This window comes from Scyliorhinus canicula, chromosome 7 (assembly GCF_902713615.1).
Source record: "Scyliorhinus canicula chromosome 7, sScyCan1.1, whole genome shotgun sequence".
In the NCBI taxonomy this organism is placed as follows: Eukaryota; Metazoa; Chordata; class Chondrichthyes; order Carcharhiniformes; family Scyliorhinidae; genus Scyliorhinus; species Scyliorhinus canicula.
In genome coordinates this window covers 126,479,132-126,623,310 of record NC_052152.1, presented here as the reverse complement: position 1 = coordinate 126,623,310, position 144,179 = coordinate 126,479,132, and the positions used below count along the sequence as shown (strand labels likewise).

At 48.6% G+C, this 144,179-nt stretch overlaps 2 protein-coding genes and 1 non-coding gene across 4 annotated transcripts in view; 2 read left to right on the top strand and 1 right to left on the bottom strand.

Annotated features, from left to right (window-relative positions):
- Window positions 1–7,009, top strand: part of pcif1 (phosphorylated CTD interacting factor 1) — a 218,851-nt gene extending 211,842 nt beyond the window's left edge. Inside the window, 2 exon segments of the mRNA XM_038802885.1 lie at window positions 290–465; window positions 1,121–7,009. Coding sequence (XP_038658813.1) covers window positions 290–465; window positions 1,121–1,346 — 402 coding nt within the window. The 3' untranslated portion in view covers window positions 1,347–7,009.
- A 28,022-nt stretch (window positions 7,010–35,031) lies between these two features.
- On the bottom strand, window positions 35,032–35,104 carry trnat-ugu. The gene has a single exon. It is a non-coding gene; the product is annotated as a tRNA-Thr (tRNA).
- A 466-nt stretch (window positions 35,105–35,570) lies between these two features.
- LOC119969354 (deoxynucleotidyltransferase terminal-interacting protein 1) lies at window positions 35,571–129,554 on the top strand. 2 transcript variants are annotated; one of them, XM_038802883.1, is made up of 13 exons: window positions 35,571–35,751; window positions 61,382–61,452; window positions 69,866–69,962; window positions 71,372–71,470; window positions 72,458–72,526; window positions 77,187–77,243; window positions 79,394–79,455; window positions 92,573–92,618; window positions 93,344–93,402; window positions 94,755–94,815; window positions 102,163–102,234; window positions 106,006–106,061; window positions 128,912–129,554. In XM_038802883.1, exons 1-13 carry the CDS (start codon window positions 35,686–35,688, stop codon window positions 129,018–129,020), a joined length of 924 nt encoding a protein of 307 aa, XP_038658811.1. In that variant the 5' UTR covers window positions 35,571–35,685; the 3' UTR covers window positions 129,021–129,554. The 2 variants fall into 2 exon arrangements, with proteins under 2 accessions (XP_038658811.1, XP_038658810.1); XM_038802882.1 differs by having other exon boundaries at window positions 35,595–35,784.
- Window positions 129,555–144,179: the final 14,625 nt, after the last annotated feature.

The window sequence follows — 144,179 nt, the reverse complement described above, 5'->3', positions numbered from 1 at the left end:
TGGGTCTGGTGTACAGTGCGTTGGAGATGGGTGGGTTCGCGAGGTGGGTGGGTTCGAAGTTCGAGAGGTGCATGGGTCCAAGAGACTGGTGGGTTTGAGAGGTGGGTGGGTGGGTTTGAAGTTTAAGAGGTGGGTGGATTTGAGAAGCAGGCAAGTTTGAGAGGTGGGTAGATCTGGTGTGAAGACGGATTTGAGGTGTGGAAGTCATTAAGAAAAGGCACTGAATGGTCCTGAAGTTGAGTGGCCTCTAAACCTGATAACCTATTCCTGTGAATTTGTCTTCAAACAGGAGCTGTTGGGAAGATCAACTGAGCCACTCTCATTCATAGTGTTCGTCCCTGAATGGAGGAACCCTCCAACTCCAGCTCTGGTCCGAATGGAGGAAAGCAAGTTTAAACGACACCAAATCCTAGTACCAGCCTATGAGCATGAGTACAGGAGTGGGTCACAGCACATCTGCAAAAAGTAAGCATTAACGGCAGCACCTGGTCATGGCTGACAGACTAATGAGTTGTGTGATGTATGTTTATCTTGTTTACAAGCTGCATCTAGCTGTAATGGACTGAGGGTGGGGATTATGCACAGAGTAGGTAATGAGGGAGGGAGAGTCCTGGAGTGAGGGAGAAAGAGTCATGGAGTGGGGGAGAGTGTGACGGAGTGGGGTGGATAGAGTGTGACGGAGTGGGGGAAGAGTGTGACGGAGTGGGGTGGGGAGAGTGTGACGGAGAGGGGGGAGAGTGTGACGGAGGAGGGAGAGTGTGACGGAGGGGGGGGAGAGTGATGGAATGGGGGGAAGAGTGTGACGGAGGGGGGAAAGAGTGTGACGGAGTGGGGTGGGGGGAGAGTGTGACGGAGTGGGGTGGGGAGAGTGTCACGGACTGGGGTTGGGAGAGGGGGTCACGGACTGGGGTTGGGAGAGGGGGTCACGGACTGGGGTGGGAGGGGGGGTCACGGACTGGGGTTGGGAGGGGGGGTCACGGACTGGGGTTGGGAGGGGGGGTCACGGACTGGGGTTGGGAGAGGGAGTCACGGACTGGGGTTGGGAGAGGGGGTCACAGTGAGGAGTGTGCCCATCATGATTTGAACTGAAAGATCAACACTATGCTTTGTTGATTTGCAGGGAGGATATCTATTATAAAGCTGTGCACTCTACAGCTCTCATCTTCCTGCAGAATGATACTGGGTTTGCAAAATGGAAACCCGTGCCAGAGCGGCTCCAGCAGCTAATGGCAGCCTATAAATTGACAGGAAAGTCATCCTCATCGTCGTCCTCCTCCTCATCGGCAGCTGGTGAGAAAGACCAGGAACAGAGTGGGGACCAAAGCAGCAACACAGAGCATCATTGAACTGGGATTGAGGACGCGAGCTAGACAAAGGCAGCGCAGAGCTGTTAATACTGTGTGGTTTTAAACAGGTGGACTCGATACAAGCTGCATAACCATTGTCGTCACCAGCAAGAAATGTACATAATGTACAGTGTCTTTCAAAACAGACCCAGAGTTCTGCGTTCTTAATGTTTCTGTTTGTTGTTTTTATTTTTACTGAGGTGTTTAGGGGAGCGAAGCAGAATATGTCTGTGTAATATATTCCATGGAAATATTTCCGAACACAATACCGTGTCAGTTTTATCAGCTTTCTTATTTTTTTTGAGATTATGCAATTCCGCCTAATATTTTTTTAAACTTTGCGAATAGTGGCTGCAGACATTTTCCATTTTAACACAGGAATTTTTTTTCAATGCAGAGAATTAAGTGTAAGTGTACAAACTGATGGATAGGAATTGATTGGTGTTTCTGTAAGAAGTGTTGCTTTTGTTGACCTGTGTAGACTGTATTTCCGAATTGTTCAATGGCAGCTCAACTCACTGAACGTTTGAATGTACAGCACCCAGTGCAGCTCTCAATTTAACCCTTCAATGGCACTGGGGAATTAGATGATCTCCTGAAGGGAAATAATGAAGGCTACAAGAAAAGGACAGGGAGATGTGATTATGACAGAGAGCTCTATAGGGACGGCATGGGCTGAACTCTCTTCCACCAGATTTGAGCAATTTCTCATTAAGCATCCAGATTCCTGTCTATATGGTTCGTTTCATTGATTGTTTAAATAATAAGGTCTCCCGACTGTGCAACAACCTGTGAATGCAGAGGATTTAATTCAGTTAAATGGGAACCCTCTGCCAGTGATGTACTTTCAATGATCATTATAGAGTAACTAAAATTCAGGCCTGCCAGCCTCAAAGGGTTAAATATAGGGTTGCTCCTCTTGGAAGGTGTGGCTCAATACAATATCCTGTTAAAAAGCAGCCGAGACTGTAAGGTGTTGTTTACCCAGACATTGCTTCAACTACAGGCCCAAGCACCAGCATAGCCAGATAATCAGTGATTTTGGTTCTTGCGTTTTGTCATATTGCTGAGGAGAGCTGATGCGAAAATGGCAGGGCAGCACTGGTTATTCATAATACTTAACCCAGATTAAACCACTTGTCAGGTTCAGCTGCACTGAGGATTGAGTAATAGTTCAGTGCTGTACTACAGAGTGAACACCCATCTCTTGGATACTATCACACATGGAAATCTGGCCGCTCTGTGTGCAAGGCTGTAACCCAAGCAATATCTTGACAGTCTTACTGTAACAGTACACATCACCACCTTGAGATTGTTTCTGATTAATAGAGTGCATGGACCCTTACAGGTTGGCTAAACAGCTTCCGATTACAAAACTTTAAAACAGCAACTGTGCAAAGTGAAGGGCTGAATGTGTTTGTAGTTATTGTTTGTTAATGTGTCTGATGAAAGAGAGGGTCGGAATGCCTGAAGAGAATTCAGTTCTTTAAAATAGGGAGTATATAAACAGAAAATGCTGTAAATACTCAGCAGGTCTGATAGCATCTGTCGAGAAAAACAGTTAACATTTCAGGCCTGAACCCTTCATCAGAACTGGAAAATGTTATGTTGGATGAAGGCTTTATAACTCTGTTTCTCTGTACGTGAATGTTGCCAGACCTGCTGAGTATTTCCTGCTTTATTTTCAGATTTCCAACATTCGTGGTATTTTGCTTTGAGTATATAACATAGTTTATTTCCCAATCAGAAGGCACAGAGCATCCTATCGCAATGTAGATAGATAGAACAGTACAGCACAGAACAGGCCCTTCGGCCCTCGATGTTGTGCCGAGCAATGATCACCCTACTCAAACCCACGTATCCACCCTATACCCGTAACCCAACAACCCCCCCCTTAACGTTACTTTTTTTTTGCATCCAATCTGTCAGCTTCAACTTGTTTGGTGTGCCTCTATCCTAACTTTGTCATTGCTTGGCGAGAGATTATCCCGGCACCCTGTAGTCCAGATACTGTCTTGTCACCCTGTTGTTCCACCACCCTGTGACCCACTCACAGTCCTGGAACTGCATAAAGATACCTTTTAGCCCATGTTCATTTTATTAAAATTATATAAGATAGCAGCCATATGTAATGAGGAATGCAGTAAAGGGTTTTGATAATAAACATCTTCACTCTGGGCTCTGACGTATGGGACACCCTTAAAATCACTTGTGGCACAATCCTCATGACTTGTATCCTACACTTACACTCAATCTAATCACATTGCTGATCTTTATTCATCACAACTATCCACTATATCTCTCGCTGCCCTGTTTGGAGTGCTTCTGGCTTCCTGTTGCCAGATCGCCCCACATTGCTGTTCAATGTTAAGATTAATATTCCTACCGGTGGATGTTAACAATATGGTCTATTTTACCTTCCCCTACCGGAGGGTTTGAACGTGGTTGGGCGGTGAGCAGCATGTAAAATCAAATGGGTGGCCTTCTCGACTTGTCTGAAATTTTACAAGGGAGTGGGAGAGGTTTCAGGTAGCTTGCCACCCTTCGGCTTATTAAGGCCCTTAAGAGGCTACTTAAGGACCTCATCCCACCCCTGTTGATATTTTACCTCTCACAAAGGGAAGCCTACACCAAGTGGGAAGCCCGTCAGCTTTAGGTGCATTGGCTGGGCTCAGGAGTCTCCTTTGTGGGTCCCCTGAACCCAACGGAAGCCCCCCTCGCTCCCCCAAAGTTCATTCCTCCCCTTTAACCCTCCATCAGGGCTCGCTAACTGAGCCTCCCGCCCTCCCCTGACTATAGACCTCTGTCAATCCAGGATCCTCAACATTGGGGAATTCCTGATGTTCTATCAGTGATTCCTGATTGCGCAACTGGGGCTATTCAATTGAGCAACAACTCTCTAAAGTTGGAACTCTCTCGTAAGATAGCAGTGGAAGTCTTACCTTAAATAAATTTAATGCTGCTTGCAGTGTTAAGTGCCTGTAGGGGAGCCACAGGTTTTTAGCCAGGGGGGAGATCCATGGCAGCCTGATAACACATATTTATCTGTACACACATTCTATACTCCATAAAACCCTTTCTTTCCACTTTGCCTGCTTTCCGTCTTGTTTTACAGATCTCTTTGGGTCTTTTGTCCCTTATGTTTGTTCATTTTTTCCATTGATTGCACCTTTCTTTCATGTCAGTGGCTTTTAATGCAAACAGTGCATTGAATACTATTCAACAGGCTTCTGGAACTCGCCATCTGCTGATGTGCACACTCTGCCACAACTACCATCCCTCTGATCACGCACTCTTGGGGCAGAATTACCAGCTGTTCATGCCGACAGGATATTCCGGTCCCACGGGCGGCGCACGGGTTTCCCAGCGATGGGTGCAGTCAATGAGAAATCCCGTTAACAATGGCAGGACCAGAAAGTGCCACTGCCAGGCCACCTCCACCGCCGAAAAAAACGCAGTGGATTGCTTGGTAAATCCTGCCCTTGGTGTTTACATGTCTCGTGGCTTAATCAAATCATCTTCACCCTCTGTGTGCACTCTAATGGAGCCATTAAATCTTGTTTGTTTCTTCATATCTCTCACAGATAACAACTCTTACCTTGGATTATCCACATGTTTATCTTGTAAGCCTTACCATCTCCACTGACCCCAAAAGTCTTCATCAATAAAATTCTCCTAGGCTGCCAAATTATCCTCCAATACCGATAAAATCCAAATCCTCACAACAATGGAGTTCTGCCTCAAACATTTTTACATGTTCAGTCCAAATAGTAGTCCTAGTTCTATACTCCCCAACCAGGAGAAAAGCCCTTCCAGCAATTACCGTAACAATGTCTTTAAGAATTTTATGTTTCAATGAGATCACGTCTTCTTCTAAACCCCGGAGTATCAGGTCCTTGGCTACTCGGCTTTTCCTCACAAGATAATCCTCTGATCCCAGGAATCAGTCCAGTAAACCTACATTCCCTCTCTGGAAAGTTGGCATATTCTTCCACAGGTGAGGAGACCATTAGTTGAGGTGTGGTCTCACAAAGGCCTTTTATCATTTCAGCAAATCTTTTACACCTGAACACTCCAATCCCTTTGTGATGAAGGTTAATATACCGTTTGCCTTCCTAATTATTTGCTGCACCTGAATATTAACTTTGTGATGCATGTGCAATGAGATGCAGGTCTCTCTAAACAACATTTCCCAATATTTCATAATTTAAGTTAAATTCAAAGTTTATCAGTCACCCTGTCTGACTTCTGTGTCATCACTTGACGATTTATTCCTGCTGTCTTCTCGGGTCATTATAGCTCTCGCTGTGGTCTCAGTTCACTGATGCGCCTTTTATCCTCACTGCTAACCTTCTGTAACACATGTACAAGGACACACAGCTCCCTCTGAATGAAAGTCTTCCTTAATTTTGCCTTTCAAAAAATATTCGGTTGCTATTTTTCTTTCCAAGGTGGATAACTTCACACTTCCCAACATTATATTCCATTGACCTTGTTCTTAACCACTCACCAAACTCTATGGGTTGGATTATCCGTCAGCGGGATCCTCAGATTTCGCTGGCAGCGCACTCACGCCCGCGGAATTCCCGACGGAGTGGGGGGTGCCCACAATGGGACGGAGGATCCCGCTGCCGGCGGGGGGGCACGCCACAACACAAAACAGGTGCGGCAGGACACAGAATCCCACCAATATCTCTTTGCAGCAGCCTCGCAACTTACTCCCACTCCATTGCCTTGTCTGTGCACTTGGACTCTCTATTATCTCCTGTCCCTCACTGGCTTGCCTCAGGATATGAGGGTGTGTGGAAAGTTGCAGATTATTTCTAGGAATGTTGATGAACGCTATCGTCCACTTGCCAATACCTTCACTTTGTGCAGAGGTTGTTGTGTTTTGTCTTTTAATTGTTTCTGGTTTGATTTGAAGTTAGAAAAGGGATACAGCCAACCAGAACACTTCTGAAGAACTAATGACCGTAACCTTGCACTGATGGCACATGTCTCAATCTAGTTGTGTATCTGAAAATCGCACTTATTATTAAGCATGCATTGAAATGGGGATTGTGCTGACCTGAGCCGTTGAAGTGATGTGTTATCCAGTTCTGGAGTTGGCAGTGATTGGGATCCCTCAGTCCTGAAGTGAGGCATCCGATGTGAACAATGAACACAACACTAACTCAGTACTCCAGCATCCTATTTTCAGTATCTGTGCTCAGACACTGTGGGATTCTGACTGGAAGATGATGAAAGGCTCAGCTCTCCCACTGCCTCTCCTCACCATGTTTTATCTGTAGTGTTTATTTTTGTATTTATTTTGTTACTCTTTTTAAATTGTATTTTAAGAAATACAGATTTAAGTATATGTGCTGCCTAATTGGTAAAAGATTGATGGTGCTCTGTGGTCAGGTTTGGGATCATATTGAGATAATGTCACACAGTGGGATCCTGGCACTGAACCTGGCACCTGTTTTCTATTAACACTAGTGAATGTCATGTGAACCCACATCTAATTGATCTACTTTGTAAAGTCATGTCCAATGATCCAGTTGACCTCTTTTTCTAAGTAACACGTACAGATCAGATCCCCGTGTTGGTTTCAAACTCTTTACTTACGCAAGGAAACTTTCAACACCAGAATTAAAATATACTGATTAGAATTGTCCGGATTTCTGTGAGCAAAGTGTGAATGAAGATAATTAAGTCTGATAATACCCCCCCCACTGGAATCAAACATTATCAATGTGTGAGAAATACCAATGCTCTATAATTGCAACCTGACAGCAGGCTGCTCCAGTCACCCTATGGCTGAGTTCAGTTTCCGGAGTCACTCTGTGGCCGGGTTCAGCTCCCGGAGTCCCTCTGTGCCTTTGTTCAGCTCCCAGAGCCACCCTGTGCCCAAGTTCAGCTCCTGGAGCCACCCTGTGCCCAGGTTTAGCTCTGTTCGCTTTGAGCTATTCATGCTGGTCCAGCCATTAAAGTAACAATATCTTGACACTCATTGCCTGTTTACCTTTTACCGACGTTGCTATCCATGACCTTGGGCAGACAATGAGATGGCCAGCCGGACATTGGGCTTGTGCTTTCAACCTGATTCACTACGGGTCCTGACAATATCCCGGCAATAGTACTGACGACTTGTGCTCCCGAACTTGCCGCACCCCTAGCCAAGCTATTCCAGTACAGCTACAACACTGGCATCTACCCGACAATGTGGAAAATAGCCCAGGTATGTCCTATACATAAAAGGACAAATCCAACCCAGCTAATTACCGCCCTATCAGTCTACTCTCCATTAACAGCAAAGTGCTATCAAGTGGCACTTACTCAGCAATAACCTGCTCAAGGACACAGCTTGGGTTCCACCAGGGGCACAGCTCCTGACCTCATTACAGTCTCAGTTAGGGCAGTGCAGTAGCTAGCGCTGCTGCCTCACGGTGCGGAGGTCCCAGTTTCGAACCCGGCCCTGGGTCACTGTCAGTGCGGAGTTTGCTCATTCTCTCCGTGTTTGCGTGGGTTTCGCCCCCACAACCCAAAGATGTGCAGGCTAAGTGGATTGGCCAAGCTAAATTGCCCCTTAATTGGAAAAAAATTAATTTATATTTTTTTTAAATGATAGCCTTGGTTCAAACATGAAAAAAGAGCTGAACTCCAGAGGTGAGAGTGACTGCCCTTGACATTAAGACAACATTTGACCAAGTATGGCATCAAAGAGCCCGAACTAAACTGGAGTCAATGGGAATCGGGGAAAACTCTCTGCTGGTTGAAGTCATACCTGGTACAAAGGAAGGTGGTTGTGGTTGGAGGTCAATAATCTCAGCTCCAGGACATCACTGCAGGAGTTCCTCAGGGTAGAGTCCTAGGCCCAACCATCTTCAGCTGCTTCATCAATGACCTGCCTTCCATCATAAGGGAAGAAGTGGGGATGTTTGCGGATGACTGGGCAATGTTCACCATTCGTGACTCCTCAGATAATGAAGCAGTCTATGTCCAAATGCAGCAAGACCTGGACATTATCCAGGCTTGGACTGACAAGTGGCAGGTTACATTCGCACCACACAAGTGCCAGGCAATGACCATCTCTTACAAGAGAGGATCTAACCTTTGCCTCTTGAAATTCAATGGCATTACCATCACTGAATCCCCTATAATCAACATTGTGGGGGTTACCATTGATCAGAAACTGAACTGGACTAGCCACATTAATACTGCGGCTACCAGGGCAAGTCAAAGGCTCGGAATCCTATGGCGAGTAACTCACCTCCTTGCCCCCCAAAGCCTGTCCACCATCTCCAAGGCACAAGTCAGGAGTGTACTGGAATACTCTCCACTTGCCTGGATGAGTGCAGCTCCAACAACACTCAAGAAGCTCAACACCATCCAGGACAAAGCAGCCCGCTTGATTATTCTTCCTTCCACAAACATTCAAACCCTCCACCACCAACGAACGGTGGCAGCCTTGTGTACCATCTATAAGATGGACTGCAGTAACTCACCAAGTTTTGTTAGCACCTTCCAAACCCACGATCACTACCATCTAGAAGGATAAGAGCAGTAGATACCTGGGAACCCCACCACCTAGACATCCCCCTCCAAGTCACTCACCACCCCGACTTAGATATATATCGCCGTTCCTTCGCTGGGACAAAATCCTGGAACTAACAGCATAGTGGGTGTACCTACACCCGAAGGACTGCAGCGATTCAAGAAAGCAACTCATCATAACCTGAAGGGCAACTAGGGTTGGGCAATAAATGCTGGTGTAACCAGCGATGCCCACATAGTTTTAAAAAACTATGGGTAACTCTTCTCTAATTGCACAGAGTCCCCATCTGAATTATTTTCACAGTGAGATTTACACAGACAACCTTTGAGGAGGAGGATTCATTGCAACAATGACATAACTGGGAAAATTCTGAGCATGACTACCAGCACTGTAATCAGCATGAGGCAGACATGATGGCATTGATAGAACCGCAACCAGGAAAATCCATTGTACCCATAACCAAGAGGTAAATGTTATGAGCTCCCCAGAGGACAGTACAAGCTCATTCACAGTGAGAGTGTAAGCCTCAATTCCATAATCTCAATGGAAAGCCCTCACCTTAGAACCACCACAGGACTCCTTTGGTAATGGGGACTAAAACATCAATCAGTTTTCGGGCGGCACGGTAGCACAGTGGTAGCACTGTTGCTTCACAGTTCCAGGGTCCCAGATTCGATTCCCAGCTTGGGCCACTGACTGCGCAGTCTGCACGTTCTCCCCGTGGCTGCGTGGGTTGCCTCCGGGTGCTCCGGTTTCCTCCCACAGTCCAAAGATGTGCAGGTTAAGTGGATTGGTCATGCTAAATTGCCCTTTGTGTCCAAAAAAAGGTTAGGTGAGGTTACTGGGCTATGGGAATAGGGTGGAGGTGTGGGCTTGGTTGGGGTGCTCTTTCCAAGGTCTGGTGCAGACTCGAAGGGCCAAATGGCCTCCTTCTGCACTGTAAATTCTATGATTTAGTTGCACAAATAGTCAACATAGGACCTTGCGCAATGCTCTGTGGAACTCACTGCAGCACTAAGCTAACACATGAAATCAATAGTTACATGTAAACAGGAGAAGGCCTCTTAGCTCATTCACTTAGATTGCGGCTCCTCTATATTTTAACTCCATTTAGTCACTGTGGTTACGCTTGCCTAACACAAATCTTATCACAGAACATTACAGCTTAGTACAGGCCCTTCGGCCCTCGATATTGCGCCGTCCTGTGAAGTCCCTCTACACTATTCCCTTATCGTCCATATGCCTATCCAATGACCATTTGAATGCGTTTAGTGTTGGCGAGTCCACTCCTGTTCCAGGCAGGGCATTCCACGCCCTTACTACTCTCTGAGTAAAGAACCTACCTCTGACCTATATCTATCTCCTCTCAATTTAAAGCTATGTCCCCTCGTGCTGGACATCACCATCCGAGGAAAAAGGCTCTCAATGTCCACCCTATCTAATCCTCTGATCATCTTGTATGCCTCAATTAAATCACCTCTTAACCTTCTTCTCTCTAACGAAAACAGCCTCAAGTCCTTCAGCCTTTCCTCACAAGATCTTCCCTCCATACCAGGCAACAGCCTTGTAAATCTCCTCTGTACCCTTTCCAATGATTCCACATCCTTCCTATAATGTGGCGACCAGAACTGCACGCAATACTCCAAATGCGGCCGCACCAGAGTTTTATACAACTGCAACATGACCTCATGGCTCCGAAACTCAATTCCTCTACCAATAAAAGCTAATACACCGTACGCCTTCTTAACAACCCTCTCAACCTGGGTGGCAACTTTCAGGGATCTATGGACATGGACACCAAGATCTCTCTGCTCGTCCACACTACCAAGAATCTTACCATTAGCCCAGTACTCTGTCTTCCTGTTATTTCTTCCAAAATGAATCACCTCACACTTTTCTGCATTAAACTCTATTTGCCACCTGTCAGCCCAGCTCTGCAGCTTATCTATGTCCCTCTAACTTGTAACATCCTTCTGCACTGTCCACAACTCCACCGACTTTAGTGTCATCTGCAAATTTACTCACCCATCCTTCTACGCCCTCCAGGTCATTTAGCGGCCCCAAAACAGATCCTTGTGGTACACCACTAGTAACTGGACACCAGTCAGAACATTTCCCATCAACCACCACCCTCTGTCTTCTTCCAGCTAGCTAATTTCTGATCCAAACTGCTAAATCGCCCTGAATCCCGTGCCTCTGTATTTTCTGCCATAGCCTACCGTGTGGAACCTTATCAAACGCTTTACTGAAATCCATACACACCACATCAAATGCTTTACCCTCATCCACCTGTTTGGTCACCTTCTCGAAGAACTCAACGAGGTTTGTGAGGCACGACCTACCCTTCACAAAACCATGTTGACTATCTCTAATCAAAGTAATCCTTTCCAGATGATTACACATCCTATCTCTTATAAACCTTTCCAAGGCTTTTCCCACAACAGAAGTAAGGCTCACTGGTCTATAGTTACCGGGGTTATCTCTACTCGCTTCTTGAACAAGGGGACAACATTTGCTATCCTCCAGTCTTCTGGCGCTATTCCTGTAGACAAAGATGACTTAAAGATCAAAGCCAAAGGCTCAGCAATCTCCTCCCTAGATTCCCAGAGAATCCTAGGATAAATCCCATCTGGCCCAGGGGACTTATCTATTTTCACACTTTCCAGAATCGCTAACACCTCCTCCTTATGAACCTCAAGCCCTTCCAGTCTAGTAGCTTGTATCTCAGTATTCTCCTCGACAACTTTGTCTTTTTCCTGTGTGAATACAGACGGAAAATACTCATTTAGCACCTCTCCTATCTCCTCGGACTCCACGCACAACTTCCCACTACTGTCCTTGACTGGCCCTACTCTTACCTTAGTCATTCTTTTATTCCTGACATATCTATAGAAAGCTTTAGGGTTATCCTTGATCCTACCTGCCAAAGACTTCTCATGTCCACGCCTCGCTCTTCTTAGCTCTCTCTTTAGACCCTTCCTAGCTAACTTGTAACTCTCAAGTGCCCTAACTGAACCATCACGTCTCATCTTTACATAAGCTTCCTTCCTCTTGACAAGTGTTTCAACTGCTTTAGTAACCGATGGTTCCCTCGCTCGACCACTTTCTCCCTGCCTAACAGGTACATACTTATCAAGGACACGCAGTAGCTGTTCCTTGAACATGCTCCACATTTCCATTGTGTCCATCCCCTGCAGTTTTCCTCTCCAGCCGATGCATCCTACGTCTTGCCTCATCGCATCATAATTGTCTTTCCCCCAGATATAACTCTTGTCCTGCGGTATATACCTATCCCTTTCCATCGCTAAAGTAAACGTAATCGAATTGTGGTCACTATGACCAAAGTGCTCACCTACCTCCAAATCTAACACCTGTCCTGGTTCATTACCCAGTACCAAATCCAATACGGCCTCGCCTCTCGTTGGCCTATCTACATACTGCGTCAGGAAACCCTCCTGCACACATTGGACAAAAACGGACCCATCTAAAGTACTCAAACTATAGTGTTTCCAGTCAATATTTGGAAAGTTAAAGTCCCCCATAACAACTACCCTGTTACTTTCGCTCCTATCCAGAATCATCTTTGCAATCCTTGCCTCTACATCTCTGGAACTTTTCAGAGGCCTATAGAAAAGCCCTGACAGGGTGACCTCTCCTTTCCTGTTTCTTAACTCAGCCCATACTACCTCAGTATTCGAGTCCTCATCAAATGTCCTCTCAGCCACCGTAATACTGTCCTTGACTAACAATGCCACCCCTCCCCCTCTCTTACCACCTTCCCTGAGCTTACTGAAATATCTAAACCCCGGCACCTGCAACAACCATTCCTCGCCCTGCTCTATCCACATATCCGAAATGGCCACAACATCGAAGTCCCAGGTACTAACCCATGCCGCACACTCACCCACCTTATTCCGGATGCTCCTGGCATTGAAATAGACGCACTTTAGACCACCTTCCTTCCTGCCGGTACACTCCTGCAACTTTGAAATCTTACTCATGACCTCACTACTCTCAGCTTCTTGTGTACTGGAGCTACAATTCAGGTTCCCAATCCCCTGCTGAATTAGTTTAAACCCTCCCGAAGAGCATTAGCAAACCCCCCCCCCCCCCCAAGGATATTAGTACCCCTCTGGTCCAGGTGTAGACCATCCTGTTTGTAGAGGTCCCACCTACCCCAGAATGAGCCCCAATTGTCCAGGAATCTGAAACCCTCCCTCCTGCACCATCCATGCAGCCATGTGTTCAACTGCTCTCTCTCCCTATTCCTCGACTCGCTAGCACGTGGCACGGGTAAAAACCCAGAGATAGTAACTCTGTTTGTCCTGGATCTAAGTTTCCACCCTAGCTCCCTGAATTCCTAACTTACATCCCTATCCCTTTTCCTACCTATGTCGTTGGTACCTATGTGGACCATGACTTGGGGCTGCTCCCCCTCCCACTTAAGGATCCCAAAACCATGGTCCGAGACATCGCGTACCCTGGCACCTGGGAGGCAACACACCAAGTCTCTCTCATTCCCACAGAATCTCCTATCTATCCCCCTAACTATGGTGTCTCCAATGACTAATGTTCTACTCCTCTCCCCCCTTCCCTTCTGAGCAACAGGGACAGACTCTGTGCTAGAGACCTGTACCCCATGACTGACCCCTGGTAAGTCATCCCCACCTACAGTATCCAAAGCGGCATACCTGTTACTAAGGAGAACGACACAGGGGATCCCTGTTACTGACTGCTTCCCCCCACCATCACCCATCTATCTTTATTCTTTGGCGTAACTACCTCCCTGAAGCTTCTTTCTATGACCACCTCTGCCTCCCGAATGATCCGAAGTTCATCCAGCTCCAGCTCCAGTTCCCTAACACGGTTTTTGAGGAGCTGGAGTTGGGTGCACTTCCCACAGATGAAATCAGCAGGGACACTGACAGCGTCCCTCACCTCAAACATTCTTCAGGAGGAGCATTGTACTGCCTTCCCAGCCATCCCCTCTTGATAAAAAACAAGAAAAACAAAGGAAGAGCTTACCTGATATTCCCTCAACCCCTTAGGTTAGAGGAGGTGGAAGGGTGGGGGACACTGCAAGTGTAGTGTCTCGGGTTTAGCAACCGCCCGACTTGTATACAGGTATTCACCTTCCCGACAGGCCCCTGCTCCTGCCGAAAATCCGGAGGCCGCTCCCGCTGAAAGGCAAGCAAATTTAAAGGCACTCACTTACCTTCCCGACAGGCCCCTGCTCCCACCGAAAATCCGGAGGCCACTCCCGCTTCCCAACGACAGCTGTTGGTTTTTTTTTGGTTAGAGGAGGGGGTAGGGGGGAAACACTGAACAAGTGTTTCGGGTTTAACTGTCACTTGACAACAGCCCCTTCACAAACCACCTTCAAATTACACTGACCGCACTGCACGTATGCAAATTTCCCCAGAACAGCCAATCAGTAGCTCCGCTCTACTGCCCTCTGCTGGATTCCCAGCCTCAATAGCTTTTTGGGGGAGATTTTTCCAGATCTCCCCTACCATGGATGTGAAAGACGTCTTTCCGAAACGGCCTGGCTTCAATTTTGTCAGTCTCCCATCAGAGGAAATAGTGACTGCATACCCTATGATTAGCTTACTGTCTAACCCTCAAGTCATTAGACCGTAGAAGGAGGCCGATTGGTCCATTGACTCTATGCTGGCTCACTGCAAAACAATCAAGTCTCCTCCAGAGGTCCCTAGTGTCACAGATGTCTGTCTTCAGACAATTCAATTCACCCCACGTGATATCAAGAAACGACTGAAGGTACTGCAAAGGTTGTTGGTCCTGGCAATATTCTGACAATAGTACTGAAGGTTTGTGTTCCAGAAATTGCTGCACCCCTGGACAAGCTGTTCCAGAACAGCTTCAACACTGGTATCTCCCCAGCAATGTGGAAAATTGCCCAGGTGTGTTATGTATATAAAAAACAGGACAATCGAACCGGGCCAATTAGCTCCACATCAGTTTATTTCCGATCATCAGTAAAGTGATGGAAGGGGGGTCATCAAGTGGCACTTATTCAGCAATAACCTACTCACAAATGCTCAGTTCGGGTTCCGCCAGGGTCACTCAGCTTCTGACCTCATTAAAGCCTTGGTTCAAACATGGACAAAAGAGCTGAATGCCAGAGGTGAGAGTGACTGCCCTTGACATTGAGGCAGCATTCCACCAGGTTTGGCATCAAGGAGCACGAGCTTAAACTGTGGTCAATGGGAATCAGGGGGAAAGCTATCCGTTGGTTGGAGTCATACCTGGCACAAAGGAAGATTGTTGTGGTGGTTAACAAAACAACAAAGAAAATTACAGCACAGGAACAGGCCCATTGGCCCTCCCAGCCTGTGCCGATCCAGATCCTTTATCTAAACCTGTCGCCTATTTTCCAAGGATCTACTTCCCTCTGTTCTCCGCCCGTTCATATATCTGTCTAGATGCATCTTAAATGATGCTGTCGTGCCAGCCTCCACCACCTCCGCTTGCAAAGCATTCCAGGCACCCACCACCCTCTGCGTAAAAAACTTCCCATGCACATCTCCCTTAAACTTTCCCCCTCTCACCTTGAAATCGTGACCCCTTGTAATTGACATCCCCACTCTTGGAAAAAGCTTGTTGCTATCCACCCTATCCATACCTCTCATAATTTTGTTGACCTCAATCAGGTCCCCCCTCAACCTCCGTTTTTCCAACAAAAATAATCCTAATCTACTCAACCCTTCTTCATAACCAGCACTCTCCATATCAGGCAACATCCTGGTGAACCTTCTCTGCACCCCCTCCAAAGCATCCACATCCTTCTGGTAATGTGGCGACCAGAACTGCACGCTGTATTCCAAATGTGGCCCAACCAAAGTCTTATACAACTGTAACATGACCTGCCGACTCTTGTACTCAATACCCCGTCCGATTAAGGCAACATAAGAACATAAGAACTAGGAGCAGGAGTAGGCCATCTGGCCCCTCGAGCCTGCTCCGCCATTCAATTAGATCATGGCTGATCTTTTGTGGACTCAGCTCCACTTTCCGGCCTGAACACCATAACCCTTAATCCCTTTATTCTTCAAAAAACTATCTATCTTTACCTTAAAAACATGTAATGAAGGAGCCTCAACTGCTTCACTGGGCAAGGAATTCCATAGATTCACAACCCTTTGGGTGAAGAAGTTCCTCCTAAACTCAGTCCTAAATCTACTTCCCCTTATTTTGAGGCTATGCTGTAAGCCTTTTTGATCACTATCGACCTGCGTTGCCACCTTCAGGGTACAATGGACCTGAACTCCCAGATCTCTCTGTACATCAATTTTCCCCAGGACTCTCCAATCCATCTATATTTTGCTGTATTCTATGACAGTCCTCCTCGCTATCTACAACTCCACCAATCTTAGTATCATCTGCAAACTTGCTAATCAGACCACCTATAAACTTCGTCCAGATCATTTTTTTTTTTATATAATTTTTATTGGAATTTTTTACAGAAAATATAAAACATAACGACAAACAATGAAATGCAACAAAATAATCCATAATAACTGTGACACCCCCAGACCGTATCGGCGCATGTATCACATCCCCCCACCCCCCCAACCCTAATGAACAACAAAAGAACTTAAAAACTATTAAAATTAAATAAACAAACATAGTCATTGTCGGCCCCCCCCCCCCTTTTCCCTCCCTTTTCCCTCCCCTTTTCCCTCCCCGGGTTGCTGCTGCTGCTGTCCCCGTACCCTATCGTTGAGCCAGAAAGTCGAGAAAAGGCTGCCACCGCCTAAAGAACCCTTGTACCGACCCTCTCAGGGCGAATTTGACCTTCTCTAGCTTAATGAAACCCGCCATGTCATTGATCCAGGTCTCCACGCTTGGGGGCCTCGCATCCTTCCATTGTAGCAAGATCCTTCGCCGGGCTACTAGGGACGCAAAGGCCAGCACACCGGCCTCTTTCGCCTCCTGCACTCCCGGCTCCACCCCAACCCCAAAAATCGCGAGTCCCCATCCTGGCTTGACCCTGGATCCCACCACCCTCGACACCGTCCTCGCCACCCCCTTCCAGAACTCCTCCAGTGCCGGGCATGCCCAGAACATATGGGCATGGTTCGCTGGACTCCCCGAGCACCTGACACACCTGTCCTCACCCCCAAAGAACCTACTCATCCTCGTCCCAGTCATGTGGGCCCGGTGCAGCACATTGAATTGGATGAGGCTAAGCCGCGCACACAAGGAGGAAGAATTAACCCTCTCCAGGGCATCAGCCCATGTCCCGTCTTCGATCTGTTCCCCCAGTTCCCCCTCCCACTTTGTTTTCAGCTCCTCTACTGACGCCTCCTCCGCCTCCTGCATAACCTTGTAGATATCAGATATCTTCCCCTCTCCGACCCAGACCCCCGAAAGCACCCTGTCGCTCACCCCCCTCGCGGGAAGCGAAGGGAATCCCTCCACCTGCCGCCTAGAAAATGCCTTTACCTGCAGATACCTGAACATGTTCCCCGGGGGGAGCCCAAATTTCTCCTCCAACTCCCCCAGGCTCGCAAACCTCCCATCAATAAACAGGTCCCTCAGCTGTCTGATGCCCGCTCTGTGCCAACCCTGAAATCCCCCATCAATGTTCCCCGGGACGAACCTATGGTTCCCCCTTAACGGAGCCTCCATCGAGCCCCCCACTTCTCCCCTATGTCGCCTCCACTGCCCCCAAATCTTGAGGGTAGCCGCCACCACCGTCCAGATCATTTATGTATATCACAAACAATAGTGGTCCGAGCACGGATCCCTGTGGAACACCACTAGTCACCTTTCTCCATTTTGGGACACTCCCTTCCACCACTACTCTCTGTCTCTTGTTGCCCAGCCAGTTCTTTATCCATCTAGCTAGTACACCCTGAACCCCATGCGACTTCACTTTTTCCATCAAACTGCCATGGGAAACTTTATCAAATGCTTTACTGAAGTCCATGTATATGACATCTACAGCCCTTCCCTCATCAATTAGCTTTGCCACTTCCTCAAAGAATTCTATTAGGTTTGTAAGATATGACCTTCTCTGCACAAAACCATGCTGCCTATCACTGATAAGTCTATTTTCTTCCAAATGTGAATAGATCCTATCCCTCAGTATCTTCTCCAACAGTTTGCCTACCACTGACGTCAAGCTCACAGGTCTATAATTCCCTGGATTATCCCTGCTACCCTTCTTAAACAAAGGGACAACATTAGCAATTCTCCAGTCCTCCGGGACCTCACCCGTGCTCAAGGATGCTGCAAAGATATCAGTTAAGGCCCCAGCTATTTCTTCCCTCGCTTCCCTCAGTAACCTGGGATAGATCCCATCCGGACCTGGGGACTTATCCACCTTAATGACTTTTAGAATACCCAAAACTCCCCCTTTCCTTGTGCCGACTTGACCTAGAGTATTTAAACATCCATCCCTAGCCTCAACATGTCTCTCTCCTTGGTAAATACCGATGCACTCCTTGGTGAATACCGATGGTTGGAGATCAATCATCTCAGTTCCAGATATTCTCTGCAGGAGTTCCTCAGGGTAGTGTCCTGGGCCCAACCAACTTCAGCTGCTTCATCAATGACCTCCCTTCCATCATAAGGTCAGAAGTGGGGATGTTCACTGATGACTGGGCAATGTTCACCATTCGCAATTCCTCAGATCCTGAAGTAGTCCATGTCTAAATTCAGCAAGACTTGGACAATATCCAGGCTTGGGCTGACATGTGGCAAGTAGAATTCACTTCACACAAATGCCAGGCAATGACCATTACCAACAAGAGAGAATCAAAACATTGCCTCTTGTTATTCAATAGTATTACTGTCACTGAATCCATTATCAATATCCTGGAGGTTACCAGAAACTGAACTGGATAAGCCATGGAAATACATATCATGTTTAGTCTGGGAATCCTGCACCAAGTAATTCACCTCCTGACTCCTCAACCCAAGGCACAAGAAAGGAGTGTATTTGAATACTCTGCAGTTGCCTGAATGGGTGCAGCTCCAACAACATGGTGGCACAGTGGTTAGCACTGCTGTCTCACAGTGCCAGGGACCCAGGTTCAATTCCAGCCTTGGGTGACAGTGGAATTTGCTCATTCTCCCTTTGTGGGGTCTCCTCCGGGTGCTCCGGTTTCCTCCCAAAGTCCAAAGATGTGCAGGTTAGGTGGATTGGTCATGATAAATTGCCCCTTGGTGTCCAGGTATGTGCAGGTTAGGTTAAGGGGGTTATTGGGATAGGGCAGGGAAGTGGACTTGGGTGGAGTCCTCTTTCACAGGGTCGGTGCCACCCGGTTTGTAAGTTGAACACAATCATTGTTATTTATCACAGAAGCAATATTGAAATATGTAGTAATTATAACGGAATAACGGTCAGCTAATCTACTACCCCTTTTTTCCATCCCACCCTATACCCAAACACACATACAGAGGCTAGGAGGAGGGGGGATGTGAAAATGATATTGGGATTAATATGAAATGAAGGATAAGTGTCCTGGCTTCCGATATTGAAGTCATTAATTGAAGGCCTGTTTAATTCTTACTTGTTTCCAACTCTACTAGAATGACCATCAGCCTTACTGAGATAAGATCAGAGTTCCAACACAAGATTTTCAAAGGGTTTTAAATATTTAAACCCCGTCTGCAGCTGGTGGCTTGACTTTGGTTTCCTTGCAGTTCAGTTTGGCTGTGCAGAGAGAAAGACTTTTACCTCAGACGTTTAGAAAGAATCCATTAGATGAGAGTGAAATCAGAGCTGTTCCCCACCCTCCACCGGCTTCTGGAATCAAAACAAAAGTTAAAAGAAACACAGTCACACAGAGGTACAGAGGAAGGAACATTCCAGAAAAATCCCAAAAGATCGACAGGGGCCATGAACAGGACCCGGCACTTTGAAACAGTCCATTAGCCATCAGCCAAATCCATCAAAGGTGTGAGATTGGGGCTGACGTGGCCACGCGCCAGGCCGAGTTCAACAAGGCAAAGGCCGTCCTCGCTGTACAAGAGCGGCGTATGATTTGGTATGCTGTACCCAGCCAAACTCTCAGTCGCATACCAAGGCAAAGAACACATTTTTACAGTCCCTGCGGAAGGGGATGTGTTTGTTGCAGAGTGCAGGCTCGAAAAGTGGCAACAGGGGAAACAATGAGGAGCCAACGGAAAGATACTGTAACACTGCAATGGGCTAACATGGGGTGGGGGGAGAAAAGGACCCTATCTCCACCCACAACCTGTACAAAACACATCAAACTATCACCAAAGAGACCACTTTAATTGGGAGAACGTGGCCTCATTCTGAAAAACGAGGGTAGCGAAAGAGAAAAGAATGAGTGGCGTCCAGACAAGTACAGGTGTGGTATTGTGTGAAGCAAATAATGGCATGATGGGAAAACTAGTCAAGTCTTCTTGGTACAATTGAATTTAAACTGGTTTCATATAACCTAAGGCACAGATACAAAATACACAGATACAGCCGAGGTCAACATGACCTGAGAACTGGGTGACTCTGAAATTCTAGATAAGGCTTGTTCGTCATGAACCTAGAAGCAGTCTCAATACATACCAAGCTGAAAAACTGTCACTTCCTGTACGTAAACAAATTTGTCCCTTTCTTAAAACAAAGACAAGATAATGATATGAAACTCCAGTCCCCTAAAGGTCAGCAAGGTGACGCCATTGTAACGATTATTACTTATGTTTTACTTTCGATCAAATTCCTGACCAAGTTGTATTCATGTTATCTTGATCCTATAATGTATAAAAATCGCCTTATTCTTCTGTAATATCGCAGACTTGGGACGGACGCAGAAGTTTGTATTTGACTGCCTTCCGACTTCAAGTCTCAGCCATACTGCTAGCAGTCAGTTCTAATTCGTAAATAAAGCTTAGTTTTGCTTACCTAATGAATCATGTTTGCATCTTTCTATCACAGTCCGGAAGCGGGGAAAATATTGAATACGACACAGGGTAAGACAGGGGACAGAGCGGGCAAGAATTTCAGAGAGCGCGGCGAGGAAAGGAAAGGCAGTAATTCACGGGAGGGGAGCCACCACACTAATGGGATAGCTAGCACCGGTACTCATGCGAATGACAGGGTCCGCGGCGCGCCCCCAGCAAGGGGGACAGCGCCCAGCAGGGGGTGGGGGGGGCAAACAATGGGGGGGGGGGTAAGCGGGGAGAGAAGCAAGGGAAAACAGGATGGGGAGTGAAGGGGGGCATGGGGAGATAGTGTCATGTGAGAGTCCCTTTAAGAAAAGTGTGTTTTATCAAATAGCTGCAGTGATGTCAGTGTGTGGGTGGAGCTGGAATGTGATTCTACTTTTTACTTTTGTTTTGAGCTGGAAGCTCTTTTTGGCTCCGTCTTTTAGTTTCACTTTCAGTTGGAGAGCTGCATGAGGGGCTGGATTAGCTCACTGGGCTAAATCTCTGGCTTTTAAAGCAGACCAAGCTGGCCAGCAGCACGGTTCGATTCCCTTACCAGCCTCCCTGGACAGGCGCCGGAATGTGGCGACTAGGGGCTTTTCACAGTAACTTCATTGAAGCCTACTCGTGACAATAAGCGATTTTCATTTTTCATTTTTTCATTTCATTCAAACCAAGCAGATGTATACCAGTCACTCTCTCTGTATGTTAAGCAAGGTGTTGGGGGTTTCAGTGTTGGTAGTTGGTAAGATGTTTACTGTGGGTTTATAAAATGTTAACTGGATTCATAGAATAAACATTGTTTTTGTTTAAAACTATTTTAGATCTCTGTTGCATCACACCTGTAAAGTGGGCCCTTGTGCTCCCCATTAGCAAAATCGATCAAAAGTTGTAGGTCAGGTGAGCTCCATGATATACTTTGGTGTTCTCTAAACTCTGGCCCATAACAATAGAAACAGGCAAGGATAGATTGTCAATGACAGACTGGCTACAACAGGCCACACGTGGTGGCTAGGAACAAAAACACCTAGAACGGTCCCTGGGTGAAGGGAGACCTGGGTGCAGGGGCATATCCACATGGCAGACGCTCAGTTGGCGGGCATGTTGGATGTCCTCTGGACAAATGGAAACCCCGGAGCGCAGGGGCACGTCCTCATGGGGATAACAGTGACTGTGGCCATTTTGGGTGGCACCCTAACAAAGGGAAACCCCGGAATGCAGGGGCACGTCACCAAGCGAATATGGTTAACCCCACAGGAGCGGGGGCACAAAACAAACCCCATCGGGATAGTCACCTGGAATGTCAGGGGACTTAACGACCCAGTGAAAAGATCCAGAGTCTTCACCCACCTCAGGAATATGAAAGCTGACATAGTCTTCCACCAAGAGATGCACCTGAGGAAAAGTAACGACTGCGGGCAAGGAAGGGCTGGGCGGGACAGACCCACCATTCCTGCTATGGGATGAGGGCCGGGGGGGGGGGAATGATTCTAATTAATAAGGGGACAATGTTCATGGTGTCAAGGACGGTTACGGATCCAGGAGTACAGTACGTCATGGTCAGCGGTACCCTGGACGGGGCACCGGTATTCCTCATTAACATGTATGCTCCCAACTGGGCTGACATGGAATTTATAAAGAAGACTATGGTGGAAATCCCCGACATATACGCACCGACTGAGCATGGGGGGGGGGGGGGGGGGGGGGACATTAACTACGTACAGGATCCATGGACGGACAGGTCGAACCCCAAAATGGGAAGGACCTCTAGCAGCAACTAGTTGACTCCATACCAGAAGTGGACTGGCTAAACTCCGAGGCCCTGACCGTAGAGCTCCTGGCGCAGAGGAAAAAGCTACAGATGGACTTTGACCTGCTCTCCACGAGGAGAGCATTGCACCAACTCCGCCAGGCATGGGCACCGTATATGAGCACGGAGACAAAGCCAGCAGTCTGTTGGCGCACTACCTGAGAAAGCAGGCAGCCACAAGTGAGATTGCAGAAATTAAGGATTGCAGAGGCACAGTAGAAACGGACCCAGACAAGGTCAACAAAGCCTTCAAGGCCTTCTACCAGGGTCTGTATACTTTAGAGCCCCCAGCAGGGGACCCGGGGATGAAGCAGTTCCTTGATGGACTGGACATATCAGTTTGGGGGGAGGATAGGAAACGGGGGCTGGAAGCATCGCTAGAACTGGGAGAGATCATAGAGAGCATTAGCTCCATGCAGGTGGGGACCGAATGGTTTCCCAGCGGACTTTTGCGAAGAATTTGCGACGGCACTGGCCTCACACCTGTGGGAGATGTTCACAGTCTCACTGGCGAGGGACACACAAGCCTCAATCTCCCTAATACCTAAAAAAGACAAAGACCCAGCAGAGTGCGGTTCAAACAGACTCATCTCTCTACTAAACGTAACCACAAAAATATTGGCCAAGATCCTAGCCAAAAGACTGGAGGACAGCGTTCCGGAGGTGGTCACAGAAAACCAAACGGGCTTTGTCAAAGGTAGACAGCTAACATCGAACAACAGGTGCCTGCTGAACGTGACCATGACCCCAACCGGGGAGAGAACACATCGTCTCCACTGGACGGAGAAAAGGCCTCATAGAGGTACTGGAGCAGTTCGGGCACAGAACAGGATTCACCACCTGGGTGAACTTCCTGTATAATGACCCCATGGTGCACATATGGAAAAGTACCACCAGCTCTAAGTACTTCCAGCTGCAAAGGGGCACGAGGCAGGGATTCCCATTATCCCCGCTGCTGTTCGCCTGAGCGAAAGAGCCATGAGCGAATGCACTCAGAACAACAAAGAACTGGAAGGGGATCCGAAGGGGAGGCAGAGAGCATAGAGTCTTGCTCGATGCAGATGACCTGCTCCTCGACATCTCAGACCCACAGAGAACATGGATGGAATCATTGCGCTCTTGAAAGAGTTTGGAGCTTTCTCGGGCTACAAACTTTAAAAAATATATATATTTTTAGTCTCCACCTTTTTCACATTTTCTCCCAAATTTACACCCACTGACAATAAACAATAATCAGTAACGAATATAATGTCAATGCCCATATCAGCAACAATAATCCCATCCTCCCACCAACCCCCGAACAACTGTCCGCATGTTAACGTAAATAAATAACAAAAAGGAATTAGGAGTCACCCATAGTCACTATTAACGCATACAGTTCCCCTCCCCCCAGCCCTCCCAACCCCCCCCCCCCCCCAACCCCCCCCCCCCCCCCCCCCCCCACTCATGTTCGATGTTATTGAATTCTTGAAAGTGCATAATGAATAACACCCATGAATTGTTGAACGTAAGGATGGGAAAACAAGGTTCAGTTGGGTCGCTTGAGGGTTACAAGGTAGCAAGGAATGAGCTAGAAAAGGGCTTAGGAGAGCTAGGAGGGGGCATGAGAAGTCATTGGTGAATCGGATCAAGGAAAATCTCAAGGCTTTTTACTCTTATGTGAGAAATAAAAGAATGACCAGGGTGAGGTTAGGGCCGGTCAAGGACAGTACTGGAAACTTGTGCATGGAGTCAGAAGAGATAGGAGAGGCGTTGAATGAATACTTTTCTTCAGTGTTCACCAAGGAGAGGGGCCATGTTTTTGAGGATGAGAGTGTGATACAGGCGGGTAGGCTGGAGGAGGTAGATGTTCTGAGGGAGGATGTATTAGCAATTTTGAAAAACCTTAGGGTCGACAAGTCCCCTGGGCCAGATGGGATATATCCTAGGATTCTTTGGGAGGCAAGGGATGAGATTGCAGAGCCTTTGGCTTTGATCTTTGGGTCCTCACTGTCCATGGGAATAGTGCCAGAGGATTGGAGAGTGGCGAATGTTGTTCCTCTGTTCAAGAAAGGGAATAGGAATGATCCTGGTAATTATAGGCCAGTTAGTCTCACTTCAGTGGTCGGTAAGTTAATGGAAAAGGTCCTGAAGGATAGGATTTATGACCATTTGGAAAGATGCAGCTTAATCCAGGATAGTCAACACGGATTCGTGAAGGGTAGGTCTTGCCCCACAAATTTGATTGAATTATTTGAGGAGGTAACTAAGTGTGTAGATGAAGGTAGAGTGGTTGATGTTGTATACGTGGATATTAGTAAGGCGTTTGATAAGGTTCCCCATGGTCGGCTCATGAAGAAAGTAAGGAGGTGTGGGATAGAGGGAAATTTGGCCAATTAGATAAGTAACTGGCTATCATATAGAAGACAGAGGGTGGTGGTGGATGGAAAATGTTCAGACTGGAGACCAGTTACCAGCGGTGTACCACAGGGATCAATGCTGGGTCCTCTGCTATTTGTGATTTTTATCAATGACTTTGAGGAGGGGGCTGAAAGGTGGGTCAGTAAATTTGCTGATGACACCAAGATTGGTGGAGTAGTGGCTGAGGTGGAGGGCTGTTGTAGACTGCATAGAGACATTGATAGGATGCAGAGCTGGGCCGAAAAATGGCAGATGGAGTTTAACCCTGATAAGTGTGACGTGATTCATTTTGGTGGGAAAAATTTGAATGCGGATTACAGGGTCAACGGCAGCGTTCTGAGGAATGTGGAGGAACAGAGAGATCTTGGGGTTCATGTCCACAGATCTCTGAAGGTTACCACTCAAGTGGAGAGAGCCGTGAAGAAGGCCTATAGTGTGTTAGCGTTTATTAACAGGGGGCTTGAGTTTAAGAGCCGCGGGGTTATGCTGGAACTATATATGACCCTGGTGAGACCACACTTGGAATAGTATATGCAGTTCTGGTCACCTCACTGTGGGAGGGATGTGGAAGCGTTGGTAAGGTGCAAAGGAGATTTACCAGGATGCTGCCTGGTTTGGAGGGTAGGTCTTATGAGGAAAGGTTGAGGGAGCTGGGGCTTTTCTCTTTGGAGCAGAGGAGGATGAGAGGCGACTTAATAGAGGCTTATAAGATGATGAGGGGGATAGATAGAGTGAATGTTCAGAGACTATTTCCTCGGGTGGATGTAGCTGTTACAAGGGGCATAACTATAAGGTTCAGGGTGGGAGATATAGGAGGGATGTCCGAGGTAGGTTCTTTACTCAGAGTGGTTAGGGTGTGGAATGGACTGCCGGCTGTGATAGTGGAGTCGGACACTTTTGGAACTTTCAAGCGGTTATTGGATAGGCACATGGAGCACACCAGAATGACAAGGAGTGGGATAGCTTGATCTTGGTTTCGGACAAAGCTCGGCACAACATCGAGGGCCGAAGGGCCTGTTCTGTGCTGTACTGTTCTATGTTCTATGGTCTCGAACCCCTCCATCCTTCCCCTCAGTTCAAACTTTCATTTTTCATTTCAACTTCACCTTCTCAAGAGTCAAGAATTCCAACAGGCCCCCCCGCCACGCCAAGGCACAGGGTGGAGAGGTTGCTCTCCATTCCAACAGGATCTGCCTTCGGGCGATCAACAAGGCAAAGGCTACAACATTTGCCTCTGCACCCATTTCCAACCCTGGCTGGTTCGACACCCCGAATACGGTCACCCGAGGGCCTGGATCCAGTTTCCTGTGCACCACTTTAGAGTTTACCCTAAAAACCTCCTTGCAGTAATCCTCCAGCTTTGGACAGGACCAAAACATATGAATGTGATTCGATGTGCCCCCCCCCCCGCAACATTCACACACATTGATGCACGATCAATTGTACAAGGACGAGAGTTGAATACAACTGAGGCTTTATTACACTCAGATGTGTGGCCTCCGACAGCAGCTGGCGAAATGGCTGCTCTACGGGGAGCACACATATTTATACTCCGCCTACTGGGCGGAGCCAGCAGGCAGGGACTACCCCCGTACCTGTGGTGATTACCACATTCACCCCCTGTTAAACTTGAGTCCGGCGGGGGTGGCAGAGAACTATATACAGAACAAGTTTTAATATACAGAGGCAAAAAAAATTTGGAGTCCAGTACATGGTGCCTTAACAGTCCCGAACCAATTACAGGTTTAGCCGGTCCGGGGCCTTGATCTGACGTTGGGAGCGACGCAGTGGTAGCGGCGATTCCGGTGTTGGTCTGGTCCTCGGTGACTCCGGGAGCGTGCCAAAATCCTCCTCATCCTCGGGCATGGGCAGGGGGAGGACTGATGGTCCTGGGGGGATTGCTGCTGGGTGCGCCGGGGGGAGGGAAGGGAGGCACCAGGCCGGAGGGTGTGTATGTGGGGAACCTGCTGGTGCCAGGTCCCTGAGGGAGACAGTATCCTGGCGGCCGTCGGCGTACGCTACATAGGCGTACTGGAGGTTAGCGTGGAGTAACTGCACCCTTTCAACCAACGGGTCTGCCTTGTGGAGTTGTACGTGCTTACGGAGGAGTACGGGTCCTGAAACTGCGAGCCAAGTCGGGAGCGACACCCCAGATGTGGATTTCCTGGGGAAGGCAAAGAGACGTTCAAGGGGTGTCGTTAGTCGCAGTGCATAGGAGCGACCGAATGAAGTGCAGTGCATCGGGGAGGACCTCCTGCCAGCGGGAGATTTCTGGATCGTAGGGCCAGCTGGACGGCCCTCCAGACTGTCCCGTTCTCCCTCTCCACCTGCCCGTTTCCCCGGGGATTACAGTTGGTCGTCCTGCTGGAGGCGACACCCCTGCTGAGCAGGAACTGACGCAGCTCATCGCTCATGAATGAGGATCCCCTGTCACTGTGGATGTAGGCAGGGAAACCGAACAGAGCGAAAATGGTGTTGAGGGCCTTGATGACGGTGGCAGACGTCATGTCGGGGCATGGGACGGCGAAGGGGAATCTGGAGTACTCATCGACCACACTGAGGAAATACATGTTCCGGTCGGTGGAGAGGGGGGCCCTTTGAAATCCACGCTGGATGAGTGGGCGGGCCTTGTCTGCATAGTTTGGGACCCACTGGGCGTAGTAAGAAAAGAACCCCAGGCAGCGCTTGAGGGCCTTGGGGCAGTGGGAACTCCATGAGGGGGTGCATGTGGTCGGAGTCGGGCCCCAGAACTCCGTTCTGGACCACATAGCCGAGGATGGCTAAGAGGTTCGTGCTGAATACGCATTTCTCCTTGTTATAGGTGAGGTTTAGGAGAGTGGCGGTGTGGAGAAATTTGGCAAGGTTGGCATCGTGGTCCTGCTGATCGTGGCCGCAGATGGTGACATTGTCTAGGTACGGGAAAATGGCCCACAGCCTGTACCGGTCGACCATTCGGTCCATCTCCCTTTGGAAGACTGAGACCCCATTGGTGACGCCGAAGGGAACCCTAAGGAAATGGTAGAGGCGGCCATCTGCCTCGGAGGCAGTGTATGGGCGGTCCGCCTTACGGATGGGGAGCTGGTGGTAGGCGGATTTTAGGTCAACAGTTGAGAAGACCCGGTACTGTGCAATCTGATTGACCATATCAGATATGTGTGGGAGGGGGTACGCGTCGAGCTGCATGTACCGATTGATGGTCTGGCTGTAGTCCACGACCATTCTGTGTTTCTACCTAGTTTTCACCATGACCACTTGGGCTCTCCAGGGGCTGTTGCTGGCCTCGATAATACCCTCCTGAAGCAGCCGCTGGACCTCGGACCTGATGAAGGTCCTGTCCTGGGTGCTGTACCGTCTGCGCCTGGTGGCGACGGTTTGCAATCCGGGGTTAGGTTTGCGAATAGGGAAGGTGGGTCGACCTTTAGGGTCGCGAGGCCGCACACAGTAAAGGGTGGTAGGGGCCCACCGAATTTCAGTGTTAGGCTCTGGAGGTTGCACTGGAAGTCCAGGCCGAGTAGCAGGGCAGCGCAGAGGTTGGGGAGGACGTAGAGGCGGAACCCGCTGAATTCTATGCCCTGGATCGTGAGCTATAGAGTACCCCCGGATTGCCACGGAGTGGGACCCGGAGGCCAGGGTGATTCTCTGATTGGCGGGGTGTACCGCGAGGGAGCAGCACCTTACCGTATCGGGATGGATGAAGCTTTCGGTGCTCCCGGAGTCCAGCAGACAAGAGGTCTCGTGCTCATCGATCTTCACGCTTGTTGAGGCGGTGGCTAGATTGTGCGGGCGCGACTGGTCAATCGTGACCGAGGCGAGTCGTGGCTGGTCGTCTCTGGTGTCGGACGATGTGGTGACCGGGGGCACGGGTCCTGGTATGATGGTGGCGCCCATGTGCCGTGGGGAGACAAGATGGTGGTGCCTGAAGATCCTGAGGTGGACAAGATGGCGGCGCCCACGGACTGAACGTGGCAGGGGTTGAAAAAGATGGCGGCATCCATGGGCCGCTCATGGTCCGAGGAGGGGAAGATGGCAGCGCCCATTGTCCATACGCGGGGGGGGGAGAGGATCGGGGCGATAGCGGCGACTGAGCGGGCCTGGCACACCACGGCGAAGTGCCCCTTCTTGCCGCAGGCCTTGCAAAGGGCACTGCATGCCAGGAAGTGTTCGCAGGGGTGTTTTTGCTGCCCACAGAAGTAACATCTGGGGCCCCCGGAGTTGGCTGGTTGGCACGTCGCACATGCGTAGGATTGGCTGAGTGGGGTCCCTGGTGGGGCGGCCGTCTGCGGAGTCCATGATGCGTAGGAGGAGTGGGCCGCGCGGCCGGGGGTGTAGGCCTGGATATTGCGCGAGGCGATTGTCATCGATAGTGCTAGCTTTTTGGTTTCCGCGAGGTCGAGCGTGGCCCCCTCTAAAAGTCGCTGGCCGATGTGGTCTGACCCTATCCCAGTGACGAAAGCGTCCCGCATGAGGACGTTCGAATGTTCCGTGGCCATGGCGGCCTGACAGACACAGTCTCTGACCAGGGGAATTAAAGAACGCCAGAAATCTTCTACGGAGTCACCAGGGAGCTGACTGCGAGTAGAGAGTATGTGTCTGGCGAAGAGCGTGTTCGTCCGCTGGGCGTAGTTCTCTTTCAGTAGCGCCATGGCTTCATCGTAGGTTGGTGCGTCCTGGATAAGCGAAAAAACGTTGGAGCTCAGCCGCGAGTAGAGTATCTGGATCTTCTGAGCTTCCGGAATTGGGTCTGGTGCAGACCTGATGTAAGCTTCGTAACAAGCTAGCCAATGTTCAAAGTCCTTTTTGGTGTTGTTTGATTGCGGATCCAGCTGCAGGTGATCCGGCTTGATGAGGAGGTCCATCTTCTGAAAACTTTAGTGCAATAAATTGATGCACGATTAATTGCACAAAGACGAGAGTTGAATACAACTGAGGTTTTATTACACTAAGATGTGTGGCCTACTTCAGCAGCTGGCAAAATGGCTGCTGTACGGGGAGCACACATATTTATACTCCACGTACTGGGCGGAGCCAGCAGGCAGGGACTACCCCCGTACCTATAGTACAGGCCTTACCACACCTCTCCTAATATATACAACAGTGGTGATTACCACACACATCATTTACCCCTCAAAGAGTCGGCTCATCCTCGCCCTTCAGCTGTATCAGCCCCAACCTTGCGCACGAGGTGGAGGCATTCACTCTCCGTAGCACTTCACGCTAGAACCCCTCCTCCATACACTCTCCCATCTCCTCCTCCCACTTTGCTTTAATCCCGTCCGGTGACGCCTTCTCCTCTTCCAAAATAGCTCCGTAAACCGCCGAAACTACCCAGTTCTCCAGTCCCCCTGTCGCCAGCCCCTCTTCTAGCAATGTGGACGCCGGCTCCACCGGGAAGCTCTGTATCTCCTTCCTGGCAAAATCTCGAACCTGCATGTATCTAAATATTTCCCCCTGCTCCAGCCCATACTTCGCTTCCAGCTCCTTCAATTCTGCAAACCGACCCCCAAGAAACAAATCTTTTAGTCTCTTAATCCCCTTCTCTCCCCATTTCTGAACATTTCCATCCCATCTCCCTGGCTCAAATCTGTGGTTTCCCCGAATCGGCATTTCCCTTGATCCTGCCCCCAACCCGAAGTGCTGTTGAAACTGCCTCCAAATTCTCAATGAAGCTATTATTACCGGACTCCCTGAGTATCTCCCGGGGCCATCAGGAGCGGCGCTGTTGCTGGTGCTTTCAATCCCGGCCCCTACCCAAACTCTCCTCCATTCTGACTCATTGGGAATCAACCCCTCTGACCCAGCCCCACACCTTCTCCACATTCGCCTCCCAGTAGTAATACATCAGGTTCGGAAGACCCAAACCCCCTGCCTGCCTTCCCCTCTGTAGCAGCACCTTTCTAACTCTGGCCACCTTCCCTCCCCGTATGAACGAGGTAATCATTCCTTCAATCTCTCTAAAAAATGCCTTTGGCAAGAAAATTGGCAGGCATTGAAAGATAAACAGAAATCGCGGCAACACGTTCATTTTAACTGCCTGTACCCGCCCCGCCAGTGACAGAGGGAGACGATCCCACCTTGCCAGATCAGCTTTCACTCTACCCACCAAACTAGAAATGTTGTACCGACGGAGCTACCCCTCCCCTCAATCCCGAGCAACCTGCACCCCCAGGTACCTAAAGTGAGTCCCTAACCTACGGAATGGCAGCCCCTCACCCCTGCCCTCACCCCCAGCCAATGCACCACCAAATACTCACTCTTGCCTCGATTTAATTTGTACCCCGAGAAAGACCCAAACACCCAAAGCAGCTCCAGTATTCCCCCTACTGACACACTTGGCTCCGACATGAATAAAAGCCCTAACGCCACCCCCCCCCCCCCCCCCTGCACTATCCCTTTCTATACCCCTTAACTTCTTAACGCGATGGCCAACGGCTCAAACGCGAGTGCAAACAGTAGGGGGGACATGGGACATCCCTGCCTAGTCCCACGGTGGAGAGAAAAGTATCTCGAACTGATGTTATTTGTGCGGACACTCATCCTCGGCTCCTTATACATGAGCTTTACCCAGTCCACAAATCGTGGGCCAATCACAAACCGCTCCAGAACTGCCATCAAGTACCCCCATTCTACCCGGTCAAACGCCTTCTCGGCGTCCGATGCCACAACCACCTCTTTTTCCTTCCCCTCCGCCAGTGCCATAACGTTCAATACCCTCCTAACGTTCGAAAAGAGCTGCCTCCCTCTCACAAACTCCATCTGATCTTCGCCTGTCACCTTTGGGAGGCACTGCTCCAACCTACCCGCCATTACCTTCGCCAATACCTTTGCATCCACGTTTAAACGTGATATGGGCCTATACAGCCCACACTCCGTTGGATCCTTAACTGGGAAATCGATGCCTGCCCCAACGTTTGCGGTAACACCCCCTTCCATATCGTTTTCTCAAACATCCCCACCGTCAGCGGTACCAGCTTATCCTTGAATTTTTTATAATATTCCAGCGGAAACCCATCCGGCCCTGCCATCTTCCCTGACTGCATCCTCCCAATCGCATCCTTTATCTCCTGCTCCACTATCGCCCCCTCTAATGTAGCCCTGTCCCCCTCCCCTAACCTCAGGTACTCCAGCCCATCTAGAAATTCCTGCATCCCCGGCCTCCCCCAGGTGGCTCTGACCTGTACAATCTCTCATAGAATTCCTCAAAAACCTTGTTAATCTGATCCGGAGCAACCACCCACTTCCCTGCACTGTCCCTCACCTGCTCGGGCTACAAACCTAACATGAGCAAAAGCTGGTGAGGCTGCCTTTGGCAAGGGGAGAGTGCAGATGATCAAAATTAATGTGCTGCCCAGGTACCTCTTCCTACTTAGATCCATCCCGATTTATATCCCCCAAGGCCTTTTCAACTCACTGGGCAAACTAATGATGGCGTTTGTGTTGGGGGGGGGGGGGGGGGGATGTAAGGATCCAAAAGAGGGTTTTACAGATAACAAAATCCAGAGGAGGACTAGCACCCCCCCCCCCCCCCCCCCAAACCTGCAGTACTACCACTGGGCAGCGACACCAGAAAGAATAAAATGGTGGATCAAGGAGCCGGAAGCCGAGTGGGTGCTCACGGAGTAGGACTCTGCAAGGTGACCTCCCTCCGGGCCCTAGCCATGGTGGCACTCCCATCCCCTCCCAAGAAGTACTCAACCAGCCCAGTGGTGGTGGCAACACTCCAGAGGTGGAACCAACTGCAACAATATTTTGACCTAAACAAAATGCCCGACAAAGCCCCCATCTGCAACAACCAGATTCGCGCCTGCGCTCACAGACACCTCCTTCAAAAGGTGGAGGCAGGACGGGGAACACTGACAGTTAGGGATCTGTACACAGACGGTAGGGTAACAACACTGGACAAACTGACAGAAAGATTCCAATTAACAGGTGGCGACGAATTCAGGTACTTGCAGCTCAAAAACCTCCTCCAAAAAGAAACAAGGACGTACCCAAGACCGCCATGACAGTCACTACTGGAGGCATTGCTGGACGCAGACATTTTCGACAGAGGGAACTGTGGTGACATGTACGGATGACTGATAGAGAGGGCCGACGGCGGCAAACTGGACCCAACACGGGAGAAGTGGGAGCAGGACCTGGAGTTTGAAATAGGGTGGGGACTCTGGAGCGGAACACTGCACAAGGTCAACGCTATGTCCACATGCGCAAGGCTTAGCCTAACGTAACTAAAAATGGTACACAGAACTCACTTGACCAGAATCAGAATGAGCATGTTCTTCCCGGAGGTGGAGGACAGATGTGAATGGTGCCAAGGAGGCCCGGCCAACCAGGCCCACATGTTCTGGTCTTGCCCCAGACTTGCTGGGTACTGGATACCCTTCTTCGAGGCAATGTCCAAAGTGGTGGGGATGAGGGTGGTGCCATGCCCGAAAGTGGCAGTCTTCCGGGTATCAGAACAGCCAGATCTCTTCATGGGGAGGAGGGCCGACACCCTTGCCTTTGCCTCCCTGATCGGCAAAGAATCCTGCTCAACTGGTGGTCAGCAGCACTGCCTAAAGCTGCAGACTGGCTGTCCGACCTGTCAGATTTCTCCAAACAGAGAAAATCAAATTCGCCATATGTGGGTCGGAAGACGGCTTCCACAGAATGTGGGAGCCATTCACTCGGCTGTTCCAGGACCTGTTTGTGGACAACAACTAGAAAGCCAAGGACAAAGGGAGAGTTGCCAAGACACAAAAGGGAAGGGGGAGGGGGAAGAGGTCCGGGGAAATAGGAAAGCCCAACCAAACCCATCAGGGGAACCAGGGCCCACAGGGATAACAACGGTGGGAGCCAGGAGAGAGAAAAGAGAAGGGAACACAGGCGGGGAATGAGTCACAGGGGACAACAATGGCCACAGCGAAAGCAGCAAGAAAAAGACAAAAGAGCGAAAAGAAGAAATAGCGAAAAATCCATGTAAATAGCAAAAATATGATTGCGATGTAAATAATGTTGGGGGTACCGCTTGGTGCTCCTTTGCAAAATTCTCATTGTTCTGTGTATATTTATATTTTGTTATGTATACCAAAACTCAATAAAAACATTTATAAAAAAACATCCGTTTACCAGCCACTCGAATTAAAGGTGAAGTTGTGGCTATCACAGCAACATGGTTAAAGGAGGGGCAGGATTGGCAGCTGAACATTGGAGGAGATAGATGCTTCAGGAGAAATAGAGGGGGATGTAAAAGGGATGGGGAAAATATAGCCGTACTGCGGGAGGACACCTCGGAGGGCTCATACAGTAAGGCAGTCTGGGTAGAGCTCTGGAACAGGCAGCAAGGTTCTCCCAGTCTTCTGCGATCGACACTTTGAAACAATAGGGGAAAATTCCCATATTTCTTCAGCACTGTGACCAGACCCTTGATTGTGGACTGCTGGCTTTGACCAGAATGACCTGCTGCTCCCAGGGCCTCCTGAATTCTCATGTCCACCTTTCCTGCTCTCTTTGTGCTTCCTTCTCTCCTTTATAGATAGATAGTTTTTTGAAGAATAAAGGGATTAAGGGTTATGGTGTTCGGGCCGGAAAGTGGAGCTGAGTCCACAAAAGATCAGCCATGATCTAATTGAATGGCGGAGCAGGCTCGAGGGGCCAGGTGGCCTACTCCTGCTCCTAGTTCTTATGTTCTTATGTTATCTTTTCACAAAAATACATTGGAAATGTGAAGCAGATGAGAATGCAACAGTAGTTTACCAGGTCACTGCTCTCACATCTACACCTAAAGCACCTGCAGATAGAATCACAGAATTGTTCTGTGCAGGAAGAGGCCTTTTGGCCCTTTGTGCCTGTACTGGGGATCTCCACCTGGGAGCAGAGAACCTCCTTCAGGTGCAGACTATCCTTTTCTCTCTCTCTCTCTCCTTCCGCCATTTCCTGTTTATTTCCCTATCGCTTTAATATCTTTCCATTTCTCTTCTGCTCACACGCCGCCCCTTTCAGAGAAATAAAACAGATTTTTGATGATAAAATTCCAGTGCAGGCCCCAGCGAGATTTGAACTCGCGACCCCTGGTTTACAAGACCAGTGCTCTAACCCCTGAGCTATGGAGCCACTGTGGTTACTCATTAGAAACCCGAGGCTGAAGGAGCTGAGGAACCGGGATTCCTATTCTGAACTCCAGGTGGCAGCATCGATGGAGACCGTGGGCCAACTCCAGCAATCGGTTGCGTTTCTCGGCCATCAGGAGAATAGGGAGTGTGAGGGATCTTTCCTTTAAGTTAAAAACCGGGTGTGAGAGGTTGCGCCTTGCAATGCCTTCTCTGTTCGGTCAGTAACATCTGTCATTCCCAGTTAAATCCCTGGGCGTCCAGATCCCTGCCCCGCACGAAGATGGCAGCCACACTCACTATCGGCCGCAAAAGGTCACAGCCTCGCCCCGCTTCAACATGGCGAACCCACCAGCACCCCGCTTCAACATGGCGGATTCACCACCGCCCCGCTGTAACATGGCGGATACAGTCTCGCGCTCCTTGTGCGGATTCATTCACATTCTGGGTCGTGGATAGGATGCCCCTCACAAACATGGCGATGGATCTTTCCGGTGTGCGGGAGAAGCCTTTGCAGCTTTGCCCCGGAAGTGACTTCCGGTGAGCGCCAAGAGTCCGGCAGTGGCGTTTGAAGGTCTGGTTACCATGGGAGCGAGCGGAGAAGGCGGCAGCCCGGCCGGAGGTCGCCCGGAGCCTGAGCAAGCCGGCACGGTGAGGAGCGGTGGCCCCCTGGGCTCGTTTCCGGTCAGCACCCCCCACAGCTTTACCCTGGGCAGGTGGGCGGGGGGAGGGGAATGATCGGTCTGTGTTGCGATTCGGGGTCTTTCTCTGAGCACTGGATGCCTTATTACCCCGTTGGGGTGATGCTGATATTGGGTACTGTGACCGTGTCATTGGCAGGCAGCACTGTGGTGTTTGAAGAGTTGGATTAGTGCAATGAGGAGCCCAGTGCGAGGATGACCATTCGGACACGTCTCTGTTTACTTTTGGTTCATGGCATTAACTCACTGAAGCTTTACAGCCCCTGCCGAGGCGAATAGATTCGTTGAGGAGCACGGGCTGGAAAAACGCCATGGGAAGTAGGGACGAGGGGCCCATGGCAAGGAGATACGTCATGCCGACGGGGGGGGTGGGGAGGGGCGAGGCAAAGCCAGCCCCCTCCCCCCTGGCAGGAGCACCCAGGAAAAACAACCCAATGCCCAAGGGCCCGCTCCAGGTGGGAGGCCAGGCCCCGGCACGAGGGAACGGGAGTACTGGAGAGGGGAGAGGGGAAGGGGGACAGCAACCTCCGAGCGGGGAGCCACCGTGCTAGCAGGAAAGCTAGCGAAGGGGGCGCGCAACAGAGCAGGGCCGCAGCGCACCCCCAACAGGGGGGAAGGCGCCAGGCAGGGGAGGGGGGGGATCACCCATCAAAGGTGGGAGAGCAAATGGGGACAGGAATGGGGGAGAGAGGGGCAATGGAGGGGTACACAGGGGTATCCCCGAAAGGGATAGAGCGGGGGGGGGGGGGGGGGCACTCGGGGGGCGAGAGACCAGGGAGGGGAAATGCAGGGACGAAGGGACAAAAGAGGCCAGAAAGGGAATAGGGCCACAAAGTGCCACAGACAAGGGCTCGAAACAGGGAACTGCTGCAAACACCCACCCAGTACGGTCTGTGGGTGAAGGGGCCCCCCGGAGTGCAGGGGGCTACCCGCGTGGTGGACACACAGTGGACGGCCATGGCGGGTGTCCCCGGGACAAGGGGGAACCCCGGAGCGCAGGGACCCGACCGCATGGGGAGAGCAGTGATAGTGGACATCCTGGACGGCCCCCTAACAAAGGGAAACCCCAGAGGGCAGGGGCGCGTCCACCGGACAAATATGGTTAACCCCACAGGAGCAAGGGGGCAGAAGCCCCCCACCAGAATAGTCACCTGGAACGTAAGGGGACTTAATGGCCCAGTGAAGAGATCTAGAGTCCTCACCCACCTTAGAAACATGAGGGCCGACATAGTCTTCCTCCAAGAGACGCACTTGAGGGAGCAGGACCAACTGCGGGTAAGAAAGGGCTGGGTGGGACAAACCTATCATTCCTGTTATGGGGCAAGGGCCAGGGGGGTGGCGATCCTGATTGGCAAGAGGACAATGTTTAGGGCGACAAAGACGGTTACGGACCCAGGGGGACGGTATGTCATGGTCAGCGGGGCCCTGGATGGGGCGCCGGTAGTCCTAGTTAACGTGTATGCGCCCAACTGGGACGACACGAGCTTCATCCAAAAGACCATGGCAGAAATCCCGGACATAGCGACGCACCGACTAATCATGGGGGGGGACTTCAACTGTGTACAGGACCCAACGACGGACAGATCAAACCCCAGAACGGGGAAAACCTCAAACATGGCAAGGGAACTCAGTCACTATATGGAGCAGATGGGAGCAGTAGACCCCTGGAGATTCGCCCACCCGGGGGAGAAAGAATTCTCTTTCTTCTCCCCAGTACACAACGTGTACACCAGAATTGACTTCTTTGTGGTGGGGAAAACGGTGCTTCCAGAGATAGACAAGGTGGAATACTCCGCAATTGTGATATCAGACCACGCTCCACACTACATGGATGTGCGGCTAGAGACGGGAAGGGCCCAGCGCCCCAAATGGAGGTTGGACGGTGCCTTACTAGCTGACGAGGCCTTCAGCGAAAGGATAGCGCAGGCCATAGCGGAGTACACTGCGATCAACCAAAACGGGGAGGTCTCACCCTCCACGTTCTGGGAAGCGCTTAAGGCCGTACTAAGAGGGGAAATCATAGCCTACAAAGCGCAAAGAGATAGGGAGGAAAGGGTGGCTAGGCAGAAGCTGGTCGACTCCATACTGGAGGTAGACCATAAATACTCCGAGGCCCCGACCGTAGAACTCCTGGCGGAGAGGAAAGAATTACAAAGGAACTTTGACCTGCTCTCCACCAGGAAAGCAGTACACCAACTCCGCCAGGCACGCGGGGCCCTATACGAACACGGAGACAAAGCCAGCCGCCTGTTGGCCCACCAGCTGAGAAAGCAGGCAGCCAGCAGAGAAATTGCGCAAATCAGAGATACCAGAGGCACGTTGGAAACAGAACCAGAGAGGATTAACAAAACCTTCAAGGCCTTCTACCAAGAGCTGTACACCTCAGAGCCCCCAACGGGGAAGGCTGGGATGAACCGGTTTCTTGACGGACTGGACATACCAGTTGTGGGAGAGGGCAGAAAACGGGATCTGGAAGCACCACTAGCACTGGGAGAGATCATGGACAGCATTAGCTCCATGCAGGCGGGGAAGGCGCCGGGACCGGACGGATTCCCGGCGGACTTCTACAAAAAATTTGCGACAGCGCTGGCCCCGCACCTGCGGGAGATGTTCACAGACTCGCTAGCTAGGGGCACATTGCCACCCACGTTAGCACAGGCCTCAATCTCGCTGATACCTAAGAAAGACAAAGACCCAACGGAATGTGGGTCATACAGACCCATATCTCTGCTGAATGCAGACGCCAAAATACTGGCCAAAATCCTAGCCAAGAGGCTAGAAGACTGTGTACCTGAGGTGGTCACAGAGGACCAGACGGGCTTTGTCAAAGGTAGACAGCTTACCGCGAACATCAGGCGCCTGCTGAACGTGATAATGACCCCCTCCGGGGAGAGAACACAAGAGGTGATCGTCTCCCTGGACGCAGAAAAGGCCTTCGACAGAGTCGAGTGGAAATACCTCATAGAGGTACTGGAGCGGTTCGGGCTTGGAACAGGGTTCACCGCTTGGGTAAAGCTCCTGTACAACGCTCCCATGGCGAGTGTACAGACCAACAATACCAACTCCCAATACTTCCAGCTGCACAGGGGCACCAGACAAGGATGCCCACTGTCCCCGCTGCTGTTCGCACTAGCAATTGAACCGCTAGCAATCGCGCTCAGGGCAGCAAAAAATTGGAGGGGGATCCGAAGGGGAGGTAGAGAGCACAGAGTCTCACTCTATGCGGATGATCTGCTCCTCTATATCTCGGACCCACAAAGCAGCATGGACGGAATCATCGCGCTCCTGAAAGAGTTTGGAGCCTTCTCGGGCTACAAACTCAACATGAGCAAAAGTGAGATCTTCCCAGTACACCCGCAAGGGGGGGGGGGGGGGGCAGCACTAAAGGGGCTGCCGTTCAATCAAGCCCGACATAAATTCCGCTACCTGGGGATCCAAATAGCCCATGACTGGAAAGGGATCCACAAATGGAACCTCACCAGCCTGACGGAGGAAGTTAAAAAGGACCTGCAAAGATGGAACACACTCCCGCTCTCCCTCGCGGGGAGAGTTCAGACGATCAAAATGAACGTACTGCCCAGGTTCCTCTTCCTGTTTAGATCCATTCCGATCTACATCCCCAAGGCCTTTTTCAAAGCGCTGGACAAACTCATCATGGCGTTCGTATGGGGGGGTAAAAATGCTAGGATCCCAAAGAAGGTCTTACAAAAAACAAAACCAGGGGAGGGCTAGCCCTCCCGAATCTACAATTCTACCACTGGGCAGCAACAGCCGAGCGAGTAAGGGGATGGATCCAGGAGCCAGAGGCTGAGTGGGTGCGTGCGGAGGAGGCCTCCTGCATGGGAATCTCCCTCCGGGGCCTCGCCACGGCAGCACTCCCATCCCCACCCAAAAAACACTCCAGCAGCCCAGTGGTGACAGCCACCCTCCAATCCTGGAACCAACTGCGGCAGCAACTTGGCCTGACCAAAATGTCGAACAGGGCTCCCATCTGCAACAACCATAGGTTCACACCAGCACTGACTGACGCCACCTTCAAAAGGTGGAGGCAGGACGGGGGGACACTGACAGTCAGGGACCTATACACGGACGACAGGATCGCAACACTGGGCGAACTGACAGAGAAGTTTCAGCTAGCTGGGGGGAACGAGCTACGGTACCTGCAGCTCAAAAACTTCCTACGAAAGGAGACAAGGACGTACCCACAACCGCCACGACAGACACTACTGGAAGACCTACTGGACGCAAGTATCCTAGAGAAAGGGAACTGTAGTGACATGTATGACCGACTGGTAGATAGGGACGACACCGTACTGGACGCAACAAGAAGGAAATGGGAGGACGACCTGGGGATGGAGATAGGGTGGGGACTCTGGAGCGAAGCACTGCATAGGGTCAACTCCACCTCCACGTGCGCAAGGCTCAGCCTGACGCAACTAAAAGTGGTACATAGAGCCCACTTAACAAGAACCCGTATGAGTAGGTTCTTCCCGGAGGTGGAAGACAGATGTGAACGGTGCCAAAGAGGCCCGGCCAACCACGCCCACATGTTCTGGTCTTGCCCCAGACTCGTGGAGTACTGGACAGCCTTCTTCGAGGTTATGTCCAAAGTGGTGGGAGGGAGGGTGGAGCCATGCCCGATAGTGGCGGTCTTCGGGGTTTCAGAACAGCCAGATCTATTCCTGGGGAGGAGGGCGGACGCCCTTGCCTTTGCCTCCCTGATCGCCCGCCGTAGAATCCTGTTTGGCTGGCGGTCAGCAGCACCGCCCAGAGCTGCGGACTGGCTGTCCGACCTCTCGGAATCTCTCCAAATGGAGAAAATCAAATTGCCATCCGAGGGTCGGACGACGGCTTCCACAGAACGTGGGAGCCATTCATGCAACTGTTCCGGGACCTATTTGTGGCCAATGTACAAGAGGAAGAATAGTCGGGGGAAGGTAGCGGGAGGGGGGGGGGGGCTACAGGTTCGGTACGGGGGTTCGATGGCTAGCTAAGGCCCAAAACCAAACTAAATAAACATGTTGAGGGGGGGGGGGGGGGGGGGGGCGCAGTTACTACTACGAAGATGCTTACCTGTAAATATGTATGTTAATTTTTGCGTGTTTGTTTGTTGTTTTTTTTTGTTCTTTTTCTCTCCTAACAATTTGTAATTTGTTCAACATAAAATATGAAAACTGAATAAAAACATTTATAAAAAAAAACTCACTGAAGCAAAACTAATCATATTGAAGGCAAACGCAGCATTATCTGGATATGGTTTTCATTGCTCCACAATTGGAGACACAGTGGATAGCACTGCTGCCTCAAAGTGCCAGGGACCCAAGTTTGATTCTGGTATCCTTCACTGTAGGGATTTAGCCCGTAGCTCTGGAATTCCTTCCCTAAATCTCTGTTCTCCTTTTAAGATGCTCATAAAACCTACCCCTTGACCAAGCATTTAATCTCTCTTCTAATGTCTCCTTCGAAAGTCTGTGTCATATTGCTTCTAAATGTACTATGAAGCACTTGAAATATTTTCCTATGTTAAAGGTGCTAAGGAAATGCAAGTCATCGTTTTTTTATTCACCCATCACAGCTTGGATTGGATTTGGTTTATTGTCACGTGAACCAAGGTACAGTGAAAAGTATTGTTCTGCGTACAATCCAGAAAGACCGTTCTATACATGAAAAACATAGGACAAACGATAAATACACTGTCTGAAAGATTGTCATTATGGCTCACAGCCACTCCCTCTTCTAACCACAGAATGACAATCTATACAGTACCCTCACTGTAAGAAGAACATAAAATGCTGGAAGTACTTAGGAAGCAGTATCTGTGGAGAAAGATCCAGAATTAATGTTTCAGCTCTATGTCCTGTCGTCAGAACCCAGCTCGTTCTGACATTAACTCTGTCTCTCTCTCCACAGATGCTGCCTGACTTGCTCAGTCTATTCAACACTCTTTTGTTTACATTTCTGATTTCTGGCATCCACAGTCTTTCGCTTTTATCTCAATCTGTTAAAGATTCAATGTTTCAAATGTAAATTGAATGCGCGCCTGCTTCTGGTGACCCCCAGTGAAACAGATTTTTTTTGTGTGTCTTAGTTGTGTGTGCATGCCCTGGCCAGTCCAGTTGTAGCTCAGTGTAACATCCTGGCCTAGGAGCTAGCAGGTTGTGAGTTTGAAGCCACGTTCCAGGTTGGCAGCGAGGGAGCAGTTGCATTGCTGTTCGTTTGTCTCCGGGTGTTTTTTTTTAGTAATCACGTAGTAAAATGACCTAAGCAGCTCAACTATGCAAGAAGATATTAGATCAGATGGGCAGAGGTGACCGGAAAGTGGAGCTAAAGTCACAATCTGAGCAGCTGTGATCTCACCAAAGAAGGTAGAATTTGTGCTCCCCAATTGGAAACCGTGGTTTAACCGGGTGATCCACTCTCTACTGAAGTCCACGTCTAAGGCGTTCGAGACAGGCGACCCTGACCTGTCCAAGAAATCTAGGTACGACCTCCGCAAAGCCATCAGGGATGCCAAGAGACAATGCCAGACTAAGCTAGAGTCACAGACTAACGACACGGACTCTTGCCGGTTGTGACAAGGCTTAAACAAGATAATGGGCAACAAAGCAAGGCTGAGTAGAATCTCCGGCAGCAGCGCACCCCTCCACAATGAACTCAATGCATTCTATGCATCCAGCAGGAAGCCAACAAACCGCCACCTGCAACAGCCTCGGACATACCCATACCTACCATCACAGCTTCAGAAGTCAGATTGGCCTTCTTGAAAGTGAACCCACGGAAAGCAACAGGTCCTGACGGAGTCCCTGATCGTGCACTCCAACCCTGCTGGAGGGTGTGTTTGGAGGCATCTTTTTAAAAAATAAATTGAGTACCCAATTAATTTTTTCCAATTAAGGGGCAATTTAGCATGGCCTATCCACCTACCTTGCACATCCTTTTGGGTTGTGGGGGCAAAACCCACGCAAATACGGGGAGAATGTGCAAACTCCACACGGCCAGTGACCCAGAGCTGGGATCGAACCTGGGACCTCGGTGCCATGAGGCTGCAGTGCTACCACTGCGCCACCTTGCTGCCCTTCGGAGGCATCTTCAACCTCTCACTACTCCGTTCTGAGGTTCCCACCTGATTAAAGAAGACCGCTATTATACTGGTGCCATAGAAGAACCAGGAAACGTCCCTCAACGATTACTGTCCGCCTTGAAATCTACCATTCTTGAAGTGCTTTGAGAGATTGGTCATGAGACGCAAAACTCCATGCTTCTAGGGCAGCACGGTGGTCAGATAGTGAGCATTGTTGCCTCACGGGTTCAATCCCGGCCCCTGGTCACTGTCCATGTGGAGTCTGCACATTCTCCCCATGTCTGAGTGGGTCTCACCCCCACAACTCAATGACGTGGAGGCTAGGTGGATTGGTCACGCTAACTTGCCCCTTAATTGGGAAAAAAGTAATTGGGTACTCTAAATTTATTTTTTAAAACTTCATACTTCGGGCAGCACGGTGGCCTAGTGGTTAGCACAACCGCCTCACGGCGCTGAGGTCCCAGGTTCGATCCCGGCTCTGGGTCACTGTCCGTGTGGAGTTTGCACGTTCTCTCCGTGTCTGCGTGGGTTTCGCCCCCACAACCCAAAAATGTGCAGAGTAGGTGGATTGGCCATGCTAAATTGTCCCTTAATTGGAAAAAATAATTATAGAATATAGAACAGTACAGCACAGAACAGGCCCTTCGGCCCTCAATGTTGTGCTGAGCAATGATCACCCTACTCAAACCCACAAATCCACCCCACACCCGCAACCCAACCCCCGCCTTAACCTTACTTTTTAGGACACTACGGGCAATTTAGCCTGGCCAATCCACCTAACCCGCACATCTTTGGACTGTGGGAGGAAACCGGAGCACCCGGAGGAAACCCACGCACACACGGGGAGGACGTGCAGACTCCACACAGACAGTGACCCATCCGGGAATCGAACCTGGGTCCCTGGAGCTGTGAAGCATTTATGCTAACCACCATGCTACCGTGCTGCCCTTGGGTAATCTAAATTAAAAAAAAAAAAACTTCATACTTCCAGAATGCCTTGATCCACTGCAATTCGCAGACCGCCACAACCTGTCCACAGCTGGTGCTATCTCCCTGGCCTTGCACTCATCTCTGGAGCATCTCGACAACAAGGACTCCGACGTCAGACTCCTATTCATTGACTGCAGTGCTGCCTTCAACACCATCAACCCAGCCAAGCTCATATCCAAACTCCAAAACCTAGGACTTGGTTCCTCCCCCTGCAACTGGACCCTCGACTTCCTGACCCACAGACCACAATCAATAAGAATAAACAACAATACCTCCTCCACAATAGTCCTACTATATACCGTCAATTCACTGCAAGACTGAGACCGAGTGAATATAAGGCTTTATTATCCAGGAACTCGCCTGCCAGTGTCTGCTGTACAAATGAGTGTCACCCACAGGTGGCCGGTCTATATATCGCCCCGGGGAGGGTGGAGCCCACCGGGGTTCCAGTACAGTAGCTGGAAGTAGACCGTATTATCATTTCCAGGTCATAGGTCACAGCACTATACAGACAGTTCATCAAATATTCAGTCTGTCTGGAGGCCGGATCGCTCTTAGACCTCCTCAGCTCTGGCGATGCGGCGGGCACGGTTGTTGCAGGTGGTGACTCCAGGGGCGTGTTGTCTGGAGCTTGAGCTTCAGTCCGGCGTGTCGGAGATGGTTGATGGGTGGGTAGGCAGGTTGTTGGGTGGTGGTAGCGCAGGCGTGGGACAATACAGGAGACCCGGGGGGGGGGGGCGTAAGGGGTGCTGGGGGTGGCGGTAGGCAGCGGGGGGGGGGGGGGGGGGTTGCGGTAGGCAGCGGGGGGGGTTGCGGTAGGCAGCGGGGGGGGGGGGGGGGTTGCGGTAGGCAGCAGGGAGGGGGGGGCGTGTTGGCAGGGGAACCAGCTGACGCCAGGTCCCGTAGTGAGACCGTATCTTGCCGTCCGTCCTGGTGTGCGATATAGGCGTACTGGGGGTTGGCTTGCAGCAGTTGGACCCTCTCGACCAGGGGGTCGGTCTTATGGCTCCTCATATGCTTCTGGAGAAGGACAGGTCCCGGAGTTGTCAGCCAGGATGGAAGCGAGACCCCGGAGATGGACTTCCTAGGGAAGACAAACAAACGGTCGTGAGGGGTCTCGATCGTGGCTGTGCAGAGGAGCGATCTAATGGAGTGGAGGGCGTCTGGGAGGGCCTCCTGCCAGCGGGGGGATCGGGAGACTTCTAGACCGGAGGGCCAGAACGACGGCCTTCCATACTGTCGCGTTCTCCTTCTCCACCTGCCCGTTTTCCTGCGGCCTGGCCTGCCCGCCTGGTTGAGTGTGGTGGCCAGTGCGACGTCTGACGCATCGCTCTCGACCTGAAAGGGGACGGACTCGTCCACCGCGTGCATTGCGGCCTTAGTGATATCGGCCTTGATGCGGCTGAATGCCGAGCGAGCCTCAGCCGTCAGGGGAAATGTGGTGGTTTTAATAAGTGGGCGGGCTTTGTCCACATAGTTGGGGACACACTGGGCGTAGTAGGAGAATAGCCCCAGGCATCGTTTGAGGGCCTTGAGGCTATGGGGAGGGGGAAGTTCTGTGAGGGGACGCATGCGGGTTATAGCTTGTAGTCCTGCTCGAGGCAATGCCTTTACTGAACAGGTACTGACGTAGCTCATCGCTCATGAATGATGTGCCCCGGTCGCTGTGGACGTGCGCAGGGAAACCGAACAGTGTGAAGATGCTGTGCAGTGCCTTTATCACGGTGGCCGAGGTAATGTCGGGGCAGGGGACATCGAAGGGGAAGCGGGAGTACTCATCGATGACGGTTAGGAAGTATATATTACGGTTGGTGGAGGGGAGGGGCATTTTGAAGTCAATACTGAGGTGCTCAAAGGGCCAGAAGGCCTTTACCAGGTGGGCCTTATCTGGCCGGTAGAAGTGCGGTTTGCACTTTGCACAGATTTGGCAGTGCCTGGTCATGGCCTTGACTTCCTCGGTGGAGTAGGGCAGATTGCGGGCCTTAATGAAGTGGGTAAGCCTGGTGACCCCGGGGTGGCAGAGGTCATCGTGGATAGCCTGAAGTCGGTCATTTTGTGCGCTGGTGCATGCGCTGCGGGACAGGGCATCTGGGGGCTCATTGAGCTTCCCAGGACGATACTTGTTATCGTAATTGTAGGTGGAGAGTTCGATCCTCCACCTCAAGATTTTGTCATTTTTAATTTTACCCCGTTGTGCGTTATCAAACATAAAGGCAACCGACCGCTGGTCAGTGACGAGGGTGAACCTCCTATTGGCTAGGTAGTGCCTCCAGTGCTGCACGGCTTCCACTATGGCTTGTGCTTCCTTCTCGACCGAGGAGTTTTGGATCTCGGAAGCGTGGAGGATTCCAGAGAAGAATGCTACTGGCCTGCCCGCCTGGTTGAGTGTGGTGGCCAGTGCGACGTCTGACGCATCGCTCTCGACCTGGAAGGGGATGGACTTGTCCACCGCGTGCATTGCGGCCTTAGTGATATCGGCCTTGATGTGGCTGAAGGCCGAGCGAGCCTCAGCCGTCAGGGGAAATGTGGTGGTTTTAATAAGTGGGCGGGCTTTGTCCACATAGTTGGGGACACACTGGGCGTAGTAGGAGAATAGCCCCAGGCATCGTTTGAGGGCCTTGAGGCTATGGGGAGGGGGAAGTTCTGTGAGGGGACGCATACAGTCAGGATCACGCCCCAGGACTCCGTTCTCCATGACGTAGCCGAGGGTGGCTAGTTGGGTAGTGAGGAAAACGCACTTCTCTTTGTTATATGTGAGGTAGAGGGATTGGGCGGCATGGAGGAACCTCTGAAGGTTGGCGTCATGGCCCTCGTGATCATGGCCGCAGATGGTAACATTGTCCAAGTACGGGTATGTAGCCCGCAACCCGTACTGGTCCACCATTCGGTCCATCGTTCTCTGAAAGACCGAGATCCCGTTAGTGACGCCGAAAGGGACCCTGAGGAAGTGGAAGAGTTGGCCGGCTGCTTCAAAGGCAGTGTAGTGGCGCTCTTCCGGGCAGATTGGGAGCTGGTGGTAGGCTGACTTCAGATCAACATTTGAGAACACCCGCTACTGTGCGATCTGGTTGACCATCTCCGCTACGCGGGGGAGGGGGGCACGCATCCAGTTGCGTGAACCAGTTAATGGTCTGGCTGTAGTTCACAACCATCTGATTCTTTTCCCCGGTCCGGACGACCACCACCTGTGCTGTCCAGGGGCTGTTGCTGGCCTCGATGATCCCCTCCCTCAACAGTCGCTGGACCTCCGACTTGATAAAAATAATGTCTTGGGAACTGTACCGTCTACTCCTGGTTGCGACAGGCTGACAGTCGGGAGTGACTCGGGGCTGTCAGGCGCCGGAATGTGGTGACTCGGGGCTTTTCACAGTAACTTCATTGAAGCCTGCTTGTGACAATAAGCAATTATTATTATTATTATTGTAGAGGTTTGCAAAGAGTGAAGGGGGGGACCTTAAGGGTTGTGAGGCTGCATACCGTGAGGAGGGTAAGGGTCTGCCGAACTGTAGGGTCAGGCTTCGGTGACTGCATTGGAAGTCTAATCCAAGCAGTAGTGAGGGGCGCAGAGCTGAGGGAGGACTTACAGTTTAAAACGAGCATACTAGGCGCCCTGCGTCGCGAGGTTCGCGATACAGTACCCCGGATCTGAACCGAATGGGATCCGGAGTCAAGGGAGATTGTTTGGGATGCGGGGCAGATGTGAAGCGAGCAGCGCCTTACCGTATCAGGGTGAACGAAGCTCTCATGCTCCCGGAGTGGAAAAGACAGGGGGTCTCGTGCCCGTTGACCCGGACGACCATCACAGAACTTTTCAGGTGCTTTGGCTGCGACTGGTCGGGGGTAACTGCGCCAAGCTGCGGGCAGACTGCGTGGTCGGCGGTATCGGGGTCACAAAATGGCGGCCCCCAGAGTCGCACATGTCGGGCTGGGTCGAAGGTGGCGACCAAGATGGCCACCCCCATCAGTCGCACGTGTCGGTCGGTGCTGGAGCCGGCGACCAAGATGGCGGCCCCCACGAGTCACATGAGGCTGATGACGCGTCTGAAGGAGGTGTTCCCGGCAGCCACATTGCGGGGTCTGCCGGCCTGTGAGTCCATGGGTCGGGCCTGGTGAGTTTAGGACTTCTGGGCTTTAGGTCGGCCCAGACAGACTCTGGTGAAGTGTCCCTTTTTGCCACAGTCGCTGCACGTCGCTGTGCGGGCTGGGCTACGCTGCCGGAGGTGTTGACCCTGGCCGCAGAAGTTCCCTGGTCTGGATGGGCAGCCGTGCGGCACAGGTCTGTGACGTAGTCGGGTCTGGTGGGGACCGCAACAACAGTGTCCACGAGGGGTTCGCCGGTCCGCGGGGAACGCACTGAGGCTCTAGCAGGCCACCTCCAACGAGGTGGCTAGTTTTACCGTGTCCTGCAGGTCCGAGATCCCGTTTTCCAGCAGGCGCTGCCTGATGTAGTTAGATTGGACCCCAGCCACGTGGGTGTCTCGGATCTGTAGCTTCATGTGCTCCTCTGCTGTCACATCCTGATAGTTGCAGTCCCTTGTGAGTAGGGTAAGGTTTTCCAGGTACTCATCCAGCAATTTCTCCGGCACGTTGACAGTGAGTAGTGAGGAGGTGGCGCGCGGACACTTAATTTACTGGCTTCACAAAATGCACCTTGAGGGTCGCGACCATTGCCTTGTACGTGGCAGCTTTGTCTATCATTACGGAGATCCGATGGCTCACCCGAGCGTGGAGGAGTTGCAGCTTGAGGGTTTCAGAGGGAGGCGTTGCGGAGGAGTTGAGGTAGGCCTCGAAACAGCGAAGCCAATGTGAGAAGATCTCCTTGGCCTCTGTTGCTCGTGCGTTGAGTTCGAGTTTATCTGGCTTTAGAACGGCTTCCATGGTGCTGTCTCTGGATAATAAATTGTTATACCGTCAATTCAATGCGAGACTGTGAGAACGAGTGAATATAAGGCTTTATTATCCAGGAACTCGCCTGCCAGTGTCTGCTGTACAAATGAATGCCACCCACAGGTGGCCGGCCTATATAGCGCCCCGGGGAGGGCGGAGCCCACTGGGGTTCGGGTACAGTACCTGGAAGTAGACCGTATTATCATTTCTAGGTCATAGGTCCCAGCACTATACAGACAGTTCATGCTTAGGTGAATACATTCACCACAACTCCCGATACACGTACGTCAGGAAACTAAGGAAATCTGGCATGCCCACGTTGACTCTTACCAATTTTTACAGATGTACCGTAGAAAGCACCCTGTCTGGCTGCATCACAGCCTGGTATGGCAACTGCTCAGCCCAAGACCATAAGAAACTACAGAGTAGTGAACACAGTCCAGTCCATCACGCGAACCTGCCTCCCATCCATTCGCTCTGTCTACACCACCCGCTGCCTTGGGAAAGCAGGCAGCATAATCAAAGACCCCTCCCACTGGGTTATTCTCTCTTCCATTGGGCAGGAAATACAAAAGTCTGAACACGCACTAACAGATTCAAAAACAGCTTCTTCTCCGCTGTTTCCAGAGTCCTGAATTACCTCTTATGGACTGAACTGATCTCTCCACGCATCTTCTCTACTGTTGTAACACTATACTCTATGCTTCACCTGATGTCTATGTATTTACATTGTGTATTTATGTATGTCCTATGTTTTTTCATGTATGGAACGATCAGTCTGGACTGGATGCAGAACAACACTTTTCACTGTACTTCAATACATGTGATAAATCTAAATTGAGTGGCAGAGCTGGCTGGAGGGGCTGAAGGACCTCCTCTTCCTGTTTCTCGTTGAAGGAGATAGGTTTAAAGGAATGTCTCAAAGTAGGAAAGAGAGATGGAGTGGAATCTAGGCTGTGATAGGCACAGTTCTTCATGGTGAATAGGGCTGTGCATTTTAAATATGTTGCTGACCTCAGTACACTGCTAGATTTTCTTTCCCTCTTGATACCGAAGAGCCAGATACCCCCAGAACATCATTCAAGAGGCCTTGCACCATGTGTAAGCTGAGGAAGTTAGCTGTGGTGGGCTGTGTGAGCTGGGAGTGCATCACAGCTCTGACGACGAGCAATGACGGGCTGTGCAGCCTGGGACTGCTTCACAGCTCTGACAGCGAGCAATGATGGGTGTGCGACATGGGAGTGCTCCACAGGTTTAACAGCGAGCAATGACGGGCTATGCAGCCTGGGACTGTTTCACAGCTCTGACAGCGAGCAATGATGGGTGTGCGACATGGGAGTGCTCCACAGGTTTGACAGTGAGCAATGACGGGCGATGCAGTCTGGGACTGCTTCACAGCTCTGACAGCGAGCAATGATGGGTGTGCGAAATGGGAGTGCTCCACAGCTCTGACAGCGAGCAATGATGGGTGTGCGACATGGGAGTGTTCCACAGGTTTGACAGCGAGCAATGATGGGTGTGCGACATGGGAGTGCTCCGCAGGTTTGACAGCGAGCAATGACGGGTTATGCAGCCTGGGACTGCTTCACAGCTCTGACAGTGAGTAATGACAATGGGCTGTGCAACTGGGAGTGCATCACAGCTCTGACATTGAATAGTGACAGCCTGAGTACTTCATAGCCTGATCTGGTCCTTGCCCAGTTCTTACATTCAAGTGCCTTCCACAAGAATGAGTGTGCAGTGATTGGCAGTGTTAACCTGGGATGGTTTCTGCACTTCTTGCCAAATACACTGAAACCAGGATCAGACATCTATCATTTGGCATCGTGCAGCAATCCACTGGCTCAGCATCACCCAGAGTTCAAACCAGATCATTACTTATCTGTGTGGCTGTGCAGTGCAGTGAGTGAATCATTCCTCCATACAGGAGAACATTGTATCACTGATCTCGATATGTGCGCTGAGTCCTTGCACTTTACATTGCACACGCTAGATTATCAGATTGACAGATATAAGTGCGGACAGTGTAAATCTTTCCACTTTGATTTATTTATGTATCTTTTAAAAATAAATTTAGAGTACCCAATTATTTTTTCTCCAATTAAGGGGCAATTTAGCGTGGCCAATCCACCTAACCTGCACACCATTGGGTTGTGGGGGTGAAACACACGCAGACATGGGGAGTACCTTTCCATTTTATACACTCGCTTTTAATATCAAACACTCTCAGGACAGGTACAGCACGTGGTTAGATAGAGGGTAAAACCTCCTCTACACTGTCCCCAGCAAACACTCTCAGGACAGGTACAGCATGGGATTTGATACAACATAAAACTCCCTCTACACTCACCCCATCAAACACTCCCTGGACAATTACAGCACTGGGTTAGATGCAGTGTAAAGCTGCCTCTACATTGTCCCTATCAAACACTCCCAGGGCAGATACAGACCAAGCTTAGATAAATAATAAATCACCCGCTACAATCTCCCATTCTAATGCTCCCAGGATAGGTACGGCACAGGGCTAGACAGGGAGTAAAGCCCTCACTATTCTGTTTGCATCAAACAGTCCCAGGGCAGCTATAGCAACAGATTTGGTACAGACTAAAGTTCCCTCAACACTGTCCCTGTGTAACACTCCAAAGGACAGGTACAGCACCAGATTAGATACAGAGTAAAGCTCCCTCCACAATGTCCCCATCAAACACTCCAGGGTAGGTACAGCACGGTGTTAGATACAGAGTAAAAGTCCCTCTATTCTATCGCAATCCAACACTCCCAGGGCAGGACCAGCACAGAGTTAGATGCAGAGTAAAATTCTACACTATTCCCATCAAACACTCCCAGGACAGGCACAGGATGGGCAGAATGGTAGCACAGTGGTTAGCACTGTGGCTTCACAGAGCCAGGGTCCCAGGTTCGATTCCCGGCTGGGTTGCTGTCTGTGCGGAGTCTGCATGTTCTCCCCGTGTCTGCGTGTGTTTCCTCCGGGTGCTCCGGTTTCCTCCCACTAGTCCCAAAAGATGTGCTGTTAGGTAATTTGGACATTCTAAATTCTCCCTCTGTTTACCCGAACATGCGCCCGAATTTCGCTACTAGACGATTTTCACAATAACTTCATTGCAATGTAAGCCTATTTGTGACAATAAAGATTATTATTATTATTAAAAATGCAGAATAAAATTCGCTCTACCCCATCAAACACTCCCAGGGTAGGTAGAGCACAAGCTTAGATACAGGGTAAAGCTCCCTCACTTCCAGGCCGAGTACAGCATGGGATTACGTGTAGAGTAAAGCTCCCTCTATATCCTGTCCCCATGCAACACTCCCAGGGTAGGTCCAGCGCAAGGTTAGAAACAGAATAATCCACCCTCTACAATGTTCCCATCAAATACTCTCAGGAAATGTACAGCACGGTGTTAGATGCAGGTTTAAGCTCCATCTACACTGCCCATCAAACACTTAAGTCCCGCAAAGCTTTTATTTTGAAATGTATACTGAATTTGTTTTTACGGTTACTGTTGAATCTGCTTTGCTATTATTCGGCAGATCAATCCAAATTGCAACAAGTCACCGTGTTTAAAAAAAAATCGATCCCACTGTTGTTTTTTTGCCAATGTTTTGATATGTTCTTTGTTCTTTATGTGTTCTCTGGGTTACAAGGCCTCCTCCAGCAGAAACACTTAACTCATTCGAATCTTGTTTTTCTGCTTTCTGTCTCTGTTTATATAACCCAAAGTCCCATATGGTCTTGAGCAAACTTCTCAATTTACCCTGCCACCTTCAAAGCTCTGTGTACCCCCCACCCCCTCCGCTACCCCACTGCTTCTGTTCTGCACCTGTTTTAGAATTTTACCTCTCTTCCTGCTTCCTCCCAAAATGCATCACTTTATGCTGCCCTACATTCAGTTTCAGCTGCCCTGTGTTTGCCCGTTTCCTTAATCTGCCGATGTTCTCCTGAAGTCTGTTTCTATCCTCATTGTTTCTGCATTTCATTAAGTCTTGTTGAACTCTTTTGAGGTAATAACAAGTTAGATAAGGGTTGTTAAATGACATAATACTTTTGCTTTCTCAAAATGCCTTTGATGAGGTACCGAATAGACTCATGACTAAGGTCGGGGCATATGTAGTTATAGAATCTCTACAGTGCAGAAGGAGGCCATTCGACCCATTGAGTCTGCACTGACTCTCCGGAAGAGCATGCTACCTAGGTTCTACCTCCGTAACCTCAACATCTTTGGACACTGAGGGGCAATTTAGCATGACCAGTGCATCTAACCTGCACCGTGGGAGGAAACCGCAGCAGCCAGAGGAAACCACGCAGAACGGGAGGGAGGTCCCTGGTGCTGTGAGGCAGCAGTGCTAACCACTGTGCAGCCCCAAACAGTCAGCAGAGAATCAGAATGAAAAGCAAGCTGATACCAAAAACAGGAAATAGTGTAGAGATTAAATACTCAGATTGGCAAATGGTGGGAAGTGATGTTCCACAAGGATTAGTGCTGGGACTGTTGCTGCTCATTGTTTCCATGAACAATTTGGACCCTGGCATCAGATGTACAATTTCATAACTTGCAGATGATCCCAAATTGTGGGATGTCGTTAATACAAAGGAATGACAAAATACAGGCAGCCATTACTAAACTTTCAGAATGGGCAAATGCATCTTCAGTTCAGATGTGACATTTTGGTAGGAAGAATCAGAAGGCCCTCAAAACTTTTTTGAAAATAAATGGGATCTTGGGGTACAGTCACACAAAGAACCAAGTAGCAATGCGAGTTAATATGATCACTTCAAAACAAAGCAAGAGGTTTAAAAGCAGAAAATGCTGGAAAGACTCAGTAGATTAGAGAGAAACAGAGTCAATGCTTTGGGCAGATGATCTTTCATCAGAACTGGGAAAAGTTAGAAATGTAATGGGTTTTTAGTAGATGAAAGGAATAGGCCATTCAGCCCTTTGAGCATGCTCCGCTAGGGCGGCACAGTGTACAGTAGCACAGTGGTAGCACTGTTGCTTCACAGCTCCAGGATCCCAGGTTCGATTCCCGGCTTGGGTCACTGTCTGTGCGGAGTCTGTACATTCTCCCCGTGTCTGTGTGGGTTTCCTCCGGGTGCTCCGGTTTCCACCCACAGCCCAAAGATATGCAGGTTAGGTGGATTGACCATGCTAAATTGCCCTTAGTGTCCAAGAAAGGGCAAGTTGGGTTACTGGGTTACAGGGATAGGGTGGAGGTGTGGGATTAAATAGGGTGTTCTTTCCAAGGGCCGGTGCAGACTCGATGGGCCAAACAACCTCCTTTTGCACTGTATATTCCATGATTAATAAAATCATGGCTGATTTAACATTCCCTTCGTCCATTTTCCTCCCTTATCGCTGTAATTCTCCTCCTGATACCTCTCAATCTTAGCCTTAAAAATGTTGAAGGACTCTGCTTCCACAGCTTCCTAGGGTAAAGAATTCCACAGATTCACCACTCTTTGAGCAAGGAAATTCTTCCTCAAATCCATCTTAAATGAGCAGCCTCTTATTCTGCGACTATGCCCTCTGATCCTATACTCTCCCGTGAGTGGAAAGATCCTCCAAGATTTACCCTGTGTAACTCCCGAAGAATCATTTATGTTTCAATCTATCGCCTCTAATTCTTAATTCCAAGGAGTGCAGACCCAACCTGTTTAATATTTCCTCGTATTACATACCTAGGCCTCTCCATACCTGGGATCATCCTGGTAAACCCCCTCTGTCCTGCGTCCTGTGATTATATATATTTCCTTAAATAGGGTAGAAGACAGCAGAGATGTAAAAGGTTTTGTGTTCCAAGGCCAAAGTGAGTGGGTATGGGACAAGTAAAAAAAAAACCAAAGGATGCGTCTTGCAGTGGTGCGAATGGCAGAATAGCAGCCACTGGAAAGCGAGATAAAACCGAAAATGAAATGGAGGCAGAGATTGAGGTTTGAAAGAATTGAACTCATTGTTGAATGTGGAAAGCTTACCCGTCTAATAGAAAGTTGAGGTGTTGTTCCTTGCGCTTATGTTGCACTTTATTGGAACACTGCAGGAGATCAAGAACAGAGAGGTCAGTGTAAGAAAAAGATGGAGAATTAAAATGACAGGCCATTTGGGGCGAATGGGGGGCACTCCACCAAGCAGTCAGCCAATCTGCGTTTGTAGAGGAGATGGCACTGTGAACAGCGAATATAGTACACTAAATTGAAAGAAGTACAAGAAAATTGCTGTTTCAGCTGGAAGGGATATCTGGAGCCTTGGATAGTGAGAACGCAAGATGTAAAAGGATTAAAATATATATGATTCTGAGGGGTATTTACAGGATGGATGTTTCCACTTCTGAGAGAATCAGGAACTAGGGAGTCACTGTTTAAAAATAAGGAATTGCCTATTTAGCGATGAGGAGAATTTTTTCTCTGAGGGTCGTGAATCATAGAATCCCTACTGTGCAGAAGGAGGCCTTTTGGCTCATCAAGTCTGTGCCAACCCTCTGCAAGAGCAATCTACCTAGGCCTACTCCCCCACAACCCCCACCTAACCTGCACATCCTTGGACTGCGGGAGGAAACTGGAGCACCCGGAGGAAACCTACGCCGACAGTGGAAGGCTGTGCAAACTCCGCCCAGACAGTTACCCAAGACCGGTATTGAATCCAGGTCCCTGGCACTGGGAGGCAGCAATGCCAACCACTCTGCCGACCCATGAAGGCAGTAGTTAGACTACACCTGGAATATTGTGAACTGTTTTGGTCCCCTTATCTAAGGAAAGATAAGGCAGCACGGTGATGCAGTGGGCTAGCCCTGCTGCCTCACGGCGCCAAGGTCCCAGGTTCGATCCCGGCTCTGGGTCACTGTCCATGTGGAGTTTGCACATTCTCCCCGTGTTTGCATGTGTCTTGCCCCCACAACCCAAAGATGTGCAGGTTAGGTGGATTGGCCACGCAAAATTGCCCCATAATTGGAAAAAATTAATTGGGTACTCTAAATTTAAAAAAAAATCTAAGGAAAGATATAGTGACATTGGAGGCAGTCCAGAGAAGGTTCACTAGGCTGATTCCAGGTATGGAGGGATTATCTTATGAGGAGAGGTTAAATAGGTTATGCCTTTGCTCATTGGAGTTTAGAAGAATGAGAGGCAACCTTATTGAGGCATATAGGATTCTGAGGGGGCTTGACCGGGTAGATGAATCTGTGGAATTCTTTGCTGTAAAGTCTGATTCGTTAAGTAAGTTCAAGGCTGAGATAGACAGATTTTCAATCAGTAAGGGAATCAGGGTTATGGGGATAAGTGGGAAAGTGGAGTTGAGGATTATCATATCAGTTCAGTCATGATCTAATTGAATGGTGGAACAGACTCTGCACTCCCCTCGGCCCCCTTCCCATAGCACCTTCCTGTGCAAGCAAGGGAGATGGAACATTTATTTGTCACACTGACAAAGAGTAAAATTGGCCACTCTGCCCCTTGTGCCAGCTACGTCATTGAATGAGATCATGGTTCATCTGGTTGTATCTTCAACTCCACATTTCCATTTATCCTCACATTTCCATCTATCCACAATCACCTTTCACCCCAATATCTATCTATGCTTCCACCACCCTTTGAGGAAGAGAGTTGCAAAGACTCACCACAAGAGGGGTGACACACACTCACAGCGTTAGGGACCCAGGTTCAATTCCGGCCTCTGATGACTGTGTGGAGTTTACACTTTCTCCCCGTGCCTGCATGGGTTTCCTCTGGGTGCTCCGGCTTCCTCCCGCAGTCCAAAAATGTGCGGGTTGGGTGAATTGGCCATGTTAAATTGCCCCTTAGTGTCCAAAGATGTACAAGTTAGGTAGGGTTACGGGCCTAGGGCGGGAGTGGGCTTGGGTAGACTCGATGGGCTGAATGGCCTCCTACATTGTAGGAATTCTATGGAATTCTAATACAGCATCAAGGAAGCCGTTTGCCGCATTGATCTGCGCTGCATCTTTCATAGAACTATCCAGTTTATCTCACTTCTCTTTTCCCATACCCCTGTATTTATTTTCTCTGTTGAGTATTTAGCCAATTCCCTGTTAAAGGTTGCTATTGTTCTGGAATTACTGGCCTCTCGGCAGTATATCCCATATTCTAACCACTCACTGCCGAAACACACACTTCTTCATGTTGTCTCTGATTGTTTAGCCTTAAATCTGGACTCTGGTTATCGAGGAGGAGTGTGGATGGGCATTCAGAGAGGCGGCAGAGAGTATAGAGTCTCGCTCTATGTGGATGACTTGATTCTCTATGTGTCGGACCCCCTAGCCAGCTGGGAAAGACAACAGGGTTCTTAGGTTACCTGGGAAAGAGGCAAATCTTCCCGGTGAACCCCTGAGATGAAGGAGCTGGAAGAACTACCATTTAAAATTTAGGTACCTGGGGAACCGGAGGTGGACTGGGTCTGAATGGAGGAGGCCTCCTGCGCGGAGACGTCGCTCCTGAGCGCTGGCCGCCACACCACTCCCCACACACACACACACACACACACACACACACACACAAGGAACCTGGTGGTAGTGGCCACACTTAGGACATGGAACCAGTTCGGGTGCCATTTCAAACTTTAGGTTCACACGGAGGAGGATAGGCACCACATCTGGAACATGGAGGGAGGTCAGAGGGACACTGAGTGTGAAGGTCATATATGTGGACGTTAGACTGGTGACCCTGGGGAACTCTCAAAAAGACTTCCACTCCCGACAGGGAATGAGCTCAGGTACCTATAACTGTGCGATTTTCTCCACAAGTAGGCACAAAGCTTCCCCCAGAGACCCGGACACACATTTCTGGACACAATGGTAGGGCTGAACTGGTTAGGGGACGACTCAGAAAAAAATCAGGACCCGGCTGGATGCAAACAGACAGAACCGGGGGGAGGAGGAGCTGAGCACGGAGATAGAACATAGAACATAGAACAGTACAGCACAGAACAGGCCCTTCGGCCCTCGATGTTGTGCCGAACAATGATCAACCCACGTAACCCGTATACCCGTAACCCAACAATCCCCCCATTAACCTTACACTACGGGCAATTTAGCATGGCCAATCCACCTAACCCGCACATCTTTGGACTGTGGGAGGAAACCGGAGCACCCGGAGGAAACCCACGCGCACACGGGGAGGACGTGCAGACTCCACACAGACAGTGACCCAGCCGGGAATCGAACCTGGGACCCTGGAGCTGTGAAGCATTGATGCTAACCACCATGCTACCGTGAGGCCCCGTGAGATAAGGGAAGACAATGGATCGATGTGCTGCACAAGATCAACTGACCTCCTCTCTGGCTAAGCCTGATGCAGCTCAAGGTGGTGCACGAGTGTACCTTACTAAGGCACGAATGAACGCGTTCTTCATAGAGGTGGATGATAAGTGTGAGCGATGTCAGGTGTGCCAACCACGCCCACTTGTTCTGGACTGCCTTTTTTGAGGCCATGTCCAGGGTTGCGGGAGTCGAGATGGAGCCGTGCCCATCTGTGATGTTTTTAGAGGTGTCAGAGCATCCAGAGCTCTGGACAGGGAAGGGGGTGGATGCCCTGGCCTTCGTCTCATTGATCACCAAGCAGAGACTTCTGCTCGGCTGGAAGTCAGCAGTGCCAACCAGGACTTCAGAAAGGCTCTCGGACCTGGCCAAATTCCTGAAACTGGAAAAAATAAAACTCCCGGTAAGGGGAAAAGTTCACAAACCTCTTTTCAGCTCTGTTCGCAATTGCCAACTAAATGGAAAGGGGGGTGAGCAGATAAGTTCTCGGGGGTGGGGGGGGGGGCGGGAGTATAGGAAGGTGGGGGCAGAGATGAAAGGGAGCTTGCACATAGCAGAGGGGAAACGGGGAGGAAGGCAATTTGCTAGAGGGGACACTGATCAGGAAGGTGCACTATCTAACCTCCCTCAAGAACTCAACGGGGAGCAGAACCTCTTTCTCTCCAGCCCACTCCCCAGGAAAACTTGCGTAATAATACACAATGTGATAGGTTCTGGTGGTAATTGTCAATACAAATGTAAAGTTGTTAATTTTTATCACAATGTTAAAAATACAATAAGAATGCTTAAAAAAATATATATATATTACACTAATGTAAATAATGTAGGGAAATGATAGAACTGGGAGTACTGTCACAGACGTGGTGGCAACTTGTGATACTTCTGTTGGTGTTATTGTTTTGGTTATTATTATGGGTTTTATATTGTTTTTAAAAGTTTTGATATTGAGTGCAATAGAAGATTGCTATTCTGTTATTGCCATTACATATTTATCTCTTCTCTTTTTAAAAATAACAGTTCTTTTGTATTTTCTGTCGCTGGGTCAGAATTCTGGAACTCCCTCCCTAACAGCACTGTGGGTGTACCTACAGCTCAGGGACTGCAGCAGTTCAAGAAGGCAACTCACCACTTTCTGAAGGGCAACTAGGGATGGGCAATAAATGCTGGCCTCACCAGCGATGCCCATATCCCATAAATGAATTTAAAGTAAACTAGAATACATCTCACCTGGACTGGCGACTTTGATACTTTGAAGACTGTCACACATTGAAGTAAATCATCCATTTTTATCCTATCCAATATAGACACCGCTACCTCCTTTATTACCACACGGCAGATTCCTTAATGAAGGCAGATACAAAACCCTATTTGAGTACCTCAGAAGTGCCTCTACATTAGCGTTACAGGGCCCAGTGTAGAACCGAAGGGGCACCGCAGGGACTGGTGCGGGGTTGAGGGTGTTCTGCGGGGCCCATGTAGCCAAGGTCGCATTGTCGGGGCCTGGTGTGAGGGCTGGGGATGCACCATCGGGGGCCGGGGATGCACCGTCGGGGCCCGGTGTGAGGGCTGGGATCCCGCCGCCAGGGCCCGGTGTGAGGGCCGGGGTCACGCCGTCGGGGCCCGGTGTGATGGCTGGGATCCCGCCGCCAGGGCCCGGTGTGAGGGCTGGGATCCCGCTGTCGGGGCCCGGTGTGAGGGCTGGGATCCCGCCGTCGGGGCCCGGTGTGATGGCTGTGGCCTGGTGTGGGGGCCGGGGTCATGCCGCCGGGGCTCGGTGTGGGGGCCGGGGTCACGCCGCCGGGGCCCGGTGTGGGGGCCGGGGTCACGCCGCCGGGGCCCGGTGTGGGGGCCGGGGTCACGCCGCCGGGGCCCGGTGTGGGGGCCGGGGTCACGCCGCCGGGGCCCGGTGTGGGGGCCGGGGTCACGCCGCCGGGGCCCGGTGTGGGGGCCGGGGTCACGTCGCCGGGGGCCGGGGTCACGCCGCCGGGGCCCGATGTGGGGGCCGGGGTCACGCCGCCGGGACCCGGTGTGGGGGCCGGGGTCACGCCGCCGGGGCCCGGTGTGGGGGCCGGGGTCACGTCGCCGGGGGCCGGGGTCACGCCGCCGGGGCCCGATGTGGGGGCCGGGGTCACGCCGCCGGGACCCGGTGTGGGGTCCGGGGTCACGCCGCCGGGGCCCCGTATGGGGTCCGTGGTCACGCCGCCGGGGCCCGGTGTGGGGGCCGGGGTCACGCCGCCGGGACCCGGTGTGGGGTCCGGGGTCACGCCGCCGGGGCCCTGTGTGGGGTCCGGGGTCACGCCGCCGGGGCCCGTATGGGGTCCGGGGTCACTCCGCCGGGACCCGGTGTGGGGTCCGGGGTCACGCCGCCGGGACCCGGTGTGGGGTCCGGGGTCACGCCGCCGGGGCCCCGTGTGGGGTCCGGGGTCACGCCGCCGGGGCCTGGTGTGGGGGCCGGAGTGCGGGCCGGGGCCCGGTGTGGGGGCTGGGGTCACGCCGCCGGGGCCCGGTGTGGGGGCCGGGGTCACACCGCCGGGGCCCCGTGTGGGGTCCGGGGTCACGCCGCCGGGGCCCGGTGTTGGGGCTGGGGTCACGCCGCCGGGGCCCGGTGTTGGGGCTGGGGTCACGCCTCCGGGGCCCGGTGTGAGGGCTGGGGCCTGGTGTGGGGGCCGGGTTCACGCCGCCGGGGCCCGGTGTGGGGGCCGGGGTCATGCCGCCGGGGCCTGGTGTGGTGGCCGTGGTCTCGCCGCCGGGGCCCGGTGTGAGGGCTGGGGCCTGGTGTGGGGGCCGGGGTCATGCCGCCGGGGCCTGGTGTGAAGGCTGGGATTCCGCCGCTGAGGGCCAGGGACGTGCCGCCGGGGCCCGGTGTGGTGGCCGTGGTCTCGCCGCCGGAACCCGGTGTGAGGGCTGGGGCCCGGTGCGGTGGCCGGGGTCTCGCCGCCGGGGCCCGGTGTGAGGGCTGGGGCCTGGTGTGGGGGCCGGGGTCACGCCGCCGGGGCCCGGTGTGGTGCCCGTGGTCTCGCCGCCGGGGCCCGGTGTGAGGGCTGGAGCCTGGTGTGGGGGCCGGGGTCACGCCGCCGGGGCCCGGTGTGGTGGCCGTGGTCTCGCCGCCGGGGCCCGGTGTGAGGGCTGGGGCCCGGTGTGAGGGCTGGGGCCTGGTGTGGGGGCCGGGGTCACGCCGCCGGGGCCCGGTGAGGTGGCCGTGGTCTTGCCGCCGGGGCCCGGTGTGAGGGCTGGGGCCTGGTGTGGGGGCCGGGGTCACGCCGCCGGGACAGTGGTTTTGGTGATGGGGCTTGATGCTGGAGACGATGTTGTGACGATATTGGGACGTTTCCCTGTTTTGCAGAATCCCTGGAACATTATGATTAAGCATCGGCAAGTTGCTCGAAGGGGTCGGAGATCACAGATGGCGGTGAGGTAAAGCATTTTTATTATAATCAGTGCACATGTATGCACTGGCCTCATGTTAATGGTCCTGGCCCAGACATTTTCAAATTACCAAGTTGTAAAATAGAATAATTAATAAATCTGTTCATTCTGACTGGCACCACTAAATAAGAAAGTTACCACATTGTTCTTACAAACCTAACTGCTCCACTAATCCTCCTTTTTTAAATGTTATCTGATGCCCTTGTTGGTCCAGAAACATAGAAAATAGGAGCAGGAGGAGGCCATTCAGTCCTTTGAGCCTGCTCTGCCATTCATTCTGATCATTGCTGATCATCCAACTCAATAACCTGTTCCTGCTTTCCCCTCGTGTCCTTTGATCCCTTTAGCCCCAAGAGCTATATCTAATTCCTTAAAAACATATAATAATAATCTTTATTGTCACAAGTAGGCTTAAATTAACACTGCAGTGAAGTTACTGTGAAAATCTTCTGGTCGCCACTTTCCGGCGCTTGTTCGGGTACACGGAGGGGGAATTCAGAATGTCCAATTCACCTAACAGCATGTCTTTTGCGACTTGTGGGAGGAAACTGGAGCACTCGGAGGAAACCCACGCAGACACCGGGAGAACGTGCAGACCCCGGACAGACCGTGATCCAAGCCGGAGAATTGAACCTGGCACCCTGGCGCTGTGAAGCAACACTGCTACCCACTGTGCTACTGTGCTGCCCCAGCGGGATTCTCCATCCAGCGATGCCGGAATCGTGAATCACGGTCCGGCAGAAAATTGTCAATCGAAAATAGAGGTCGACGCCAGGTGTCCAATGGTGCCTCGTTAGCCGCGTGAATGTGCTCCACACCTGTGCGGCATGCAAAACATACAGTAGCACTGTTTAATATATCATTAAGGGGCCCGACCTGTTAGTCTCCGGCCTCCCGCGATGCTCTGCCTCCACTAGGCGAAAGTGACGCCGGCACGATTCACTTGTGGTTTTTAAACGGTAGCACAGTGGTTAGCACTGTTGCTTCAGAGCGCCAGGGACCCGGATTCAATTCACGGCTTGGGTCACTGTCTGTCCGGAGTCTGCACGTTCTCCCTGTGTCTGCGTGGGTTTCCACCGGGTGCTCCAGTTTCCTCCCATAAGTCCCAAAAGACGTGCTTGTTAGGTGAATTGGACATTCTGAATTCTCCCTCGTGTACTGAACTGGCACCGGAATGTAGCGACTAGAGGCTTTTCACAGTAACTTCATTGCAGTGTTAATGTAAGCCTAATTGTGACAATAAAGATTGCTATTATTATTATTAACAGAAATGGGGACCAGGGCCTGGCTGCTGAGGGAGGGAGAGGAGGTAAGAAAAAGAAAAGTGATCCCCCTCTTCCCCAGGGTCTGGGTTGTCCGGCGGGCATGGACCGCCATTGCCACGTCCTGCAAAGAAGGCTTCTGGCTGCACATTCTATAGTCTGCCCACTGTGTACATTTTAATATTCAGAGCACCACCATCCCCCACCCCCAGGAACCCTCAGACTCCAGCCACCCCACCAACAGGATGGGTGTGGCACAGCACAGCCAGTGGCCCACCAGGTGCTGGCACACCTCAGTACACCCATTTCAGATGCTGCCCCACAGCAGGGGAAGTGCAGAGCGCACCCTGAACAGTGAATCGTGCATTGCGGCCTTCAGCACCCACACTGGCACATTGCCCCTCAGGACAGATGCCCATCAGTACCACTGTCAGCTACCCCCACCTCGCAGGACCACCGGCCGACACCAAGCCCTGCCTGCCCACTGTGGCCCGCTCCCATCCATCCTGCTCTCAGACAGGTAGGCACAACCTGTCCAGCGCACACAGGACGCACAGCACACTACAGCAATGGTCCCAACAGGTGGCCACCCCACTTGCCCAGCCCCTCCGTGGGCCCTGCCCACATGTATGGTGCCCGTCATTGCCACATGGTGGCCCCCTCCACACCACAACCAGGTGCCACCCCCCTGGCAGGGTATCTCACAGCCCACCCAAGGAGGACACCCACAGGAGGGCGCAGGATAGGGGCTGCTTGCATATTGCTGGCATGGGTAGCGCCTGCCGGCAGAACGTGTTGCGGGGTTAGAGATGCCCCCACAACCTAAAAAGGTGTGCAGGGTAGGTGGATTGGTTCCGCTAATTGCCCTTGGAAAAAAATTATTGGGTACTCTAATTTTTTAAAAAATTCTTCTAACTCCAGCAAATACAATCCTAACTGACTCAAGCTCTCCTCAACTTAGTCCCACCATCCCCGGAATGAAAGTAAGCTTTCCTCAGATAGAGACCAAAACTGCACACTTCCAGGTGTGGTCTCACCAGTACCCTGCTGCTGCCTGGCCTACACATGACTCCAGTAACTCACAATGTGGTTGACTGTCAGTGCCTTCAGGATTGGACAATAAATGGAGTATTGCAAGCGTCTCCCATGTTCAGGAAGGTACACATGCCTTCCCTTCAGCCTTTGTATCTCTCTGTGTATTTACCCAATGGATGTAGTCATCATTTGTTGTGTGAAAATCCATGTTTGTAATTGAAATCATTAGGTCTTGAGACCTTATGAATTTCATCTGAAAAGGATGAATGTGCAGGATTACGGTGATAAAGTAAGTGAATGGCACCAGTTGAAATTGTCCATTCAGGGAGACAGTGCAAACACAATGGCTTTGTGATACAGCGCAGGAGGTTAACTGGCACATATTTATCCGGAGTGCGCACAACTCTTCTCGCTCTGTCTCTACCTTTATCGATGCTCTGCTGTTTGTGGCATCTCAGAACTCCCATTTCCTGGAATAGAATAATTCCTGTGTGTTCTTCGTCCTTACGGAGGTCTGCATGGTGGCCCAGTGGTTAGCATGGCTGCCTCACAGCACCAGGGAGCTGGGTTCGATTCCGACCTCGGGTGATTGGCCATGCTAAATTGCTCCTAGGTTTTGGTGGGGTTACAGGGACAGGGCGAGGATTGGGCCTGTGTAGGGTGGTCTTTTGAATGGTCGGTTCAGAGTCGATGGGCCAAATACACTAATTTTACTATGATTTCACTCTTGAAGTCAGAAGTCCTTGAATTGTCCCAATCTCATTCTTCAGCAGCAGTTAAAAAGAATTAGTTCCTGAACTCCCTCAGTCCCTCTCTCTTGCAGCCTGCAGCTTTTCAAATCGCAACATCAAAACAATACTTGTTCAACCTGTCCTTTTTTTCTTAACCATGGTGTTCTCTTCATTTTTACTTTGGATTGTGGATTGAGGACCAGCAAATCCTTTGAAAGGAGACAAATTGTTTAGCTTGGATTACATGAGGCAGACTCTCATTAGGATAACCTCTTCTGGGGACGACACAATGGCTCAATGGTTAGCAATGCTGCCTCACGGTGCCGAGGACCCAGGTTCAATCCCGGCCCTGGTTCAATGTCCGTGTGGAGTTTGCACATTTTCCCCATGCCTCACCCGCACAACCCAAAAGATGTGCCACTCTAAACTGCCGCTTAATTTAAAAGAAAAGATAGCTTCTTCTGAATTTAAACTCCCTCCACACTTCTAGCAGGTGTATGTAACATTATATTGGTGTTGGAACCAACAATTCTACGGACTCGTGCTTGTAGGATTAGAATAGCGGTTTTAATATACTTATAACAGAGCCAGCCTGTTAGCCGTTGAACTTTCGGTGAACTGGCCGGCTGACCCTGTGGCACTGATCTTTATACAGCAGCTCCTGGGGGAGGAGTCCTGGGCGGAGCCAAGGGAGAAGCCCAGTACAACTCTCGAGCATTCCCAGAGCTACTCCCCCTGGTGGTCAGGTAGTGCAACTGCACTTACAATATAGACGCATGTATATACAGATTATAATCCGGTGTGAATCACATTCACCCCCTGTGAAAAAATTAGAGTCCAGCGGGGGTGGTGGCTCACAGAGTTAGTCTGTCCGGTGGACGAATTGTTATTTTAGATCTGCGGAGCACCGGGGTTGCAGCCTCTTGCGGTGGCTGGGTGGGTGTTGAGAGCTGGGGTACGATGGCAGACTCCGGGGCGGGTCTCGTCCGAACTTTATACACCTCTGGCTCGACCGGAGACTGGGGGTGGGCTGGTTCTGGTGCGTGGAACCGGTGGGGTGAGCTTGCGGAATCGGGCACGAGGGGGCGGCAGCATAGGGAACGGGGTAAGGGGTTCCTCAGTGGGGTAGAGGGGGGGCTGGATCCAGCGGGTGCCAGGTCCCGAAGGGATACTGTGTCCTGGCGACCGTCCGGGAACTCCACAAATGCGTACTGGGGGTTGGAATGGAGGAGGCGCACCTTTTCAACAAGGGGGTCAGTTTTGTGCCCCCTGACGTGCTTCCTCAGGAGGACCGGGCCTGGTGTCCTCAGCCACGCCGGAAGTGAGACTCCCGTGGTAGTGCTCCTAGAAAAAATGAAGAGTCGCTCGTGAGGGGTTTGATTTGTAGCTGTACAGAGGAGGGATCTGATAGCGTGGAGCGCGTCTGGGAGGACTTCTTGCCATTGGGAGACTTGGAGTTTTCTAGACCGGAGGGTCAGTAGGACGGTCTTCTAGATCGTCGCGTTCTCCCTCTCCACCTGTTCGTTCCCCCTGGGGTTGTAGCTGGTAGTCCTGCTCGAAGCGATGCCCTTGTCAAGCAGGTACTGACGCAGCTCGTCGCTCATAAAGGACGAACCCCGGTCGCTGTGCACGTAGTTGGGGAAACCGAACAGGGTGAAGACACTATGCAGGGCCCTAATGACTGTGTGGGAGGTCATGTCGGGGCACGGAATGGCAAAAGGGAATCGGGAGAACTCATCGATGATGTTGAGGAAATAAATGTTCTTGTTAGTGGAGGGGAGTGGCCCTTTGAAATCGATCGCAAGGCGTTCAAAGGGCCTAGAAGCTTTGACCAGGTGGGCCCTGTCTGGTCTATAGAAGTGCGGTTTGCACTCCGCACAGATCGGGCAGTCCCTGGTGACCGCTTTTACCTCCTCGTCGGAGAAAGGCAGGTTTCGGGCTCTGATGTGGGCGAGCCGGGTGACCCCTGGATGGCAGAGGTCCACGTGGATGGCTTTCAGACGGCTGATCTGCGCGCTGGTGCATGTCCCGCGGGATAGGGCATCCGAGGGCTCGTTGAGCTTCCCCGGTCGATATTTAATATCGTAATTCGATCCTCCACCAAAGGATTTTATCATTTTTTATTTTGCCCCTTTGCGAGTTGTCAAACATAAAGGCAACCGATCGTTGGTCGGTGATGAGGGTGAACCTCCTACCTGCGAGGTAGTGCCTCCAGTGACGAACAGCCTCCACGATGGCTTGTGCTTCCTACTCGACTGAGGAGTGTCGGAGTTCTGAAACGGATAGGGTACGGGAGAAAAATGCAACGGGCCTCCCCGCCTGATTTAAAGTGGCTGCTAGAGCTACCACTGAGGCGACGCTCTCAACCTGAAAGGGAGTGGATTCATCCATCACCCGCATGGCTGCTTTGGCGATGTCCTCCTTGATGCAGCTGAAGGCCTGGCGTGCCTCAGCTGACAGCGGAAATCGTGTGGCCTTAAAGAGTGGGCGGGCTTTGTCCGCATATTGAGGGACCCACTGGACGTAGTTTGAAAAGAACCCCAAGCACCGTTTGAGGGCCTTGGGGGCAATGAGGGAGGGGGAGTTCTAAGAGGGGGTGCGGTCTGGGTCTGGGCCCAGGACTCCGTTCTCCTCGACGTAGCCGAGGATGGCCAGTCTGTTTGTGCGGAAAACGCATTTCTCCTTGTTATAAGTGAGATTTAATTTCTGTGCAGTTTGGAGAAAACGGTGGAGGTTGGCGTCGTGGTCCTGCTGGTCATAGCCGCAGATGGTAACATTATCCAGATACGGAAACGTGGCCCGCAGCCCGTACTGGTCTACCATTCGGTCCATTGCTCGTTGGAACACCGAAACCCCGTTAGTGACGCCGAAGGGAACCCGGAGGAAATGGAAGAGGCGACCATCGGCCTCGAATGCCGCGTAGTGGCGGTCCTCCGGGCGGATTGGGAGCTGGTGGTATGCAGACTTCAGATCCACTGTGGAAAATAGCCGATATTGGGCGATCTGATTAACCATGTCTGCAATTCTGGGGAGGGGATACGCGTCTAGGAGCGTAAAGCGATTTATGGTCTGGCTATAGTCGACGACCATGCAAACTTTTTCCCCGGTCTTGACGACCACCACCTGAGCTCTCCAGGGACTATTACTGGCCTCTATGATCCCTTCACAGAGCAGCCGTCGGACCTCCGATCGGATAAAAACCCTATCCTGTAGGCTGTATCGCCTGCTGCGAGTAGCTACTGGTTTACAATCTGGAGTGAGATTGGCGAAGAGGGGAGGGGGGGAGATGCGCAGCGTGGCTAGGCTGCAGATAGTGAGTGGGGGCAGGGGCCCGCCGAAGCTGAGGGTGAGGCTCTTGAGGTTGCACTGGAAATCCAGGCCTAATAAGAGTGGCGCGCAGAGGTCAGGCAGGACATAAAGTTTAAATTTAGAATAACTAGCGCCTCGAATTGTGAGCGTAGCGACTGTGCGTCCTTGGATTTGGACTGAGTGGGAGCCCGAAGCGAGGGCGATAGTTTGGCTTACCGGAAAAATAGAAAGCGAACAGCGTCTTACCAGCTCTGGATGTATAAAGCTCTCGGTGCTCCTGGAGTCAAAGAGGCATGGCGTGCTGTAGCTGTTGATCTGGACCTCCGCCATCGAACTTCGTAGGTCCTTGGAGCGGGATTGATCCAGGGTGACCGCGTTGAGTTGCGGGCCGCATGGTGAGTGCCCGGGGAAGTCGTATTCTTCAGATGAGCTTTCTGAGCATGCCGATGCAGCTGGGGCCCGTGGATTGCATGTGGTGAGCGGCGAGGAAGATGTCGGCACCCATGAGTCGCACGTGGCTGGCCGCATGGTGGGGGTTTGCCAAGATGGCGGCCCCCATGGATCACACGAGGCGGGAGGGGGCGGAGTCGGGGCGTAGGCTGCAGCGTTTCGGGCCCAGCGGGCCCGCTGGTGTTGGGAGCGATTTGTTCTCTCTGCAGGGGAGTTAAAACTGGGACCCTTTTCGTGAGGCACACTCTGGCATAGTGGCCTTTCTTCCCGCAGCTGCTGCAGGTCGCGGATCGAGCTGGGCAGTGCTGCCGCGGGTGCTGGCTTTGGCCACAGAAATGGCAGGCTGGGGCAGCTGAGTAGCTGGCTGGAGCAGCTCAGTAGCTGGCTGGGGCACCAGAGTAACTGGCTTTGGCAGCGCGGTAGCTGGGGGGCCGTGCGGCACCGGCCTGGAGGGACTGTTGGTCGGGGGTCCACGATGAGGTCGCGGGGTCCGCGGGAAACGACGTGAGGCTGCGGAAGGAAACTTCCATAGTGGTAGCAGCCTCCACAGTAGTGTCTAAGTCCTGGGCCCCCTTTTCTAGCAGCCTTTGCGCACATAGTTAGACCTAAGGCCCGCTACGAAAACGTCCCGCACAGCAAGCTCCCTATGTTCAGCCGCGGTAATGGCTTGATAATTACAGTCATTGGAAAGATTGTTCAATTCCCTTACAAACTCGGCAAGTGTTTCTGTAGGCCGCTGACAGCGAGTCGTAAAGACGTGGCGTGCATAAATCTCGTTAATGGGCCTAACGTACATTTTGTCCAATATTGCCAGTGCTGCGATATAAGAACCGGCCGGATTTAGCTGTGTGGAGATTCTGTGGCTTACCCTCGCGTGCAGTAGGCTGAGTTTTTGTTCCTCCGTTGTTCCGGCGGTGCTGGCTTCTGCCAGGTAGGCTTTAATACATCTCAGCCAGTGGGAAAAAAATTCCTTAGCCTCTGCATCCTGTGGGTCGAGTTCTAGGTGTCCGGGCTTGAGGGCTGCTTCCATGATTTCTTCGACTGTTTCCTAAGTATATTAAATTGTTGGAACCAACAATTCTACGGACACGTGCTTGTAGGATTAGAATAGCGGTTTTAATATACTTACAACAGAGCCAGCCTGTTAGCCGTTGAACTTTCGGTGAACTGGCCGGCTGACCCTGTGGAACTGATCTTTATACAGCAGCTCCCGGGGGAGGAGTCCTGTGCAGAGCCAAGGGAGAAGCCCAGTACAACTCTCCAGAATTCCCAGAGCTACTCCCCCTGGTGGTCAGGTAGTGCAACTGCACTTACAATATAGACACATGTATATACAGATTATAATCCGGTGTGAATCACATTCACCACAATTGGTGTCTTGGACTTGGTAGAAGTAAAACTGATGACTATCTGTGAGCACTATCTTTATTTTCCACGTGAGTTCCATCCTCCCGTTTGCTCACTGGATGGGAATGAAATAATACACATTCACCTGCAGGTATTCAAGGTTCCGAAGGGAACTGCAGACTATCAGGGGCTTTAAATGATCTATTGAAAGTTGTTTTTGCCAGAGAGTTTACAAAGGTGAAATATCACACTGTCTCCTTTCCTCAGCTTTACCAATCCAAACATATCCATGGATCTCTTGCGAACTGTTCTGCAGCCTCACATCAATGAGGAGATCCGTGCTGTGATCAACAAGTACACCAAGGTAAGCCTCCCAAACCCACAGCGTTCTTAAATTACAATGTGTGGGTAAAAGTCTGTCTACCCTGCTCTGTCTGGATTAAGCTCCATAAACCAATCTCAAATGTAGGGGTATGCATTGATTCAGTATTCAGCTACCTTTTTGAATAACTCTACTGCTTCTCTGTAGTTTGAGCAAATAAAATTTTTGACCAGTTTGCTATTGTCTCTGTCTCATCAGTCTCATTTTCTTGCCAAAATCTAAAAACTTGTTGCTTTATACATTTAACACTGAATTTGATCATGTTCCTATGGTTCTTCAATAAATGTTGCCGTACTGTTTGATTATTAACTAAGTCTGGCTCATCACTAAATTTACAACGGCCTATCCTCTCACTAGTTAGAACTTGATGCCACATCCGGTCAAATCCTGCCCTTGTCTAGGGCAGTCGGTCTTGCCTTACTTTTTGGAATAAGCTCTTTTGTCTCTCAAGGTCAGGAGCCGAGTAGCCCTGGTGTACCTAAGCTGTTCATAGATAGAATTTACAGTGCAGAAGGAGGCCATTCGGCCCATCGAGTCTGCACCGGCTCTTGGAATGAGCACTGTGCCCACCTCACCTCCACCCTATCCCCATAACCCAGTAACCCCACCCAACGTTAAGGGCAAATTTGGACACTAAGGGCAATTTATCATGGCCAATCCACCTAATCTGCACATCTTTGGACTGTGGGAGGAAACCAGAGCACCCGGAGGAAACCCACGCAGACATGGGGAGAACGTGCAGACTCCACACAGACAGTGACCCAAGCCAGGAATCGAACCAGGGACCCTGGAGCTGTGAAGCAATTGTGCTATCCATTATGCTACCGTGTTGCCCATGCTGGAATATTGTCAGGGTCTATGGTCTTTGCAGAATCTACTGCTCACAGCTATTTTTGAATTTCAGTCTGGTGCTGCTCTTGACATGCTTTTCGGCAATTCCAATCCTGACCAGCTTTCTGCCCTGTCTACGAATTGGTCGCTGTGTTTTACCTTTGGAGTTATATTTGAGCCTCTAATTTAATTTTATTATCTTACTTTCCATGTAGTTCGGCACAACATCGTGGGCCGAAGGGCCTGTTCTATGCTGTATTTTTCTATGTTCTATGTCTTAGTATACAAAACACTTTATTAGATCAAATATCTAACCTATCCTTCTCCCCTGACGTTACCTTTCTCACACCATTTAACTTAAAACACTTCTGTTTGTCACCTCCTGTAGCTTTTGTTATTTTAGTAATCCTTCCACCTGGATCAGTGGGTTATGTTCCCTATTCTCTGGGTGGGTTGGTGAGTGGATGTAATCATGTATGGGTTGAAGTCCTGCAGTTTAAGTGCAAAGCTCTCCCTGAAATAGGTTTACTTGTTTTGCTGCTGACTGAATCTGTTTTCAGTTTTTCCAGAAGGCTGCATGGAATGTGAAGGAGAATATTGGGGAAGATGTGGATCCTGAGCAACTTGTGCAGGAAACTTGTAAAAACTGTTTGGAACAGGTAGGGAACTGACAGGAGGAGAGGGCAGAGCTGCTTGTTACACATGATACCTTCACTAACTTTTCTGCTAATATTTTACAGTGTAGGAGCTAACTGGGACGCATCTGGATCTTTCCGGCAGAGTTCAAATTTAGTATTTGCACTGGAACCAAGAAGTGAAAAGAAAATAATTTTTATTCAGATGCATGGTTCTGAGGGTTCAGAATTCTTCTTATGTTAGGGAATAGATGTTTTTTTAAACTATTCTGCATGATAATAGGGTATAAATTTCTTTATTGGTTTTCTTGGAATTGAATATATGAGGTGAACCGTTCCTAGCAGTAACGACACACTGAGGTCCACATTTACAATTCAATGTACCAGAGAATTCACCGTTGAAGTTAAGCCTTGGCAAGTTCTGAAGTATTTACCCTAACACTTTAGCTCCAGTACAGATTCCGATGTTATCAAAGGATTATCCGAGGAACCCTAATCCAAATTCCTCAGCAACATTCTTGGCGAAGTTGAAATTTCAATCCATAAGTCAAAGCATAGCCATGGCTATCTCAGTGCTGGGAGATCTCAGATAGCCCTCAAAGCTGAGTGAACTGTGATAGTTTTAACCTCTGCTGTTTTGTTTTTGCTTTTAGTTTCATGGAAATGGAGGCAGAAACCTGTATCTCTAGCCTTCTAATAAAAATGTAATTAACATACAAAAGCTGGAAGTTAGTATTTAAGAATTAACCATTTTGTCACTGATTAATGATGATTATCAATTCTAATGTCGAGGAGCTTAGATAAGCAGTCAGGTAAATGTGGTGTGGAGAGCTCCAGTGGATGGACAAACAGGTTGGGCCAAGTGGCCACCTCTTGTGCTGTAATGCCTGATGTTATCGTTGCAGTTGCATGCTGTTGAATTACTTGGATAGGAAGGAGTTCTTGTTCTTTCTGTGTGCACTTGCAATTGTGAACCAGTACCTCACTGTCTTATCCCTCTCGCTGCTGTAGGCTAAGATGATGTATTCAGATGGAGGGAAGATGATTACCAAACCCATTGGAGAGCTTTCTGCTATAAAGGTAGGCGTAGATTATAATTCTGAGCACAAAACAACCAAGTATATCCAATACCCTGCCCGTCCGAATGTCAGTCCAAGTCTGGGTCAGTGGAATGGTCACAATACTGTTTCTTTCTGTAGAGAATGTGATGAATAGAACAAAGAGCATGCCCTTCGGCCCTCCAAGCCTGCGCCGATCATGCTGCCCGTCTAATCTAAAACCTTCAACCCTTTTGGGATCCCATCCTATTCATATAATTTGTCAAGACGCCCCTTACATTTCACTGTCTCCACCAAGTTCTCTGGCAGCGAGTTCCAGGCACCCACTACTCGCACATCTCTAAACTTTGCCCCTCGTACTTTAAACCTATGTCCCCCAATAATTGATTCTTGCACACTGGGGAGAAAGTTTCCAACTATCCACATTGTCCATGCTCCTCATAATTTTGTAGACTTCGATCTGGTTGCTTCTCAACCTCTGTCATTCCAATGAGATCAAACCGAGTTTATCCAACCTCTCCTCCTAGTTAATGTCGTCCATACCAAGCAACATCCTGGTAAACCTCTTCTGTACCCCCTCCAAAACCTCCACATCCTTCTGGCAGTGTGGCGACCAGAATTTATTTATTTATTTATTTTTATTTTTTCTGGTTTGTTTTAGAATTCTTTTTTTTAAATTTAGAGTACTCAATTATGTTTTCCAATTAAGGGGCAATTTAGCTTGGTCAATCCACCTATCCTGCACATCTTTGGGTTGTGGGGGTGAAACCCACACAGGCACAGGGAGAATGTGCAAACTCCACACGGACAGTGACCCAGGGCCAGGATTCGAACCCGAGTCCTCAGCGCCGTAGGCAGCAATGCTAGCCACTGTGCCACCATGCTGCCCTGTGGCGACCAGAATTGAATACTATATTCCAAGTGTGGCCTAACTAAAGTTCTATATAGCTGCAGCATGACTTGCCAATTTTTATACTCAGTGCCCCGGCCGATGAAGGGAAGCATGCCGTATGCCTTCTTGACTACCTTCTCCACCTGCGTTGCCTCTTTCAGTGACCTGTGGACTTGTACATCAAGATCCCTCTGCCTGTCAATATTCTTAAGGGTTCTACCATTTACTGCCTATTTCCCACCTGTATTCGACCTTCCAAAATGCATTACCTCACATTTGTCCGGATTAAACGCCATCGATCATCCCTCCGCCCATGTCTCCAACCGATCTATATCCTGCTGTATCCTCTGACAATCCTCATCGCTATCTGCAACTCCGCTAACCTTTGTGTCATCCGCAAACTTTAAAAAAAAGCCTGCACATCTTTGGGTTGTGGGGGCGAAACCCACGCAAACACGGGGCGAATGTGCAAACGCCACACGGACAGTGACCCAGAGCCGGGATCAAACCTGGGACCTCGGCGCCGTGAGGCAACAGGGCTTAGCCACTGCACCACTGTGCTGCCTGTCATCTGCAAACTTACTCATTAGACCAGTTACAGTTTCCTCCAAATCATTTATATGTACTACAAACAGCAACGGTCCCAGCACTGAGCCCTGCGAAACACCACTAGTCACAGTCCTCCAATCAGAAAAGCACCCTTCCACTGCTCCCTTCTGTTTTCTATGATGGAGCTAGTTTTGTATCCACCCTGCCGGATCACCTCTGATCCCATGTGACCTCATCTTCTGTACCAGTCTACAATGATGGACATTGTCCAAAGGCCTCACTGAAGTTCATGTAGATAACAAAGGTCTTGTTGAAGTTCATGTAGACAACATCCACTGCCCTACCTTCATCAATCATCTTCATCACTTTCTCGAAAAACTCGACCAAGTTAGTGAGACACAACTTCCCCTTCACAAAACCATGTTGCCTCTCGCTAATACATACATTTGCTTCCAAATGAGAGTACATCCTGTCTCGAAAATTCTCTCCAATAATTTCCTTATCACTAATGTAAGGCCCACCGGACTGTAATTTCCTGGATTATCCTTGCTACCTTCCTTAAACAAAGGAACAACATTGGCTATTCTCCAGCCCTCTGGAACCTCACCTGTAGTCAGTGAGGATACAAAGATTTCTACCAAGGCCCTAGAAATTTCCTCCCTTGCCTCCCTTCTAGGGTAGATCCCATCAGGCCCTGGGGACCTATCTACCTTAATGTTTTTTAAGATGCCCAACACCACCTCCTTTTCGGCCTCAATGTGACCCAGACTATGTATACACCCTTTCCCAGACTCATCATCCATCAAGCCCTTCTCTTTGCTGAATACTAATGCAAAATACACATTTAGTATCTCGCCCATTTCCTCTGGCTCCGTTCATGGATTCCCTCCTTTGTCCTTGAGGGCCAACCCTTTCCCTGGCTGCCACCTTGCTCTTTATATACGTATGAAAAGCCTTCGAATGTAATCCTGTAGAAATCGTTATATATTTCAAATTTGTTGCAGTAATATTAAAAAAAACCTAGTTTAAGATACAGACAGGTAGTATGTGTCCTAAAGCTGTAATTAAGGACACATAAAAGGTGAGGTCATGATTCATTCTAACCACTTACTTGATTACAGATAAAGGGTTAATGGAACATTGTTATGATTTCTGGAGATTCCCTGGAGAGTAGATAATTTATGATGGGTTTTATTTAGCCCTAACTAAGTAGGTCATGTGACATCTTTGTGGGATACAGATGATGTAATTAATGTGAAGAGCCAGGTCTGTCTGTAGTTTTGCAGTTTGCCATAGGATTTGAATCTGACAAGACAGTAGGATTTTAAGTTGAACAGCAGTTTTGCCAAATAATGCTGTTAGATTAAGAAGTGTACTGAATCAGCTCTTGAAAGGAACTCTCCAAATGTATCTACAAAGTCAAGCAAGTAATCTGTTAACTTTGTTTATAAGTGGCATTTGAACTGTGATTGCTTAATTTGAGTTAGCAGCAGGTATAGATGGTAATTTAAAGGTTTTCCTTGTGTTTAAGAACTTTTTAACTGATAATTGTAAAGCTATTCTTTGTTAATGTAGTTAATTCTGAGTTTAAATTAAAGTTGTTTTAACATAAAAGATACCTGTTGGTCAGAGTCATCACTCATGGGGTGAAGTATCTTTTCCATACAGTTTTACAACTTAAAAAGAAAATTGTTTGGGGTTCTTGTCTGGTATTCTAACAAATGTTGGGGTTTGGTCAAGCGTCTTAACAAGAATATTCATCAGTCTTTTGGTAGTTGGCAGAGAGCTGGTTACTGTAACCAATGTGCCACCATTCAATGACTCCATCTGGGGTCAAGTCTAACTTGTTCTCAGGCACGTCACTGGGAAGACCTGCTGCAGTTGTCTTTCCTGTTAGTCTGAGACGATCATAAAAATGCTTGAAGTCTACAGTCTGGACACTGTCCTTACAGCTGAAGGGAGTGTCTGGGGAGGTAAAATGATTCTCTGAGCCTGTGCTCCAGGGGGACTTTGAAAACGAACAGGTTGAGTCATCACCAGGGACCTAATAACCGACTATTCCTGCTGTCCATGATCCTGATGACTGGCTATTCCTATCATCCAGGGATCTGATTACTAACTATTCCTGTTAAACTGTGGGAAATTTCAATTGATTCAGCTTTATTTTGACTTACAAAGGTATGGTTTCAAAGCATTCTTTAACCTTGCCAGAGAACTTTTGCAGGGATTCAACTATCAGTTTGTTAGTGACTGGAATGCTTAAGTGGGCCATCACTCCGTACTTTGTTTCTACTGTGTTTCAGTGTGGTGTTCGTACATCTCCCACATTGCATGCAGACTGCAAGATTGTAGATGAGGCTTAAGCACCACTTTGTGATTGCAACCTGTAATTACAGCATGACAAAGACCTGTTTATATAGGGGATTCCCACGATATGTGCATTTTCAATGTGAGATGTTGACTAACGTTAATAACCATGAAGGCAATAAGTTTTATTTGTGGACAGGGAATGCCTGCACACCTATATTTATCTGTACTCAATGAATCACTGCATTTTTTGTTTCATTTACTTTCATGAGCACACTGACTCATGATCGAGTGTAGTTCCATGGATTTCTCACAAGGGGCAGCTCTTCACAGTCAGCTAGACAGTGAGTGTTGGCAGGCTAATTCACATAACAATTCTATCTCTATACCTGCATTGCCATTGCCAATAGGGGTCAATAGATAGAGAGCAAGTGTGGAAGACTGACCATTTATATTTACCTGCTTGCGAGTCCAGGAATGCTGAGGATGAAAAGTTTGGATACTTCGTTCGGTGAAATGGGATGAGAAGGTCATGTATCCTCTGGCTCCAGACAGTTGGGGGCGAGTCAGTGGTTAGACGATGGATTTTGAGTCTGGAAACCTGACTATTCCATGACATTGTTTTGAGAGCAGGGCATTTTTCTGCAGTGTTCAGGCAAACATTTATCCATCAACTAACAACTGTCCTTCATCCAGCATCACGATAACACATTGCCTGTTTGTGATTAGCTTTCTGACCATGGGTTCTTGCTATGTGCAATTTGGCTTCCCATTTGCTGCTTCAAAAGTGCTTCGTTGGCTGTGAAGTCGCTTGAAATGCTCTGAGATCGTGAAAGATGCTATATAAATACAAGTTATTTTATCCGACTGTCATTTATTTTCAGTTTGAAAACAACCAATGTGTTATTTTGACATAAAATATGTCTTATTGCAGCGCTCACGGCAAATGGAGGATGACCTGAGCCAGAGAGGGAGTCCGATCCCAAAGAAGGTCAGCATGAGTGATGTTGGACATGGGAAGCTCAGTTAAGGGCATTTTGGTAGGAAGAATGTGGAGAATCAATAAAAACATAAGGGTTAAAGTTCTTTAAGGGGCGCAATTGATTATGTGCATAGATCATTGAAGATGGCAGGACAGTTGGAGAGCGCAGTGAATAAAGCTTATAGTATACTGGACTTAGAATAGGGGCATAAAGTACAAGAGCAAGGAGATTATGTTGAACTTCTACAAGACAATAGTTACACCTCAGCTGATATATTATGTACATTTCTTGGCGTCACACTGTAGGAAGGATGTCAACGCATTGTCGAGAATGCAGAAGAGGTTTACAAGAATTGTTCCAAGGATGAGAAACTTCAATTATGATGATTGATTGGAGAGGTTGAGACAGTTCTCCTTGGAGAGGGGAAGGCTAAGAATAGATTTGATAAAGATGTTCAAAATCATTAGGGGTCTTGTCAGACTGGATAGAGAAAAACTGTTCCTGCTGATAAAAGGATCAATAACGAGACGGCACAGATTTGAAATGATTTTGCAAAGGAAGCAAATGTGATGTAAAAAAAACAAAACAACTTTTCCACAGAATGAGTGAGGCGACAGGGTGGCACAGTGGTTAGCAATGCTCCCTCACAGCACCAGTGACCAGGGTTCAATTCTGGCCTTGTGTGACTGTGGAGTTTGCACTTTCTCACTGTGCCTGCATGGGTTTCCTCCGGGTGCTCCAGTTTCCTCCCATATTCCAAAGATGTGCAGTTTAAATGGATTGGCCATGTTAAATTATCCCTCAGTGTCCAAGGATGTAGAGGTTAGATGGGGTTATGGGCTTACGGGATAGGGCTGGGGAGTGGACGTGGGCAGGATGCTCTTTCAGAGGGTCAGTACAGACTTGATGGCCCAATTGGTCTTATTCTGCACAAGAGGAATTCTATTATTCTATTGAGTGGTTTGGATCTGGAATGCAATGCTTGGAAGTATGGTGGAGGAAGGTTCAGTTGAGGCTTTCAAGAGGGCATAAGGTGATTATTTGAATTGAAACAATGCGCAGGGGTTCGGGGAAAAGGTAGGGGATTGACACTAAATCATTATGCTCGTCTGGAGAACCGGTGCAGACATGATGGACCGAATGGGCTCCTTCTGCACTGTAACAATTCCGTGATTCTGTATGACTTTGTTCAACAGGATTTGATGTCATGGTAATGCATCTATGAAATTGCAAGGTACCACACAGCCAATAGAAAACGTTCAGTATCTTGCACATCAGAAAATCCGATCATCCTTTCCCAGCAAACGTTGACATCAGGATGCACCCTACGTTAAAAAGCATTTTGTAATATATAGGACTAATATGAGTTTGAGTATAGTTGCATTTAACCCTACGTTTTGGCATTTAAATTTTTTTTTAGAGTATCCAATTAAGGGGCAATTTAGCTTGGCCAATCCACCGACCCAGCACATCTTTGGGTTGTAGGGGCGAAAACCACGCAAACACGGGGAGAATGTGCAAACTCCACATGGACAGTGACCCAGAGCCGGGATTGAACCTGGGACCTCTGAGTCGGGATTGAACCTGGGACCTAGGCACCGTGAGGCAGCAGTGCTAGCCACTGTGCCACCGTGCTGCCCACGTTTTGGCATTTTGATGTAGAAATCCAATAAGTTGACCAATGCCCTTCAGGGAATGGAGCCTGACATCAGTAACCAGAGTGGTTAACCTGTTACTCCTAACAAATGCCATGTGACTGAAACTTTAGGTCATTGATCATAAAATGGTGCCTTGCCTGTGTTACCCCCATCCCAAGAACACTGTCATGTTCTTTCACTTGCCTCCCTACCTGACCATCGGCTGGCATTGCCTCAGTAATTAGTTTGTCTGTCGAGATGATTCCAAGCACTGAGTCTCCTCAGAAACCCGGACAAGCCACAATTCAGATGCCCCAGGGCATTGTGTCAACTGGATGTGAGAAATTCACCAGTGGTGCCAAGGGCTGGTACCTCCCAATATGGAAACATGGAGCAAGGAGCTAGGACCTAGGTACAGTTACAGCTCCTGCTCCATCCCATGCAAAAATGTGGTAGAAGCTGGAAACAGTGAATAACGCAATGTGTAAAGTTTTAAAGAAACTGCACTTGTACTTTTGCAGAGGAAAGGGCGACCACCAGGACATCTGATTTCATTTGATCGGACGACCCCAAGTGCTGCTGTGTGAGTACAATTCTGGAGTGCGTGTATTCTGTGACATGACCTGTGCTGCAGGCTGCTTAATTAAACTGTTGTCCTCCAAATGACTGCTTTTCCAGCAGGTTAATTTTGCTCAGGAATGATTGTGAATCTACAGTAATGATAGCACATCTCGTTTCCTCCACGTCACTGCCTGGATAACAATTGCTTGTCTCCACAAAAGCAAAATGATACAACTGGAAGATAGAGGGGGAAGGAGAGGGAGAGACCCTTTCCTTACCCTAGGTTCCAGTGTCCCATGGCCAGTGAAGGGGTAAGGCACGGCCAGGGAACCACATCTTCAGGGCTGATGACGGCCTGGAGTGTTTAATGGGTGAAGTACTGTAACTCTACTTCAAAAGCATTGTGTACACTATTAGTATACTGAAAGGTTGGAGCTAATCTTGCATCAGCAGCTGTGTTCAGACATTGTTCTTGGAGTTGGGTGATGCCAATAGCAACCTCCTGCTACCAGCTGCTCAAGAGGTAATTCAGTCAATGCAGGTATTACAAAATATACCGTCTCAAAACAAAATTAGAATTTTGTTCTGTTTATCTGTATGCCGCAATCTCCAGTACCTTACATTTTCTTAGGCATTAATCTCGATTTTGCTGGTAAACATCTCCGCCTCTATTTCTTACTCCCTTTAAGACACTACCTGAAATCATCTTTAACCAACCTTTGGTAATCTACTCTAATATCTGTCAAGTTTTGTTTGATAACACTTTGTTTGACTCTGGAGAGCATCACATCAACATCCAGTCCAGGGGTAAATCTGGGTGAAGTTTGAATCACAGAATCACAATAATAAATGCAAAAGAGGCCCTTCGGACCATCAAGTCTGCACCGACGCATGAAAGACACCTGACCTGCCTACCTAATCCCATTTGCCAGCACTTGGCCCATAGCCTTGAATGTTATGAAGTGCCAAGTGCTCATCCAGGTACTTTTTAAAGGATGTGAGGCAACCCACCTCTACCACCCACCCAGGCAGTGCATTCCAGACTGTCACCACCCATAGGGTAAAAAGGTTTTTCCTCAAATCTCGCCTAAACTTAAATGTTCCATCCCAGGCAACATCCAAGTGAATTGTCTCTGTGTCCCCTATAATATAATTGCCTATTATTTTTACGAATTACGCACATATTTGCTCCTCAATTTTCCACTGACAATCTGGGGGTGAATAATAAACATGTAGCAATGTTGCCATCCCCTTTTTATTCCAAAGCTCTACCCTCAAAGCTTCATTTGATCCCCCCCCCCCCCAAGATACCATCTCTCCTTACTGCAGTAACTGGCCCCTTCACTAATTTTAAAAAAAAAAATTTTTTATTGGAATTTTTTGAAAAATATATGTCAACAAAACAATAATAACAATAACAATAATAAACACCCCCCGGCACCCGTAACAATGCATATAACAAACCCCCCCACACCCCCCCCCCAACCCCAATAAACAACAGAATAAATTAACAATAAGCAAATTAACTTAAACACAACCCCCCTCCCCCCCGGGTTGCTGCTGCTGCTGACCTAGTACCTTATCGTTGAGTCAGAAAGTCGAGGAAAGGCTGCTACCTCCTAAAGAACCCTTGTACCGACCCCTTCAGGGCAAACTTAACCCTCTCCAACTTAATGAATCCCGCCATGTCATTAATCCAGGTCCCCACACTCGGAGGTCTCGCATCTTTCCACTGCAGCAAGATCCTCCGCCGGGCTAGGGACGCAAAGGCCAAGACATCGGCCTCTTTCGCCTCCTGCACTCCCGGCTCCACCCCAACCCCAAATATCGCGAGTCCCCAGCCTGGCTTGACCCTGGATCCCACCACCCTCGACACCGTCCCCGCCACCCCCTTCCAGAACTCCCCCAGTGCCGGGCATGCCCAGAACATATGGGCATGGTTCGCTGGACTCCCCGAACACCTGACGCACCTGTCTTCGCCCCTAAAGAACCTACTCATCCTAGATCCGGACATGTGGGCCCGGTGTAGCACCTTGAACTGGATGAGACTAAGCCTCGCACATGAAGAGGAGGAGTTCACCCTCTCCAGGGCGTCCGCCCATGTCCCCTCCTCAATCTGCTCCCCCAGCTCCACCTCCCACTTAGCCTTCAGCTCCTCTACCGACGCCTCCCCGACCTCCTGCATTACCTGGTAGATGTCAGACACCTTCCCATCCCCGACCCACACCCCCGAAAGCACCCTATCCCTTACCCTCCGTGGGGGCAGCAAAGGGAACCCCTCCACCTGTCGCCTAGCAAACGCCTTGACCTGAAGGTACCTGAACATATTCCCCGGGGGGAGCTCAAACCTCTCCTCCAGTTCACCAAGGCTCGCGAACCTCCCGTCAATAAACAGGTCTTCCAACTTCCTAATGCCCGCCCTGTGCCACCCCAGGAACCCGCCATCCATGTTCCCTGGGAAAAAACGGTGGTTCCCCCGCAGTGGGGCCTCCACCGAGCCCCCCACTTCCCTCCCGTGTCGCCTCCACTGCCCCCAAATTTTTAGGGTGGCCGCCACCACCGGGCTCGTGGTGTACCTCGTTGGAGAGAGCGGCAACGGAGCCGTTGCTCGTGCCTCCGCAGGACGCCATCTCCATCCTTTTCCATGCTTCCCCCTCCCCCTCCATTACCCACTTGCGTACCATCGAGACATTAGCCGCCCAATAGTACCCAGAGAGGTTGGGCAGCGCCAGCCCCCCTCTATCCCTGCCCCGCTCCAAAAAGACCCTCCTTAACCTCGGAGTCCCATGCGCCCAAACAAATCCCAGAATGCTGCTGTTCACCCTCCTAAAAAAGGCCCTCGGAACGAAAATGGGGAGGCACTGAAACAAAAACAAAAACCTCGGGAACACCGTCATTTTAACGGACTGTATTCTACCCGCCAACGACAACGGCAGCATGTCCCACCTTTTAAATTCCTCCTCCATCTGCTCCACCAACCTAGTAAAATTGAGCTTGTGCAGAGTCCCCCAGCTCCTAACCACCTGAACCCCCAGGTACCTAAAACTCCTCACTGCCCTCTTTAGCGGGAGCCTACCAATCCCCTCCTCCTGATCTCCCGGGTGTACGACAAACAGCTCACTCTTGCCCAGGTTCAATTTATATCCCGAGAAACTCCCGAACCCAGCAAGAATCTCCATCACCTCCGGCATTCCCCCCACCAGGTCTGCTACATACAACAGCAAGTCATCCGCATACAGCGACACTCGGTGCTCCTCCCCACCTCGCACCAAACCCCTCCACCCCCTCGACTCCCTGAGAGCCATGGCAAGAGGCTCTATTGCCAGCGCAAAAAGCAAGGGGGACAGGGGGCACCCCTGCCTCGTCCCACGGTGGAGCCTGAAGTACTCGGACCTCCTCCCATTTGTCACTACACTCGCCATCGGGGCCTCGTACAGCAACCTCACCCATTTAATAAACCCCACCCCAAACCCGAACCTCTCCAACACCTCCCACAAGTACCCCCACTCAACCCTGTCAAAGGCCTTCTCCGCATCCAATGCCACCACAATCTCCGCCTCCTTCTGCTGCCGGCATCATTATCACATTTAGCAGCCTTCGCACGTTAGTATTCAGCTGCCTCCCCTTCACAAAACCCGTCTGATCTTCATGTATCGCCCCCGGCACACAGTCCTCTATTCTAGTGGCCAAGATCTTCGCCAGCAACTTGGCGTCTACATTCAGCAGTGAAATCGGCCTGTATGAACCGCACTGCAAGGGGTCCTTATCACGCTTCAGGATCAGGGAGATTAGTGCCCGAGACATCGTCGTGGGCAGAACACCCCCCTCCCATGCCTCGTTAAAGGTCCTGACCAACAGGGGGCCCAGCAGGTCCGCATATTTCTTATAAAATTCAACCGGGAACCCATCCGGTCCCGGCGCCTTCCCCGACTGCATGTGGCCAATCCCACTGACCAGCTCCTCCAACTCGATCGGCGCCCACCTGCTCCTCCTGCACCCTTGGAAATCGGAGCCTGTCCAAAAAATTCTCCATTCCCCCTCCCACCGCCGGCGGCTCCGACCGGTACAGTTCCCTATAGAAGTCCCTAAAGACCTCATTTATCTCTGCCCCATGCCGCACCACATTCCCATCTCTATCCTTCACTCCACCAATCTCTCTAGCCGCGTCCCGCTTACGCAGCTGGTGCGCCAGCATCCTGCTCGCCTTCTCTCCATACTCGTAGACCGCTCCCTGCGCCTTCCTCCACTGTGTCTCCGCCTTTCTGGTGGTCAATAAATCAAACTGGGCCTGCAAGCTACGCCGTTCCCCCAGCAATCCCTCCTCCGGGGCCTCCACGTACCTCCTATCTGCACTCAACTGCTCCTCCACCAGTCTCTCCCTCTCCCTCCTCTCCCCCCTCTCCCTATGGGCTCGGATGGAGATCAGCTCCCCCCTAATCACTGCCTTCAGAGCCTCCCACACCATCCCCACCTGGACCTCCCCAGTATCATTGACCTCGAGGCACCTCTCGATACATCCCCGAACCCTCCTACACACCTCCTCATCGGCCAACAACCCCACGTCCAGACGCCAAAGCGGGTGCTGGTCCCGCGCCTCCCCCATCTCCAGATCCACCCAATGCGGAGCATGGTCCGAAATCGCGATAGCCGAATATTCGGCCTCCTCCACCCTCGGGACCAGTCCCCTGCTCAAAACAAAGAAATCAATGCGGGAAAAACCCTGTGCACATGGGAGAAAAAGGAGTACTCCCGAGCCCTCGGTCTCCCGAACCTCCAGGGATCCACTCCTCCCATCTGGTCCATAAACCCCCTCAATACCTTGGCCACCGCTACCCCCCCCTCCCCCCCAGATCAAGCCCCCCACCTCGAGGCCAGGAATGCGGCCCAACATACGCCTCATGAAACCAGCATCATCCCAATTTGGGGCGTACACATTAACCAACACCACCCTCTCCCCCTGCAGCTTACTGCTCATCATCACATATCTGCCGCCACTATCAGGAACAACCTCAGATGCCTCAAACACCACCCTCTTCCCCGCCAGGATCGCCACCCCCCGGTTCTTCGAGTCGAGCCCTGAGTGGAAAAACTGCCCCATCCACCCCTTCCTCAGACGGACCTGGTCCGCCACCTTCAGGTGGGTTTTCTGGAGCATGGCCACGTCCGCCTTCAGCCCCTTCAGATGCAAGAACACCCAGGCCCGCTTAACCGGCCCATTCAACCCCCTCACGTTCCACGTAATCAGCCGGATCAGGGGGCACCCCGCCCCCCTCCCCCGTCGACTAGCCATAACCCATCGACGGCTCGCCCCTGGCCATCACCCATTCGGCCCGTTTCCCACGGCGATAGAACCTCACCCCGACCCCCCCGAACTCCTCCCTGGCCAATCCAGCAGCAACTAAGACTCCTCCTAGCCGCGACTCTCCCTCCACTGTACTCCCGTGAGCCAGCTGACGTCTGCTGACCCCGGCAACTCCCGCTCTAACTCCGACCCCATCCGATATGAGGTCCCCCCTCCTCCCCTGCATCAGCTCCTCGGCACCGCTTCGGCGCGGGAAACCCGGTCTAATAACCACGCCCCTCGCCACCAGCTCCACCCATTGTCCCGCAGCGCGGGAAACCAGAGAAAAGCCCGCGCTTTCACACTGCCCCACCCCACCAACGCAGTTCCCAAACCGCAGTCCCAGCCCAACCACCAACTCCGTACAAACAAAGACACAGATCAACCACAAACCCCAGTACCCCCCTTAGAACACAGAACCATAACCCACATCGTCCGAAAGCGAGAGAACAAACAGAATAACCCGCTACAGCATAAACAATGATACATGAATAGAATAGAAAAACTCCCACAGCCCCCAATCTCTAGTTCGAGTCCAGCTTTTCAGCCTGCACAAAGGCCCACGCTTCCTCCGGGGACTCAAAGTAGTGATGCCGGTCCTTGTAGGTGACCCACAGGCGCGCAGGCGGCAACATGCCGAACTTCATCTGCTTTCCACGGAGCACCGCCTTCGTCCGGTTAAACCCGGCTCTCCGCTTGGCCACCTCCGCACTCCAGTCCTGGTAGATACGCACTACCGAATTCTCCCACTTACTACTCCTCACCTTCTTGGCCCATCGGAGAACACACTCCCGGTTACTGAACCGATGGAACCGCACCAGCACCGCCCGCGGGGGTTCATTCGCCTTAGGCTGCCTGGCCAGCACTCTCTGGGCCCCCTCCAGCTCCAGGGGCAGATGGAAGGATCCTGCCCCCACCAGCGAGTTCAACATCACGGCCACATAGGCCGGCAGGTCCGACCCCTCTAGCCCCTCCTCGAGGTCCAGGATCCGCAGGTTCTTCCTCCGTGACCGAAGCTCCATCTCCTCGAACCGATCTTGCCACTTTTTATGAAGTGCCTTGTGTATCTCCACCTTCCCCACGAGGGCCGAAACCACCACCTCGCGCTCAGAGGCCTGCTGCTGCAACTCAACTTACTCTCCTTTCAGCTCCGTGAAATAGCGCAGAAGGGCCGCCTGCTGCTCCTCAGCCCACTGCCTCCACTCCTCAGGGGCTCCACCGGCCGCCATTTTGTCCACCTTCCCCCGCTTTTCCAGGGGAGCTGCTGCCGTTTTTCTCCTCGCCCCACTTTGAGTCCGAACCATAAATCCCAGGGGGTTTTGCTCCAAACCCCTTTATCCACCGGGAATCGTCGAATCAGTGCCGTTTGGGGCCCTTAAAAGAGCCCACAAGTCCTTTTAAAGCAGGAGCTGCCGAACGTGCGGCTTAGCTCCGCATAGCCGCAACCGGAAGTCTCGGCCCCTTCACTAATAATGCAATACCTCCTCCTCTTCTGCCCCCCCCTCTGTCTCGCCTGATGATTATGTACCCCGAGATGTTGAGCTGTCAACCTGCTCCTCCATCAACCACACCTCCGTGATGGCAACTATAGAACATTACAGCGCAGTACAGGTCCTTCGGCCCTCAATGTTGCGCCAACCTGTGAAACCAATCTAAAGCCCATCTACACTATTCCCTTATTATCCATATATTTATCGAATGCCAATTTAAATGCCCTTAATGTTGGTGAGTCCACTCCTGTTCCAGGCAGGGCATTCCACGCCCTTACTACTCTCTGCGTAAAGAACCTACCTCTGACATCTGTCCTATATCTATCTCCCCTCAATTTAAACCTATGTCCCCTCATGCTAGCCATCACCATCCGAGGAAAAAGGCTCACACTGTCCACCCTATCTAATCCTCTGATCACCTTGAATGCCTCAATTAAGTCACCTCTTAACCTTCTTCTCTCTAACGAAAACAGCCTTAAGTCCCTCAGCCTTTCCTCATAAGATCTTCCCTCCATACCAGGCAACATCCTGGTAAATCTTCTTCGCACCCTTTCCAAAGCTTCCACATCCTTCCTATAATGCGGCGACCAGAACTGCACGCAATACTCCAAATGCGTCCGCACCAGTGTTTTGTACAGCTGCAACATGACCTCATGGCTCCGAAACTCAATCCCTCTACCAATGAAAGCTAACACACCGTACGCCTTCTTAACAACCCTATCAACCTGGGTGGCAACTTTCAGGGATCTATGTACATGGACACCGAGATCTCTCTGCTCGTCCACACTACCAAGACTCTTACCATTAGCCCAGTACTCTGCATTCCTGTTACTCCTTCCAAAATGAATCACCTCACACTTTTCTGCATTAAACTCCATTTGCCACCTCTCAGCCCAGCTCTGCAGCTTATCAATGTCCCTCTGTAACCTGCAACATCCTTCCACACTGTCTACAACTCCACCGACTTTAGTGTCATCTGCAAATTTACTCACCCATCCTTCTACCCCCTCCTCCATGTCATTTATAAAAATAACAAACAGCAGTGGCCCCAAAACAGATCCTTGTGGTACACCACTAGTAACTGAACTCCAGGCTGAACATTTCCCATCAACTACCACCCTCTGTCTTCTTCCAGCTAGCCAATTTCTGATCCAAACTGCTAAATCACCCTGAATCCCATGCCTCCGTATTTTCTGCAATAGCCTACCGTGTGGATGCTTATCAAATGCTTTACTGAAATCCATATACACCATATCAACTGCTTTACCCTCATCCACCTGTCTGGTCGCCTTCTCAAAGAACTCAATAAGGTTTGTGAGGCACGACCTACCCTTCACAAAACCGTGTTGACTATCCCTAATCAAATTATTTATTTCTAGATGATTATAAATCCTATCTATTAGGGCAGCACGGTAGCATTGTGGATAGCACAATCGCTTCACAGCTCCAGGGTCCCAGGTTCGATTCCGGCTTGGATCACTGTCTGTGCGGAGTCTGCACATCCTCCCCGTGTGTGCGTGTGTTTCCTCCGGGTGCTCCGGTTTCCTCCCACAGTCCAAAGATGTGTGGGTTAGGTGGATTGGCCATGATAAATTGCCCTTAGTGTCCAAAATTGCCCTTAGTGTTGGGTGGGGTTACTGAGTTATGGGAATAGGGTGGAGGTGTTGACCTTGGGTAGGGGTAAGGGTGCTCTTTCCAAGAGCCGGTGCAGACTCGATGGGCCGAATGGCTTCCTTCTGCACTGTAAATTCTATGTAAATCTATCTCTTATAAACCTTTCCAAGACTTTGTCCACAACAGAAGTAAGGCTCACTGGTCTATAGATACCGGGGTTGTCTCTACTCCCCTTCTTGAACAAGGGGACAACATTTGCTCTCCTCCAGTCTTCTGGCACTATTGCTGTAGACAATGACGACATAAAGATCAAAGGCAAAGGCTCAACAATCTCCTCCCTAGCTTCCCAGAGAATCCTAGGATAAATCCCATCTGATTTATCTTCACACTTTCCAGAATTGCTAACACATCCTCCTTATGAACCTCAAGCCCTACTAGTCTAGTAGCCTGTACCCCAGTATTCTCCTCGACAACATTGTCTTTTTCCTGCGTGAATACTGACGAAAAATATTCATTTAGCACCTCTCCTATCTCCTCGGACTCCATGCACAACTTCCCACTACTGTCCTTGACTGGCCCTACTCTTACCCTAGTCATTCTTTTATTCCTGACATACCTATAGAAAGCTTTAGGGTTATCCTTGATCCTATCTGCAAAGACTTCTCATGTCCCCTCCTGGCTCTTCTTAGCTCTCTCTTTAGGTCCTTCCTAGCTAACTTGTAACTCTCGAGCGCCCTAACTGAACCTTCACGTCTCATCTTTACACCCTTCTTCCTCTTGACAAGTGATTCAACTACTTTAGTAAACCACGGTTCCCTCGCTCGACCACTTCCTCCCTGCCTGACAGATACATACTTATCAAGGACACGCAGTAGCTGGGTTAGAGGGTTGAATGGAATGGGCCGGTCAAGAGGACTCGCGTGTTTGCACATTTGAGGGGGCTGAAGGCGGGTGTGACAATGTTACAAGAGACACTGAAAGGCTATAGACCAGATGAGATTGAGAAAGGGGTGGGTTGGCCAAGTATTCCACTCAGGGCTGGACTCAAAGACCAGGGGGCTCGCGATCTTGATCAATAAACGAATGGCATTCAAGGCAGGGAGAATCGTGTCAAGTACATAATGGTGAGTGGGAAACTGGAAAGGGTGCGGGTCGTACTCGTGAACGTACATGCTCCGAATTGGGACGATGTGGAATTTATCAGGCGGGTGTTAGGTAAGATCCCAGACTTAGTGTCACATAACTTGATCATAGGGGGAGATTTTAACACAGTCATTGATCCGGAATTGGACCGGTCAAAATCCAGGACAGGGAGGGTGCCAGCCGTGGCAAAGGAATTGAAGGGGTTTATGGAACAGATGGGGGTAGTAGACCCATGGAGGTTTGCATGGCCAAGGGCGAAGGAGCTTTCTTTTTTCTCCCATGTCCACAAGGTGTACTCTCGCTTCGACTTTTTTGTTCTGAGCAGGGCTCTAATACAGGTGGTGGTGGATACTGAGTAATCGGCAATCGCAGTGTCGGATCATGCCCCACATTGTGTGGATCTACGGGTTAGTTTGGAGAGAGGACAATGCCCGCTATGGAGGCTGGAAGTGGGATTGTTAACGGACGAAGTGATCTGTGGGCGGGTGAACAAGTCCATCCAAAATTATCTGGAAACAATTATACCGGGGAAGGTCTCTGCAGCAACGGTTTGGGAAGCTTTGAAGGCAGTGGTCAGAGGGGAATTCATCTCGATACGGGCCCACAGAAAAAAGGCGGAATGGGCTGAGAGGGATAGGTTAGTGGAGGAGATACTCCAGTTGGACAGGAGATACTTGGAGGCCCTGGATGCGGGCCTACTGAGGCGGAGGTTACAGGAGGAGTTTGGGCTGTTGACTACAGGGAAAACGGTGGAACAGCTGAGGAAGGCAAGGGGTCAATTTATGAGTATGGGGAAAAAGCAAGCAGAATGTTAGCGCACCAGCTCAGAAAAAGGGAGGCTGCCAGGGAGATGGGGAGAGTAAAGAGTTGAGGTGGGATTACGGTCCTGGATCCAGTGGGGGTGAATGAGTCGGCAAATTATATGAGTCAGAACCCCAGGCTGGGGTGGCGGGGATGAGGCAGTTTTTGGGTCAGTTGAGGTTCCTGAGGGTGGATGAGGATCTGGTGGAAGGGCTGGGAGCCCCAATTGAAATTGAGGAAATAATTGAGGGGCTGGAGGGCATGCAGTCAGGAAAGGCCCCAGGGTTGGACGGCTACCCAGAGGAATTCTATAAGAAGTTTTCAGAGATATTGAGCCCACTGCTGGTGAGGACATTTAACAAAGCAAGAGAGAAGGGTGTCTTCCCCCAACAATGTCGCAGGCCTCGATTTCATTATCCTGAAACTAGAGAAGGATCCGAAACAATGTGGATCATACAGGTAAATTTCTCTACTGAATGTGGACGGCAAACTGCTGGCGAAGAGACTGGCCACAAGGATAGAAGATTGTGTCCCGGGGATGATAGGGGAAGACCAGAGAGGATTTGTAAAGGGCAGGCAACTCACGGCCAATGTTCGAAGGCTTTTATGATGCCGTCTGATGGAGGTGGCGGTGGTAGCGATGGATGCGGAGAAGGCTTTTGATCGGGCACTAGTAGCGAGTGTGCGTACAACCCGGCTATGGTCAGGGTATTTTAAACTACACCGAAGGACGAGGCAAGGGTGTCCTCTCTTCCTGCTACTGTTTGCTCTGGTCATAGAGCCATTGGCCATGGCATTAAAAGCCTCTAGGAACTCTAGTGGGGGGGGGGGTGGGGTGGAGCACTGGGTCTCGCTTTACGCAGATGACCTGCTCTTGTATATTTCAAACACGTTGGAGGGGATGGGGAAGTTATTTGGATCCTCGGGAATTTGGTTATTTTTATGGGTATAAATTGAACATGGGGATAAGCAAGATGTTCGCGATCCAGGCAAGATGGCAGGAGAAGAGACTGGGAGAGCTGCCGTTTAGAATGGTAGGAAGGAGCTTTCGATATCTGGGAATCCAGGTGGCTCGGGAATGGGAGGCACTGCAGAAGTTAAACCTATCTAGGCTCGTAGAACAAATGAAAGAGGACTTTAAGAGATGGGTCATGCTCCCGCTATCATTGGCGGGGAGGGTACAGACTGTGAAAATGACGGTCCTCCCCAGATTTCTGTTTGTCTTTCAGTATATCCCCATCTTCATCCCGAGGGCCTTTTGCAAGCGGGTGAATAAGGTTATTTCGGGCTTTGTGTGGGTGGGTAAACATCGCGAGTGACAAAGTGTTGCTGGAGCGCAGTCGGGGGGAGGGTGGGTTGGCACTGCTGAACTTTTGCAATTATTACTGGCCGGCTAATATAGCCATGATTAGGAAGTGGATAGTGGGGGAGGGATCGGTATGGGAGCAGATGGAGGCGACGTCATGTAAAGACACAAGTTTGGGAGCACTGATAAGAGCACCTCTTCCGTTCCTGCCGGGCCCGATACTCCACAAGTCCGGTGGTGGTGGCAGCTCTGAGAATCTGGGGGCAGTGGAGGAGATACAAGAGAGTGGAGGGCGTATCGGTTTGGACCCCAATTTATAATAATCATCGGTTTGTACTGGGTAGTCTGGATGGTGGGTTCCGGAGATGGCAAAGGACAGGAATTAGGAGGATGGGGGATCTATTTATAGACGGGAACTTCCCCAGCTTGAAAGCCTTGGAGGATAAATTTGAAATGCCAGCAGGGAATGAGTTTAGGTATTTGCAGGTGTGAGACTTCTTTTGAAGGTAGATTATGGCCTTCGCGCTGCTGCCGCCATGGGGAATACAGGACAGAGTAGTCTCCAGTACCTGGGTGGGAGAGGGGAAGGTATCAGATATTTACAAGGAACTTTTGGAATCGGAAGAAACTCCGGTGGAGGAGCTTAAGGGCAAGTGGGATGACGAGCTAGGAGGAGCGATAGAGGCGGGTCTGTGGGCGGATGCCCTAAGCAGAGTTAATACATCCTCATCATGTGCCAGGCTTAACCTGATACAATTCAAGGTAGTCCACCGGGCAGACATGACGGTGGCCCGGATGAGCAAGTTTTTCGGAGTAGAGGACAGGTGTGCGAGCTGTGTGGGAAGCCCAGCAAATCATGTCCACATGTTTTGGGCATGCCCAAAGCTTAGAGGGTTTTGGCAAGGTTTTGCTAAGTCAATGTCCACGGTACTAAAAACATGTTTGGTGCCGAGTCTGGAGGTGGTGATCTTTGGGGTGTCGGATGAGCCAGGAGTTCAGAGAGCGAAAGAAGCCAACATCTTGGCCTTTGCCTCCCTGGTAGCCCGGAGACGGATCCTGTTAATGTGGAGGGACTCGAATCCTCAGAATGTAGAGACCTGGGTTTGTGACATGGCTGGGTTTCTCAGTCTCGAGAAAATAAAGTTTGCCTTCAGAGGATCAATGGTTGGGTTCACCCGGAGGTGACAGCCGCTCGTCGACTTTGTCGGGGAAAATTAAAATGTCAGCAGAAGCAGAATTCCAAAGGGGGGGGGGGGGGGGGCGCGGGCGGATTGTTCTTTCATGGTTGGGGTGTGTGAAGATTGTGATGGGGGTGGAAATGTTTATTGTACCATGTTTATATTGCTGTTATTATTATTATAAAACCTTGTGAATACCCTATTAAAAATAAAACACCCACATCATTCTTATCAGAAAGGCTGTAACTTGTTAACCTCTCTCCCAGGTCAAAGGTGAAGTACACTGAGCCAATCAAACGGGAAGGACCGAAGGTAATGTTTTCAGTTTGTGTCGCTCTCTCTATCTGGATTTTGGGAAGTTACTTTTCGTTGCGAACAAAAGTCTCCAATTCCTTCCACCAGTCAAAGTTGTAGGCTCTAGTTGGAGCCTTTTGATACCATTCCTATTGTCAGCATCAGTGTTGGATGCCATTGACATCTCAGCAGTGTCCAGTCTTGTCCTCAAGTGATGGCCACATTTTTGTTCCCCAAAGGTTAATGAATTAAAATCTGGAGCAGGAGCCCCGACTAATTTCACTTTGCTCGCCTGCATTTGAGGCCTGTTACAAAATTGCAGCTTATATCTGGCTGTGTAAAGAGGGAATTGATGCAATGAGCTGTTCATCTATGATGGCTCAGTACAACATTGGGGAATTCCTTCATCATTTCTCTTCTTAAATGTGTCAGTCTAATAAAGAGGTAGTGCTGCCACGCAGAGTGCAGACAGTACAGAAAGCCGTAGTTAACCCATTTGAGTCCACCCCAGGTGGTTCAACATTCTCATAGATGGGAACTGGCACTGACCAGTCGCCCTGTTGAGATCAGAGGTAGCACAAGAGACTTGCAACTATGTCCACAGTCCCGACTCTGTATGTTGGAGCAGATAACTCACACTGAACTGTTTTGCTGCAACTGAAATTTGGGCTTTTTCAGGAAACTGAAGGGAAAAACAGATACAAATGCTGTTCTAATTGTTTTTGCATTCTCCATCCACACAGTGGGACCCATCCAGGCTGACCGTATCAACCACATTTGTGCTTGGATCACGTGCTAACAAGTAAGCTGTTGGTTTGTACGTTTTGCACAGCCTCAGTAAGGGATCACTGTCTTTCTCACATCAGCTGTGTCTAGAGATTCACTTGTGCAGAACAATAAGATCCAAATTGAAGTGATGAGCTTTGAAATTCCTTCCCCTGAGCTGGGTGCTGCATTCTTCAGAGGTTCAACAGCCCTCAGTAAATGCACAGCAGAATACGTTACTGTTTGTGTCTGCTTTTGACCTGAGATTTCTTACGTCCTCATTGTTGGGGGCTGGAGTATCTTTAATTATTTCAACACTGTGCCCCATCAAACATTCCCAAGACAGGTACAGCACGAGGTTAGATACAGAGTAAAACTTCCTCTACACTATGCCCATCAAACAGTCCCAGGACAGGTACAGCACAGGGTTAGATACAGAGTAAAGCTCCCTCTACACTGTCCGCATCAAACACTCCTAGAACAGGTACAGCACAGGGTTAGATACAGAGTAAAGCTCCCTCTACACTGTCTGCATCAAATACTCTCAGGACAGGTACAGCACAAGGTTAGATACTGAGTAAAGCTCCCTCTACACTGTCTGCATCAAATACTCTCAGGACAGGTACAGCACAAGGTTAGATACTGAGTAAAACTCCCTCTACACTGTCACCATCAAACACTCCCAGGACAGGTTCAGTATGGGGTTAGATACTGAGTAAAGTTCTCTCTACACTGTCCCCAGGACAGGTACAGCACCGTTTAAATGCAGAGTAATACTCCATGTACAAAGCTTATACTAAATAGAAAGACCAGAATTGTTGCCGTAATTAATAAATTGGATTGTGCAGTACTTTATTCTGATTTTGAAAAGGTGGAATGATTGATGATACGATGCAAGAACTGATGAGAGCCTGATTTGACTCAAGGATACATTTGGATTTCCTCTTGTGTGGGGCAGCTTTAATGGGACAAGCGAACAGCTCTGCTTCACTGTTATCCTTGTCGTAAGAGTAATACGAAGCTACAAATGGGTGTCACAATCTTTTAAATGGGGTTGCTGTATAAATGAAAACCTACCCTGAATTGGCAGGCTCCCTGTGATGAGTGCTGTTGTGTCTATCCAAACTGGATGTTGGTGCAAAGAAGACCGTGAGTAATAGGAGCAGGAGAAAAGCCCTACTGCTCATCGTGTTCTCATTTTGATGCAGACATTATACTGGAACCTGAAAAATTATGTTTTTTTTGTAACTTTCCTGTGTTGCTGTCTGTGCATCCCAGAGCTCCGCAAAGTTGGATCCCAAAATGTACAAGGCTGACGTGACTAGGTACAAACTATTTAAAAATAGTGGTGTTTCTTTGGGTTAGCTTTTCATTACCTCCCTTTTTCAGGGCCCTGGGAATGGGTGGCACCCGTGGAAGAATCTATATCAAGCATCCTGAACTATTCAAGGTAAGAGCAAGTCAACCTTCACACTCAGCATCTACATTGTGAAGCTTAGTTCTGGAATGCTATCTAATTTAAGTAATCATGTTCATTAAGATCCCAGGCTAGACTCCAATTTATGTTCGGAACCCAGACTACCCAGCGGTTATTTTCTGATTTGTAAAACTGAGAGGAAAGAATACTTCACCCCAGGAGTGACGGCTCTGACCAATAGATATATTTTATATTAAAACAAAACATTATTATTAACACAGGATTAAGCACATTAACATCACAGAAAATAGCTTTTCAATTAAGTTGAACAATTCTTAAAATAAAAGGAAACCATTTTTACTACTAACTTATACCTGCTGTATCTCCAATTAAGCAAGCTCATTACAGGTCAAAAGCCACTTATAAATAAAGTTAGCAACACAGGGCTACTTGCTGTACACTTGCATAGAGATTGCTTGGAAAGACTTTATAAAGAGAGATAGACCCTTTCAGGAAACAGCCTGAAGATCCTTCTGTCTTTGTCAGACTACTGCTCAACCTGGCAGCATTTGGCAAAAACTGCTGCTCAACTTGAAAGCTCCTAGCAGACTGCCAAATCTATATCAAACTACAAAACTACAGACCGACATGGCTCCTCTCGTTAATTACATCATCTTTATCCCACTCCGATCCCATGACCAGTTTACCTAAATCTAAACCACAATGCCTCAAATGATCTACTCACCTGGGAATCTGCAGTAATCATAACAGTCTTCCATTAGGCCTCTCTTTGTAAACAAATACATGGTTATAATGAATGATTATCTCACTTTATGACACCTTAATCACACCTTTTGCAGCCACAGAGTCTCGATACATTAAGCTAGATTCTTTAATAATATTGCTGCAACAGGTTATATGTACCAATTTCTTACATTCCTCATAATTGCATATCGGGAGAGCCTAAGTGAAGAGTTTTACAGTTACAAATAACGTATCATAGAATCCCTACAGTGCAGAACAATGCCATTCAACCCATCGAGTCTTCACTGACCCTCTGAAAGAGCACCCTACCTAGGCTCACTCCCCTGCCTTATCTAGACACACGCCGGCACCCTATTCAAATAACTCAGTAACCCCACTTAATCTTTTTTGGACACTAAGGGGCAATTTAGCATGGCCAATCCACCTAACCTGCACATGATAGCTTAGTGGTTAGCATGGTTGCTTCACGGATTCAGGGTCCCAGGTTCGATTCCCGGCTTGGGTTACTGTCTGTGCGGAGTCTGCACGTTCTCCCTGTGTCTGCGTGGGTTTCCTCCGGGTGCTCCGGTTTCCTTCCACAGTCCAAAGATGTGCAGGTTAGGTGGATTGGCCATGATAAATTGCCCTTAATGTCCAAAAAGGTTGGGTTGGGTTACTGTGTTACGAGGATAAGGTGAAGGTGTGGGATTGGGTAGGGTGTTCTTTCCAAGGGCTGGTGTAGACTCGATGGACCGAATGGCCTCCTCCTGCACTGTAAATTCTATGATCTTTGGACTGTGAGAGGAAACCGGAGCAACCCACACAGATATGGGTAGAAAGTGCAAACTTCACACAGTCACCCAAGGTCAGAATTGAACCCGGGTCCCTGGTGCTGTGAGGCAGCAGTGCAAACCACTGTGCTACAGTGCTGTTCCACACAAGTGCCAGGCAATAGCCATTTCCAACCGGAGAAATTCAACCCCTGACATCTCCCCTGACATTCAATGGCATTACCATCGTTGACTCCCTGACTATCAACATCCTGGGGTTACCATTAACCAGCAACTTAACAGGACTAGGCATGTAAATGCTGTGATTACAAGAGGAGGTCTGAGGCTAGGAATCCTGTGTTGGGCAACTCACCACCTCATGATTCCCTAAAACCTGTCCATCATCTACAATCCACAAGTCGGGAGTGTGATGGAATACTCACCTCTTGCCTGGATAAGTGCAGCTCCAACACCCAAGAAGCTAGACACCATCCAGGATAAAACAGCCCACTTGACCCCATCCACAAACATTCAGTCCCCTCATCACTGATGCACCGTGGCAGCTATGTGTACCATCAACAGGATGCAATGCAGCAGCTCACCAAGGCAGCTTAAACAGCACCTTCCAAACCCGCGACCAATACACCTAGAAGGACAATGCATCAGATGCGTGAAAATCTAACCACCTGCAAATATCCTTCTAAGGCGCACGCCATCCTGACTTGGAGATTTATTGCCTGTATTTCACTGTTGCTGGAATCCTCGAATTCTCTCCCTAACAATACTGTTGTGTGTACCAACACTAAATGGACTGCAGGGGTTCACGAAGGCAGCCCACCAGCACCTTCTCAAGAGCAGTTAGGGATGGACAATAAATGGTGGCCCAGCCAGCGATGCCCATATGCCTGATCTAATTTGTTTAAAATATGTATTCCGACCAAGATGGTAGGAGTGTACTGTCGACTTCTAGTTCCACTACTCCATGGGTCACAATGTATATTTAACTGATTTTTCCAGCTAGCTTTGCAGTCAAATGTGTGTGTTACATATTAATCTCAGAATGAGCACTTAATAATTAAAGGATTGTTGTTCTACATTTAAAGAGGAATGCATGATGTCCAGTCTCCTTTATAGCTCCGTGTTAGCTAACCAAATAATCGGAGGTTCAATGTGAGAATTACCTCGTCTTCCTCTGCCTCATCCTCACTATCTCCTTTGTCCTCCACTGTCCTTACTTACGACCGACATAGTATACTTATCCTCCTCCCAACGGTCATATTACTTCAATGTATTGATGTCACATAGCCAAATTTTCTTTGCTGCAATCTGGGTGTTAGTCAAATAATTAATTGTACCAATCCTTTTCACCACATTATATGGACTACAGAACCACACTATTAGCAATTCGTCCTGTAAAGGTATTAATACTAACACATCCCCTGGTTGAAAAGATCTTGGCATGCTTGCCTGCCATTTCTTCATGGTTGTCCAGTCTTTCTGCCATCCCATCTGCTTCCTACCTTTTCAGAAGAAATTAAAAATGCCTCCACATCCCGTTCCTCAGGGCTTACACAAATTTTAAGCCCCTGCCCACTGAATCTTGGGTTAGAGTCAGACTTCCCCATTAATATTTCCTCCAGCATGAAGCATGAAGGCCAGCAAGTTGCTTCAGTTCCGGCAATCTAAGCTGGTATTCCCTTTTTTGTCATTCTTTTTTTCCCCTTTTTCTCTTGCCCCTTCTCTCTCCTGCTTTTCTGCTTGCTCCTTTTGAAATGCTTTGTTTCCTTTTCCTTCACCCAAAATTCTAGTTCCAACTTCATCTTCTGTTCTGACTGAAATTATGCCCATGTAAACTTGTTTTCTTCTATTTCTCCAGCTTCCTCTGGTTCATTCACTTCTATATTCAGCTTTTTGGTCACTAGTTTTTGAAGCTCTGATTCCTCAGATCTAACTTATTTTTGTAACTCCTCCGCCAAACTCATCAATTGCGCAATGGGTGATATCATCAAAGAATCTGAATTGAATCCAGGCTGCTTCAAAAACATACTTGCATCAAAAGTATCCAACATAAACCTGGTTGTTTCCTTTTATGCTTTCATCCTTTCCCAATTGTGTGTGGTTAAATATGACGCGCCCCAATTATATGTTGCAACCAAAACAACAAAGGGAGATTGTCCCTTTAATTTCTCAAGTACTTCTTTTAAAACTTTGTTTTTATGAATTCCTCATCCTCTCTAGACTCTTGGTCCCTCATTGTTTCCTGAATACTTTGTAACTGTCTTCATGTTAGAAGACGTGTTTTATCATGTGTATGTTCAGTGTGAGTCAGTGCTGTGTTTTACCCTGTGAATGTTCAGTCTGAGTCAGTGCTGTGTTTTACCCTGTGTATGTTCAGTGTGAGTCAGTGCTGTGTTTTACCCTCTGTATGTTCAGTGTGAGTCAGTGCTGTGTTTTACCCTGTGAATGTTCAGTCTGAGTCAGTGCTGTGTTTTACCCTGTGTATGTTCAGTGTGAGTCAATGCTGTGTTTTACCCTGTGAATGTTCAGTCTGAGTCAGTGCTGTGTTTTACCCTGTGCATGTTCAGTGTGAGTCAGTGCTGTGTTTTACCCTGTGAATGTTCAGTCTGAGTCAGTGCTGTGTTTTACCCTGTGAATGTTCAGTCTGAGTCAGTGCTGTGTTTTACCCTGTGTATGTTCAGTGTGAGTCAGTGCTGTGTTTTACCCTGTGTATGTTCAGTGTGAGTCAGTGCTGTGTTTTACCCTGTGAATGTTCAGTGTGAGTCAGTGCTGTGTTTTACCCTGTGTATGTTCAGTGTGAGTCAGTGCTGTGTTTTAAACTCAGAGAAGGGGGCAAAAGAGGGGGAGGTGTGGCGCTGCTAGTCAAGGACAGTATTACGGTGGCAGAAAGGATGCTAGATGGGGACTCTTCTTCTGAGGTAGTATGGGCTGAGGTTAGAAACAGGAAAGGAGAGGTCACCCTGTTGGGAGTTTTCTATAGGCCACCGAATAGTTCTAGGGATGTAGAGGAAAGGATGGCGAAGATGATTCTGGAAAAGAGCGAAAGTAACAGGGTAGTTGTTATGGGAGACTTTAACTTTCCAAATATTGACTGGAAAAGATATAGTTCGAGTACATTAGATGGGTCGTTCTTTGTACAATGTGTGCAGGAGGGTTTACTGACACAATATGTTGACAGGCCAACAAGAGGCAAGGCCACATTGGATTTGGTTTTGGGTAATGAACCAGGCCAGGTGTTAGACCTGGAGGTAGGTGAGCACTTTGGAGACAGTGACCACAATTCGGTGACCTTTATGTTAGTGATGGAAAGGGATAAGTATACCCCGCAGGGCAAGAGTTATAGCTGGGGGAAGGGCAATTATGATGCCATTAGACATGACTTAGGATGTGTAGGTTGGAGAAGTAGGCTGCAAGGGTTGGGCGCACTGGATATGTGGAGCTTGTTCAAGGAACAGCTATTGCGTGTTCTTGATAAGTACGTACCAGTCAGGCAGGGAGGAAGGGGTAGAGCGAGGGAACCGTGGTTTACCAAAGAAGTGGAATCTCTTGTTAAGAGGAAGAAGGAGGCCTATGTGAAGATGAGGCGTGAAGTTTCAGTTGGGGCGCTTGATAGTTACAAGGAAGCGAGGAAGGATCTAAAGAGAGAGCTAAGACGAGCAAGGAGGGGACATGAGAAGTCTTTGGCAGGTAGGATCAAGGAAAACCCAAAAGCTTTCTATAGGTATGTCAGGAATAAAAGAATGACTAGGGTAAGAGTAGGGCCAGTCAAGGACATTGGTGGGAAGTTGTGTGTGGAGGCTGAGGAGATAAGCGAGATACTAAATGAATACTTTTCGTCAGTATTCACTCAGGAAAAAGATAATGTTGTGGAGGAGAATGCTGAGACCCAGGCTATTAGAATAGATGGCATTGAGGTGCGTAGGGAAGAAGTGTTGGCAATTCTGGACAAGGTGAAAATAGATAAGTCCCCAGGCCCTGATGGGATTTATCCTAGGATTCTCTGGGAAGCCAGGGAAGACATTGCTGAGCCTTTGGCTTTGATTTTTAGGTCATCATTGGCTACAGGAATAGTGCCAGAGGACTGGAGGATAGCAAATGTGGTCCCTTTGTTCAAGAAGGGGAGTAGAGATAACCCCGGTAACTATAGGCTGGTGAGCCTCACGTCTGTTGTGGGTAAAGTCTTGGAGAGGATTATAAGAGATACGATTTATAATCATCTAGATAGGAATAATATGATTAGGGACAGTCAGCATGGTTTTGTGAAGGGTAGGTCATGCCTCACAAACCTTATCGAGTTCTTTGAGAAGGTGACTGAACAGGTAGACGAGGGTAGAGCAGTTGATGTGGTGTATATGGATTTCAGTAAAGCGTTTGATAAGGTTCCCCACGGTCGGCTATTGCAGAAAATACGGAGGCTGGGGATTGAGGGTGATTTAGAGATGTGGATCATAAATTGGCTAATTGAAAGAAGACAGAGGGTGGTGGTTGATGGCAAATGTTCAGAATGGAGTTCAGTTACGAGTGGCGTACCACAAGGATCTGTTCTGGGGCCGTTGCTGTTTGTCATTTTTATAAATGACCTAGAGGAGGGCACAGAAGGTTGGGTGAGTAAATATGCAGACGACACTAAAGTCGGTGGAGTTGTAGACAGTGTGGAAGGATGTTGCAGGTTACAGAGGGACATAGATAAGCTGCAGAGCTGGGCTGAGAGGTGGCAAATGGAGTTTAATGTAGAGAAGTTTGAGGTGATTCACTTTGGAAAGAATAACAGGAATGCGGACTATTTGGCTAATGGTAAAATTCTTGGTAGTGTGGATGAGCAGCGGGATCTCGGTGTCCATGCACATAGATCCCTGACAGTTGCCACCCAGGTTGATAGGGCTGTGAAGAAGACCTATGGTGTGTTGGCAGTTATTGGTAGAGGGATTGAGTTCCGGAGCCATGAGGTCATGTTGCAGCTGTACAAAACTCTGGTACGGCCGCATTTGGAGTATTGCGTACAGTTCTGGTCGCCTCATTATAGGAAGGACGTGGAAGCTTTGGAACGGGTGCAGAGGAGATTTACCAGGATGTTGCCTGGTATGGAGGGAAAATCTTATGAGGAAAGGCTGATGGACTTGAGGTTGTTTTCGTTAGAGAGAAGAAGGTTAAGAGGTGACTTAATAGAGGCATACAAAATGATCAGAGGGTTGTATAGGGTGGACAGTGAGAGCCTTCGCCCGCAGATGGAGGTGGCTAGCACGAGGGGACATAGCCTTAAATTGTGGGGTAATAGATATAGGTCAGAGGTAGGTTTTTTACGCAAAGAGTGGTGAGGCCGTGGAATGCCCTACCTGCAACAGTAGTGCACTCGCCAACATTGAGGGGATTTAAAAGTTTATTGGATAAGCATATGGATGATAAGGGCATAGTGTAGGTTAGATGGCCTTTAGTTTTTGACTTCCCATGTCGGTGCAACATTGTGGGCCGAAGGGCCTGTACTGCGCTGTATCGTTCTATGTTCTATGAATGTTCAGTCTGAGTCAGTGCTGTGTTTTACCCTGTGAATGTTCAGTGTAAGTCAGTGCTGTGTTTTACCCTGTGTATGTTCAGTCTGAGTCAGTGCTGTGTTTTACCCTGTGTATGTTGAGTGTGAGTAAGTGATATGTTTTACCCTGTGTATGTTCAGTGTGAGTAAGTGATATGTTTTACCCTGTGTATGTTCAGTGTGAGTAGGTGATATGTTTTACCCTGTGTATGTTCAGTGTGAGCCAGTGCTATGTTTTTCCCTATGGTGATATATATGTGAGTGATTTGTACTAGTATTTAAGCTGTGCATGCTCTGACCTGTAATGCGCCTGTTTTTCAGTACTCTGCTGACTCTCAGGACAAGCACTGGCTTGGGGATAAGCATCACATGCCAGCCACAGGGGGCAAGATGGTTAGTATTGATGTTCAAAGCAACTCCATTATTTCAGGTTCAACTTCACCGCGAGCAAAATTTCCAATATTTGCCTGTTAGTGTTTTGATGTAGCTGTATGTGTCTCTGCATGGAATGTCAGTCTTTGGTTGTTTGAATGCAGGTTGTGTGTGCATGCGTTTAGAGGCCATCTGTGCTTGTGTGTGTTTGTGAATACCTCAGGATGTCATCGAATCATAGAATTTATAGTGCAGAAGGGGCCATTCAGCCCACCGAGTCTGCACCGGCCCTTGGAAAGAGCGGCTCACATCTCCACCTTATCCCACAACCCAGGAATCCCAGCTAATCTTTTTTTGGATACTAAGGGCAATTTATCATGGCCAATCCACCTAACCCGCACATCTTTGGACTGTGGGAGGAAATCGGAGCACCCGGAGGAAGCCTACGCAGACACTGGGAGAACGTGCAGACTCCGCACAGACAGTGACCCAAGCCCGGAATCGAACCTGGGACCCTGAAGCTGTGAAGCAACTGTTCTACCGTACTGCCCATGTTGATGTGCCTGTATTTGACTATCTATGTCTCTGTGGTGGTCAGCCTACATGCAAGAGTGTGTCCATGACTGACTGGTGCCTTTGTATATATTTGTGTGTAGTTGACTGCACTAATAGCATCCTCCCTCTTTGCATTATTTTTGACCTTTCCAAGTGCCACAGCCCAGCCAAGTAGCTGCTTCTCCCAGCACTGCTGTACAGAGGTTGCTAGGAAGCTGGTGACTCCGCTGACTAGGGGTTAGGATTTCTTGTTCCCTCACAATTAGAGGCTCATTTTTTGGTTGCTCACTCTGCGAGAAGCCCAGCGATTAGGAGGCCTTGGGAGCTCCTCTTTTTTTACCTTGTGTTCATGGCAAAGAGCAGTGTCATTAAAAAAATGGAGCATTGTGTGAACTGAAAGCCTACAGGCCTTGTGCTTGAATGTTTTGGGTCACCACCCTAATCATGGTTTATTACTCACTGGCCAACACACAAGATGGTCACCATGTCCTCCCAGCCACCTTTGTAAGATAGAAAAAAAACTTCCATTAAACCCATGTACAAAGGACAATCAACTTGTTAAGATTTGATTACAAGTTAAATAACACATGATGAAATGCACCATAAAATCCTGCAACTGCACAACAATAATAGCAGAATGTTTTTTAGGCTTCATACCATATTTAGATTGGTATTCGTGTTTGATCAGCATCAAAGGTTTGGGTGAAACTATTACATTTGCTGCCACAATTATAGCTCCGAAACCAGAGCTGTGGCTTGACTAGGGGCCTTATTGACCTTTTAATTCTGAAAGTTGCAGGGACTGAAAGTGCGGTAAAATAGTTCAATTAATTGAATGATGCACATGAACTCGTTGGGCAAATTTATTCAGCACTCTAAACTCCTACACTTGCGGTAGAACAGGTGGTTATGGTATTTTGCAGATTAAATGGGCCAAAAGAGAAAGAGCTAGTCAGCAACAATGATTCAAAATCAATCTAAAATTTGTTGCTATGTTTCCAGCCCTGTCATTTCCCATGGGTTTCAAAAAAATCCTCCAAGAGGAAATCAAACGAAAAACAAAGTTCTAAGAAAGAGTTGAGGAAATAATAATAATCGCTTATTGTCACAAGTAGGCTTCAATGAAGTTACTGTGTAAAGCCTCTAGTCGCCACATTCTACCCCTGTTTGGGGAGGCCGGTATGGGAATTGAACCCGCGCTGCTGGCCTTGTTCTGTATTACAAGCCAGCTATTTAGCCCACTATGCTAAACCAGCCCCTGTGTAAGGGGCTGTGTTAGTAATAGTTAGGGGGTGGTATTTAATGGAAACATTTTAAAATTCATTTGTGTGGGTTTGTCAGGGAGTTTCCTGGCGGCTCTGCCGGCGAGTTCCCCACTGCTATCAGACGACACTTAGTTACTTTTTTGTGCCGGGAGAGTTTATCTTCGGTTTAGCCCACACTTGGAATTTTTTTCAGCACTGGGCATTTGAACTCCAAGATCAGACCTCCATTTTGAAAGGTGCCTCTATCTCTAAGTGAGGACACCACGCTATGGTGTTCCTGGGCACCCACCCCCACACCCCATTACAGGCTCCCCCCCTTCTAAGACCCCCATCCATCACCACCCCCAACCTCCCAGAGCCCCCATGTACATGCCTTTCTCTTTCTCCCCCCCCCCCCCGCTTTGTACACCCTCCTTTCATGGGCATGGCCCGCTGGCTGTGCGCCTGCCAGCTTGGCAGTGCTGCCAGGGCATCTTGGCAGTGCCAGGATGGCAGTGCCAAAATGCCAGCTGGGCAGTGGAGGCCAGTAGATTTCGGAAGGCCGGTACGTCCTGGGTAAGCTTGCCTAAGTAGATTAAAAAGCTGTTTGGTCCTGCTCCCTTTTGTCAGGATTCTGATTCCGCGCCTTGCAGGAAATCCCTTGAGATATAAAGGCTGCCGGAAGGCCCGTGGGAGGTCTCTCCTGGGATCTACTGGTGGCATTATGTTCACGCTCGAGCACACCACGGCCAGTAGATCGCGCCCATAAGGTACCGACCAGATTTTCAAAAAAACCTTGCGATTCCTGGGAGATTTTCTAAAATGTACAGGAAAAGAAGAAGCCATCGGACAGTTCTAGCCTTTTTCAAAATAAATAAGTAAACCTACTGAGGATTTAACACGTTTTTATACCTTGAGGCATTAATACCGAGGGATTGCTCCTTCCTCCTCACATTTCCTTATCGGATTTAACACTTGCAACAGACTTACCACATGGTTCAGTGTCTACACCACGATCTGCCAATGCACATTGATCAAATCATAGCTGCCTAGTCAGTTGGTTTCTATGTAAGGCTATTTGCTTTCCTGCATACAGCCCTAGAATTTATGCATGGATTGTATATTTGGTCTAATGTCTACCAGTTCCAACAGTTTATGAATTTTACTGCCAAATGATAGAACAATGAACAATACACCACAGGGACAGGCCCTTCAGCCCTCCAAACCTGAACCGGTCATGATACCAACCTTTGCCAAAACTCTCAGCACTTCCTAGTGCCATATCCCTCTCTACCCATCCTATCCTTGCATTTATTGAGATGCCTTTTGAACGCCGTTAATGTATCTGCTTCCACAACCTTCCCTGGCAGCACGTTCCAGGCACTCACCACCCTCTGTGTAAAAAAAATAAATTAAAAAACTGCCTCACTCATCTCCTCTAAACTTTGCCCCATGGACCTTAAATCTATGCCCCCTGGTGACTGATCCCTCCACCCTGGGAAAGAGTGTCTGCCCATCCACTCTATCCATGCCCCTTATAATCTTGTAGACCTAGCTTCGGGTTCAACTCGAACTTGATTTTAATTGGCTACTTCAATAACTGTTTGCTGGTCTTTATGACTCAGCCACCAACTTGCCGCATTCCTTTTAAATGCGTAATTTAATCAGGAATCTGAAGACAGGATATCAAACTAGTGCAGAGATGAACTGACTTAATCTTCAATTTATTCTCCAACAATCTTGAATCATTTTATAGATTATTTTATTATGCCTGCGAGCAGTGCATAATTAGCTTCCTTGGACACTTGACACGTTCACTGCTGAATTATCCTCTCACTCATCCATCTCCCTAGTTCTCTGGAGAGGAAACACGGTCTGCAGGCTGAATTTCTGAGGAACAAACGAAGCAGGAATTCTTTTGCATGAAGTGTAAATGATGGTGGTGAAGTCCAGTGAAAGTTGCTGCTCTGACTGTAATGTATTTATGTTTAAGGCTTACCTGCTAATAGAAGATGACATTCGAGAACTGGCAGCCAGTGATGACTACAGGTGAGAAGAAACCTGATCATTTCAAGCTAGTCTTATTTACATAGAATTTACAGTGCAGAAGGAGGCTATTCGGCTCATCGAGTCTGCACCGGCTCCTGGAAAGAGCACCCTACCCAAGGTTAACACCTCCACCCTAGCCCCATAACCCAGTAACCCCACCCAACACTAAGGGCAATTTTGGACACTAAGGGCAATTTATCATGTCCAATCCACCTAACCTGCACATCTTTGGACTGTGGGAGGAAACCGGAGCACCCGGAGGAAACCCACGCACACACGGGGAGGATGTGCAGACTCCGCACAAACAGTGACCCAAGCCGGAATCGAACCTGAGATCCTGGAGCTGTGAAGCGATTGTGCTATCCACAATGCTACCGTGCTGCCTTATTGTGGGAGGGGGTGTGGCACTGAAATGTTGGGAAGTTACAAATGAATGTGATGCTTTGCATGATTGTAAATGATGATCAAATATTTTTGGAGATGTGAAAACTAAATGATGCAGGAAGTTGGAATAGTGTGTGAGGTCAAGGGTTTATAGAATGATTACCATATTTTATGGTGAAATTCTTCAACCAGGCAGTGTTGTGCAGCAGGGAGGAGAATACATAGATAGATAGAGAAATACAGCACAGAACAGGCCCTTCGGCCCACGATGTTGTGCCGAACTTTTGTCCTAGGTTAATCATAGAATTTTGGATACTAAGGGCAATTTTCATGGCCAATCCACCCAACCTGCACATCTTTGGACTGTGGGAGGAAACCGGAGTACCCGGAGGAAACCCACGCACACACGGGGAGGATGTGCAGACTCCACACAGACAGTGACCCAAGTCGAAATCGAACCTGGGACCCTGGAGCTGTGAAGCAATTGTGCTATCCACAATGCTACTGTGCTGCCCTTAAGAGGAAATTAATCTGCACTCCATTATTCTACCCTAATCTATGTACCTATCCAATAGCCGCTTGAAGGTCCCTAACGTTTCCGACTCAACTACTACCACAGGCAGTGCATTCCATGCCCCCACTACTCTCTGGGTAAAGAACCTACCTCTGACATCCCCTCTATATCTTCCACCATTTACCTTAAATTTATGTCCCCTTGTAATGGTTTGTTCCACCCGGGGGAAAAGTCTCTGACTGTCTACTCTATCTATTCCCCTGATCATCTTATAAACCTCTATCAAGTCACCCCTCATCCTTCTCCGTTCTAATGAGAAAAGGCCTAGTACCCTCAACCTTTCCTCGTAAGACCTACTCTCCATTCCAGGCAACATCCTGGTAAATCTCTTTTGCACCTTTTCCAAAGCTTCCACATCCTTCCTAAAATGAGGCGACCAGAATTGCACACAGCACTCCAAATGTGGCCTGACCAAGGTTTTGTACAGCTGCATCATCACCTCACGGCTCTTAAATTCAATCCCTCTGCTAATGAACGCTAGCACACCATAGGCCTTCTTCACAGCTCTATCCACCTGAGTGGCAACTTTCAAAGATCTATGAACATAGACCCCAAGATCTCTCTGCTCCTCCACATTGCCAAGAACCCCGCGGGTAAAGAAGGTGCTGCTGGGGAGGGGCTGAGGGGCGATGCTGGCCCTACCGAATTTCAGGAACTACTATTGGGCGGCGAATATAGCAATGATCAGAAAGTCAGTCGTGGGGGTGGGGTCGGTATGGGAGCGGGTGGAGGTGGCATCATGTAAGGGTACTAATTTAGGGACACTGGTAACGGCACCTCTGCTGTTCCCGCCGGCTCGGTACTTCACAAGCCCGGTGGTTGTGGCGGTTTTGAGGGTATGGGGACAGTGGCGGAAGCATATGGGAGTGGAGGGAGCGTTGGTATGGACTCCAATTTGTGGTAACTACCGGTTTGTGCCTGGTGGCTAGATGGGGAGTTTTGGGGGTGGCGGTGTGCAGGGATTGAGCGAATAGGGGGCCTGTTCATTGATGGCAGCTTTCCGTGCTTAGAGGACTTGGAGGAGGAGTTTGAGCTGCCAGGTGGGAATGGGTTCCGTTATTTGCAGATGAAGGACTTTGCACAGAGGCAGGTTTTGACCTTTCTGCTTCTACCGCCCCAGGAGCTACAGAACAGGGTAGTTTTGAAAACGGGAATAGGGGAGGATCTCGGAAATTTATAAGGAGCTTGTGGAGTGTGAGGAAACCCAGATAGGGGAGGTAAAGGGTAAATGGGAGGAAGAGTTGGGCAAGGAACTGGAGGCGGGTTTACGGGAGGATTCCCTGAGTAGAGTCAATGTGTCTTCGTCGTGTGTCAGGCTCAGCCTGATACAATTTAAGGTGGTCCACCGGGCACATATGACTGTGGCCCGTATGAGCAGATTCTTTGAAGGGGTGGAGGACAGGTATGGGCGGTGAGCGGGTAGGCCTGCAAATCATGTCCACATGTTCTGGGCATGTCCAAAGCTTAGGGGATTCTGGCAAAGATTTGCCAATGTCATGTCCACGGTATTAAAGACAAGCATGGCACCGAGTCCAGAGGTGGCGATATTTGGTGTGACGGAAGACCCGGGAGTCCAGGGGGCGAGAGGTGCTGACGTTTTGGCCTTTACCTCCCTGGTAGCCTGGAGACGGATCTTATTAGTGTGGAGGGACTCGGAGGCCCTGAAATCGGGAGTATGGGTTAGTGACATGACCGGGTTTCTCAGGCTTGAGAGGATCAAGTTCGCCCTGAGAGGATCGATGTTAGGGTTCGCCTGGAAGTGGCAACCGTTTATCAAATACTTTGGAGAAAATTAAGCTGTCGGCAGATGCGATAAGGGAGGCGGGGTTTAGGGGGGTAGTGGGGGATAGCTTAGGCAGGACCCGTGAGTGGAGGAGGGGGGACTGGGGAACTGTGTGTGTAATCCATGTTGGCTGGGTATGGTTGTTAGCTTGTTGGTTTGGGGGTTACTATTCACTGTGTTACGTTTCCTATTGAAATGGCTGTTTAAAAATTACAATTGCCTTTATAAAATTTTTTTTTAAAAAACGATTACATAACGATAAATAACTTTCAATAACCAGTTAACAATGCTTACCAATACAATGACATAATCCTTATTATGATCTTGGACCAGACCCCAACATTGGCTAGGATACTGGACAGAAACCCAGTACGACTGTGAGGAAAAGATACTTCGATCCAGGAGTGTTTCAATCAAAATAGGGATGTGGTAGATTAAAACAAACGTTGTTCCTAACACAGTATTCAAATATTTTTCACATCACACAAGAAAATAGTTTATATTACCCATTAAACAATTCTAATCAATACTGTGACACAATAATCCTTAACTGCTATCTTTATTTCCTCTCAAACAACAAAACCATTTCTGCTCTTAATCCATTTCACATAGATTTAGCATTCAGGAATACCTGCTGTACAGAGATGTTTAGATACTCTGTTTTGAGAAGAGAGATTTTTGACACTGCTTTAAACAAACGACCTGAATCCTGTCAGAACAATGCAGAAACTCTGGCTGTATTTAGAATTTCTACAGTACAGAAGGAGGCCATTCAGCCCATTGGGTTTGCACCGACGCTCTGAAAGAGCATCCTAGGCCCACACTCCTGCCCTATCCCTGTATTCCTACCTATCCTGCACATTTTTGGACACTTAGGGGCAATTTAGCATGGCCAATCCACCTAACCTGCAATCTCTGAACTGTGGGAGGAAACTAGAGCACCCAGAGGAAACCCATGCAGTCACGGGGAGAATGTACAAACACCGGACAGTCACCCATGGCTGGAATTGAACCCGGATCCCTGGCACTGTGAGGCAGCAGTGCTAACCACTGTGCCATTGTGTTGCTTTTCACTGGAACACCCCTATCCTGATGGACCAAGCTAAGATGTCCCCTTTAGGTTATGTGGCAGAACCTGTGATGTTGATTTGATAGACTTGGCAAGCAGCCAATTTGTTGAATGTAGAGTTCTCGGCCTTTACTTATTGTTGCCTGTGCATGGTGGAATCAATCAGAAACTTGCAAAAAGAAGGCCCTACCGAATTTCAGCAACTACTATTGGGCGGCGAATATAGCAATGATCAGAAAGTCAGTAGTGGGGATGGGGTCGGTATGGGAGCAGGTGGAGGCGGCATCATGTAAGGGTACTAATTTAGGGACACTGGAAACGGCAGTTTCATCTTCTGTCTCAGTTCTGTGAAGGAGGCCAGCTGGGAAGGAGCTTGAAGGCTCTCTCTCTCTCCTCTTTCTTTGCCAGACAATTTTAAGAAGCATTCTAGCTAAATCTGTGGAGACTTTCTTGTTTGAAAGAGCTGGGAAATGTTTTGAATGTTTTCCACAGCTCGGTAACAATCTCTGTGTCTCAGGCTGGGAAGAGCTCAAGATTGAGACTTAAGGCGAGAGCATTTGTGATAAAATAGCCAAAGTTTTGTACAGAAATCATGCAAGATAGAAGTCGGAGATAGGGCTGGGGAATGGGATTGGCTAGGTTGCTGATTTGGGAGCCGGTGCAGACAAGGTGGGCTGAATGGCCTCTTTCTGAGCTGTATATAACAACCATAGTGAAAGACTGCTAATCCCATAGTTAAAGATGTAGTAATCTCAATGTGAACATAGAACATAGAACAGTACAGCACAGAACAGGCCCTTCGGCCCTCAATGTTGTGCCGAGCCATGATCACCCTACTCAAACACACATATCCACCCTATACCCGTAACCCAACAACCCCCCCCCCCCACCTTAACCTTACATTTATTAGGACACTACGGGCAATTTAGCATGGCCAATCCACCTAACCTGGAGTAAACTGGAGGAACAACATCTGAACTTCCGGTTAGGCACGCTACAGCCTTCCGGTCTCAACATCAAATTCAACTTCAGATGATCAGCTCTACCCCACCTTGACCCATTTGTTTTCATCCCATTTCATTTGAACTGTCTTTTACCATTTCTTTCTTTCTTGTCTTTCTTAATATATATTTAAACTCCCCCCCCCCCCCCCATCTTATCCACCTTTCCTTACCCTTTCTCCACTTTGCTTCCCCCTTCCCCTCCCCCCACATCTACATCTGTCACATTTTACCCTCTGATGTTAGTTTCTCTGCTGTTTGGCCTTTCACACCTTTTGTTCTCTCTGGGGACTGCTTTTATATAAGGTGCACAATGTAACTACATAACATCGGCATCGGGTGAACCGTTCAGGGGTGTAGTGTTAATGAGGTCAGTCCATAAGAGGGTCGTTTAGGAGTCTGGTAACAGCGGGGAAGAAGCTGTTTTTGAGTCTGTTTGTGCGTGTTCTCAGACTTCTGTATCTCCTGCCCGATGGAAGAAGTTGGAAGAGTGAGTAAGCCGGGTGGGACGGGGTCTTTGATTAAGCTTCCCGCTTTCCCCTGCAGGGGGAGATGTAGCTAGAGTCAATGGATGGGAGGCAGGTTCGTGTGATGGACTGGGCTGTGTTCACGACTCTCTGAGGTTTCTTGCGGTCTTGTACCGAGCAGTTGACATCCAGGCTGTGATGCAGCCCGATAGGATGCTTTCTGTGGTGTATCTGTAAAAGTTGGTAAGAGTTAATGTGGACATGCCGAATTCCGTTTGCTGGGGAAGTGTAGGCGTTGCTGTGCTTTCTTGGTGGTAGCGTCGATGTGGGTGGACCAGGACAGATTTTTGGAGATGTGTACCCCAAGGAATTTGAAGCTGCTAACCATCTCCACCTCAGCCCCGTTGATGCTGACAGGGGTATGTACAGTACTTTGCTTTCTGAAGTCAATGACCAGCTCTTTAGTTTTGCTGGCATTGAGGGGGAGATTGTTGTCATTGCACCACTCCACTAGGTTCTCTATCTCCCTCCTGTATTCTGACTCGTCATTATTCGAGATCCGGCCCACTATGGACGTATCGTCAGCAAACTTGTAGATGGAGTTGGAGCCACATTTTGCCACACAGTCGTATGTGTACAGGGAATATAGTAGGAGGCTAAGTACACAGCCTTGCGGGGCCCCGGTGTTGAGGACTGTTGTGGAGGAGGTGTTGTTGTTTATTCTTACTGATTGTAGTCTGTGGGTTAGAAATTCGAGGATCCGGTTGCAGAGTGAGGAGCTTTGATATGAGCTTGGCTGGGATTATGGTGTTGAAGGCAGAGCTGTAGTCAATAAATAGGAGTCTGATATAGGAGTCCTTGTTGTCGAGATGCTCTTGGGATGAGTGGAGGGCCAGGGAGATGTCATCTGCTGTGGACAGGTTGCGGCGGTATACGTATTGCATTGGATCAAGGTGTTCTGGGAGTATGGGGTTCCATGATACCATAGAAGTGACGGGCTGCTCCTCCGAGCATTGGCATGAATGGGCCAAGTGGTCTCCTTCTGTGCTGTTACGTCTTTAAAGGAACACGCGTGCGTCTCTTTCTGTCTATCAGAAACTTTGTATTGAAACTGCATGTGTCATAACAGCAAGTGTTTGCCTTTGCAACTCAACAGAAACATTGCACATGTTTCTCCGTAGGAAATGTCTCCCTCTGGTAATTTTTTACATCACACGGTCTCCGTAGTATTGGGCGGGATTCTCCGTCTCGCCGTGCCAGATTTTTGGTGCGGCACGCCGTCAGGATTCTCCTTTTTGCCAGCTGGTCAATGGGTTTCCCATTGTGGGGAGCGCCATACCATCGGGAAACCCTCGGGCTGCCAGCAAAATGGAGAATCCCAACACTGGAGAATTCAGTCCATTGTCTCTGTCTCTGTCTCTCCCTCTCACTCTAGGAACTCTGTATGTATCTCTATAGGAACTCTGTCTCTCAACTGTGTATCTATGTGCGTGTCTCTCTCTATATTAATGTGTGCGTGTCTCTCTATAGTAATGTGTGCGTGTCTCTCTATAGTAATGTGTGCGTGTCTCTCTATAGTAATGTGTGCGTGTCTCTATAGTAATGTGTGCGTGTCTCTCTATAGTAATGTGTGCGTGTCTCTCTACAGTAATGTGTGCGTGTCTCTCTATAGTAATGTGTGCGTGTCTATAGTAATGTGTGCGTGTCTCTCTATAGTAATGTGTGCGTGTCTCTCTATAGTAATGTGTGTGTGTCTCTCTATAGTAATGTGTGCGTGTCTCTCTATAGTAATGTGTGCGTGTCTCTCTATAGTAATGTGTGCGTGTCTCTCTATAGTAATGTGTGCGTGTCTCTCTATAGTAATGTGTGCGTGTCTATAGTAATGTGTGCGTGTCTCTCTATAGTAATGTGTGCGTGTCTCTCTATAGTAATGTGTGCGTGTCTCTCTATAGTAATGTGTGCGTGTCTCTCTATAGTAATGTGTGCGTGTCTCTCTATAGTAATGTGTGCGTGTCTCTCTATAGTAATGTGTGCGTGTCTCTCTATAGTAATGTGTGCGTGTCTCTCTATAGTAATGTGTGCGTGTCTCTCTATAGTAATGTGTGCGTGTCTCTCTATAGTAATGTGTGCGTGTCTCTCTATAGTAATGTGTGCGTGTTTCTCTATAGTAATGTGTGCGTGTCTCTCTATAGTAATGTGTGCGTGTCTCTCTATAGTAACGTGTACGTGTCTCTCTATAGTAACGTGTGCGTGTCTCTCTATAGTAACGTGTGCGTGTCTCTCTATAGTAACGTGTGCGTGTCTCTCTATAGTAACGTGTGCGTGTCTCTCTATAGTAACGTGTGCGTCTCTCTATAGTAACGTGTGCGTGTCTCTCTATAGTAACGTGTGCGTGTCTCTCTATAGTAATGTGTGCGTGTCTCTCTATAGTAATGTGTGCGTGTCTCTCTATAGTAATTGTGCGTGTCTCTCTATAGTAATGTGTGCGTGTCTCTATAGTAATGTGTGCGTGTCTCTCTATAGTAATGTGTGCGTGTCTCTCTATAGTAATGTGTGCGTGTCTCTATAGTAATGTGTGCGTGTCTCTCTATAGTAATGTGTGCGTGTCTCTCTATAGTAATGTGTGCGTGTCTCTCTATAGTAATGTGTGCGTGTCTCTACAGTAATGTGTGTGTCTCTCTACAGTAATGTGTGCGTGTCTCTCTACAGTAATGTGTGCGTGTCTCTCTCTATAGTAATGTGCGCGTGTCTCTCTCTATAGTAATGTGCACGTGTCTCTCTCTCTAGTAATGTGCGTGTGTCTCTCTCTATAGGAATGTGTATCTGTCTCTATAGGAACTGTGTGAATCTCTCTATAGGAATGTATGTGTTTGTCTCTCTCTATAGGAATGTGTGTGTGTCTCTCTATAGTAATGTGTGCGTATCTCTCTATAGTAATGTGCGTGTCTCTATAGTAATGTGCGCGTGTCTCTCTCTCTAGTAATGTGTGTGTGTCTCTCTCTATAGGAATGTGTATCTGTCTCTATAGGAACTGTGTGAATGTCTCTATAGGAATGTATGTGTGTGTGTCTCTCTATAGGAATGTGTGTGTCTCTCTATAGTAATGTGTGCGTATCTCTCTATAGTAATGTGCGTGTCTCTATAGTAATGTGCGCGTGTCTCTCTCTCTAGTAATGTGTGTGTGTCTCTCTCTATAGGAATGTGTATCTGTCTCTATAGGAACTGTGTGAATGTCTCTATAGGAATGTATGTGTGTGTCTCTCTCTATAGGAATGTGTGTGTGTATCTCCATAGGAATGTGTGTCTGTCTCTACAGGAACTGTGTATTTTGTGCGTGTCTCTCTCTATAGGAATGTGTGTGTCTCTATAGGAACTGTGTATCTGTGAATGTCTCTCTATAGGAATGTGTGTGTGTCTCTCTCTATATAGGAATGTATGCGTGTCTCTATAGGAACTGCGTATCTGTGTGTGTCTCTCTGCAGGAATGTGTGTGTGTATCTCTATAGGAATGCGTGTATGTCCCTCTATAGGAATGTGTGTGTCTCCCTCTATAGGAATGTGTGTGTCTCCCTCTATAGGAATGTGTGTGTCTCCCTCTATAGGAATGTGTGTGTCTCCCTCTATAGGAATGTGTGTGTCTCTCTATAGGAATCTGTGTGTCTCTCTCTATAGGAATCTGTGTCTCTTGCTATAGGAATGTGTGTCTCTCTCTCTATAGGAATGTGTGTGTCTCTCTATAGGAATGTGTGTCTCTCTATCTATAGGAATGTGTGTCTCTCTATAGGAATGTGTGTCTCTCTCTCTATAGGAATGTGTGTGTCCCTCTATAGGAATGTGTGTCTCTCTCTCTCTATAGGTATCTGTGTGTCTCTCTCTATAGGAATCTGTGTCTCTTGTCTCTCTATAGGAATGTGTGTGTCTCTCAATAGGAATGTGTGTGTCTCTCTATAGGAATGTGTGTCTCTCTCTCTCTATAGAAATGTGTGTCTCTCTCTCTATAGGAATGTGTGTCTCTCTATAGGAATGTGTGTCTCTCTCGCTATAGGAATCTGTGTGTCCCTCTATAGGAATGTGTGTCTCTCTCTCTCTATAGGTATCTGTGTGTCTCTCTCTATAGGAATCTGTGTCTCTTGTCTCTCTATAGGAATGTGTGTCTCTCTATAGGAATGTGTGTGTCTCTCTATAGGAATGTGTGTCTCTCTCTGTAGGAATGTGTGTCTGTCTCATCTCCATAGGAATGTGCATATCTCTATAGGAATGTGTGTCTCTCTCTCTATAGGAATGTGCATCTCTCTCTATAGGAATGTGCATCTCTCTCTATAGGAACCTGTGTCTCTCTCTATAGGAATCTGTGTCTCTCTATAGGAATCTGTGTCTCTTTCTATAGGAATGTGTCTCTCTATAGGAATATGTGTCTCTCTATAGGAATGTGCATTTCTCTCTCTATAGGAATGTGTGTGTCTCTTTACAGGAATCTGTGTCTCTCTCTATAGGAATGTCTCTCTCTCTCTCTCTCTCTCTCTCTCTCTCTCTCTCTATAGGAATGTGCATCTCTCTCTATAGGAATCCGTGTCTCTCTCTATAGGAATATGTGTCTCTCTCTCTATAGGAATGTGCATCTCTCTCTATATGAATGTGTGTCTCTCTCTATAGGAATCTGTGTCTCTCTATAGGAATCTGTGTCTCTCCCTCTATAGGAATGTGTCTCTCTCTCTATAGGAATGTGTGTCTCTCTCTACAGGAATCTGTGTGTCTCTCTCTATAGGAATCTGTGTGTCCCTCTATAGGAATGTGTGTGTCTCCCTCTATAGGAATGTGTGTGTCTCCCTCTATAGGAATCTATGTGTCTCCCTCTATAGGAATGTGTGTCCCTCTCTCTATAGGAATGTGTGTGTCTCTATAGGAATATGTGTGTCCCTCTATTGGAATGTGTGTGTCTCTCTCTATAGGTATCTGTGTATCTCTCTCTATAGGAATCTGTGTGTCTCTCTCTATAGGAATCTGTGTCTCTCTATAGGAATGTGTGTCTCTCTATAGGAATGTGTGTGTCTCTCTCTATAGGAATGTGTGTCTCTCTCTATAGGAATGTGTGTCTCTCTCTATTGGAATGTGTGTCTCTCTCTATAGGAATGTGTGTCTCTCTCTATAGGAATGTGTGTCTCTCTCTATAGGAATGTGTGTCTCTCCCTCTATAGGAATGTGTCTCTCTCTCTATAGGAATGTGTCTCTCTCTCTATAGGATTATGTGTCTCTCCATAGGAATGTGCATTTCTCTCTCTATAGGAATGTGCATCTCTCTCTATAGGAATGTGTGTCTCTCTCTACAGGAATCTGTGTGTCCCTCTATACGAATGTGTGTGTCTCCCTCTATACGAATGTGTGTGTCTCCCTCTATAGGAATGTGTGTGTCTCCCTCTATAGGAATGTGTGTGTCTCCCTCTATAGGAATGTGTGTGTCTCCCTCTATAGGAATGTATGTGTCTCCCTCTATAGGAATGTGTGTCTCTCTCTCTATAGGAATGTGTGTGTCTCTCTATAGGAATGTGTCTCCTCTCTCTCTATAGGAATGTGTGTCTCTCTATAGGAATATGTGTCTCTCTCTCTATAGGAATGTGTGTGTCCCTCTATAGGAATGTGTGTGTCTCTCTCTATAGGTATCTGTGTGTCTCTCTCTATATAGGAATCTGTGTCTCTCTCTCTATAGGAATGTGTGTCTCTCTCTATAGGAATGTGTGTCTCTCTCTATAGGAATGTGTGTCTCTCTCTATAGGAATGTGTGTCTCTATAGGAATATGTGTCTCTCTATAGGAATGTGTGTGTCTCTCTCTATAGGAATGTGTGTGTCTCTCTATAGGAATGTGTGTCTCTCTATAGGAATGTGTGTCTCTCTCTCTATAAGAATGTGTGTCTCTCTATAGGAATGTGTGTGTCTCTCTCTATAGGAATGTGTGTCTCTCTATAGGAATGTGTGTCTCTCTATAGGAATGTGCATCTCTGTCTAGGAATGTGTGTCTCTCTCTATAGGAATGTGTGTCTCTCTCTATAGGAATATGTGTCTCTCTCTCTATAGGAATGTGCATCTCTCTCTCTATAGGAATGTGCATCTCTCTCTATAAGAATGTGCATCTCTCTCTATAGGAATGTGTGTCTCTCTCTATAGGAATCTGTGTCTCTCTCTCTATAGGAATGTGTCTCTCTCTATAGGAATATGTGTCTCTCTATAGGAATGTGCATTTCTCTCTCTATAGGAATGTGTGTGTCTCTCCAAAGGAATGTGTCTCTCTCTATAGGAATGTGCATTTCTCTCTCTATAGGAATGTGTGTCTCTCTCTATAGGAATATGTGTCTCTCTCTCTATAGGAATATGTGTCTCTCTCTCTATAGGAATGTGCATCTCTCTCTCTATAGGAATGTGCATCTCTCTCTATAGGAATGTGCATCTCTCTCTATAAGAATGTGCATCTCTCTCTATAGGAATGTGTGTCTCTCTCTCTATAGCAATGTGTCTCTCTCTATTGGAATATGTGTCTCTCTCTATAGGAATGTGCATTTCTCTCTCTATAGGAATGTGTGTCTCTCTCTATAGGAATGTGTGTCTCTCTCTATAGGAATGTCTCTCTCTCTCTCTATAGGAATGTGCATCTCTCTCTATAGGAATGTGCATCTCTCTCTATAGGAATCTGTGTCTCTCTCTATAGGAATGTGCATCTCTCTCTCTATAGGAATGTGCATCTCTCTCTCTATAGGAATGTGCATCTCTCTCTATAGGAATTTGTCTCTCTCTCTATAGGAATCTGTGTCTCTCTATAGGAATCTGTGTCTCTCTCTCTATAGGAATCATATAATTTACAGTGCAGAAGGAGGCCATTCGGCCCATCGAGTCAGCACCGGCTCCTGGAAAGAGCACCCTACCCAAGGTTAACACCTCCACCCTATCCCCATAACCCAGTAATCCCACCCAACACTAAGGGCAATTTTGGACACTAAGGGCAATTTATCATGTCCAATCCACCTAACCTGCACATCTTTGGACTGTGGGAGGAAACCGGAGCACCCGGAGGAAACCCACGCACACATGGGGAGAATGTGCAGACTCCGCACAGACAGTGACCCAAGCCGGGAATCGAACCTGGACCCTGGAGCTGTGAAGCGATTGTGCTATCCACAATGCTACTGTGCTGCCCTAAATGTGTGTCTCTCTCTCTATAGGAATCTGTGTCTCTCTCTCTATAGGAATATGTGTCTCTCTATAGGAATGTGCATCTCTGTCTAGGAATGTGTGTCTCTCTCTATAGGAATGTGTGTCTCTCTCTATAGGAATCTGTGTGTCTCTCTCTATAGGAATCTCTGTGTCTCTCTATAGGAATCTGTGTGTCTCTCTATAGGAATGCGTGAGTCTCTCTCTCTAGGAATGTGTGTGTCTCTCCATGTGAATGTGTGTCTCTCTCTCTCTATAGGAATGTGTGTCTCTCTCTATAGGAATGTGTCTCTCTCTATAGGAATGTGTGTCTCTCTATAGGAATGTGTGTCTCTCTATAGGAATGTGTGTCTCTCTATAGGAATGTCTCTCTCTATATATGATGTGGAGATGCCGGCGTTGGACTGGGGTGAGCACAGTAAGAAGTCTTACAGATGGAGGGTGAGAAAGTAAAATCAAATACTAGTGTTTTGTGTTTAAACAAAGGAGATTACAAGGGGATGAGAGAAGAACTAGCTAAGGTAGACTGGGAGCTAAGACTTTATGGTGGAACAGTTGAGGAACAGTGGAGAACCTTCCAAGCGATTTTTCACAGTGCTCAGCAAAGGTTTATACCAACAAAAAGGAAGGACGGAAGAAAGAGGGAAAATCGACCGTGGATATCTAAGGAAATAAGGGAGAGTATCAAATTGAAGGAAAAAGCATATAAAGTGGCAAAGATTGCTGGGAGATTAGAGGACTGGGAAATCTTTAGGGGGCAACAGAAAGCTACTAAAAAAGCTATAAAGAAGAGTAAGATAGAGTATGAGAGTAAACTTGCTCAGAATATAAAAACAGACAGTAAAAGTTTTTACAAATATATAAGACAAAAAAGAGTGGCTAAGGTAAATATTGGTCCTTTAGAGGATGAGAAGGGAGTTTTAATAATGGGAAATGAGGAAATGGCTGAGGAACTGAACAGGTTTTTTGGGTCGGTCTTCACAGTGGAAGACACAAATAACATGCCAGTGACTGATAGAAATGAGGCTATGACAGGTGAGGACCTTGAGACGATTGTTATCACTAAGGAGGGAGTGATGGGCAAGCTAATGGGGCTAAAGGTAGACAAGTCTCCTGGCCCTGATGGAATGCATCCCAGAGTGCTAAAAGAGATGGCTAGGGAAATTGCAGATGCACTAGTGATAATTTACCGAAATTCACTAGACTCTGGGGTGGTCCCGGTGGATTGGAAATTAGCAAACGTGACGCCACTGTTTAAAAAAGGAGGTAGGCAGAAAGCAGGAAATTATAGGCCAGTGAGTTTAACTTCGGTAATAGGGAAGATGCTGGAATCTATCATCAAGGAAGAAATTGCGAGGCATCTGGATAGAAATTGTCCCATTGGGCAGACGCAGCATGGGTTCGTAAAAGGCAGGTAATGCCTAACTAATTTAGTGGAATTTTTTGAGGACATTACCAGTGCAGTAGATAATGGGGAGCCGATGGATGTGGTATATCTGGATTTCCAGAAAGCCTTTGACAAGGTGCCACACAAAAGGTTGCTGCATAAGATAAAGATGCATGGCATTAAGGGTAAAGTAGTAGCATGGATAGAGGATTGGTTAATTAATAGAAAGCAAAGAGTTGGGATAAATGGGTGTTTCTCTGGTTGGCAATCAGTAGCTAGTGGTGTCCCTCAGGGATCCGTGTTGGGCCCACAATTGTTCACAATTTACATTGATGATTTGGAGTTGGGGACCAAGGGCAATGTGTCCAAGTTTGCAGATGACACTAAGATGAGTGGTAAAGCGAAAAGTGCAGAGGATACTGGAAGTCTGCAGAGGGATTTGGATAGGTTAAGTGAATGGGCTCGGGTCTGGCAGATGGAATACAATGTTGATAAATGTGAGGTTATCCATTTTGGTAGGAATAACAGCAAACGGGATTATTATTTAAACGATAAAATATTAAAGCATGCCGCTGTTCAGAGAGACTTGGGTGTGCTAGTGCATGAGTCACAGAAGGTTGGTTTACAAGTGCAACAGGTGATTAAGAAGGCAAATGGAATTTTGTCCTTCATTGCTAGAGGGATGGAGTTTAAGACTAGGGAGGTTATGTTGCAATTGTATAAGGTGTTAGTGCGGCCACACCTGGAGTATTGTGTTCAGTTTTGGTCTCCTTACTTGAGAAAGGACGTACTGGCGCTGGAGGGTGTGCAGAGGAGATTCACTAGGTTAATCCCAGAGCTGAAGGGGTTGGATTATGAGGAGAGGTTGAGTAGACTGGGACTGTACTCGTTGGAATTTAGAAGGATGAGGGGGGGATCTTATAGAAACATTTAAAATTATGAAGGGAATAGATAGGATAGATGCGGGCAGGTTGTTTCCACTGGCGGGTGACAGCAGAACTAGGGGGCATAGCCTCAAAATAAGGGGAAGTAGATTTAGAACTGAGTTTAGGAGGAACTTCTTCACCCAAAGGGTTTTGAATCTATGGAATTCCTTGCCCAATGAAGCAGTTGAGGCTCCTTCATTACATGTTTTTAAGGTAAAGATAGATAGTTTTTTGAAGAATAAAGGGATTAAGGGTTATGGTGTTCGGGCCGGAAAGTGGAGCTGAGTCCACAAAAGATCAGCCATGATCTCATTGAATGGCGGAGCAGGCTCGAGGGGCCAGATGGCCTACTCCTGCTCCTAGTTCTTATGTTCTTATGTTCTTAACACCAGGTTAAAGTCCAACAGGTTTGTTTCAAACACGAGCTTTCGGAGCACGGCTCCTTCTTCAGGTGAATGGAAAGGCTTGTTCCAGAAATGTTTATATAGACACAGTCCGAGATGCCCCGGAATGCGAGCACCTGCAGGCAATCAAATCATCAAAGATGCAGAGAGAGAGGTAACTCCAGGTTAAAGAGGTGTGAATTGTCCCAAGCCAGTTCAGTCGGTAGGCCTCTGCAAGTCCAGGCTTGTTGGTGGGGGCCGAATGTAATGCGACATGAATCCCAGATCCCGGTTGAGTCCGCATTCATGCGTGCGGAACTTAGCTATAAGTTTTTGCTCAGCAATTTTGCGTTGTCGCGTCTCCTGAAGGCCTCCTTGTAGAATGCAGACCCGGAGATCAGAGGCTGAATGTCCTTGACTGCTGAAGTGTTCCCCAACTGGAAGGGAACAGTCCTGCCTGTTGATAGTCGCACGATGCCCGTTTATTCGTTGTCGCAGTGTCTCTCTATAGGAATGTGTGTCTCTCTATATAGGAATGTGTGTGTCTCTCTCTATAGGAATGAGTGTGTCTCCCTCTACAGGAATGTGTGTGTCTCTCTATAGGAATGTGTGTGTCTCTATAGGAATGTGTGTCTCTCTCTCTATAGGAATGTGTGTCTCTATTAGAATGTGCATCTCTCTCTCTATAGGAATGTGTGTGTCTCTCTCTATAGGAATGTGTGTGTCTCTCTCTATTGGAATGTGTGTCTCTCTCTATAGGAATGTGTGTGTCTCTCTCTATAGGAATGTGTGTGTCTCTCTCTATAGGAATGTGTGTGTCTCTTTCTATAGGAATGTGTGTGTCTCTCTCTATAGGAATGTGTGTCTCTCTCTATAGAAATGTGTGTCTCTCTCTATAGGAATGTGTGTGTCTCTCTATAGGAATGTGTGTCTCTCTATAGGAATGTGTGTCTCTCTCTATAGGAAGGTGTCTCTCTTTCTCTCTATAGGAAATATGTGTCTCTCTCTATAGAAACCGTGTATCTGTGTGAATGTCTCTCTATAGGAATATGTGTGTCTGTCTCTCGGAACTCTGTTTTTCTCTATCTATAGGAACTGTATCTGTGTGCGTGTGTCTCAAGTAAAGTATGTGTGTCTCTCTAAATAGGAATGTATGTGTGTCTCTATAGGAACTGTGTATCTGTGTGTGTGTCTCTACAGGAATGTGTGCGTGTCTCTTTCTACAGGAATGTGTGTGTGTATCTCTATGGGAATCTGTGTATCTCTATAGGAATTTGTGTCTCTCTCTCTATAGGAATGTGTGTCTCTCTCTATAGGAATGTGTGTCTCTCTATAGGAATGTGTGTCTCTCTATAGGAATGTGTGTCTCTCTATAGGAATGTCTCTCTCTCTATAGGAATGTGTGTGTCTCTCTCTATAGGAATGTGTGTCTCTCTCTATAGGAATGTGTGTGTCTCTCTATAGGAATGTGTGTCTCTCTCTATAGGAAGGTGTGTCTCTCTCTCTCTATAGGAAATATGTGTCTCTCTCTATAGAAACCGTGTATCTGTGTGAATGTCTCTCTATAGGAATATGTGTGTCTGTCTCTCGGAACTCTGTGTGTCTCTATCTATAGGAACTGTATCTGTGTGCGTGTGTCTCAAGGAATGTATGTGCGTCTCTCTAAATAGGAATGTATGTGTCTCTATAGGAACTGTGTATCTGTGTGTGTGTCTCTACAGGAATGTGTGCGTGTCTCTTTCTACAGGAATGTGTGTGTGTATCTCTATGGGAATCTGTGTATCTCTATAGGAATTTGTGTCTCTCTCTCTTTAGGAATGTGTGTCTCTCTCTCTATAGGAATGTGTGTCTCTCTAGGAATATGAGTCTCTCTATAGGAATGTGCATCTCTCTCTCTATAGGAATGTGTGTCTCTCTCTATAGGAATGTGTGTGTGTCTCAAAGGAATCTGTGTCACTCTCTCTATTGGAATTGGTGTCTCTCTCTATTGGAATGTGTCTCTCTCTCTCTCTATAGGAATGTGTGTCTCTCTCTATAGGAATGTGCACCTCTCTCTATAGGAATGTGTCTCTCTCTCTCTATAGGAATCTGTGTGTCTCTCTCTATAGGAATCTGTGTGTGTGTCTCTCTCTCTATAGGAATGCGTGAGTCTCTCCATAGGAATGTGTGTCTCTCTCCATAGGAATGTGTGTCTCTCTATAGGAATGTGTCTCTCTATAGGAATGTGTCTCTCTATAGGAATGTGTCTCTCTATAGGAATGTGTCTCTCTATAGGAATGTGTCTCTCTATAGGAATGTGTCTCTCCTTAGGAATGTGTGTCTCTCTCTCTCTATAGGAATGTGTGTCTCTCTCTCTCTATAAGAATGTGTGTCTCTCTCTATAGGAATGTGTGTCTCTATAGGAATCTGTGTCTCTCTATAGGAATGTGTGTGTCTCTATAGGAATGTGTGTCTCTCTCTATAGGAATGTGTGTGTCTCTCTCTATAGGAATGTGTGTGTCTCGCTATAGGAATGTGTGTGTCTCTCTATAGGAATGTGTGTGTCTCTCTCTATAGGAATGTGTGTGTCTCGCTATAGGAATGTGTGTGTCTCTCTATAGGAATGTGTGTCTCTCTATAGGAATGTGTGTCTCTCTATAGGAATGTGTGTCTCTCTATAGGAATGTGTGTCTCTCTATAGGAATGTGTGTCTCTCTATAGGAATGTGTGTCTCTCTCTCTATAGGAATGTGTGTCTCTCTATAGGAACGTGTGTCTCCCTCTCGAAAGGAATGTGTGTCTCTCTATAGGAATGTGTGTCTCTCTATAGGAAGGTGTATCTCTCTCTATAGAATCTCTGTATCTGTGTGAATGTCTCTATAGGAATATGTGTGTCTGTCTCTAGGAACTCTGTGTGTCTCTATCTATAGGAACTGTGTATCTGTGTGCATGTGTCTCTCAAGGAATGTATGTGTATCTCTCAAGGAATGTATGTGTGTTTCTCTATATAGGAATGTATGTGTGTCTCTATAGGAACTGTGTATCTGTGTGTGTGTCTCTACAGGAATGTGTGTGTGTCTCTTTCTACAGGAATGTGTGTGTGTGTGTGTATCTCTCTATAGGAATGTGTGTATCTCTCTATAGGAATGTGTGTATCTCTCTATAGGAATGTGTGTGTGTGTCTCTCTAGGAATGCGTGAGTCTCTCTATAGGAATGTGTGTCTGTCTCTATAGGAATGTGTGTCTCTCTATAGGAATGTGTGTGTCTCTCTATAGGAATGTGTGTATCTCTATAGGAATGTGTGTGTGTGTCTCTCTATAGGAATGTGTGTGTCTCTCTAGGAATGCGTGAGTCTCTCTATAGGAATGTGTGTCTGTCTTTATAGGAATGTGTGTCTCTCTCTATAGGAATGTGTGTCTCTCTATAGGAATGTGTGTCTCTCTCTCTCTATAGGAATGTGTGTCTCTCTCTCTCTCTATAGGAATGTGTGTCTCTCTCTATAGGAATGTGTGTCTCTCTATAGGAATGTGTGTCTCTCTCTATAGGAATATGTGTGTCTCTATAGGAACGGTGTATATGTGTGTCTCTCTCTGTAGGAATGTGTGTGTGTCTCTCTATAGGAATGTGTGTGTGTCTCTCTATAGGAAGGTGTGTGTCTCTCTATAGGAATGTGTGTGTCTCTCTATAGGAATGTGTGTGTCTCTCTATAGGAATGTGTGTGTCTCTATAGGAATGTGTGTGTCTCTCTATAGGAATGTGTGTGTCTCTCTATAGGAATGTGTGTGTCTCTCTATAGGAATGTGTGTGTCTCTCTATAGGAATGTGTGTCTCTCTATAGGAATGTGTGTCTGTCTCTATAGGAATGTGCATCTCTCTCTATAGGAATCTGTGTGTCTCTCTCTATAGGAATCTGTCTCTCTCTCTATAAGAATCTGTGTGTCTCTCTATAGGAATCTGTGTGTCTCTCTATAGGAATCTGTGTCTCTCTATAGGAATCTGTGTGTCTCTCTATAGGAATGCGTGAGTCTCTCTATAGGAATGTGTGTCTGTCTCTATAGGAATGTGTGTCTTTCTCTATAGGAATGTGTGTCTCTCTATAGGAATGTGTGTCTCTCTATAGGAATGTGTGTGTCTCTCTCTCTATAGGAATGTGTGTCTCTCTATAGGAATGTGTGTCTCTCTATAGGAATGTGTGTCTCTCTATAGGAATGTGTGTCTCTCTCTATAGGAATGTGTGTCTCTCTCTATAGGAATGTGTGTGCGTCTCTATAGGAATGTGTGTGTGTCTCTCTATAGGAATGTGTGTGTGTCTCCATAGGAATGTGTGTGTGTCTCTCTATAGGAATGTGTGTGTGTCTCCATAGGAATGTGTGTGTGTCTCTCTATAGGAATGTGTGTGTGTCTCCATAGGAATGTGTGTGTGTCTCCATAGGAATGTGTGTGTGTCTCTCTATAGGAATGTGTGTGTGTCTCTATAGGAATGTGTGTGTGTCTCTATAGGAATGTGTGTGTGTCTCCATAGGAATGTGTGTGTGTCTCTCTATAGGAATGTGTGTGTGTCTCCATAGGAATGTGTGTGTCTCTCTCTATAGGAATGTGTGTGTGTCTCCTTCGGAATGTGTGTGTGTCTCTCTATAGGAATGTGTGAATGTCTCTATAGGAATGTGTGTGTGTCTCTCTATAGGAATGTGTGTGTGTCTCCATAGGAATGTGTGTGTGTCTCCATAGGAATGTGTGTGTGTCTCTCTATAGGAATGTGTGTGTGTCTCCATAGGAATGTGTGTGTGTCTCCATAGGAATGTGTGTTTGTCTCTGTATAGGAATGTGTGTGTGTCTCTCTATAGGAATGTGTGTGTCTCTCTACAGGAATGTGTGTGTGTCTCTCTAGGAATCTGTGTGTCTCTCTCTATAGGAATCTGTGTGTGTCTCTCTGTAGGAATGTGTGTGTGTCTCCATAGGAATGTGTGTTTGTCTCTGTATAGGAATGTGTGTGTGTCTCTCTTGGAATGTGTGTGTCTCTCTACAGGAATGTGTGTGTGTCTCTCTATAGGAATCTGTGTGTGTCTCTCTGTAGGAATATGTGTGTCTCTCTCCATAGGAATGTGTGTGTGTCTCTCTATAGGAATGTGTGTGTGTCTCTCTATAGGAATGTGTGAATGTCTCTATAGGAATGTGTGTGTGTCTCGCCATAGGAATGTGTGTGTGTGTCTCTATAGGAATGTGTGTGTGTCTCCATAGGAATGTGTGTGTGTCTCCATAGGAATGTGTGTGTGTCTCTCTATAGGAATGTGTGTGTGTCTCCATAGGAATGTGTGTTTGTCTCTGTATAGGAATGTGTGTGTGTCTCTCTATTGGAATGTGTGTGTCTCTCTACAGGAATGTGTGTGTGTCTCTCTAGGAATCTGTGTGTGTTTCTCTATAGGAATCTGTGTGTGTCTCTGTAGGAATATGTGTGTCTCTCTCCATAGGAATGTGTGCATGTCTCTCTATAGGAATGTGATGTGTGTCTATGGGAATGTGTGCGTATCTCTCTGCAGGAATGTTTGTGTGTCTCTCTATAGGAATGTGTGTTTGTCTCTCTATAGGAATGTGCGTGTCTCTCTATAGGAATGTGTGTGTGTCTCTATAGGAATGTGTGTCTCTCTATAGGAATGTGTGTCTCTCTATAGGAATGTGCATGTCTCTCTATAGGAATGTGCGTGTCTCTCTCCATAGGAATGTGTGTGTGTCTCTATAGGAATATGTGTGTCTCTATAGGAATGTGTGTGTGTCTCTATAGGAATGTGTGTGTCTCTATAGGAATGTGTGTGTCTCTATAGGAATGTGTGTGTCTCTATAGGAATGTGTGTGTCTCTATAGGAATGTGTGTGTCTCTATAGGAATGTGTGCGTCTCTCTATAGGAATGTGTGCGTGTCTCTATAGGAATGTGTGCGTGTCTCTCTATAGGAATGTGTGTGTCTTTCTCCATAGGAATGTGTGTGTGTCTCTATAGGAATATGTGTGTGTCTCTATAGGAATGTGTGTGTCTCTATAGGAATGTGTGTGTCTCTATAGGAATGTGTGTGTCTCTATAGGAATGTGTGTGTCTCTATAGGAATGTGTGTGTGTTTCTCTATAGGAATCTGTGTGTGTCTCTCTGTAGGAATATGTGTGTCTCTCTCCATAGGAATGTGTGTGTGTCTCTCTATAGGAATGTGTGTGTGTGTCTCCATAGGAATGTGTGTTTGTCTCTGTATAGGAATGTGTGTGTGTCTCTCTATAGGAATGTGTGTGTGTCTCTCTACAGGAATGTGTGTGTGTCTCTCTACAGGAATCTGTGTGTGTCTCTCTATAGGAATCTGTGTGTCTCTCTGTAGGAATATGTGTGTCTCTCTCCATAGGAATGTGTGCATGTCTCTCTATAGGAATGTGATGTGTGTCTATGGGAATGTGTGCGTGTCTCTCTGCAGGAATGTTTGTGTGTCTCTCTATAGGAATGTGTGTTTGTCTCTCTATAGGAATGTGCGTGTCTCTCTATAGGAATGTGTGTGTGTCTCTATAGGAATGTGTGTCTCTCTATAGGAATGTGTGTCTCTCTATAGGAATGTGCATGTCTCTCTATAGGAATGTGCGTGTCTCTCTCCATAGGAATGTGTGTGTGTCTCTATAGGAATGTGTGTGTCTCTATAGGAATGTGTGTGTCTCTATAGGAATGTGTGTGTCTCTATAGGAATGTGTGCGTCTCTCTATAGGAATGTGTGCGTGTCTCTATAGGAATGTGTGCGTGTCTCTCTATAGGAATGTGTGTGTCTTTCTCCATAGGAATGTGTGTGTGTCTCTATAGGAATATGTGTGTGTCTCTATAGGAATGTGTGTGTCTCTATAGGAATGTGTGTGTCTCTATAGGAATGTGTGTGTCTCTATAGGAATGTGTGTGTCTCTATAGGAATGTGTGTGTCTCTATAGGAATGTGTGTGTCTCTATAGGAATGTGTGTGTCTCTATAGGAATGTGTGTGTCTCTATAGGAATGTGTGTGTCTCTATAGGAATGTGTGCGTCTCTATAGGAATGTGTGCGTCTCTCTATAGGAATGTGTGCGTCTCTCTATAGGAATGTGTGCGTGTCTCTATAGGAATGTGTGCGTGTCTCTCTGCAGGAATGTTTGCGTGTCTCTCTATAGGAATGTGTGTGTCCCTCTATAGGAATGTGCATGTCTCTCTATAGGAATGTGTGTGTCGCTCTCCATAGGAATGTGTGTCGCTCTCCATAGGAATGTGTGTCTCTCTCCATAGGAATGTGTGTCTCTCTCCATAGGAATGTGTGTCTCTCTCCATAGGAATGTGTGTGCGTCTCTATAGGAATGTGTGTGTGTCTCTATAGGAATGTGTGTGTGTCTCTCTGTATAGGAATGTGTGTGTGTCTCTCTCTCTCTATAGGAATCCTTGTGTGTCTCTATAGGAATGTGTGTGTGTCTCTCTATGTAGGAATGTGTCTGTGTCTCTCTGTAGGAATGTGCGTGTGTGTCTCTATAGGAACTCTATGTCTCTTTAGGAACTGTGTATTTGTGTGAATGTCTCTCTCTATAGGAATGTATGTGTGTGGCTCGTTAGGAATGTGTGTGTCTGTCTCTATAGGAACTGTGTGTGTGTATCTCTACAGGAACTGTGTCTGGGGTGTGTCTGTGTGTGTCACAAACATACTGTTCATGCTGTTTTGCAGGGATTCCCCTGAGCTGAGACTGGACGAACTCCGACCCTTTGTCGTTCCCATCTGGATCCTGGAGAAGATGCAGAAATACATGATGGCTGTACGGACGGAGAAGGAGTAAGAAATTGGGAAGACCTGGGGAGAACTGATTGTAGTTTCTATCATTGGTACTTCTGAATGAGTTGCTCAATGTGGGAGAGTGACTCAGGAACTGCGAACAATCATGAAACGCTGAACAGGCCAGACTTGTTCATTGTAAAACTGTCTCAAACAGGTAAGGCTGTTGACAGTCACAGGTGTCTCTGTTCATGTGATGTGTCTGATAGTCACTGAGATGTGCTTTTGGGCGTTGCAGGAATCTGGGCCCTTAAGGGAGGAAACCCGTGCTCCCTCCCTCCCTGGTCCACGTGTTCCCTCCCTCCCTGGTCCATGCTCTCCCTTCCGCCATGATCCACGTGTTCCCTCCCTCCATGGTCCACGCGCTCCCTCCCTCCTTGGTCCACGCACTCCCTCCCTCCCTGGTCAACGTGTTCCCTCCCTCCCTGGTCCCCGCGCTCTCTCTCTCTCACCCTGGTCCCCACGCTCTCTCTCTCCCTCCCTGGTCCCTGAGTTTCTCTCTTCCCTGGTCCCTGCGCGCTCTCTCCCTCCCTGGTCCCCGCGTTCTCTCTCTCCCTCCCTGGTCCCCACGTTCTCTCTCTCTCTCCCTGGTCCCTGCGTTCCCCCCCTCCTTGGTCCCCACATTCTCTCTCTCTCCCCCTGGTCCCCGTGCTCTCTCTCTCTCCCTCCCTGGTCCCCGCGCTCTCTCCCTGCTCCCGCGCGCGCTCTCCCTCCCTCCCTGCTCCCGCGCACGCTCTCTCTCCCTCCCTGGTCCCCGCGCTCCTCCCACTGTCCCATAATTGTTCAATGACAAAGTCCAGTCTGATTGTGTTTTGCACAATGTAAGTGGATGTAATTCATTGTTATATATCCATTCTGTATAAATGGCTATAGTTTGTTTATTGGAAAGGATAAGATTAAATTTAGTCAGCTCTCGAGCAAAAGGATAAATATAACAAAAATAGTGACTTATCAGGGTAGATGTTTCATCGTATAAGGTGTAATCACAAATGTTAATTCATGACCTGCCAATCCAAGGAATATCAATTTCTAGTGATTGTAACAAACCAAAATGGCCCCTCAGTCACATCAGTTTTTCGAAGCTTTTTTTTTTCTTGGGCAAAAAGCTGTTATAGTCTGTGGAGATGATGTTATTTGTGTCAATGTGATTGGCGATAACATTATCTATCTGCAGTTAGCAGCACCATTTCCTAGCTAGGGACCGCTACTCAGCAGCTCTTAGCTTTGTGACTTTTTCAATTGTGTAAAATTTGTGTAAACACAGCTACATTTTTAGTTTTGGATATTTCCTTGTGCTGTTGTAGAACAGAAACGCGGGGAATTAAAAACAAGGTTCTTCCATGCCTCTCAATTCAGCTCTCCAACAGTGAATTGGATCTTTATTGCTTTCTTGTCATCAATTAAAAGGTATGTTCAAAACCTGTCTGGCTCTTGTAGTCCCTTTGAAGTGGGTGCGCGTTTTTGCTTGCAGACATGTGGGTATGCGTGCGTCTCCCCACACAATTATGGGTTTCTGTACTCCTACCAGGCTCACAGAGTAATATTGACTCGTTTCTCCAATCTGAACAGTCTAGGCTGTTTGGCCTCTCGAGCCTGCTCCGCCTTCAATAGGATCATGGCTGATCTGACTTTCTATACGTCCACTTTCCTCCCTTTCCCAATAATACTTGATTTCCATACTAACCTCAGCCTTAAATATACACAAGGACTCTGCCCCCACAATTCTCTGCGACAAGGAGTTCCAAAGACTTGCAGCCCTCCGAGAGAACGAGGACATGGTAGCACAGTTATTAACACTGCTGCCGCACAGTGCCAAGGACCCAGGTTCAATTCCGACCTTAGGTGACTGTGTGGAGTTTGCCAGAGGGCATAGTCGCAGCTCCTTCCTCAGATAAATGAAGTGGGTTCCAGAAACATATATAGACAAATGTAATGATGCAAGATGATGCTTTGAATGCGAGTCTTTGCAGGTAATTAAGTCTTTACAGGTGCAGATGGTGCGACTGGAGAGAGGGATAATCACAGGTTAAAGAGGTGTGAATTGCCTCAAGCCAGGACAGTTGGTAGGATTTTGCAAGCCCAGGACAGATAGTGGGGGGTGAATGTAATGCGACATGAATCCAAGGTCCTGGTGCAGGCCGCACTCATGTGTGCGGAACTTGGCTATCAGTTTCTGCTTGGCAATTCTGCATTGTTGTGCATCCTGAAAGCCGCCTTGGAGAACACTTACCCGAAGATCAGAGGCTGAATGCCCTTGACTGCTGAAGTGTTCCCCGACTGGAAGGGAACATTCCTTCCTGGCGATTGTTGCGTGATATCCGTTCACCCATTATTGCACTGTCTACATGGTTTTGCCAATGTACACTCCTCGGTACATCCTTTCCTGCAGCGTATGAGGGAGACAATGTTGGCCGAGTTGCATCAGTATGTACCGCGTATCTGGTGGGTGGTGTTCTCGCATGTAATGGTGATATCCATGTCGATGATCTGGCACATCTTGCAGAGGTTTCCATGGCAGATTTGTGTGGTGTCGTGGTCACTGTTCTCCTGAAGGCTGGGTAGTTTGCTGCAAACAATGGTCTGTTTGAGGTTATGCGATTGATTTTAAGGCAAGTAGTGGGGATGTGGGATGTCCTTGGCAAGATGTTCATCTTCATTGATGAAGTGTTGAAGGCTGCGAAGAAGATGTTGTAGTTTCTCCGCTCCGGGGATGTACTGGACGACGAAGGGTACTCTGTTGGTTGTGTCCCGTGTTTGTCTTCTGAGGAGGTCAGTGCGGTTTTTTTGCTGTGGCACGTTGGAACTGTCAATTGATGAGTCGAGCGCCATACCCCATTCTTACGAGGGCGGCTTTCAGCATCTGCTGTCTGTTACGTTCCTCCTTACGAGCAGATCCTGTGTATACGGAGACTTTGTCTATAGGGGATGGCTTCTTTAAAGTGGTTAGGGTGGAAGCTGGAGAAGTGGAGCATCGGGAGGTTATCGGTGGGCTTACTGTAAAGCGAAGTGCTGAGGTGACCGTCCTTGATGGAAATGAGTGTGTCCAAGAATACACCAATTCTACACCAACATCCCCATGATGGCGGCATTGCTGCAACAGCCTCAGTACTCAACACCAACAACTGCCAATCTCCAGACGCAATTCTTCTTCCAGACGCAATTCTTCTTCCAGACACACGGAATATCCATGAGGAACAAATTTGCACCTCAATACGCCAACATTTTCATGCACAAGTTCGAACAAGACCTCCTCACCGCACAGGACCTTCAACCGACATTATAAACCAGATACATCGATGACACTTTTTCCGTTTGGACCCACACAAAGTATCACTGAAACAACTACATGATGACATCAATATGTTCCATCCCACCATCAGACTCCCCATGGACTACTCTCCAAAATCGGTTGTATTCTTGGACGCACTCATCTCCATCAAGGATGCTAATCTCGTCCAGTGCTGCAACTAGTTTGCCGTTCCTGTCATTTACCTGCACTATTTCCCTTATGGCTGCCTGCTTTCTCAGCTGGTTAGCCAGCAGGCGGCTGGCCTTTTCTCCATGTTCATAGAAGAACCCAGTGTCTGGCAGAACTGGTTCACTACTTTCCTGGCGGAGAACAAGTCAAACTCCATTTCTGTTTTTTCCCTCCGGCAGTAGTTCCACGGTCGGTGCTGTACAGTATTGCCAATCCACCTCCAGTATGGAGTCAATTAGCTATTGCCTAGCTGCACTCTCCTTCCTATCCTTGCGAGCCCCGTATGCAATAATCTCCCCCCTTATTAACGCCTTCAGCGCCTCCCAGAACATGGAGGGTGAGACCTCCTCATTCTGGTTGCAGGTTTCATAACCATCGATGGCTTGTGATCTCCTTTCACAATGCCTTGTCAGCGAGGAGGGCTGTGTCCAACCTCCATGGCGTGCATGGCCTGTCTCCAACCTCACATTCACGTAGTGTGGACCGTGGTTGGAGATTACTATTGCAGAGTATTCCGCTCCTACCACTCCTGGAAGCACCAATCGTCCCACTACAAAGAAGTCAATTCTGGTATAGACCTTGACATTCCAGGTGACAATTATCATGTGAGTGTCCCTTTAAGAAAGGTTGTTTTACCACATGGCTTGTAGCATGGCTTCTGTGATGTCATTTGTGGGTGGAGCTGCACTGTGGCTGTCAGATGAGACAGGGCTTAGATTTTTGGTTTGTTCGTTTGGACTGCAGAAGAAGAATCAGTTTTGGAAAGGACTGCAGGAAGTTTTTCCTGTTTTCTCTGTTTTATTGTAAATCTGTTCCAGTGAATTGAAAGCACATTGGGTGTGGCAAACTGCCTTGGTAATCTTAAAGCTAGAGTTGCTTTCCTGAAGAAGTTTTGAATCTGTTGGTTCACCTCAAGTGAAGGGTCTTGTGCTCATTCTAGCCAAATTCAACGTAAAGGTTATAGGTCAGGTGAGCTTCATAATATACTTTGGAGTTTCTAAGCCCTGGACCATAACACTATCCTAATGGGGGCTTCTGCACCCCCCCCAACTCCTGCATGGGTCGGCCATCTTCACCGTGTGGATGTGCCCCTGCACTTAAAGGGCTTCCCTTTGTTTGAGGGCCATCCAAGATGGCCATCAGTGCCATATTCAGCATGTGGTTGTGCCCCTGTACTGGAATTTCCCTTTGTTTGAGTCATCGGTTAGCTGAGGTCTGCATAAAAGACAGACAAAAAGCGCACTCAGTAAGCTTGCGCAGGTCAAGAAGGCACAGCCTGAGTGAGTGAGGCACATCCAGAGTGGGAATTGCAACTTGGTAATTTGGTGCAGTGAGGTAATCAGGAAAGGCAAGTGATAAATCTAATTCTGCTGTTTTTCAGTTAAAAGTGCAGTGTGTAGCTTAGTGTCTGATTGGCTGAAGCTGCCCCCACCCTAATTACTGAGAGGCAGTTATCTGTCAGTCACCTGAGGCCTGTTTAGGGGCACAAAGGGCACATTGTATTCTTCTCTTTGAAGTTTAGGAATTTTTGAGTCATCGGTTAGCTGAGGTCTGCATGAAAGACAGACAGAACGCGCACTCAGTAAGCTTGCGCAGGTCAAGAAGGCACTGAGTGAGTGAGGCACATCCAGAGTGGGAATTACAACTTGGTAATTTGGTGCAGTGAGGTAATTCGGTGCAGAGTGAGAGAAGGTGCTTTTCCGGAGGTGCTTTTTAACCCTGGTAAGTGACTGGTAAGTCGTTTTTCTTTTCATTGTTTAATTTATTTATTTTTATTTTGACATTGTAGTTGTATAAGTTTACCTAAGGTTTAAGACATGGCAGGAGATCCCAGACACGTGTCGTGCGATGTGGGAGCTCAGGGACACGTCCACTGTCCCTGGCTCTTTCACGTGCAAGAAGTGTGTTCAATTGCAGCTCCTGTTAGACCGCTTGACGGCTCTGGAGCTGCGGATGGACTCACTTTGGAGCATCCGGGATGCTGAGGAGGTTGTGGATAGCACGTTTAGCGAGTTGGTCACACCACAGGTGAAAGCTACTGAGGGAGATAGCAAATGGGTGACCAAAAGACAGAGCAAGAGTAGGAAGGCAGTGCAGATGTCCCCTGCGGTCATCTCCCTGCAAAACAGATATACTGCTTTGGATACTGTTGGGGGAGATAGCTCACCAGGGGAAGGCAGCAGCAACGTTCATGGCACCGTGGCTGGCTCTGCTGCACAGCAGGGCAGGAAGAAAAATGGCAGGGCTATAGTGATAGGGGACTTGATCGTAAGGGGAATAGACAGGCGGTTCTGTGGATGCAATCGAGACTCCAGGATGGTATGTTGCCTCCCTGGTGCAAGGGTCAAGGATGTCTCGGAGCAGCTGCAGGACATTCTGGGGGGGGAGGGTGAACAGCCAGCTGTTGTGGTGCACATAGGCACCAACGATATAGGTAAAAAACGGGATGAGGTCCTACAAGCGGAATTCAGGGAGTTAGAAACTAAAAAGTAGGACCTCAAAGGTAGTAATCTCAGGATTGCTACCAGTGCCACGAGCTAGTCAGAGTAGGAATGTCAGGATAGATAGGATGAATGCGTGGCTCGAGAGATGGTGCAAGAGGGAGGGATTCAAATTCCTGGGGCATTGGGACCGGTTCTGGGGGAGGTGGGACCAGTACAAACCGGACGGTCTGCACCTGGGCAGGACTGGAACCGATGTCCTAGGGGGGGGTGTTTGCTAAAGCTGTTGGGGAGGGTTTAAACTAACGTGGCAGGGGGATGGGAACCGATGCAGGAATTTGGAAGGTAGTAAAACAGGGACAGAAGCAAAAGGAAGTAAGGGAAAAAGTGCAAGGCAGAGAAGACATAGTCAAAAATCAAAAAGGGCGTTAGTACAAGGTACAATGACTGAGGGGAGCTCAGTGAATAGGCCCAGTAATACTAAAAGGAATAAAACTGGAGATGTTAAGATTCAAAACGGAGGTAAAAAAAAAACCAACATAAGTGTACTTTACCAGAATGCTCGTAGTATTCGGAATAAAGAAAATGAGTTGATGGCACAAATCATCGTAAATGACTATGATTTAGTGGCCATTACTGAAACATGGTTAAAGGATGGTCACGACTGGAAGTTAAATATCCGAGGGTATCAAACTATTTGGAAGGACAGAGTGGATGGTAAGGGAGGTGGTGTTGCTCTGTTATTTAAGGATGACATCCGGGCAATAGTAAGGGATGACATCGGTGCTATGGAGGATAAGGTTGAATCCATTTGGGTGGAAATCAGGAATCGTAAGGCGAAAAAGTCACTGATAGGAGTAGTCTATCGGCCACCAAATAGTAATGTTATGGTGGGGCAGGCAATAAACAAAGAAATAACTGATGCATGTAGAAATGGTACAGCAGTTATCATGGGAGATTTTAATCTACATGTCGATTGGTTTAACCAGGTCGGTCAAGGCAACCTTGAGGAGGAGTTTATAGAATGTATCCGTGATAGTTTCCTAGAACAGTATGTAATGGAACCTACGAGGGAACAAGCGGTCCTAGATCTTGTCCTGTGTAATGAGACAGGATTGATTCATGATCTCATAGTTAGGGATCCTCTCGGAAGGAGCGATCACAATATGGTGGAATTTAAAATACAGATGGAGGGTGAGAAAGTAAAATCAAATACTAGTGTTTTGTGTTTAGACAAAGGAGATTACAATGGGATGAGAGAAGAACTAGCTAAGGTAGACTGAGAGTAAAGACTTTATGGTGGAACAGTTGAGGAACAGTGGAGAACCTTCCAAGAGATTTTACACAGTGCCCAGCAAAGGTTTATACCAACAAAAAGGAAGGACGGTAGAAAGAGGGAAAATTGACAATGGATATCTAAGGAAATAAGGGAGAGTATCAAATTGAAGGAAAAAGCATATAAAGTGGCAAAGATTGGTGGGAGACTAGAGGACTGGGAAATCTTTAGGGGGCAACAGAAAGATACTAAAAAGCTATAAAGAAGAGTAAGATAGAGTATGAGAGTAAACTTGCTCAGAATATAAAAACAGACAGTAAAAGTTTTTACAAATATATAAAACAAAAAAGAGTGGCTAAGGTAAATATTGGTCCTTTACAGGATGAGAAGGGAGTTTTAATAATGGGAGATGAGGAAATGGCTGAGGAACTGAACAGGTTTTTTGGGTCGGTCTTCACAGTGGAAGACACAAATAACATGCCAGCGACTGATAGAAATGAGGCTATGACAGGTGAGGACCTTGAGAGGATTATTATCACTAAGGAGGTAGTGATGGGCAAGCTAATGGGGCTAAAGGTAGACAAGTCTCCTGGCCCTGATGGAATGCATCCCAGAGTTCTAAAAGAGATGGCTAGGGAAATTGCAGATGCACTAATGATTTACCAAAATTCACTAGACTCTGGGGTGGTCCCGGTGGATTGAAAATTAGCAAACGTGACACCACTGTTTAAAAAAGGAGGTAGGCAGAGAGCAGGAGCAAGAGTGGGGATTAATGGGTGTTTCTCTGGTTGGCAATCAGTAGCTTGTGGTGTCCCTCAGGGATCCGTGTTGAGCCCACAATTGTTCACAATTTACATAGATGATTTGGAGTTGGGGACCAAGGGCAATGTGTCCAAGTTTGCAGATGACACTAAGATGAGTGGTGAAACGAAAAGTGCAGAGGATACTGGAAGTCTGCAGAGGGATTTGGATAGGTTAAGTGAATGGGCTAGGGTCTGGCAGATGGAATACAATGTTGACAAATGTGAGGTTATCCATTTTGGTAGGAATAACAGCAAATGGGATTATTATTTAAACGATAAAATATTAAAGCATGTCGCTGTGCAGAGAGACCTGGGTGTGCTAGTGCATGAGTCACACAAAGTTGGTTTACAGGTGCAACAGGTGATTAAGAAGGCAAATGGAATTTTGTCCTTCATTGCTAGAGGGATGGAGTTTAAGACTAGAGAGGTTATGCTGCACTGTATAAGGTGTTAGTGAGGCCACACCTGGAGTATTGTGTTCAGTTTTGGTCTCCTTACTTGAGAAAGGACATACTGGCACTGGAGGGTGTGCAGAGGAGATTCACTAGGTTAATCCCAAAGCTGAAGGGGTTAGATTATGAGGAGAGGTTGAGTAGACTGGGACTGTACTCGTTGGAATTTAGAAGGATGAGGGGGGATCTTATAGAAACATTTAAAATTATGAAGGGAATAGATAGGATAGATGCGGGCAGGTTGTTTCCACTGGCGGGTGAAAGCAGATCTAGGGGACATAGCCTCAAAATAAAGGGAAGTAGATTTAGGACTGAGTTTAGGAGGAACTTCTTCACCCAAAGGGTTGTGAATCTATGGAATTCCTTGCCGAGTGAAGCAGTTGAGACTCCTTCATTAAATGTTTTTAAGATAAAGATAGATAGTTTTTTGAAGAATAAAGGGATTAAGGGTTATGGTGTTCGGGCCGGAAAGTGGAGCTGAGTCCACAAAAGATCAGCCATGATCTCATTGAATGGCGGAGCAGGCTCGAGGGTCCAGATGGCCTACTCCTGCTGCTAGTTCTTATGTTCTTATGTTTGGGGGCCATCCAAGGTGACCGTTTTTGAAATCCTTGTTCCCGCTATCTGCGACCAGTTGCAACCAGCATTCTACCCTCATTCCCTCCCCATCTCCAACCCTCCTCCCAACCTCCCGAGCCATCTATTGCTCTCTTTCCCCCCCCCCCCTCCTTTTCCTTTTAGCCTTCCCCACACCCCTGTGGGCATCCCCCCTCTACCTTCACCCTCCCCGATTTCTCCCCCGCCTTCCCCCCCACATTCCCCAATCTCGCATGTTACCCCCACCCCCTGCTTCTGCCAGGCACATTCTCCCAGTCGGGCGGAATGCCACCACCTCCCTCTCCCCATTCTTCCCTGTGCTAGCATGCCCGCTAACCCCTCCCTGCAGGAGCGATTTCCACATTCCCTCCCCATTGTGTTCCCCCTCCACCCGATCTGGTACCTTTCTGTCCTCCCACCTTACATTTGTGCGAATGCGAGGGAACTTCATCCCGCGCAATTGTTCATTAGCGTCCATTGTAACTGTTGCTGCTGCTTCCTCAGCCCGTGCTTCCATACGAACCCCTACGCTTTGCCCGGTGTGGTGAAGTATGTTCCTTATTTTGGTATGTTACCCACAGTTTGGCCGGGTACAGCATCCCGGACCAGACCTTGCTTTTATGCAAGGCTGTTTTGACTCTGTTGAATTAAGCCCAGCGCTTGGCCAGGTCCACCCCAATGTCCTGGTACACTCGGGTTGTGTGCTCTTTACGTTTGCAAGACTGCGTGTGTCTTGCCCAGTTCAGGAATTGTTCCTTATCTTGGAACCAGTGGAGCTTGGCGATGATGGCCTGCGGTGCTTCGGTTTTTGCCTCAGCCGAATGACTTTGGACCCTGTCCACTTCTGGGGCTTGACGAAGCTTTTTCCTCCAACCAACTTACCCAGCATTTGTGCCACGTACTCTGTGGGGTTTCTGCCATCGGTGAGGGGAAGAGATAGAGTGGACAGAATAAAATTGTTTCCCTTGGTGGAGAATTCTAGAATTGGGGACCTAGATTCAAGATAAGTGGCAGAAGGTGTAGAGGGGACATTACGCAGAGGGTAGTGGGAGTCTGGAATTCGCTGCCCAAGTTGATGGTGGAGGCAGAGACCCTAAACTCTTATTAAAAAAATACCTGGATCTGCACCTTCAGTGCTGTAAGTTACAGGGCTATGGACCGGTTGCAGGAAGGTGGGATTAGAAAGGGCACCTGGGTGTCCCCGGGCTGGCATGGACAAGATGGGCCGAATGGCTTCCTTTGCTATAATGATTCTATGAACACCACACTATCCCATCAACTTCCTGTCATAACTTATCAAAAAAAATGAAATTAAACACATTTGTTGAGCTGACTGGTCTGTAGTAGTTTGCACCCAGTCCTCGGACACCATTCCTGTACGTAAGGAGGATTAGAAGATTATGGTCTGTACCTCTGCAATTTCTATCCTTACTCCCTCAGTATCATAGAACATAGAACAGTACAGCACAGCACAGAACAGGCCCTTCGGCCCTCGATGTTGTGCCGAACAATGATCACCCCACTTAAACCCACGTAACCCGTAACCCAACAATCCCCCCATTAACCTTACACTACGGGCAATTTAGCCTGGCCAATCCACCTAACCCGCACGTCTTTGGACTGTGGGAGGAAACCGGAGCACCCGGAGGAAACCCACGCGCACACGGGGAGGACGTGCAGACTCCACACAGACAGTGACCCAGCCGGGAATCGAACCTGGGAACCTGGAGCTGTGAAGCATTGATGCTAACCACCATGCTACCGTGAGGCCCCTATCCTTGGATGCCATGCATATATCTACTTTTGAAGTATATCCACGCTTTCTTATACCTCTTTTTAAAAAATCAATTGTTAGCCCATTCAGTGTACATCCTGTTTCACTATGATGTGAGCTGCATCATCTTGGTAAACCTGGATGCAAGTTGAACACTTTGCATTTAGTGCACAGCCAGGCCCCATGCCTCCAATCACCTCCGAGCAGGTCCTCATTGCACCAATTAGATCACATCTGGTCGTTCATTGCAACAATTATTCAATAGCTGGTGACTCATTGCACCAATTGGACACAGGCTGGTGGCTCATTGCATCAATCAGACAATAGCCAGTGGCTATTGACAAAGTCCCCCCCAAAACACCCCGGTTATCCCTCTCTTCTTTTCTTTCGTGCCGTGGCTACTTTCCCCTGGCTCTTGGCTACTTGTTTATCTATTTGTTTGTTCGTTGGCCACAAACAGGTCCCGGAACAGTTGGGTGAATGGCCCCCATGTTCTGAGGAAGCCGTCTTCTGACCCCCACATGGCGAATTTAATTTTCTCAATTTGGAGAAATTCCGATATGTCGGACAGCCAGTCTGCAGCTTTAGGTGGTGCTGCTGACCACCAGCCGAGCAGGATTCTACATTGTCTCGAAGAAGGCTGTCCAGTACCCAGCCAGTCTGGGGCAAGACCAGAACATGTGGGTGTGGTTGATGGGCCTCTTTGGCACCATTCACATCTGTCCTCCACTTCTGGGAAGAACCTACTCATTCGGATTCTTGTTAAGTGGGCTCTATGTACCACCTTTAGTTGCATTAGATTGAGTCTTGCGCACGTGGAGGTGGAGTTGACTCTATGTAGTGCTTCACTCCAGTGTCCCCATCCTATTTTTAGCCCCAAGTCTTCCTCCCATTTCCTCCTTGTCACGTCTAGTACCGTGTCGGCCCTCTCTACCAGTCGTTCGTACATGTCACTACAGTTTCCTCTACCTAGAATGTTTGCGACCAGTAATTCTTCTCGTAGCGTTTGTCGCGGTGGTTGCGGGTACGTCCTTGTTTCCTTCCGTAGAAAGGTTTTAAGCTGCAGGTATCTGAGTTTGTTGCTCTTAGCTAGCTGAAATTTCTCCGTCAGTTCGTCCAGTGTTGTGACCCTGCTGTACGGTGTATAGGTCCCTAACTGTCAGTGTCCCCCCCATTCTGTCTTTTAAAGGTGGCGTCTGTGAGTACTGCCGCGAACCTTTGGTTGTTGCAGATGAGGGCTTTGTCGGACATTTCGGTCAGGTCGAATTGCTGCCATAATTGGTTCCAGGTCTGGAGGGTGGCTGCCACCACTGGGCTGCTGGAGTGCTGTTTGGGTGGGGATGAGAGCGAGGTCCCTCTGCAGGAGACCTCCTCCGTGCGCACCCACTCGGCTTCTGGCTCCTTAATCCATCCCAAACTCATTCTGCTGTTGCCGCCCAGTGGTTGTATTGTAGGTTTGGGAGGGCTAGCCCTCCCCTGGACTTTGTTTCCTGCAGGACCTTCTTTGGAATCCTAGCATTCCCTCACCCCACCCTCCATACAAATGCCACGATTAATTTATCCAATGAGTTGAAAAAGGCCTTGGGGATATAGATATAGATCAGGAAGGATCTAAGTAGGAAGCAGCACGTTCATTTTGATCGCCTGCACTCTCCCCGCGAGGGAGAGTGGGAGTATGTTCCATCTCTGCAGGCCCTTTTTTATTTCCTCTGTCAGAATGGTCAGGCTCCACTTGTGGACCCCTGTCCAGTTGTGGCCTATGTGGATCCCCAGGTACAGGAATTTGTGACGGGCTTGTTTAACTGGCAATCCCACCAGCACTGTCCCTCCCCCTTGTGGGTTCATCAGGAAGATCTCGCCTTTGCTCATGCCGAGAAGGCACCAAACTCTTTCAGGAGTGTGATGATTCCTTCTGTGCTGCTTTGTGGGTCCGAGATGTAGAGGATCAGGTCATCCGCATAGAGCGAGACTCTGTGCCCCTTTGGACTCCCTCCAGAGTTTTTCGATCGACAGGACGAACAGCAGTGGGGACAGTGGGCATCCCTGCCTGGTGCCCCTGTGCAGCTGGAAGTACTGGGAGTTGCTGGTGTTAGTCCATACACTCGCCATGGGAGCATTGTACAGGAGCTTCATCCAGGAGGTGAAACCTGTTCCAAGCCCGAACCGCTCCAGTACCTTTATGAGGTACTTCCACTTGACTCTGTCAAAGGCTTTCTGCGCCCAGGGAGGCGATCACCTCGGCTATTCTCTCCCTGGAGGGGGTCATTATCACGTTCAGCAGGCGCCTGATGTTCGATGTTAGCTGTCTACCTTTGACAAAGTCCGTTTGATCCTCTGCAACCACCTCTGGTACGCAGTCCTCTAGCCTTTTGGCTAGGATCTTGGCCAGTATTTTGCCGTCTACGTTTAGTAGCGAGATGGGTTTGTATTCCCTTGGGTCTTTGTCTTTCTTGGGTATTAGCGAGATTGGGACCTGTGCTAGGATAGGTGGCAGTGTTCCCTTTGCCAGCGAGTCTGTGAGGCCAGTGCTGTCGCAAATATTTTGTAGAAGTCCGCCGGGAACCCATCTGGTCCCGGCGCCTTCCCGCCTGCATGGAGCTAATACTCTCCATGATCTCTCACAGTTCTAGTGGTGTTTCCAGGCCCCTATTTCTGTCCGCTCCCACAACTGGCATGTCCAGTCCGTTGCGGAACTGTTTCATCCCCGAGTCCCCTGGTGGGGGCTCTGAGGTATACAACCTCCAGTAGAAGGCCGCAAAGGTTTTGTTGACCTTTTCCGGGTCTGTTTGCAATGTGCCTCTGTTGTCTCTAATTTGGACGATCTCTCTAGTGGCTGCCTTCTTTCTCAGCTGGTGCTCCAGCGGCAGCTGGCTTTGTCTCCGTGTTTGTATAGGGACTCCCATGCCTGGACGGAGTTGGTGTACTGCTTTCCTCGTAGAGAGCAGGTCAAAGTTCCTTTGTAGCTTTTTCCTATCCCCCAGGAGCTCTATGGTCGGGGCCTTGGAGTATTTACGGTCTACCTCCAGTATGGAGTCGACCAGCTGCTGCCTAGCCGCCCTTTCCTCCCTATCTCTTTGCGCTTTGAAAGCAATAACTTCCCCTCTTCTGATGGCCTTTAGCACCTCCCAGAACGTGGAAGGTGAGACCTCCCCGTTTTGGTTATTTTTCGTATACTCAGCAATGGCCTGTGATACCCTCTCGCTGAAAGCCATGTCGGCTAGTAGGGTGCTGTCCAACCTCCATGTGAGGCGTTGGGCCCTGCCTGTCTCCAACCTCGCATCCATGTAATACTGAACGTGGTCGGAGATTACGATTGAGGAGTATTCTGTTTTGTCCAGCCCTGGAAGCACCTATTTCCCCACCACAAAGAATCCTAGAGTATTCGTTGTAGACTGGGGACAAGAAGGAGAACTCTTTCTCCCCTGGGTGGGTGAACCTCCAAGGATCCAACGCCCCCATCTGTTCCATATAACAACCGAGTTCCTTTGCCATGTTCGAGGTTTCCCTGTTTTGGGGTTTGACCTGTCTGTCCACGAGTCCTGTACACAGGCCCCTGGTTGCAGCCCTTTGTAGCCATATTCCCGCTGACGCTCTGATCCTATTTTTACCCTGTATGTCCCTGTATCCCCCCCCCCCCCCCCCCAGTAGCTCTTTTCCCCCTTTGCTTCCCCGTCCCCCGTGTGTTCCCCCCCCCCCCCCCCCCCCCGTCTCGCCTGGCACCGTCCCCCCTGTCGGGGGTACGCCGTGGCCTTTCTCTGTTGCAGCCAAGCTCATATCTAAAATCCAAAACCTAGGATTTGGCTCCTCCCTCTGCAACTGGATCCTCAATTTCCTGATGCATAGACCACAATTAGTAAGTATAAACAACAACACCTCCTCCACGATAGTCCTCAATACTGGGGTCCTGTAAGGCTGCACACTTACTCCCTGCATACACACGACTGTATGGCAAAATTTGTCTCCAACCTTGTCTTGTTACCTGTGTGGTAGGTAACTCGTGCTACTCAATCCTTAGTTGATGGTGAGGTCTTCTGAATCTCGATGAAAAAGACTCAAATTCGTCCAGTTACAACAAAGGTTTATTGAGTAACTATAACAACAAGTGCATGAGGTCTTTACTTTAACTTTGATACTGGTGATAAGGTTAACAAGATCTAACAACAGGGACTCCACTAACTATCTGAAGTATTCTGATATTGCCCTGATCACAGTGCACCTGAGAGAGAGAGACTTCCGAAGACCCAGTGTGGTTGCCTTTTATACCCCCATTGGTCTGGCCCTCTAGTGATCATGTGGTGCTGCTGATTACTCATTAACCACTTGTGTACATGCACATAGAGAT

What these genes read in the sequence shown, in the direction of transcription:
- LOC119969354 (XM_038802882.1), top strand. Translation starts at nt 35,686, where the DNA reads ATGGGAGCGAGCGGAGAAGGCGGCAGCCCGGCCGGAGGTCGCCCGGAG. An exon ending in TCAAACGGGAAGGACCGAAG is followed by an intron (nt 92,619 to 93,343) that starts GTAATGTTTTCA and finishes CCATCCACACAG; the next exon opens with TGGGACCCATCCAGGCTGAC. An exon ending in GCAGCCAGTGATGACTACAG is followed by an intron (nt 106,062 to 128,911) that starts GTGAGAAGAAAC and finishes GCTGTTTTGCAG; the next exon opens with GGATTCCCCTGAGCTGAGAC.